Here is a 144,179-nt window from a genome sequence, read left to right on the forward strand (position 1 = left end):
CATAGTCCACTTCACCACTTTGAAAGTAGTCTTGTGTACAAGACTACTCCGTTTTTGCTTCAGGCATAGCCGTCAAGCAATGAGAGACAAAGCCAGACATAAAATATGGAACACATTTAAAATATTACTATTATTACCTTGAGACATTGACAGAAAAAGAGAATGTGGAATATTACTTTTGCAGGCTACATTTCCTGGTGACAGTTATGTTGTGCACCAACTGTTGTCCCGTTAATGAAAAATTACCGAAATTGTTTAACGGAACATTGAAGTCCATTTAGAGAAAAGTTACCAACAAGGGGCAAAAACATGGCCAGAAAATACCACACCTCCTGTTTACCTTTACAGTAGTATGACAATCTTCAAAATAATTAATTTATTTTGTGCTGAGCAGACACTCTTCTGGAATGTAAGATGCTACCAGAGAACCTTGGAAAGAAAAAAGAATTAGAAGTATCACAGAACACATCAGCTTACAGGCTAGACTGAAAGACAAAACCCAATTTAAATTTGTCACAGAACACTATCAACTTCCAAAAATAGAGTGAAAGCTGTAATACCCATCATAAGAGAACACCTGGAAAGAACACAGGATACACATCAATGTGAGTATAACAGAAATGTAAAAACAAGGTAATTCAAAAGGTGGAGAACAGACATCTGTTTCAGGTCATAAGTTGGTGGGTTCATAGGTACTTCCTAGGCAGCTGATCTTTGAGGATCATAGGAAGTTTAACCCTTGCATTCCCATGAAAATTACTAGCTCATATCCCCTGTAGTATGAATATCCAAAGATGGGCCAAACAAGTATGTCTCAGGATAATTATATACTTCAAAAACACCAGAAAATAAATATGAGAGTAAATTTGTGCAGCCCAATCAAAAACACAAAGTAAAATAATCACACCAGGCTCAGGTAGTGTATATCTAATAAATGGTGTGATTGTTTTAATTACGTGTTTCCTTTGGCCATCCACTCATCCAAATTGCATCTAAATACACAGTAAGAAAAGTACCCAGCTTTATATGAAGTTAGAAACACTTCAAATTAAGGCATATTCTCTGTGATACATACCTATCCCTCTAACATGTTCTGTTAATTTTGCAAAAAAGAGACTGCAATCTCTTGAGTTGCTGTTTATGATACCACTGGACTTGTGAATGTGTGATAGATCTGAGAGAAAAGTGTTTTGAAACTTTGAATATGTAAATATAGACCCTTTGGGTAGGTCATCATAGTTTTTATGATTTAGGCTATTGCTTTTACGTGAGAAATCACTGTGGGATAGGTACATACCGAAATGGGCATTATGCTTAATAACTGGTCAGTTGAGTACAGAACACAGTGAAACAGCTACTTCCTGGATGCTATACCCTTACATATAAGCTGTGAAATGAAAAAGGCTTCCTTACAACAGCAGATATGTGATAATCAATGGACATCTCATTGCCAGCACAGGTTCTCAGATCTCTAACCATGAGATTAATTTTCAAAAGGGTGTTGTCAATATCACAGCTACAAGGAAGTCATGCTTGCTTAAGGATGCAATTATATATTTCTTGGTATTTAGCTTTACTCCATGCCTTTGACACCATCTATTTGTTTGGGATAGATGATCTTGTAGGTTCCTTGTGTCCTGTGGGAAGTTTACAGTGGCATCAAGTCTGTGGTAAGCTGCTAACTTAGTCAGCCACAAACAATTAAAATTAGATTTCATCTCCAAGAAGCAAATGCCAAAGAGGACTGTCCTAAAGAATGAACCCTGGGGTCACTCCATTACTCCACTAGTGACATATTCTTTGGAGAATGTAAACCTGCCCACCATTAATTCCTGGGTTCTGTGAGCCAATTTGCAATCCAACAAGTTATGTAAGGGTTAATATTTAGCTGGGAGAGTTTATTTATGATGTCTGAATGTAGGATGGTATCAACAACTTTGTGAGGGTCAGATACTCAGTGTGCACAGATATACCATCACGTAGTCCTGTAGGTTATCTGTATCCCTGTTAGTTCCATAATGATCTTTCCTTTGCTCCCCTTTACAGAAAATTTGCTGCTAAATGTCAGAGTTCATTTGAAATCTGAGAATATTTAAATTATGTAAACTAAATGTTAAATAGACTAGTAACAGAAGACCAGACTCAATACCATATTAAGACCATTCCAAGAGAAAATCTTAGAGACACAGAGAAAGGCTGTACATAAGGAAACAGACAAAAAGTCTTCAGATAATAGCAACAACAGAGTCAAACAACTTAATGGACAGGCCTAAAGTGCTAGTTCTGAAGCCTGATGAAACAATCAGGTACTATAATGATTTTGGGAAGCTGAACAGCATTTCAAAATTTGATGGCCATTAAATGTCTGCAGTTGATGAACTAATAGAACATTTGGGGAAGGCAAGATTCTCAACCAACTTAGATCTAACAATGGGGTACTGTCAGATTCCTCTAGTAGCAGAAGCCAAACTAAAGGCAATTTTTTCAACACCAGAGCAATTAGACCAGTATACTGTTCTTGTTTTTGGGTTACATGGTTCCCCCTCTGTCCTGAAATGAATGGACATAATACTAAAATGCCATGTCAAATATGCTGTCACTCACCTAGATAATGCAAAAATACACTCCTGTCTAGAAACGATAGAGTTTGCTAGACTCTCTGACACAAGCCAAGTTAACTGTCAATGCATGGCAAAGGTAAAATAATTCAGTTTTGTCATTGGTTAGGGGTTGTTTAAGCCCAAGAAAGAGAATCTTAAAGCTATGGGTAACTGTCTTACTTCTTGCACCATAACATGTGTGAGGTCATTGTATTAGTGGAGTACTATCCAAAATCTGTACCTCATTTTGCTTAAATAGCATATTCTTTTACTACAGGAAAGATGCAGTTGAAGGTGAAGCAGACTCTACAGACAGGCAATGCATTGAAACAGTTGAAAAGAATACTATATAAAACACTTGTATTAGCCGCTCCAGATTTCACAAGGCCTTCTATTGTATACCCTGATGCATCAGATAGAGAGATGCCTAGGAATAGTTTTATCACAGACTTTTGGTGGAGATGAATGTCTCATGTATTTTTTATGTCAAAAATTTAGCAAAGTAGAAACTAGGCATTCCATTACTGAAAATCAAGTGGATGTTTTCAATTCACAGAAAACAACTTACACTGGTTACAAACAATGCCTACTGTTATGGATGAAGAGATAGCAAGCTGGAAATGCAAAACTATATGGATGAGATCTTAATTTATATAATTTCAAATAAATGGTGAAATACAGGTAAGGCTTAACCCACTATAATGCAGATATAGTCTACTCACGGTTCAGATTTCCACTATTGGGAGTAAACCAAGGATTTCCTGCTATGGGGAGTGCTGCAGTATGGTGCAGTGCTTTGCTCTAGAATATTTTTTTCAGAATTATTTACAATGATGTGTTTGTTGTATCCAAAAGTTGCAGACAGAATGATTGCTTTAAAATGTTGCATATATTATGTGCAAGGCTGTAAATAGAACTGTTGCTATCTGCAGTAACTAGGCAAGTACCACTGTATAACAGGCAGAGCTTTCTGTTGATTCAGTTAACAGAAGTAATTATATAAATAAATGACACATAAGAAAAGGAGGGCTCCATTAATTCAGTGAAGTACTTCTCTCGTGGTGGTCGAATGCATACCTGGAGCACTAGTTCTGACTGGTGGGCTGCAGTAAGAAGGGGTGCTGTGGGTCATACCTGAGGGCACCTGGAAATCTACATACAAAAGTGGAATGCAGACAAGTTTAAGAAAAAAAAAAACTATTGGACATCTATAGGAAAGTGAGTGCTGCCCTTATTTTGTCTGGCTCTTGAATTCTATCACAGTAAGAAGGTCAATGATCCAATCAGAGGTTATGTTTTGTTTCCTTTTTTCTGTAAGTTCATAAGACTGTTTATTTTGGTGTCATAATTTCTGTTAGATACCACAAAAGGTTACCACAAAGTGTAAATTATGTATACACTTTGTGTATGCTTTCTGAATTCAAGAACAGCCCAGAAAGCTTATGCACTGTTTAGTAATGTGTGCCAAGCATAAACTCAATGCTGCCCCTTCCCCCCACCTCTAACCCTATACCTTACTGTAATAAAAACTTCCTCACAATACTGCCACAATTCACATGAATTTGAGACTAGTGTTAACATCGCGAAAGGATACAGTTTTACTTTCCTGATATTAGATATTTTTCATTTCCAGTATTGTGTATGTTCAAACCTTTTTTGTCAGCATTTGTTCAGTTTGAAATTAAATTAATTCAATCATACGCAATAGAACCATATATATAGATATATATATATATATATATATATATATATATATATATATATATATATATATGCATATATGCACACACACACATCTATATATATGCATGTATGCACACACACACACACACACACATATATATATATATATATATATATATATATATATACAAACACACAAATACACAGCCATCTGATTGTTAGATTATGGACTTCCATTTTAAAGCAGTTATTTCACTGGCAAAATGGTAAAATAAATTGTTTCATTTATGCATAAAAGACAGTTAAGCAGAAAGAAAAATAACCTTGCTGGTCAAGCATGAGAGAGAGTTCATTAGAAAGGAAAGATAAACAAAGTGTGTAAAAATACAGTGTGTTCTTTTCTCAAGAAAAAGATGCAATTTTGTCAGCTACAGAACTGTCCATAATGAAATGCTAAATAGACAAAGCCTGAGACCAAGGTTAGAAAAATTAAATAAGGAAAATTACTGGACTGAAGCAAAATAGTATGTTGTGTTCAGGATAGCAGTTCAGTTAAGGTTAATGAGTTTGTTTGACCTGTTCCTTTAGAGAAGATTACAGACACTCGAGCCTGAGTACAGAAGACAAGTCAAATAAAGATGTTGTTCAGGACAATCAGAATATGACGTGCAGTAACTTTAAATACTAATTGTTTATCAGCACTGTTAATGAAGGCAATATTCGGATACTGTGAACATCTAATAAAGCCTTATTAGCTGAACTAGTGTTTCCAGAATTCATTCTGGAAAGTACATAAGACTTGGACCATAAAGGAGCGACTAGCACCTGCTCAGCATGAGTTTGGGTAATTAACAGATAAAAACTTTCAGCTCAGTCTCATCTCAGTGTTTCCAGCTAATTAGGTCAATTCTTACACTGATCAACACTCCAACCTAATAAATTCTAATTTGGGACACAGTAATGTGGCTCTACTTAATGCCAAGAGTTTTAACAAAAAAATGCTCCCACTTGAGGGTCCCCTACAACTTGAGCACACTTGCATATGTGTAGTGAACTGACACAGAGGCATGGTATAACAGCAATAAAATTACTCCCACATCACTGGTATAATGCCTGTCATTTCTTCAGGTTTACTGGCAATTGTAGGGAAGAGTTTTAGTATTTGTCAAGAATATTATCATCTCAAGACAGATTGCTCAGCACATCAAATTTGATCTAGATGTCCAAATTACTATGAACAAGGCTAACTGCTACCTTATGCTAGGTACAGAACATTGTCTAAGTCCCCTTCTGAGCATCATGGTAATCTCAAATCCCCATTAAACCTAATGCCTTTCTACTGGAGAACTTAAAACATCCACCAATATACCGGTTGACCTGTACTGCTAATATTGGTCATGTTGTGCACTTTTTCATATTATAAATCTTAACTTTCGTTTACAAAAAGTCAACCATCCTATTATGAGTTCTAATATCTTCAGTCTTGTCCTCACAAATATGGCCATTTCCTGCACATCTCCATATGAATCATCCTGTATTGTCAAATCAAACCATAAACTGGGGGAAATAATATAGTTTTACTTAATACAATCTTAATTTCAAAAGGGCAAACAATGTTTTCTACACCTGTATGGAGGCACTTTCCCTGTGTATATCGCTATATGGGGACTTCTCAAAAGCAAACCTTCCTCAGTTACTTGATGGCATTAAAAAAACATATGCAGTGATTCTGCATTAATGGATCTAATTGCTAAAGCTGCTGCCCAAGCTTCCATTTTCTACTCACACTTAAATATTTGTACTAATAAAGCAGCCTCTGTTGACACAGACTATGAAAAATTTGAAACAAACCCCTGTGGTGGAATACTTATAAAAATAAATTTTATAACAAGAGAAAGAATTCACTTAATGCTTATAAGATAACTCATTCTACCTACTTTAAAAGCACATATAGGAAAATTAGTAAAGTGATTTTATAGGTTCTATTTATTCATTTACCCACTTTAACATAGATTTAAAAAAAAGATTTTTAGGATTAATTAATGATGCATTAATGTTTTTCAATGTTTTTTAATGTTTATCAATATTTCTAAATGTTTTTTTTAACATTTTATTGTTCAACAGAAGTGTTTTTATCACTGCATGGCTTACAATTTCTTAAGAGCATGGCTCAGTGGTTCTGTTTGCACTAGGTTACCAATTAATGTATTTGCCTATTAACTTATTTGCCTATCAACTAAGCTGTTAACACATTTGATCATGTGATATTATTACTTGTAGTATATAAATCTGTGTTTTTGTGAGTGCACTCATCTTGAAAAAGCCTGGTACTGATCCAGGCGAAAGCGCTTGATCTCATATGTTTTTTGTCTTTTATTTTGAATAAATTTGGCAGTGAGCTACAGTTGAACTGGTTCGCTTTTCTCCTTTGCTCTGGATTTTGGTATTCAAAAATTAGTAAAGAGCTTAACAGAACCATTAGGAAGCTCAAAGCACTTAAAATAGTTACTCTCTGTTTTATTATCCTTTATTTAAATTTGTTTACCAAGGCAGAAAACTGGTCAAGCAATATCCAGTTAAGGGTACGGCCTGGTTATTCATTTTTGACCAGGTTATTCACACTAGGCTAGTGGCCTTTTTTCAGGGGAGACCTGAGGTGGAAAAAGCAAAAACAAACTACAGTACTTTCTTAAACTATGTCAAAAAGTTAAGAAAAAACACCCAACAATGTGTGGAGCTAGGCCACAATAATCATGCACACTCTGACCCAAAGATCTTAAGTGAGACATTTAATGAAAATTTTACCCCACACACAGTAACAGCTATTCTGCAAATGCTACAACTCTACCCTTCCCCTATAATTCCCATGGAACAAGTTCTCTCAACCTGCTCAAAAGCAAACACAACCTCATCCATGAGCTCAGATAATATACCAGATTGCCTGATCGTAAGTGTCAAATATGGCCTGAAACCCTTCTTAACTTCTTTAATCTAAGCCTCTCCACTGGTTACTTTCCAAAAGCCTGGGAAACAGCCATTGTAATGCCATTACACAAAGTTGGCACAACTATGGACTCTGGTAACTACAGTGCCATTAGTCTCAGTAGGCTCATATGTACAGCTACTGAGTGTATTATCTCAGACTTCAATAATCTGGACAATGAACTTCTCTTAACCCTGCATCCTCATTAACTTGGCTTTGTCAAAGGAATGTCCTACCTCTTTAACCTCATCATTTTTTTAATAAAAGTAACCACTGCAGTAGACAGCAGTTATGCATTACATACAGCATATCTATGCAGGGATTGTTGACAGAATTGTAAATTTGAACATAAATCCTTCGGTTGTGCTGTTGATAGCTAACTGATTGTCTAACAGAACCCATGTGATTAGAGTTGCAGGTGCCATTTTTGAAATCAAAAAATTATCAATGGTGTACCATAAGGCTCAATGTTGAGCCCACTTCTATTTGGCATCTATTTCTCAGACCTTCGGGAAAACACTCTTGGCCTCTGCTTATCTAAGTTTATAGATGTCTAAATTGGTTGTTGTTAACTGGCTCTCGATGGGTCCAACATGGGTTAGACCAGTGTAACAACTGGTGCAATGACAACTGTCTCAAATTAAATGTGGAAAAATGTAACATAGTTCATTTTGGTAAATAAAACATTTTCACAAACTGTGCATGTGACATAAGCCTCAAATCAGACACGGCAGCAAGGGATCTGTGTATTCTTGTTGAGATTTCTTTACTTTTTGACTTTCATATCCCTGCAGTAATTCAGAAAGCCGTCTCTGTGCCTCATTCCATTTACATAAGCATCTCCACTACATCAAAAATGCCTTTATTACCCTTTATTCATATCTCATCAGACATATTAAATATTATGCACCATTTTGCAAATATTGTCTGAACAGGTCATTCAACTTGAGAGACCTCAGAGATTCATAACTAAAAGGATCAGCGGCCTCAAAATCTTAGTTACCAGGACAGACTGGCAGCTTTATCTCTATATGTACAGTATCTTAACAGATTTTTTTTGTGGAAATCTGTCTGTATTCTATTCATGAAAGATCCAACAATTTTTGACCTCAAATACTTGGTTAAAGGAACTAATCCTTCATCAGCCAACAAATAAAACACATTGGCATGACAGATTCATGTTCCAATGTATTCCTCATCTGTAAAACAAACCTCTACTACATGTGAAGCAGAGCTCCACCCTTGCCACCTTCAAGGTATATGTAGATAACAGGACTGGCAGCTGAAATTCTTCCCTAGTCAATCTTGTGTTGCCCTCTTGAGACAGGAAGTAACTTTTGAAAATGAGTTTCTGGCTGAGCTTGTAAAAGTCTGCAAAATGATTGCCTAGTGATTATCTATGAGTGCCCACACCCCTGTAACTGTATACCAAGTCCAAGATTACACAACAGTGAAGAAAGGGCATGTTCCCAATCCCAAATGTATCACAAACTTGCATATTCATCTATTTGGAATTTCAAATGAAATATACATTGAGTTAGTCTGGACACAGCTCAGCCCATTTGATGAGCTGAGGTTGTGATTGAGTGAATCACATGGACACACACTATTAATGCTATAACCCTATGGCCATATGCACATTAAAAAAGGTGCGATGAGAAATGACTGGCTGAACTGCTAAATAGCAGTGCTTCAAACCGGTTTCATACAGAAGTAAAAATGCATTTTCCAAACACTTATAGAATCACAATTTAGTCAAGGTGTAGAAGACCAAATGTTCCATCAAAAACATAGCTTCTACGTTTACTAATGGCAGAAACTCCACTTGAGCCATACATTTATAACTGCACCCTATCATAAAAATGAAAAGCTTTTCTGTATGTATTTATTAAGATATACAATACAATTACTGAAAATGAATAGCACAAAATTATGAAATTGCCATTCAATCCTCTTAGTTCCTGTGTACTGTTTCCTTGCCTTATTTGGGGGAAAGGAAGTTACCTTGCTTACCAGTGGGAGTGGGAAGCATTGAGCTGCCTTTTGTCCAGTTTTGTGAGGTTTCAGCCAGTAACTAGTAGTTTATTGGTCGTTTTGGGCCAGTTTCTAGCTTTTTCCAGCCCCCTGGTATAAAACGCGCTAAACGCGCGTTTTTCAGCTTGTACCTACTCAGCACAGACTCCACATGGGCCAGCAGAGTAATCCAGGCTGCAGAGAGCTGAATAAGCGACTTTTCTTGATACTAAGTATATTTTTTGTTGCTTTCCACATCTGAATACCTAGCGACTGTATTTCGCCTGCCTTTCTGTTACATTGAAGCTGTTTTTACTGCATTTAACTTAATATTGCACTTGGAATCCTTGTTTGTTACTATTTGACTGTATTTGTAGCAAATTCTTCTGTGTAAGCTGTAGTAGCTGATTCATAGCATTTATAAGTGTTTGCTGTACCTGTTTCTGCCTGTTTTGTGAAAAAAAAAAAAAGAAAAAATATCTCTTGTTTTTCCTGCTTTACTAGTTTAGTCCAGTTTCAGAGTTGCTGATTCCTGGGCTTTGGTTGTAGTTCCTGTGTACTGTTTCCTTGCCTTATTTGGGGAAAGGAAGTTACCTTGCTTACCAGTGGGAGTGGGAAGCATTGAGCTGCCTTTTGTCCAGTTTTGTGAGGTTTCAGCCAGTAACTAGTAGTTTATTGGTCGTTTTGGGCCAGTTTCTAGCTTTTTCCAGCCCCCTGGTATAAAACGCTAAACGCGCGTTTTTCAGCTTGTACCTACTCAGCACAGACTCCACGTGGGCCAGCAAAGTAATCCAGGCTGCAGAGAGCTGAATAAGCGACTTTTCTTGATACTAAGTATATTTTTCGTTGCTTTCCACATCTGAATACCTAGCGACTGTATTTCGCCTGCCTTTCTGTTACATTGAAGCTGTTTTACTGCATTTAACTTAATATTGCACTTGGAATCCTTGTTTGTTACTATTTGACTGTATTTGTAGCAAATTCTTCTGTGTAAGCTGTAGTAGCTGATTCATAGCATTTATAAGTGTTTGCTGTACCTGTTTCTGCCTGTTTTGTGAAAAAAGAAAAAGGAAAAAATATCTCTTGTTTTTCCTGCTTTACTAGTTTAGTCCAGTTTCAGAGTTGCTGATTCCTGGGCTTTGGTTGTAGTTCCTGTGTACTGTTTCCTTGCCTTATTTGGGGGAAAGGAAGTTACCTTGCTTACCAGTGGGAGTAGGAAGCATTGAGCTGCCTTTTGTCCAGTTTTGTGAGGTTTCAGCCAGTAACTAGTAGTTTATTGGTCGTTTTGGGCCAGTTTCTAGCTTTTTCCAGCCCCTGGTATAAAACGCTCTAAACTCGCATTTTTCAGCTTGTACCTACTCAGCACAGACTCCACATGGGCCAGCAGAGTAATCCAGGCTGCAGAGAGCTGAATAAGCGACTTTTCTTGATACTAAGTATATTTTTGTTGCTTTCCACATCTGAATACCTAGCGACTGTATTTCGCCTGCCTTTCTGTTACATTGAAGCTGTTTTTACTGCATTTAACTTAATATTGCACTTGGAATCCTTGTTTGTTACTATTTGACTGTATTTGTAGCAAATTCTTCTGTGTAAGCTGTAGTAGCTGATTCATAGCATTTATAAGTGTTTGCTGTACCTGTTTCTGCCTGTTTTGTGAAAAAAGAAAAGAAAAATATCTCTTGTTTTTCCTGCTTTACTAGTTTAGTCCAGTTTCAGAGTTGCTGATTCCTGGGCTTTGGTTGTAGTTCCTGTGTACTGTTTCCTTGCCTTATTTGGGGAAAGGAAGTTACCTTGCTTACCAGTGGGAGTGGGAAGCATTGAGCTGCCTTTTGTCCAGTTTTGTGAGGTTTCAGCCAGTAACTAGTAGTTTATTGGTCGTTTTGGGCCAGTTTCTAGCTTTTTCCAGCCCCTGGTATAAACGCTAAACGCGCTTTTCAGCTTGTACCTACTCAGCACAGACTCCACGTGGGCCAGCAGAGTAATCCAGGCTGCAGAGAGCTGAATAAGCGACTTTTCTTGATACTAAGTATATTTTTGTTGCTTTCCACATCTGAATACCTAGCGACTGTATTTTGCCTGCCTTTCTGTTACATTGAAGCTGTTTTACTGCATTTAACTTAATATTGCACTTGGAATCCTTGTTTGTTACTATTTGACTGTATTTGTAGCAAATTCTTCTGTGTAAGCTGTAGTAGCTGATTCATAGCATTTATAAGTGTTTGCTGTACCTGTTTCTGCCTGTTTTGTGAAAAAAGAAAAAGAAAAAATATCTCTTGTTTTTCCTGCTTTACTAGTTTAGTCCAGTTTCAGAGTTGCTGATTCCTGGGCTTTGGTTGTAGTTCCTGTGTACTGTTTCCTTGCCTTATTTGGGGAAAGGAAGTTACCTTGCTTACCAGTGGGAGTGGGAAGCATTGAGCTGCCTTTTGTGCAGTTTTGTGAGGTTTCAGCCAGTAACTAGTAGTTTATTGGTCGTTTTCGGCCAGTTTCTAGCTTTTCCAGCCCCTGGTAAAACAGCTAAACGCGTTTTTCAGCTTGTACCAACTCAGCACAGACTCCACGTGGGCCAGCAGAGTAATCCAGGCTGCAGAGAGCTGAATAAGCGACTTTTCTTGATACTAAGTATATTTTTTGTTGCTTTCCACATGTGAACACCTAGCGACTGTATTTGCCCTGCCTTTCTGTTACATTGAAGCTGTTTATACTGCATTTAACTTAATATTGCACTTGGAATCCTTGTTTGTTACTATTTGACTGTATTTGTAGCAAATTCTTCTGTGTAAGCTGTAGTAGCTGATTCATAGCATTTATAAGTGTTTGCTGTACCTGTTTCTGCCTGTTTTGTGAAAAAAAGAAAAAAATATCTCTTGTTTTTCCTGCTTTACTAGTTTAGTCCAGTTTCAGAGTTGCTGATTCCTGGGCTTTGGTTATAGTTCCTGTGTACTGTTTCCTTGCCTTATTTGGGGGAAAGGAAGTTACCTTGCTTACCAGTGGGAGTGGGAAGCATTGAGCTGCCTTTTGTCCAGTTTTGTGAGGTTTCAGCCAGTAACTAGTAGTTTATTGGTCGTTTTGGGCCAGTTTCTAGCTTTTTCCAGCCCCCTGGTATAAAACGCGCTAAACGCGCATTTTTCAGCTTGTACCTACTCAGCACAGACTCCACGTGGGCCAGCAGAGTAATCCAGGCTGCAGAGAGCTGAATAAGTGACTTTTCTTGATACTAAGTATATTTTTTGTTGCTTTCCACATCTGAATACCTAGCGACTGTATTTTGCCTGCCTTTCTGTTACATTGAAGCTGTTTTACTGCATTTAACTTAATATTGCACTTGGAATCCTTGTTTGTTACTATTTGACTGTATTTGTAGCAAATTCTTCTGTGTAAGCTGTAGTAGCTGATTCATAGCATTTATAAGTGTTTGCTGTACCTGTTTCTGCCTGTTTTGTGAAAAAAAAAAAATATCTCTTGTTTTTCCTGCTTTACTAGTTTAGTCCAGTTTCAGAGTTGCTGATTCCTGGGCTTTGGTTGTAGTTCCTGTGTACTGTTTCCTTGCCTTATTTGGGGAAAGGAAGTTACCTTGCTTACCAGTGGGAGTGGGAAGCATTGAGCTGCCTTTTGTCCAGTTTTGTGAGGTTTCAGCCAGTAACTAGTAGTTTATTGGTCGTTTTGGGCCAGTTTCTAGCTTTTTCCAGCCCCTGGTATAAAACACGGTAAACGCGCGTTTTTCAGCTTGTACCTACTCAGCACAGACTCCACGTGGGCCAGCAGAGTAATCCAGGCTGCAGAGAGCTGAATAAGCGACTTTTCTTGATACTAAGTATATTTTTGTTGCTTTCCACATCTGAATACCTAGCGACTGTATTTTGCCTGCCTTTCTGTTACATTGAAGCTGTTTTTACTGCATTTAACTTAATATTGCACTTGGAATCCTTGTTTGTTACTATTTGACTGTATTTGTAGCAAATTCTTCTGTGTAAGCTGTAGTAGCTGATTCTTAGCATTTATAAGTGTTTGCTGTACCTGTTTCTGACATCTCTTGTTTTTCCTGCTTTACTAGTTTAGTCCAGTTTCAGAGTTGCTGATTCCTGGGCTTTGGTTGTAGTTCCTGTGTACTGTTTCCTTGCCTTATTTGGGGGAAAGGAAGTTACCTTGCTTACCAGTGGGAGTGGGAAGCATTGAGCTGCCTTTTGTCCAGTTTTGTGAGGTTTCAGCCAGTAACTAGTAGTTTATTGGTCGTTTTGGGCCAGTTTCTAGCTTTTTCCAGCCCCCTGGTATAAAGCGCTAAACGCGCATTTTTCAGCTTGTACCTACTCAGCACAGACTCCACGTGGGCCAGCAGAGTAATCCAGGCTGCAGAGAGCTGAATAAGCGACTTTCTTGATACTAAGTATATTTTTGTTGCTTTCCATATCTGAATACCTAGCGACTGTATTTCGCCTGCCTTTCTGTTACATTGAAGCTGTTTTTACTGCATTTAACTTAATATTGCACTTGGAATCCTTGTTTGTTACTATTTGACTGTATTTGTAGCAAATTCTTCTGTGTAAGCTGTAGTAGCTGATTCATAGCATTTATAAGTGTTTGCTGTACCTGTTTCTGCCTGTTTTGTGAAAAAAAAAAAAGAAAAAATATCTCTTGTTTTTCCTGCTTTACTAGTTTAGTCCAGTTTCAGAGTTGCTGATTCCTGGGCTTTGGTTGTAGTTCCTGTGTACTGTTTCCTTGCCTTATTTGGGGGAAAGGAAGTTACCTTGCTTACCAGTGGGAGTGGGAAGCATTGAGCTGCCTTTTGTCCAGTTTTGTGAGGTTTCAGCCAGTAACTAGTAGTTTATTGCTCGTTTTGGGCCATTTTCTAGCTTTTTCCAGCCCTCTGGTATAAAACGCGCAAAACGCGCATTTTTCAGCTTGTACCTACTCAGCACAGACTCCACGTGGGCCAGCAGAGAATTAGCGCGATTTAGCGCGGAGTTGCCACTGTTGCACACTAGGGCAGCGCCGGTTAAGCAGGTTTAAACTATTCGGGCTACCTAAAGTCCACTCTTCAAATTTTCCCTTAAAACTACCCTCCTCGAACTATACTACTGATCAAATCAGCGTATCCTATAACTAAAAAGATCATCTCTACTTGACTCCAAGTAGACTATTCTCTATCTGTTAAACCTAGCACTTGCTCCTGCAGTACTTATTACCTTGATACGGCACCCTTGTCATAGATAGTACCCCAAAAAGGAAACCCCCATTTCTCCGTCACCCACGTCCCCGAATCTTTTGAAAGTTTTTTGTCTATCCTTCTAGCATGTCGAGGGATCAGTTGCTAGTGTCCTCTCCCGCTCAGCTGGTGAACCTGGGAATATTGAGGCAATGTTACAATTGCCTCATGTACACAGACAACCCTCTCCTCCTCCCACAAAACACAAATACATGCGAGAGATGCAACTATACGGCCAAACTAGAGGCTGAGCTCTCTCAACATAGAACTGGCAAGACCAGTCAGGAGGAGAAGGTTACCACACACACTATAGACCCAGTCTCACATAGTACCATTACAACCTCAAATCATACACATAAACACACAAAGACATACTCGGAGGCTCTGATCAAAATCTACCAAAACAGCAGAGGCCACCAAAGCAGACACCCAAACAACCACCTCAGAACACAACACCCGCAACACATAGACCTCACAGTCAGAGTGTCAAACAGTCACAGCCCTTTAGGCCAAACACAATGCCAGACACACTAATCATTGGTGACTCCATAGTCAGACACACTGACGTCCCGCTCACCAGACTGAGTAAGGAGAAGGTCACAGTAAGCTGCCTGTCGGGCGCTAGAATCTGCCACATAACGCAAGCACTCAGGTCTCTCAACAGCAGGTACAAATACGACTCAGTCATTGTCCACGCTGGTGTAAACGACCTGAGACGTACCTCCTTGGACTACATGAAAAGAGACATTGAGGAGCTCTCTGATTATGTAGCCCAGGCAGGTATGACCCTGACCTTGAGCAGTATCCTACCTTAACCAAGAATGATGCCACAATACAGAGATAAGATGATCAGCTTTAACATTTGGCTTAAACACTGGTGTCATTCAAAGAGGATCCAGTATCTGTCTGCCTGGGATGACATGCTGGACAAGCCACGCTGCTTCGCAAGGGACGGCTTGCACCTGTCACCCCTGGGATTCGGATATTGGCAAAGGCTCTTGCCACCCCATAGTACCTTTTTAGGCAAGGCTCAAATTCTAAACCTACCACCCTAGAACACAAAAAGGAAAAAACTAAAGGTAATGCTGCTCAATGCCAGAAGTCTAAATCTCAAAATGCACGACTCGAGGCCCTTCTCAGTATGGAGAACATCGATGTCTGTGCTGTGACAGAAACCTGGTTCAAGGCTCCTGAGAGCACCCCAGCGCTATCAGGTTTTACCTCATATCATGCGTTCGGACCCAAAATCCGGACAATACCAAGAAAGGAGGGGGTATCCATATTCATCAAGGACACCCACACCTCAAGACTGGTGGCAACGCACGATGCATCGGAGACCATCCAGGTGCAATTAACCATAGGCAAGACTGCTCTGCAAATTGTAGCATGTTACAGGCCACCCTCACAAACTCAGGAACCTCACATGGCCTTCCTGAAAACACTAGAGGGGATAAATGTATCACCAAACACCATCATACTAGGTGACTTCAATTACCCTAATATAGACTGGGAACACTACTCAAGCCCAAACACCCTAGCCCAAAAGTTCCTGGAATTCATAAACTCAAATGCCATGGAACAACTAGTCACCATCCCCACAAGAGGAGATAACATACTTTATCTCATCATCACGAACATGGGAGCACAATGTTCAACACCGAAGTATACCCCTCACTGGTGAGATCAGATCACAAACTAATCTCGCTGGAGGTCCTCATCCCACCCCACCTGAAATAAAAAGACCACAGTAAAGAACTTCTCGAAAGCCGACTTCACACTTCTAAAGACTAGTGTGGTCTCCTTTCAGGCCCCGAGCCGGGAAAACAATACTCAAGCCGCTGAATCACTTACAAATGCCTTCTACCAGCACCTGCAGGACTGCATGGATAAGGCAATCCCAAGCAAAACAAAGACTCTTTGTACCAAAGGCAAGCGTCCAGTCTGGTGGACACCAGCCATAAACAAACTCTACAACAAAAGGAGGAAGCTACTACAAGATAGAGCAAAATCCTTAAAAGGTAAGACACCCTTGATCACTATAAGTAAAAACTAAGAGCTCTCATAAAATCATCCAAAGCAAATTTCGAGAGAAAAATAGCTAAAGACTCAAAAGACAATCATAAGGCCTTCTTTAGCTATGTTAGAAACCTAGGAGGAAGCTCCCAGATATGCTCAGAACTAGTTCAAAATGATGTGAAGATTACTGATCCTACAGACATTGCCAACATACTGGCTGACAGGTTCAGTGCAAACTTCTCCCCTCCCCCAAAAGGAGAGATATCTATACCAAACGAGTGCAGCCCCCCAAACATCTCCAGTGCCCAAGTGAGAACTGCTCTCTCCAAAGCAAAAAACACAGCATCCATGGGACCTGATGGTGTCCCCGGCTGTGTGCTCCACGAACTCAATGAGGAATTAAACCCACAGCTAGGACAACTGTTTAATCAAAGTCTTACCTCTGGATCGTACCCAGGGAGTGGCGCACTGCAACTGTGGTCCCACTTCACAAAGGCGGTGCCTCCACAGACCCTGGAAATTACCGGCCCATCAGCTTGACAAGCCTTATCTGCAAAGCCATGGAGAGGATCATAATGGACCTCATAAATAAAGACATAGGGAATTTGCAGACTTTGGATCCAACCCAGTTTGGCTTTGTCAAAGGCAGATCATGCCTTTTAAACTTGGTTGACTTTTTCGAAACAGTCACCAGAGCCATTGATGAGGGAAAGGCAGTCCATACAGCCTACCTCGATCTGGCTAAGGCCTTCGATACAATACCCCACTCGGGTATCATTGAAAAACTCATCAGCTTAAATGTTAACCCATACATCACAAGATGGGTTGCAAACTGGCTGAGTGACAGAACCCACAGGGTCAGAGTTGCTGGCGCCATGTCGGACTCGAAGCCTGTCACAAGTGGTGTCCCACAGGGCTCAGTCCTGGGCCCACTCTTGTTTGGCATCTACTTTTCCAAAGTACAAGCAAACACAGGAGGGTTATGGCTGACAAAGTTTGCAGATGACTGCAAACTGGGCGCCATAGTAGAAAACACATCTGACACAGATATCCTTCAGAAGGGTCTCACCGAAACGGATAACTGGTGCCAGAGCCACGGCCTAAAGTTAAATGCCAAAAATGCATAGTCATACCCTTCGGGAAAACAAGGTTACCCTAGCTACCAAATAGGTGGCAATCCACTAAGCACAGAAGAAGTTATCAGGGACCTGGGGACCCAGGTTGATAGTAGTCTGTCATTCCACACCCATGTAGCTAAAGTAGTTAGGAAGACCTTCTACATTGCCCACCTTATCATGAAGGGATTCTCATCTAGATCAAGGGAGGTCATTGTCTCCCTTTACTCATCACTCATCAGACCAATGATTGAGTACAATGCCCCATTCGGAATGTATCTGACCCGACACTTGCAGCAGCTGGAGAGGCCACAAAAGTTCCTCACCAAAAGGATAAAAGGTCTCAAAATCTGTCCTATGCTGCCCGACTGAAAGAACTCCAGCTCTATTCAGTCGCTTACCGCTTGCTCAGAGGTGACCTTTGCCTAACATACAAGGCCATGTCAAACCCAGATTTGATGAATATGCTTCACCTCAAAAAATCTAGATCCATCAGAGCCACAAGGGCGGGAGACTTAAACCTCGACACGGCTATTAATAGGATGTGCTGGAGGGATAGATTCATCACCCAAAGACTCCCTATGCTGTGGAACAAAATCCCGGTACATGTGAGGCAGAGCACCTCGCTGGCCTTGTTCAAGAGAAATCTTGACCAATGGATGGGAGATCGCAGATATACCCCAGGGATTACCTCAGTGTCACTGCTCGACAGAGGCACAGCAAAATAATGGGTGTAGTTCCCCATACTAAAGGGGTGGCGTAAGCCACAAAACTATGGGCTAGGCTTGTAAATGCCCTCGGGCAGATAGCCTAGTATGAACCTATGAACCTATGAACCTATAAATCACTATCTTCCTTATATATTTAATAACACTATCAAATAAGGTAACTAAATTAAGCTAACTGATCAATAAAATATCTATTTATATCAATATTACAAGATTAGGAAATACAATAGTATTCAACATGATGAAATTAAATAACAATAACATATCTATATGTCTACCAAAGATCGTTTTGTGACTTATGAACTTAATAAATTAGACAAACTGAAATGTAGTAAGCTTAACTATGTTATAAAAAGCTCAATTTTATTGGTTATTTTTTGCACCCGATAAGGTTATACCTATGTCCTGCCATAAAAGACTTGGGCATATTATAACCTGTGTCACAATTCATGTGTCTGCTATATGATTACTGGACCCCAATATTTAGAATGATTTACTGCCATGCTATCTACAGAAGGTTATGAACAAAAAAAAATAGCCAGGATTCTCCCTTTCTTAAGAATAGAGGTTTCTTGCTTTTCCTCCTAGCTATCCATTCTTCCATTCTTTGAATGCCCCTTAATAGTGTCTCTTACATTAAGTGACTCTCTTCCTTCACAGCAGAGCCTGCTATCACTACAGCTGACAATGTTTGCTGAGAATGTTGTCATTGTTTAATGCAGGCATATTTATCATGAAGAACCTTGCTGTATATTGACTGTCATCAGTTGCATACATGCCAGCTCTGCTGAGTAGCCTTTGCACTCTGGGGACTTCTTGCCAGGTTGGTCACTGCCCCTTTTGGCTTCATCAGTGCACTACACTGTACTTTGTCAGTTGTTTGACCTCAGGAATTGACAGATAATCTGTTTTGCTTGCATCTCTTTGTTTGCTTTGTTCTGGCTATAAACTGATTGCCCTTGGTTATAAACTGACCTGAAGATGCAATTGTCACTGTAGTAGAATGTATTGCTAAATATCTCCTCAGTGGTGTCTCCTCTTACAGTTAGTCACTATCTTCCTTCATAGAGCAGAGCCTGTAGTCACTACATCTAACCTTGATATTGAAGAAGCTCAAACACAAGGCCCTACAACTATAAGTTTGAGAATTTTGTCATTTTTTAATAGCCTGCAGTTATTACATCTGACCTTAATATTCCAAGAGCTCTGCCACAAGGCCCTACATCTACAAGTTTACTGAAAATTGTGTCATTGTTTAACTTGAGCATATTTATCATGAAGAACTTTGCTGCGTATTAACTTTAATCAGCTGCATACATGCCTGCTGTGTGATTAAAAATCTCTGTGAAATAGTCCATGCACTCTAAGGACCTCCATATTAAGTTAATCACTGTCCCCTTTAAATTGACCAGTAGACTATACTGCCATATGCCAGTTTTTTTTAGTCTGAGGAAATGACAGATCACATCTTTTACTTGCATCTCTCTGTAAATTGCTTTGTCCTGGCTATAAACTGATTGCTTTCAGTTAATAAATGACCTGAGGATGGGACGGTCACTGTAGTAGAATGTATTCCTAAATATCCATTCAGTGTTGTCTCCTCTTACACTCAGACACTATCTTCTTTTATACAGCAGGTATGTATTATTACATTACTATTTGTTCTAAAACTGTGTAAAACAAGGAAGAGACTTTGGTATTGTGTTATATTCTAACACTTTCATTCAGACTTGATATGCTTTATGTATGCTGAGCATGCTTCCCTTTAACGCATATGTATGCAATGTGAGTTGCTGGTTTTCTGGTGTGTGTGTGTGTGTGTGTGTGTATGTGTGTATATGTGTATATGTGTGTATATATATATATATATATATATATAGTGAAATATTGATATATATATATATATATATATATATAGTGAAATATTGATATATATATATATATATATATATATATATATATATTACACTGTTCTGACATACTGGTTAATCTCATGAATGTTTACTAAGTGATAGTTTGATATTGCTTTTATCAGTGCAGTGTCATGTTCTGATGATTTGCTCGATACAGCTGTACATTTACACTCCATTACTGTGGTTCTCTATCAGTGTACTTCCTGCTAAAATGACTTTGAGCTTACAGTCATACACATTTTCACCATCACTTTACTCTTTTACTTCCCTTGACTTACTGTGGTCCTTCCTATATTTCTTTTTTGTATGAGTACTAACTTTATTGCTTCAATATAATATTGCAGCTTTTTAGAATTTTTTCTCACAAGGTTGCTAATACTAATTATACAATAATATTTTTGTAGATAATTTTTAGGGTTCTTGTACACAGCCCTGAAGAAGTCTAGAAGGATGAAAGCGATCTGTGTTAACAATATGTTATGGAAATAAATATGATCTGCGCACTGGATTTTTTGCATGCAAAATGTATATGTATATATTTATATATATATTTTAGATTGCCAAATGGTCTAAGGCTTATATATTTCCAGTCATGTAGTATATTGTCTTGGATAAAATCACAGACTGAATATTCTGGTTAATTTTACTTAAAGCACATAAGGGTTACATTACTATGACAGTTAATAAGAAGGGCGGGACCTGCTCGAATGTCACACTGATGGGGAAGGGATGTGAATTTAACATGCATACCAATACACTCATTTTACAGCACAATAAACCAGTCTCTCACCTGATAAAATTATATATATAGTTAGAAAGCTTGTGAGGAAACTATTATTCTGTTATTTTTTGCTTTACTTGGATCGCTTGTCTGTGTACTTAATAAAGGTTTTTTTGACTGGAAACAGACGGTCTACCCTGCTTGGATTACTTTCACAAATTTAAGTTCACTACTTCTACTACCATTATCTGATCTGATTAATATACAGTGCTTAACTAGATATATATGGATTGAACATCTTCCACACAGAGAAGTTTCTTACACTGTATTAAGATCTGGAAATTCTTACCTGTATCCATCAGGTCAATATCCTCGCATCTTTCAAAAAAGTCTGAAAGACTTTCTAGCTAAAATGTGACTTTGTTCTTGCTCAAAACTAGGGTAAACTATACACCTTCATGTGAACAAGTACCTTTATATTCATATACCTCTTTACTCTGCCTTCTTCACTTATTTCCTTACTGCTAATTCTCTTCCCTGACTTTCTCTCTAAATATACCATAAGCCTGTTTTTCCCTCACTTCATATTGTAATTCCTATTTGTATTAGGCTACCTTAACTTCTCTACAACACTCTAAAATTTCTCTAAATGTTAAATGATTGTCATATACCTTTTAATGATTCTTAACCAATATTTTTATATAATATCCAATTTGTCATAGTTATTTAAACTGCAGATGTTTCTGTTTTACTTTTAAAGATGGTTAAACTATTGTTCTTAAAATGTTTTGTAATAATTTGGAGCTTTTCTCACTGGACCTCCCCTGAAAATATGCTTCTACCCAGTCAGATTTTCCCGGTAATTAAATGTCAATAAATATTTTGACATCATTCTGTCACTTGAGCTGCAGGAGTGATATTTTTGTGTCTAGTGATTGATTTTTCTTTTTGCCAAGATCAGTAAATATAAAATAGGGTGTAGCATTTCTAGGTTAAAAGTAGTACCATAGACATTCCACATTGTCCCAAAAAGTGGCTCCAAAAATCTCCATACAACAGACAATGCCAAAAGACATGCTCCCAAGAGGGTTCATAACTAGTATATTTGTGATACCAACAGATGGGAAAGGTCACCTGAAGTTTTCTTGATAATCTATCCAGTGTCAGAAACAGCTGGTGAAGTCACTTCCATGCAAAAGTATTCCAGGTGGGAGAAACTGTGGCCTTCCTAGGGAGTTGCAGTACACAAAGGCCTGATCCTCAATAGTCCTAATGCCTCCTGCCCCTAGAATATCTTGTGAACTCCATCATCAAATTATAAGAAGATTGTATTAATATACTCATTAAGAATGACAATGATACTCCCTTAACCAAGGATTATACATGATTGCTAGCCAGCGATTGCACCCATGGGGACTACAAAAGCCTGCTGTACCTCGGTGTGACTTAATTGCTTCTCTGATCAAAGATTTAACTTTGCACCAATAAAATTAATGTTTCTGCAGAATGTTGCATTCTTCTGTTAATGATTTTAGATCCTGCTTAGTGTATAACTGAACAGACAATCTAAGGCCCTTAGCCCACCAGAACTGTATATGAAGACATGCATTGCTTTGAAGAATCCAAATTGTGCACCAAGTGGAATTTTTATTTAGGCATTGACATGGGTAGAATCTATATTCCTCAAGACTGTGCACACTCCCTTAAACAAAGCATCCACATACTGTAAACTGGGTATAGAATGTGAATTACTGTAGAATAATATCCCAAAGCAATAGCAGAGAGTGAAAACTGTCTGGAGTACTTATCTTGAGCAACTGTCTACACTAAACATACCACAGACATAAACACGAACATACACCTCCATTCACATACACAAACACCTACCCTACATACAAGCAAGGGGTCAAAGCCCCCCTGCACCCCCCATACCCCCCTACTTAAATATAGTTCGCACTACACAAACACACAAAATCACCACCACACAAGCTACATTCCCCTCACGCTCACACACATCACACTAACAAAACACACAGACACACTAAAGCCCCTACCCAAAACCCGTAAAACGCAAACATTTACCTACATCTCCAACTACCCACTCACACACCGCAACACCAGAACCACTAATTCAAAATCTCCGAACTTCGGGATTTTGAATTTCGTGCGTCTGGGGTTTCGGTATTCTGCACTTTCACTCTTTTGGTCTCGGGCTACTGAAATTCGTGATTTCAGTAATTTGGAATTCTGAAGGAAACCCCACACAGATACATCTCTTTGTAGATCAGACAGGAACACTAAGAGATTGTTTGTACATAGAGCAATCCTTGCCTTAAAGTTACTTTCCAGCCAGTTTAGAGACTATTTATTAAGATAATCTTTCAAGACTTGGGTTAGTAGTTACATAGCTAAGATAAATAATAATGGTGCTAAAGTGCATCCCTGCCTGACATAATATGAAATGGCAAGAAGTTTGTAAATAAAATGAAACAACCCATACCACAGCAGAGGATCGCTGATACATAACTATATAGTATTAATAAATTGGGCGGGGGGCAGAGTGATACCATAATATCTAATAAGTATTGCCATGTAATGCTATCAGAGTCCTTCAGGCCTTCTCCACATCCAGAGACAGAAGACATATGGCAGAGTTGCAAATACAGCCCCATTTCTAGCCTTAATGCAGTTCTATCAATGTGACACCAAGAGGCTCTATTCTTGACCAGTCCCACCTGGTCTGGCTGTATTAAAAATGGTAGTATAGGCATCAGTCTAGTTGCCCATACCTCCACATATATCTGATGTCAACAGTGAGCAAAGAAATTTGCCTGAAGTTAGAGACTTAGGATCCTTGTCGGATTTAAGTAGTGGAACATGAAATGAATGCTTCCAAAAGTGGCTGGGGTTGGGAGGGGGGGGCAAATAACAAATTGGGTAGAAGCTTCTGAATGTGCATTTAAAGAAGTTTTTCTGGGTTGGGGTCACCACAGTGGATCATTGGTCCACAGATTGACTGTCAGTGATTTTTCTACTGTCTTGAGTTGCCAGCCCAGTGCCCAACCTTCACAGAAGGCACACATACACACATGCACCTACCTCCATGTCTTTAAAACCCACTTGACCACATGGAGGACATGTGGACTCCACGCAGAAGGCACTCCAGCCAAGAATCAAACTGGATAATCTCCTGCTGTGAGGTGACAATGCTAACCGCTGCACCACTGCAGCCAAGGTATACAAGTAATCAGTAAATATACATTTAAATAGAATACCATTAATTAATATCAGCATCATGCATCCACACAGAAGGCACTCCAGCCAAGAATCAAACTGGATAATCTCTTGCTGTGAGGTGACAATGCTAACCGCTGCACCACTGCAGCCAAGGTATACAAGTAATCAGTAAATATACATTTAAATAGAATACCATTAATTAATATCAGCATCATGCATCACTTAGAAATGAACTTAATAGGAGGAGAGAACGTGTCAGGACAGATGGAATAAAGAAGAAGGAGCAGAAAAGGAGTTTTTTGGTAAGTAACAAAGGGTAGTGCTTAGAAATGAGAAAGTAAGGGGCAGAACATTTATCATTCAAGAGTTGTGCATGTTTAGAGCCAGGTAGATTTTAGATGTTCTCTTGTTTGTGCCTAAAAAGAACTGGAATTTATTGTTTCTTAGAGTTACAGGACGGGAGTTCCAAATTTTTGCAGGGAAAGAGGAGCACAGAGTCATCAGATGAGTTGTTAGCTTTTGCAACAGTTAATGACACTTTGTCAGTGGATCTCAGCTGTCAACTAGGGTTATAAAGTTGGAAAATATTTTTCAATCTAAAGCATTTGTTTGGACAATAGATGAGTTTATGGGAAGTGACTAGTTGGGGAAGTGTAAGGCAATGCCTTAGTTGTAACCACTGCATTTTTAAGGCCAGACAATAATGTACCCTACAATGATTGGCAGCAAATTTTGCCACCTCATTATAGTACTGTTTGAAGAGTGAATTGTAGATTAACCAAGATTGCAGCATCACAAAGCAGTTAAGGGATGTAAAGGGACTGAGCAACACTTTCTCCTGACATTATCTGAGAGACACTGGGACTCTATAGAGAGCTTTGGTGGGTGTTTTTTTTCCTGCCGGTTTTAAACTTTCATCAATAGTGACTCCTAGAAGCTTAGTTTGACTTAGTTATTTGTTGCTGCTGTTAGAGGAAGTTATATTGAAGTTATATTTGTTGTCAGTTAAATGCTTTCGGGAAAAAAGGATCAATTTTGTTTTTTTAGGATTAAGGAACAAGTGCGCATCAGACAGCCAAGCCTCTATGGCGAAGATAGATTCCTGTGTGAGTTGTTTTAATTTATCTATGCCTTTAGCAAACCAGTTGATTGTTCAGTCATCTGTGGACTGTATGATAATGGCGTGTTTAAAAGAGGTGGAGATCATTAATGAATATGATGAACAACAGGGGACCTAAAATGGATCCATGAGGCAATGCCCACTGTAATTTAATGGAAAGGGGAAGTCAGTTTGTCATTTTACTGCCTATTTCCTGTTTGAGAGGTAGCTGAAGTACCAAGATAGTGACATGTCATGTACTGCCATGCAGGCTAGTTTCTGAAACTATTTTTGGCGGGACATTATGTCAAAAAGCTTTGCATAAATCTAAGAAAAGTTCTGTGACTGTTTCCAGGTTTCAGTACTGTTAAATATTTCAAAACTAAGGAAATCTATACAAGCACTATTTTTCTATTTACATGTGTACTTATATTCTTCTGTAAGGAAAAGGAGGCAGCTGACGCTGAGAATGATGAAGAGCTGAGACTGGATACATTCCAACACAATTTTTGAGAGTGGAAACAGTATGGCTACAGGCCTAAAGTCTGAGAGCTCATTTGTGTTTCAACCTTTATAGACAGGAAGAATGTAGCTCATTTTCTATAGGGCTGGGGCACCTTTTTCAGTGATGGAGCAATTGATAAGGACTGAAATGTGAAAAGCTAAGGCATCAGCAGCAAGTTTAAATATACAGATTAAAACTTATGCAAGGGTGGCAGGTTTTATGGTTAGTAACAGTGTTTTGATTATAGAAATTAAGACTGGGTTGAGTGCAGGTGTTTTGGGTGGTAACAAGGTTGGAGAGGAATCTGTCTCTGCCTGTGCTGAGGGTTAATAAGAAGTAGGTATTGAATTTGCAGGCTATGCTGTCAGTATGATTAGACATAGGAGGTGTGGGATGTGCTGTTGTACTGGGTTCTGACAGATGGCTGATTGTAGTCCAAAAGTTTGGGATTGTAATAATTTGCTCCCTACATATCAGTATAGATGTTTTTTTTTATCAGTTCTGATTTGATTTTAGTGGAGTTTATGACATTTTTCTTGCACTTACAGGCAGCTATGGTTTTAATTTGATTCCATTTTTTCCTAACTATGACTCTCTTTCATGAGCACTTTAGTACTTTTAGAAAGCCAGCATGCTGGATTCCATTTAATTATTTTGGTTCTTACTAGGGTTAGTTCATTAAATATGTTAAAGAAAATTGAGTTGAACAGAGCTACAGCTTCATCAAATAAAAGGGCTTAAGAGCCCACCAGTTGACCACCTTTAGTGCTGCAGTTAATTGGTCTTTACTAAGAAGAAGAGGTCATCAACAAGGTTGTACCAGTCCTGCTGTTTTTGGTTAGGTTTGTGATGTCTTATTGCAAAAATGGGTAGGTGATCACTTAGTGTATCAAGAAAGGCATCTGTTGAGAAGATTTTGTTTGGGTCATTACAGAGAATGCAATGTAATGTAGAGGCTCTACCACAGTTTTTGTTGTATCTTTTGGGAGTTGAAATAAGCCGAGTGAAATCATATAGATTTAATGACATTACAAGGACTGTTACTGTCAATAACTTGACAGTCTATATTCAGGTCTCCTAAAATGATTGTCTCATGTGAGATCTGATGCCCAAAAGAGAAGTTCTTCAGCAGTAACAATGTTATTTCCTGGGGGAATACAAAGGTTTTTTTTAATATTAATTTGCAATGAGAATACAATTATTTCAGCATTGAAGAGTGGGGATGAACATATATGAGATCCAGAGAGGTTTAAAGTATTCTTTTTTAACACCTTTACTGAATCATCACTTAAGACGTGCGCAAACATGCATTTATAGGTTTAAAGTATTCTTGTGGATAATGGTGACCTCATCACTTCTTAGTTGATCTGTGAAGCTTTAAGGCCTGCATTACGATTTCTTCATTTTTTTATTTATTTAAGCCAAGTTTCTGTGGGTACTATTATGTATCTGCATATTTATATCTGTGTGTGTGTGTGTGTGTGTGTGTGTGTGTGTGTGTGTGTGTGTGTATGTGTGTGTGCATTTATTTATATATTTATTTTGAGAGTGGTAGGCTACCCAGTCGTGCACATCGTTAAGATCAGTAAGTTTGTTTCTTATACTCCTAAGGTTAAGCTGTGTGTAGGTGAGGACAAAGCAAGGGAGGCAGCATTTGTGAGGGGGATAACACAATTTTGCAGAATTCTAGTCATGTAGTTGAGGAGTAGTTAAGAATGAAATTTAAGGAAATGAGAAAGGAAAAGGAGTGAATATGTAGAGTAAAAAAGATCTATGTTAAACCTATACTAGCAGATGTCCAAAAAGTGGGTTGTGTGTATGTCAGTGCCCCGTTGTTTTGAACTTTCTCATCAAAGTTTAACAGTACTCCAGCTATTGCCCCTCCACCCCCAACATGCAAAAGTAGCCATCTGTTCCACTTGGTAATATTTCCCTAGAGTAAAACAGCAACCCTTTCCTCTTGGTTGTAGAATGTGCTGAGGAGGTTAGCACATACCATCCCCTTGGGACTGACTTAACAAGCTCAGCATTTTAAAAATGAGTATCCTGAAGTAGAAAATGATCCAGTGGTACTTTTTGACCCAAGTTCTTAAGCAAGCTTGCTTGACTGGAGAATAGATACCATTTACAGTACATGTGAACAAAGTCACTTTATCCAGTCCCTCAATGTGCATACCAGAGACTGCCACTGAGCTCACTATCCCATTGTGTTCAGTCAGAAGCAAGATGATTAGTGATTCATAAATGTATAAATACCATGCAGTGGCAGAGGGAAGGTTTGGGGTCGCAGTGGCATTACTAAATGTGTATTTGGAAAAGGCTCTTACTGAAGCTGCCATCCTTGACAGTAAACAATTCATCTGCATAAACACTGGGTCATCTGATCATAATACTTCATATCTACATGATGCCGACATTATAGACTAGTACTGTGCAGATAGGGGCACCATCAAAGAAATTGTGGACATGAGCTGGCCTTGTCTAAACACCTTGAAAGTCATTGACTACCTATGCCAAAGAATGATTTAAAAAAAAAAAAAGCTTATGTACATAAAAGAACATTATGTTTCAGTCCTCTAAGTTACATTTTCTGTCATCTGGCTCTCCTGCTGAATATGTTGTTCTGCATATACAATCTCACCAAATATAGAATTTTATTTGGTTAATCTGGATGCCTAGAGTGATTACACTGCATGATTAGGCAAGTATCAAATGCAACTGTACTGCTCTTTTGTAACTAGTTTCACAACATGTATACCCTACTCTTTTACTTTGACTCCATTATTACAACACAGATGTTACTCCACATTTTTTAACAGCCAGTCTACTTAAGTCTTTCCTTCTCACCAGCATTTCAAGCAACATAAGTTTCTATCATTTCCATGCTACAGACTTTACAAACAGGTCAGAAGCACATTTTATATAATTTATGACTCCAGTATTTCAATAACCACTGTAGTTTTTTCAGCTGCAAAAAAGACAGTTATCTTAAAGGAAATGGAACTGCCATCTCTTGTTAAATTGGTACAAGATCAGACACTTCAGAGTGAAGTAGCTGAGACCAAAATAACTGGGGGAAAATTAGGTCAGCTTCAATTTTTTTCTTGATGTTCTTTAATCAAGGAGCACAATTTGGAGGGGGGTCACAGAAATACAGTTTCATCTCTGCCGCCTTTTTGGATTTCTTTGTAATTTCTTGCTTTATTTTCGGAGTATGCACCCCTTTGAATATAAATGTGCATGTTCAAAAGTCATTAAGTGGAACCACAACTAACTGATAGGTTTAGGTTTTGGGGTAACATGAAGATTGAGTATCCATGAAATATTGCTGGATCCAGTGGTGGGAACATGAAATGAACCAACTCAGAGTGGTGCACAGACATGTATCTGACCTACAGTGTAGCTAGTTAAAAAATAATAATAAGAGAATATTAGAAATCATTAAAGGGAAACAATGAAGTGTTCAAACTGGTGGGCGAATCACCCAATTTGTTGACTGTGGATACAACATAAAGACTAGTTTAGAAAACAAACAAAACAACTGTCAGAGTTCCAGAGCATAATAAAGGGACTATCGATTGTTACAGCTGTAACACGTGCAGTTTTATAAATCATAGTCCTTGGACAGTTTGTGCAAATGTACGTAGCACTGGTATCACCGGTATTTTTCCTGCACATCACAATATGTTGTATACTTGACAGTTTGTTGTTCAGGTGAAAATGCTTATGTAATTAAGGCCATCAGAAGATGGAGATATAGATCAGTAGGACAACTTAGAGCAACTAAGAATAAAGATGGTCCTACAACACTGTTTAAACATACTGTCATTTGTTCTGGTTTTAAAAAAGTTTTATTCAGTGTCGTTAACTTTCCAAATAAATATGTTAGTGCATTTAGTAGGGAAAATAATTTGGAATAGTTAGGAATACAGATGGCAAACAGTCTTGAATCCAAACAGGAATTTTGCTCTTGATTTCTCAGTAAGCTTTAAATTTTATTGAAGAAAAACTGAGGGTATTTAAATGTTAAAGCAGTATACCATAAATTATATGATTTGTTTCTGTCATTTGATGCTATTATATGACCTTTGCACCTGTGTGCTTAAGCCATGTGATGTTATCAGATTATTTTAAAATTAATGTATGACCTTCTGTTAACAATCTGATGAAATCTCAATCCCTTTGTGATAATCTTGGAGATAAAAGTGCTTACTCTGCTACTTTATTTTCCTTTTTAATTTTTTTTTTAACATGATGAATGTGACAGTAGGTGTCCAACCCATTCCTCTGCTATTTAATCTGGTCTTGTTTTTGGACTTTTGGTTAATCAAAAAGTGGGAAAGTTTCTCTTGCTTCAATTTAGTGATTTCACTGTATTTGCCTTTATTAAATGTATTAATTCCCCTGATTGCAATCAGACATCTGAGATGTGCACAGTCAGTAAAGTAGCAGTGATTATGAGTACATATGCATATACATATATGTGGGGGAGTTTTAATAATATATGCATCTGTCAGAAAAGTTAGCAGTCAGTAAAGTACCTCCCCCCCTTGCAGATATTTTAGTAATAAAATAAGCATATCATATTTATATAAATATCTTAAGCAATGTCAAGTTGGAAGCTTAGCAAACCTAGTCAGAACATTGTTTAGTGATGGCTCCTGATCCAATTTGGATGGCCAGAAACTGAAATAATGGGACTGGTTTTCAAAACATGTATAAATGTATGCTATATTCATCTTTATTCTTATAATTTGCTTCAACAAAGTGTTAGTTTAAGGGTGTGCACACTTATGCAACCAGCTTACTGTACATTTTGTTTATTTTTTTATGTTTTCCCCTAACAAATGTGTTTGTTTTTCAATTGAATTGTATAGGTTATAGATCACATTAAAGGTGTGAATAGTTTTGAAATGATTTATTGTGGTCTCATTTTTTTATATTAAAAAAAAAAACTGGCATTTTAACAGGGGTGTGTAAACTTTTTATATCCACTATAAGCATTACCTCTGGTCCTGTTCTTCATCAAAATGGTGATCACCCCACCTACCTTATTAAATGGCAAAAAAAAAAAATACTTTTAATGAAAGTAATTTATCTTTGGTATGTTATTACCTTAACACTTGAAAGAGTGTTCAACTTTGATGAAAGTGTCATTTTTAACATGCATACGCTAAACGTTTGGTCCAGAATTTATCAACTTCTACAAATAAGAATATACATTTCATTTAGAATTTTTTCCTTAAAGTTTTGTTAATTTTCAGTATTTGGACATACATTTTTGAAGAGACTATGAGCATACCATTTTGCATAAATTATTGTCAGAACTGGAAAGCTTGGGACTTGAAACCATATATCAGCATGCTTATGTTGACAATAGATCTACAACCACCTGTAACATAATGTTCTATAACAATATACTAACAGCTATGAGTGAAAATCTGTGCTGTGATGTAATTTATATAGACTAACTTCACCATCTGATAGGATCATTTACAAAACCCTGATCAAAAAATTAGAACTAGGGAGTGGCGTACTCTTGATGAAATGGATATCGACATGGCTTACAAATAGGACATGGCAACTACCATACAGCAATTGGACAGGTGAAAGTCAAGGTTACATTCAGGGTGTCCCACAGGGTTTCATCCTAGTCCCATTCTTGTTTAGGTTGCATCTTTCAGCTCTTTTTCATCTGTGGTGTTCAGCAGTCTGTATGCAAATGACTTAAATATAGGAAAAACGTATTATATGCGTTACAGATAGGACATGCCTACAAAAGAAAATGACCATTCGGGGCACAGAAGAAAAACATGTGGATCACTACATCAAAAACTAATCAGATAAGACTTGGCAGACAGACTGGAAGTGAATATTTAAAGCAGCACATAGCGATTGAAAATGTAGATTCATTTAAGGACATGGGTATATGGGTAGATTCATTTAAGGACATGGGTATATGGGTACATCCAGTCTTGAGTTTTTCTAATCAAATTAACCAAGTTATAGAACTATAGGTTGTATATAAAGATTTATAAAGTCCAGGAAATCAGAAAGTATGAAATCATTGTTTATTAGTTACATTACAGTCTGTCTTAAACATGTAACAACAATATGGAAATCTTATAAGAAAACAAGCATAAGTAAATTGGAAAGAGTGCACCATAAATAAACCAAAGGCATTCATGGATGTGAACATTTAAGCTATTATGAAAGACTAAAACATTTAAACTTGTATATAGTGTTTCATAACAGACATTTACGTGGAGACTTTATTCAAGTATACAGGACATTTAGAGACTACTACTTCTGGAAACATTTGGGGTTACCAAAAAGTAGCAGAAAATTATCAGACGACTTATGCAGAAGATTGTATAGGAATGACGTGTACTAACTGGTTCTCTGACAGAGCAGCTGATGCATGGAAAATACTGTGTGTGTGTGTGTGTGTGTGTGTGTGATAGATATGAGATGTATTTTATTTCAAATGCCATTTTTCCAAACATAATTCATCAAATCACTTTGGCTCAAATGTGCTTTGAAACCAGCAATCAGTAGAGAATGTAGACTCTCCTTTTCTGCACTGTTATGCAGTCATGGAGTTGGTATATATAAGTTGCAAGAGGTATGGGGGTGGAGAGGGTTTGCTCCCATGTAAAAAAAAAAAAAAAAAATACATGTATATATTTTTTTTTATTTTGAACCAATATTGGTTCTATGCTTTGTTTTTGATGTTTTGCTGTTTGATGGATTTTAGTTTTAACTAAGTACATTCTGTCTACAGAATATATGTCTGTGTGTCTATGGGTTACCATTGAATGATCGAAATGGCGACAATCATATGGCCGAGAACATATCATCGACATTCAGAATTTCGAACATTCAAAATAAAATAAATATACGTTACAAAATAAAAACACATTGCTAGCGGGGGCAAGCCCCCCTGCACCCCCCCTGTAACTAAAATATACCAACTCTGAGATTGCACTACACTGCAGAAATGGAAATCATTCCATTCTGCACTACGGCGAGATGCCGGTTCTGCAATGCCAAAATTGCAAATGTCAATAATATGGCCTCGGCCATATGAATGTCGACATTTTGCAGTTTTGACAATGTGAAGCGGATCCGTGCGCTATATACAATATATATTTATATATATATATATATATATATATATATATATATATATATATATACACACACACACACACACACAGACACACACACACACACACACACACGTAATATAAATTTAGAGAGATAGACAGACACTGAATTCCCAAAACAAGATCATTTTGGGGGAAGACACTGTGCTAAGATTGCCAGACTTAAGATTTTTAAACTTCTAAAAAGCTTGTGTCATGCATAGATTAAAATAAGTAACCTTCCTGGTTATGCATCCCTGTAGATCTCATCAGTTAGAAGATAGAATAACAGCATGAATAAAACTGAACGAACATTTTAAATTGAAAAGCCCTGTATGGAATACTGTACATTCCATGTGTAGATTCCTGTTATTTTCATACTGTTTGCCCAGGCTGTGACACTGTTCTCTTAGTACATTCTAAGTGTAGATTCCTGTTATTTTCATACTGTTTGCCCAGGCTGTGACACTGTTCTCTTAGTACATTCTAAGTGTAGATTTCTGTTATTTTCATACTGTTTGCCAAGGCTGTGACACTGTTCTCTTAGTACATTCTAAGTGTAGATTCCTGTTATTTTCATACTGTTTGCCCAGGCTGTGACACTGTTCTCTTAGTACATTCTAAGTGTAGATTCCTGCTATTTTCATACTGTTTGCCCAGGCTGTGACACTGTTCTCTTAGTACATTCTAAGTGTAGATTCCTGTTATTTTCATACTGTTTGCCCAGGCTGTGACACTGTTCTCTTAGTACATTCTAAGTGTAGATTCCTGTTATTTTCATACTGTTTGCCCATGCTGTGACACTGTTCTCTTAGTACATTCTAAGTGTAGATTCCTGTTATTTTCATACTGTTTGCCCAGGCTGTGACACTGTTCTCTTAGTACATTCTAAGTGTAGATTCCTGTTATTTTCATACTGTTTGCCCAGGCTGTGACACTGTTCTCTTAGTACATTCTAAGTGTAGATTCCTGTTATTTTCATACTGTTTGCCCATGCTGGGACACTGTTCTCTTAGTACATTCTAAGTGTAGATCCCTGTTATTTTCATACTGCTTGCTCAGGCTGTGACACTGTTCTCTTAGTACATTCCAAGTGTAGATTCCTGTTATTTTCATACTGTTTGCCCAGGCTGTGACACTTCTCTTAGTACATTCTAAGTGTAGACTCCTGTTATTTTCATACTGTTTGCCCATGCTGGGACACTGTTCTCTTAGTACATTCTAAGTGTAGATTCCTGTTATTTTCATACTGTTTGCCCAGGCTGTGACACTGTTCTCTTAGTACATTCTAAGTGTAGATTCCTGTTATTTTCATACTGTTTGCCCAGGCTGGGACACTGTTCTCTTAGTACATTCTAAGTGTAGATTCCTGTTATTTTCATACTGTTTGCCCAGGCTGTGACACTGTTCTCTTAGTACATTCTAAGTGTAGATCCCTGTTATTTTCATACTGTTTGCCCAGGCTGTGACACTGTTCTCTTAGTACATTCTAAGTGTAGATTCCTGTTATTTTCATACTGTTTGCCCAGGCTGGGACACTGTTCTTGTAGTACATTCTAAGTGTAGATCCCTGTTATTTTCATACTGTTTGCCCAGGCTGTGACACTGTTCTCTTAGTACATTCTAAGTGTAGATTCCTGTTATTTTCATACTGTTTGCCCAGGCTGTGACACTGTTCTCTTAGTACATTCTAAGTGTAGATTCCTGTTATTTTCATACTGTTTGCCCAGGCTGTGACACTGTTCTCTTAGTACATTCTAAGTGTAGATTCCTGTTATTTTCATACTGTTTGCCCAGGCTGTGACACTGTTCTCTTAGTACATTCTAAGTGTAGATTCCTGTTATTTTCATACTGTTTGCCCAGGCTGTGACACTGTTCTCTTAGTACATTCTAAGTGTAGATTCCTGTTATTTTCATACTGTTTGCCCAGGCTGTGACACTGTTCTCTTAGTACATTCTAAGTGTAGATTCCTGTTATTTTCATACTGTTTGCCCAGGCTGTGACACTGTTCTCTTAGTACATTCTAAGTGTAGATCCCTGTTATTTTCATACTGCTTGCTCAGGCTGTGACACTGTTCTCTTAGTACATTCCAAGTGTAGATTCCTGTTATTTTCATACTGTTTGCCCAGGCTGTGACACTTCTCTTAGTACATTCTAAGTGTAGATTCCTGTTATTTTCATACTGTTTGCCCAGGCTGTGACACTGTTCTCTTAGTACATTCTAAGTGTAGATTCCTGTTATTTTCATACTGTTTGCCCAGGCTGTGACACTGTTCTCTTAGTACATTCTAAGTGTAGATTCCTGTTATTTTCATACTGTTTGCCCAGGCTGTGACACTGTTCTCTTAGTACATTCTAAGTGTAGATTCCTGTTATTTTCATACTGTTTGCCCAGGCTGTGACACTGTTCTCTTAGTACATTCTAAGTGTAGATCCCTGTTATTTTCATACGGTTTGCCCAGGCTGTGACACTGTTCTCTTAGTACATTCTAAGTGTAGATTCCTGTTATTTTTATACTGTTTGCCCAGGCTGTGACACTGTTCTTGTAGTACATTCTAAGTGTAGATCCCTGTTATTTTCATACTGTTTGCCCAGGCTGTGACACTGTTCTCTTAGTACATTCTAAGTGTAGATCCCTGTTATTTTCATACTGTTTGCCAAGGCTGTGACACTGTTCTCTTAGTACATTCTAAGTGTAGATTCCTGTTATTTTCATACCGTTTGCCCATGCTGGGACACTGTTCTCTTAGTACATTCTAAGTGTAGATTCCTGTTATTTTCATACTGTTTGCCCACGCTGTGACACTGTTCCCTTAGTACATTCTAAGTGTAGATTCCTGTTATTTTCATACTGTTTGCCCAGGCTGTGACACTGTTCTCTTAGATATACAATGTGGAATGGTGGTCCAGAAACCTCTTCAGCAGCTAATAAAAAAAAAAAACATATTGACAATCAAGCATCCGGGAGAATGTGAAGATAATTCCTTCATCATCAGTTAGTAAGTCAATATCAGTTAACACTATAAGTGTACAATACTACATTTAGGAACACACAATCCTAACATTAGGTCACATTTATACGGATAGAAGCAAATTATTCCATGAAAGCTGGATCCCTGAAATAATTTAATGGATGAAAAAATTACAAATAAATTGTCATGGAATTAGTTCCCTCTTATTAGCTATGTCACTACAAATGTAATACCTCTACACATTGAGGTACAAGTGTAGACCCTCCTAAACAGAAAAACAGCTTTTAAAATATCATTTTCAGACTTTTGTTTTTGTCTTTCACAAATACAGTTCTCTAAATTGTGATGAGGAGAAATTAAACATATTGCAGAATCATCAGTTAATTTAATTTTTGCACAGCAACTGCAATATCAGTTACAAAAACTGTTAACTTTGAATGTTTTGGTAGTGCTATGATTGTACTTTAAGTTGTGATACCAATGCTTTGCCTTCTGAAATGGAGCCAGAGAGTAGATCATTATTGCTGTACCAACATCTGTATATCCACAGGCACTTTTGAGAACATTAAGAATAAGATACCCTTCTGTCAGAAGTCTTGTTTCATTATTAGTTGAGAGATGGCCTGAAATGGTACAGTGTGGATACCTGTTCAATGCCAGGATTGTTCTTTTAGCTGAGAGCCATTGGCATGTATATGTTTCTACTTGTCAGAGGTCAGGTGTTGCCACTGGCATCATGCCATATTATTTCACTAGTTTTAGCTGAAAATCCTGACACTGCTTACAGAGAGTTCTGAATGCTCATTTTCCCTCCACCCTCATAATGACTCAAGACTGCTAGAATTGAAGTAGGTGCACTATGGTCATTGTCCAATGCCAAGGTGATGAAATTGGTGTCTACCTTGTGCGATACTGATCAGAGTGAGATGACACTAGCAGTTGTACACCGTCAGACCAGTGGTCTTGTAGTCCAAAATATTCACTTAACAGATAAAAAGTGATGCACAAGTAACTGGCAAATGCACTGAATTTTAAAAATGCCACTTCGGTTATGAACTGTAGTTTAACTTAAAGGTAAATCAAGGGAAAACACTTGCATTACAGCTTTATACGTCACCAGTATTAGAGAATTATACCTTACAGAATTCTCAGTCCCTGCATTTGTGATAACAAAATGGCTATAGCTGTACAATTAAAGACTGTGCAAGGTAAGTACATGGGCAGATTATTTAATTAAGACCGAATGAGACATTCAGAGCTCTTTTCTATGAACTGAACCGTAGGTATCCAAGAGGTGATATGGTCATTAGATTTTTAACTGTTGTCTGCAATTGCATCTGTATGACAACTATATCAAATTACTACTTCATTAACTGAATGAAGAAATATCATCACTCTAAAAAATAAACAAGTAAATAAATTAATGAATAACAAAACTGAAAATGTGCCTAGGGAACTGCACATCAGTCAATGAGCTGTAACAGAGGGAACATAAATTATAAAACAGCAGTCACTACTTCCGCTGAATCATTCAAAGTATAATTGGATAATTTTATAGGCATTTTTTAAGGTTTGTATTTGGCAGTGAGAAAGGATTTTATGGCAGGCAGTATAACTGAATATTTTTGCTGTACTGCCTGTGGCTACTGATCTATTTCACTAACAGGCACATATATTTCTGATTAATGACCATTATACTAAAGCAATCAGAAGCAGGCTTGTGATGCTGTCTTAATAATCATACATTAACATGTCTTCTTAATAACTGTGGTGCCTGGTTTTAGTCCCTCATAAAATCACTACTTATTTAATGTAAAAAATATATATAAAATTGGCCAGAAACAAAGTACGTCACTTAAAGTTAAAAGACTGTTACATTTTTCAAATTTAAAAATAAAATCTCACTAGTGACTTAATGATGATAACACTTGAATATGTGTGTGTGTGGATTTATATTGTACAATTAATCTTCTATAAACTTGCTGTAGCCAGCAGGTCTGAATTACATGAATATAACCTTCAGTCCAAATATATTCAGCATACTGGACTTGTCATGATTTATCTTTTAAAATTTTATGAATCCCTGTCAATCATTCCTTAAGAATTGGGCAAACCATATAACAATAATTTTGTCTGTATAAAAATACTGTTCCATGCAGTTTATGAATGCTAGTGAGCTAAGGCAAGCCATAGTTTACAAGGGATAATTTTCAGTGAATTAACTATGTGGAATGTAGTCTGGGAAATACTTGATCTAAATTATGACTGTTTATGCCAAGTGTGATTTCAAGTGTTCATTAATATCTACAAAAAATATTTTTGAGTATTATATTGTCACATATATGAAGAAGCATTTGATGCATATTGTTTGCAAAACAATTATTTGGAAAAATGCTTAGCAAATTAGGAACATAGAATCATAGGAAATACAAGATATTTGTGTCTTATGACTATTTATACCTTGCTAGTATCCACCTTCAGACTCAGACTCCTCTTTGAGGAGAGCCAGTCCAGTCAAGCCAGGAGTGAATTTATAAATACCCATCCACTTGTCCAGCTCCTGTTTCAAGGAAGACAATCTATTATACTTTTTTACATTTGGAGTGGGATTCTATTCCACAGGTGGGGAAAGCACTGTGTAATGAACCCCATCTCTTCCCCTTGTTTTTTTTTTTTTTTTATCTATTCATGAAGAGAGATCCACAACTCTGATAGTTGTGGGATGATTTTATTTGTGGAGGCAAAAATGATTCAGGACCACTGGTCCCCAAGTACATTGAATCATAGGAGGTTACTAAACTAATGGCCCCTACAAGCCTTGCCAAATTCAATCCATGTTCCCAATGGTGTTTGGTTCAAGCAGACAGTAAAATCAGCACCTAGTACCCTGTCCAAGAGGTACACAGGAAGAAATGGAAGGCAAGGCATAGATCTGCCCTCAGGAGTCTATAAGAAAAAAGAGTGACAATATTTCCAGCCTTTTTTGATTGCTTGGGAGTTTAAACTAGTGCTCTTCTAGTTTAGGACCATCTGTTTATTTTTCTATTTGTTTGATGCGTCTAGTGAGGTACATCCCAGTGGGGGCATTATTAATAACTGGACTAATCAATATAGAATACAGGGAAACAATGATATATTTAGATCTGGATGATATTCCCTTGGCAATCAATAGGCCATGTAGAAGGATTTTCTGACTATTGAACTTGCATGATTGTCAGTGGAGATTTAACAACCCCTGCGTTTGGAGTAAGGTGTTGATTATATTGTATGCTGTGAGAAGAGGCAGTCTACCAAACATGATAATATTGTACTTTTCAGTACTTAATTTAAGACCAGTTTTAGTTCAACAGACATTTATATGCATCAGTTCTTTCTGCAGAGCTTGAGTATCAGAGTGGTGACTTGGCAATGACTTCAAGTTTACAGTCATCCACAAACTTGGTTAGCCACAAGTCTTGGTTTATGGTCTGGAGATCAGAAAATTAAATGCTAAACAAAAGGGTCCCCAACAAGGAGGACACCACCGGTCATCTTCATACTTTCTTGATGAATCACTATCTACTCACACATTGTATGTTCTGTCCTGTATCCAATATGCTACTGATATTACCATGTTGGTGTCTATTTGTAGTGCATCAGGCTTACTAAATATAGATGGCGTCAAAGGCCTTGGCCAGGTGAAAGCATGTCATGTGGACAACATGACTGCTATCAACAACTTGCTTTACTCTTTCAAAGAAATTGAGCAGATTCATTTGACAGGATCTACTCAGAGAAAGCCAACACTGCTGTGGATCTAACCTGATAAGACTTTAAATGGTATAGTTTATCATGTCATTACATTTTGTTCCATGGCTGTTCAAATAAACTGCTTCAGGCTGATGGACCTATACTACCAGTGTGCAGTGGTGGGGCCATTTTTGTGAAGGGGCATCACGTTGGCTGTGCTCCAAACCTCCAAAACAAAGTCAGTGGCTAAACTCAGATTATATAGTTTAAGGAGCAGCTCTGCCATGGTTTGTTTAGTGCTGACAGGTATATTATCAGGTCCCAGTGAGGAAGTATGTTTATTCTTAGATAGCACATTTATTATATGCTTAATGATGAGAAAGGGGGTGAGAAAAATTCAGGGATAAGTGGGATTAGGACAGTCATGCCTGTGCTGAAGTGTGCACTGAATTTGTTTTCTAGTATGTTGTCAATGTCTACTGAGTTACGGTAGGTGATGTCATTATGATTAAGTTCTGAGCGATGCTGGGTTTTTATGTCTTAGCTTCTGAACATAACAAAGGTCTAGCAGCTAACACAGACAATTAAAGCAAGGAGTTACTACCAAGTCGCTTTCTTTAGTCCAGAGTGTGATTCCTTTAGTCTCCCCATTTGCCTACGGTATGACCTTGAGCAAGTACCTTAACCTCACAGTGCTTTGTCACAACCAGGAAACTGAGCTAGTTCCATCAATGTTATGGGACACTTGCCTAGTAACTACCTATGAATCTATAAAAGGTTTGCAGTTACCCTTAGCTTCAGATGCTGCCCTTACCTCATGGTCTGCCATGCTAGCTATAAAAGTGTTTTTCAAGTTTTAGGCAATTTTCTTATATTATCCTTGACATGAGGGGTCTTTGCATCAACTGAATACTCTGAGATTATTTTTTCTTTTATTGTAGAGTTTATGTTGGGCCACAAGGGTACTTAGCTTTTAAATATCCCACTCTATTTAGATTTGTCTGGCTATCAGTTCTATACAGTTATCAAATCAGGTATAGAACTCATTTGTGAAGCTACCTGCTATGGCAACATCTGGCATTATGCTACTATAAATGAATTTTGAAACTTCAGAGAATTTGATGAGATCTGTATGTCTAAACTGTTGAATTCTGATATCTTAGTATCTTCAGATTTAGAGATTTTAAAGGTGAAGATCATTAGTTTGTAATCTGACTTAAACTGGGAACGAGATACTAGTGAACCAGAAAATGAAGAAACTATTTATATAAGGATCAGTTCAAAAACATTATGTCCATTGGTGGGTTCATTAACAATCTGATCCAGGGAGTTTTGGTATATGAATTCCAAGAGTCTATCAAAATAATATACTTCTTGTCTCTAGGGAGTTCGTCAAGTATATTTATGAACCTTAAATGATTGTTAGGGGACACAGATGTTGATCTGTGATGGGCTATAAACTGCGAATTGATCCTGTTTATTGTGACTTGGAACTCAATGAGTTCCATTTGTGGGCCTCTGGGAAATTATTAACATGTGTCTACTGAATATGGAGATGGTATCACAGCTGCCATTGGGTCTGAAAGCATGGTAGGTGCTAAACACAGGAAAGGAAGGACTACTTTCTGAATATTTAATCCAGTTTTCTATAATTACACAGACATGGATGCATTTGAGATGCAGGAAAGCCTCAAGACTGGGCACTTTGTTGTTAAGACTTCTAGCCATGCGCAGAGTCACCTTAGTGTGATTATGTTTGGATTTTTTTATGTTAGAACATCCATTAGCTGAACTTTGTCTGAAAAAGCACTATGGAGCCTTTTGCCTGCCATTTTGGGATGTTGCATCAAATGTTGCCATCTCTCTTGATTCAGTGCCACTCTTCTACCTTCTTAGATAGTCACGCCTGACTATCGCAGGCTGTCACAGAATGAATTTGTAGAAGGAAAATAAAAAAAAAAAAACCTGGACAGAGACAGGTGTGAATGTGACTAATACAGCATATTCAAGTACACCTGGCTCAAAATCATTGGGCTCTAAGTTGAAAAATAATAACATTACTAGTAAAAATCAACCTGGTAATAATGATGAAACTGACAGCCATAATTCATTTGACTGCTCAAACACCAACGATAACTCGTCTGATTCTCTGGAATACCCCCCTTTGCGGCATTCGGAGCAGATATGGGAGACCGTTAAATCATGAGGACCAATGGGGGCCACTCAATCCAGCTCCACCTCCCCAAAATGACAGACCGAGATGGCAGAATTGGGGGTCAAAGAATGCCAAATGAAGCTGAACCAGTGTATTTTAAATGAGGGCATTAATGAAAACTTGGATGAATAATATTGTACAATCGTGACAAGCACTGGAAGGGACTTAATTTTTCATCATACCCCACTGATGAACATTATGGTTACTTATTTGCTAGAGCTTTATCCTTTGTTCCTACAAAGAACGCTGATATTGTCGACATATTGATGGATCTCAAACAGGTCATTATCTGTATCCTGTAGTTGCTACACTACCCAAGGATACCAAGAGCTATTTGGCTGGCAACAGAAGGAAGGCAAGCAGGCTAACCTTCAGTTTTACTTACAGGATTAGGAAAATTTCTCAGAATTAAACAGAGCTATACTGTGGCATAGAACAGATAGTTGTATTAAGCATTTTGAGCAGCTAGCAGCTGCTGAGGACAGCGTGAAGCAACTATGAGCTATTTGTAGTACAACAGAGCAGGGTTGGGATGTTATATGAGGACACACTGAGCACACTTCTTCTCATTTCACAACTATGGGTAACTATCTGTACTACAGATATTACTAGGTTCACTAATCAGCAGGGAGTAGGTAAATTAGGGGGCATAGAAACAGATTTGGTTTAAGCTAATTGCATCTATAGAGGGCACTGTGCAATAACTCTGCAATGAGCAGCACCATGCAAATACAGATAATTTATAACAATGCTGAAAAAAATCAAATGGAACTGGCCAATAGCAAATGGCATTCTTCAAGCTTCTACAGCAATTACAGGCCAAGAAATGAACCCCCCCCCCCCCCCTTACTATAGTACAAATCAGGACTTAAAATCAGCAAGAAAGTACAAATCTATTACAGTAACCTCAGTAAGAACAGAGAAATATTTAGACCAGAGCTTCAAGGACTTTGTCAAAGCTGGTAGAAAATGGTCATAATCAGCAACATAACAGCTCAGCATATAGTAGCTAATAGTAAATAAGCTGTACGCTGCACAAACAATTTATAACACTGATAAAGTTGAAAGGATTCAAACAAGCACACTGGCCAATAGCAAACAACACTAAACAGATTACTACAGTCCCACTGAAAATGAGGGTATGCCAAAAAATAAATAAATAGATAGCAGAGTCTCTGAAATAGTTGTATTCTGTGATAATGTTCACAATAAACCTAATGATTCTTCTGCTAAAATAAATCTATGGATAATTATTTTTAGATTAACCCTAATGACTCTTCTGCTAAACTAATGCTGTGCTAGTCCTTGAAAGGGGAATATCTGCAATGAAACTAAAATTTGTACATCCAGTGACTCAGCCACCCAGTAATGATCTAACTAACGTTGGGGCATGTGCAAGATATCAAGTGCCTCCTTGCTAATACAGGGTGCAAACAGGATAAGTGCCAAACACCCTCCCTTATGAACTACTGCACTTCTATACAAGCCTTGCATGGGTAGGCAGTAGTGCACAGTGAGATAGAAGTGAAGACTATCAAAATGAAAACATGCAGCACCTGCAGGGAGCTAGCTGCACTGTATGGTACTTAAATGAGACATTCAGCATGTAGTCAAATATATCTAGCCATTCAGTGGAATTGTGTAAGTGCAAATAGCTGTGCAGAGAAACATACAGACAGAAGTACAAAGACAATTCAGTGACTAATCAAATGTCAATAAATAAAGGAATAAATAAGACACAAAAGTGAACCAATATAGTTCATTTTCAAGCAGTGCCTCTAGTAGCCAGGATGCATGTTTTTCTACATCCCCTGATAGGATGTCACCAAGTGCCACATGCAGCAAAGCAGCTACATGTTACAGGAAGGTATATGGCTATACTGTCCATACAGTGAAACCTGTTGGAGCCATAAAAGTGAAGGAAAAGGGTTAATGGGAAGTGAAAAGGGGCAGATCAAGCAGAGTGCGAGACATAAGGCAATGTATAGGACTGTGCTAGGTAGGAGATTGTTTCAGGAATAGGACCCTGATCTATCTATCTTTGCAAAGCTGTGAAGACAGAAGAAGGTGTATGGGAAAGCAGGACTATTAAGGGGACTAGTACAGATATACACTGATCAGTGCAAATAGGGTTGAAGTGCACACAACAGGACTGGAGACACTGGAGGGACAGTGTAAAATGGAGGGTAGACAAATGATAATGCAGAAATATGAAAAATGCACATGATATGAACCAGGGCAAAATAGGAGCATAAGTGGCTGGGGAAAGGGTGGGTTATGAGCAGCTAATGACTCATCACCTCTCCTGGCCCAGAGGGGCATTAAAAAGATCCATCTCTATGAGACATTAGGATGGATGGTGGTAGAGACCATAACTTCCTCTGAAAGGTCAGAGGCAGGGGCTATCTAGTTGAGTAAATATAGTATTCCTTCCAATATACTCTCCTCCTGGGCCATTATATGCGCCTATTTCTTTCCACCACTGTCTTCACTACTTATTTCAGCTGCCATACTAGGCAATGCAGATGGACTACCTTGATGAAGCAGAGCAAGAATCCCTGCTCCATGGAGACATTCCCAACTTCATCACCTACAAGTACTTCAACCACAACTTTATCAGGCATGGCATGTGGTGGAGATGCTTGCAGAGCAAGTCGTCTGAACCAGAAATTAGGAAACAAAATGCAAAGTTATACATAAAAGAATCTATCTGGACATTGAAGTAAATGGTTTAACAGGCATATTAGCCATTGCACAGGGAACTAACTAAGGTGACTTCAAACATCTCTGACCTCCTGTGTAATGAGATATGATCTTCTTCTCATGTGGAATGAAAAAAATCACATCAGAGAAGCATGATAACAGTAAGACGAGATGCTAGAACGAGAACTTATGTCTTGTAAGACGAGATGCTAGAACAATAACTGTCTTACATCTTTCCCATGAGCTATATGGCAGGCAGCAAACAGTATACCCTGCACATACATTAAGATACATAAATACAAAGGCAATAGTCAGCACAATAATCCCCAAGATGAAGCCACAATCCAAATACTTGTTTTTAAACAGCTTTAATTGCGACAAAAACAAACACACAATACAGGTTAAGCGCTTTCATGTATGTCCATACACTTCATCAGAACAAGAATGAAGGTTGAAAACAGAATTTAAATACTTAAAAAAACGCCAAAAATCCTATCTAATAAAATAATTGCACTATTGCACTTAAAGCCATAGTATACAATTATTTTAAATGGACTTGATCCACACATTTTTTCTAAAACCTAAATTCACATATTTTTGTCACATCCTGCCCTTAAACAGTATATAGTAAATAAATTAAACATAAAACATATAAATATATAATGACAAGATGACCTCCCCATTGAATAATACAAATCCATTTTCCTATCTTGTTTCAAATACATACTGCCATTAATGAATATGTATATATATATATATATATATATATATATATATATATATATATATATGTATGTGAAATATTATTTAAAAATTTGTTATATAAATTACTGAGTATATATGTATATATAGTTATTAAAGATAAAAAAGTTTATATAAAAAATATACTGATGGAAAATATTAAATATTAAAAATATGAATAACTACCTAAAAACACAGTCAACTTTTGATAAGGGGTTTTGTGGGAATTACTTCATTAAGACCTGGGAAACATGCTGCATTGAGCTTTATTTGCCATTTAATTTCCCTTTCTCCCACAGTACTTTTGATGTCACCACCCCTAGGATTAAATTTCACAGTCTCCAAAATTGCAAACTTATTGCTTCCAACACATATTATTACTAGCTAAGTGACGATAAAGAGCACTGTTCTCATTTTCTTTCTTAATGCAATACATATGATCATAAATTCTATTTCTAAGCTGCCTGTCAGTCTTCCCGACATAGAAACAAGGACAGGAACTACACACAGCTAAATAGATCAAATGTCAAAATTGACAGTTGCCGTTGGCAAACCATATTTTGTTCTTATTAACATTTTTTAATGTATAGCTTTTTCCTCAAATATGTGTATGCATTGCGAGCAATGTCCACATTTCTTGGTTCCTGTCTTGGTGTTAGTCCTTTTTAAACATTGCCTACTAGATTTCTGTTCAATAATCCTTTTAATGTTGAACCCTGTTTTGTACACAAACATGGGTCTGTCACTAATATATTTATTTATACCTTCATCACTGGTAATGATATTCCAGTTAGTGTTGATTAAGTCTTTAACCTTACCAACATGTTGTCCCTACTTCAAAATACAGGATTTGGAGTATTGTCCTTCACTGCTGTTGTTTTTACCAATTAATTTACTCACCTCATCTCTAATATTGTTTGAATTGGATGGGGTAAATCCCTTCCCTAATAATAGTGGGTATTTTTTACCCCATTCTTGAATAACATACTGGGTTACATCTTTGATCATAAAATCAGGAAACCCCTGTCTTTAAACAATTTACCAATATACTCCATTTCCTGTTTCATTGTCTCTTCCAAGGATGTCATCCTGGCAGCTCTGATGCACTGTCCTTTAATTATACTACGTTTCTGAGAATATGGATGTGAACTGCCAAAATCTAAATAACCATTGCTAAAGGTGTCCTTTCTATATATCAGAGATTGAAAGGATGTACCGTCATTGTAAATGAACACATCTAAATAGTTAATCCCCGTACAATTAGATTGGTATACGAATTGTAAATATGTAGTAGTGTTATTTATATAGTCAATGAAATTTTTGAGTTGGATTTCATCCCCCTTCCATAGTAAAAATAGATCGTCCAGGTATCGAACATAACAAGCAATATGTTCCATCCAATCTGTATTTAATATAAACTCCTCTTCCCAATCTAAGAGCACAAGGTTTGCATATATGGGGGCACAAGCTGCCCCCATAGCTACACCTGCAATTTGCCTATAATACTCTCCTTCATAATAAATGAAGTTGTTCTCAAGTACAATCTCCATAAATTCCGAAAGAAGTTGTATTTTGTCCCAACAGAACCCACTGTATTTACATAAACTACTGACAAATCTTTGTAACCCTTCAACCTTGGGAATACAAGAAAAAATATTTTTTATGTCCACTGAAACAAAAATCATATTTGTACTCCAAAGGTCCTGAGTGAAAATTCCCAAGAATTCCCATGAATCCTTCATGATGTGTTTGGTCCTTCCTACAATGTGTTTGAGCCAACAGTCGACAACCCTGCCAAAAGGAAAGGTCTTGCTGTGGCTCCCAGATATAATAGGTCTAAAAGGTGGATCCAGCACATCTTTGTGGACCTTCGGAATCCCAAAAATGGTGGCTAATTCTGGGAAGTCGACTTTCAAAAACTTATACAGATCCTCATCTATTCTCTGGTCTAACAGAAATTCTTCTAAATAAAGGTCTATTCTGTGATATGCTATGTTTATTTGATTGAGAGAAAACACCTCATATTCAGCGGAATTATTCAATATGTCAAATATTTTAGCTATATATGCATTCTGATCATATAGCACTATGCCACCCCCTTTGTCTGCTGACATAATCCTGATGTTACACTCACACAGGGTATCCAAGATATCTTCCATTTCTCTATTCTTGGCACTGTGTGCTTTATTGCATCTCATTTGATTGTATAAAGCATATAATTCTTTACTGACAACATTCTCAAAAGATGCCAAGGTTTTATGCATGGGTGGTGTAAAAGTGCTTCTTTTTTAAGGGCATTAGTAACAGGAGGAACAATCTTGAAAAAATACACCAAGGTTGAGTTTCCTAAGGAATAACTTGAATTCAACCATAGTGTCAACCAAGTCAAAAGGTTTACTTGGAATGTATTTCATACCTTTTGCAAAAATCAAAAAATGTTCTTTGTTAACTGGAAAGGAGGTATAATTATACACTTTTAAATCTCCTTTAACATTGACTACACTACCAGTTCCACCTTCTGTGTTGTTATTAGGGAAACAAAAAGAAATATCACTATTCAATGGTCCCTGTATTTGTACCAATGTTTCTTCGTTCTATGCCTCAATCCTGTTTCTTGCCATTGATTGAACCTCCTCCCCTCTTGTACTAAAAAACCTTCACTGTCGACAAAGTTACTACAACCTTCAGTATCCACACCCCTGTGGATTTCATTGCGATTCCCCCCACTGTTCCTGTTGTTCCATTTGTATGCAGTCTCATTTTGATATTGTTTTAGATCTCTAGAGAATTTTCTACACTTTCTCTCAAAGATCTTTTTTCCATTGTTTTCAGCATATTGAAACTGTTTAACAAAAAGCTTTTCCCATTGAGGAAACAATAGATCACTGGTAATAGATTCACTGATGTTTTCCACTTCTTTTAACAACACACTCAATTTGTGATCATTACAAGTTATAATAAACTCGATAAACTGCTTCCCAAAGTTGTCAAACATATTGTTACAAATCTTAATATTTTCAACACTTAAATCAACCCCAATGGGTTGTTTAAAGAATCGAAGCCCCATAGGTACTATATTACACTCTAAGCTCTTACGAAGGTACATATTGTCCACTTGTAAATTTTTAATTTTATTAAGCTTGTTTCCAAAATCAAAAATCATTTCCTTTAAGGTAGGGTTAAACCCTTCATTTTTGTTAAAATTATCATTGACTTTACCCCCAGAACCAAAATCGTAAGGTGTTCGCATAAATTTGTCAAAATTAGTTTAGAAATTAGAGTTATAACCTTCCCTACGATTAGGTGAAGGTTTTTTAACAGTACCTTGAGCATTCTTAAGTGTTCCGTTTTGCGATCCTTCAATAACAGAATATGTTCTTGTAGGTGGTGCACGTTTGGGTTTCGCTCCCGAAATCAAGTAAACGTCATCCAAATGGTTAGTAGAACCACCAGAAAAGTTGAAAAAACCTCCATTGCTTCCATGTTTCACTGTAGATCCCGCCGAAAATGAATTCGAGGACGCCATGGGTCTCTGACCGTAGGGTATGTCGTCCAGACTGCCATTACCGGAAATAGAGCGTGGTGAGGAAACCACATCCTGCCCAACCTGATTGGGCATACCTTTAGATTGACTGGTGGGCGGTGTCATCAATTCGAGTAAACGGGTGATTTCACCCTTAAGAATTACCAACTCGGAATGAATCTTGTCCACTTCATCCCACCGAACAGGGGAGAAGTTACCAGATATATCATTAATGGAATCCATGGCAAAAAAACACAACTGACGCCAACGATATCCAGGGGTCCAACAACAAAGGCAATAGTCAGCACAATAATTCCCAAGATGAAGCCACGATCCAAATACTTGTTTTTAAACGGCTTTAATTGCGACAAAAACAAACACACAATACAGGTTAAGCGCTTTCATGCATGTCCATACACTTCATCAGAACAAGAATGAAGGTTGAAAACAGAATTTAAATACTTAAAAAAATGCCAAAAATCCTATCTAATAAAATAATTGCACTATTGCACTTAAAGCCATAGTACACAATTATTTTAAATGGACTTGATCCACACATTTTTTCTAAAACCTAAATTCACATATTTTTGTCACATCCTGCACTTAAACAGTATATAGTAAATAAATTAAACATAAAACATATAAATATATAATGACAAGATGATCTCCCCACTGAATAATACAAATGCATTTTCCTATCTTGTTTCAAATACATACTGCCATTAATGAATATGTATATATATATATATATATATATATATATATGTGTGTGTGTGTGTGTGTGTGTGTGTGAAATATTGTATTTAAAAATTTGTTATATAAATTACTGAGTATATATGTATATATAGTTATTAAAGATAAAAAAGTTTATATAAAAAATATACTGATGTAAAATATTAAATATTAAAAATATGAATAACTACCTAAAAACAGAGTCAACTTTTGATAAGGGGTTTTGTGGGAATTACTTCATTAAGACCTGGGAAACATGCTGCATTGAGCTTGATTTGCCATTTAATTTCCCTTTCTCCCACAGTACTTTTGATGTCACCACCCCTAGGATTAAATTTCACAGTCTCCAAAATTGCAAACTTATAGCTGCCACAAATATTATTACTAGCTAAGTGACGATAAAGAGCATTGTTCTCATCTTTTTTCTTAATGCAATACATATGATCATAAATTCTATTTCTAAGCTGCCTGTCAGTCTTCCCGACATAGAAACAAGGACAGGAACTACACACAGCTAAATAGATCAAATGTCAAGATTGACAGTTGCCGTTGGCAAACCATATTTTGTTCTTATTAACATTTTTTAATGTATAGCTTTTTTCCTCAAATATGTGTATGCATTGCGAGCAATGTCCACATTTTTTGGTTCCTGTCTTGGTGTTGGTCCTTTTTAAACACTGCCTACTAGATTTCTGTTCAATAATCCTTTTAATGTTGAACCCTGTTTTGTACACAAACATGGGTCTGTCACTAATATATTTATTTATACCTTCATCACTGGTAATGATATTCCAGTTAGTGTTGATTAAGTCTTTAACCTTACCAACATGTTGTCCCTACTTCAAAATACAGGATTTGGAGTATTGTCCTTCACTGCTGTTGTTTTTACCAATTAATTTACTCACCTCATCTCTAATATTGTTTGAATTGGATGGGGTAAATCCCTTCCCTAATAATGGTGGGTATTTTTTACCCCATTCTTGAATAACATACTGGGTTACATCTTTGATCATAAAATCAGGATAACCCCTGTCTTTAAACAATTTACCAATATACTCTGACGGTACATCCTTTCAATCTCAGATATATAGAAAGGACACCTTTAGCAATGGTTATTTAGATTTTGGCAGTTCACATCCATATTCTCAGAAACGTAGCATAATTAAAGGACAGTGCATCAGCGCTGCCAGGATGACATCCTTGGAAGAGACAATGAAACAGGAAATGGAGTATATGAGTATATATGGAGCATGGTACAGGGGGGCTTGCCCCCTATATATATGTAAGGTCCGCGCGTGTGTTTTGTTGTGTTTGTGTGTTGTGTTGGTTTGTATTGCAGGGAGGAAGGTGTATGCGTGCTTGCTTGTGTGTGGAGTGTGTATGTGGGTCGCAATTTTGAATTTCATGCTTTTGGGGTTTCGGGTTTTTAAGTTTTCGGCTTTACAGTCTCAAGATACTGAATTTCGATATTTCAGTATTTTGGGATTGTAAAATGAAACCATATACACACAGATAATTTACCATAAAGGAATAACTGAACAAGACCACTTTTTTCTAAGCAATTGGCTTGACCATCACTACCTAAGCTTAAAGACTAAAAAAATCTAAGGCTATGTACTCCACAAAAATCTAGCCAAAGATCTTATTGGGACATATGCCATGTCCATATTACCATACCTAAAACAATTCCCTACTACAGGTACTTCAGTATCTGGTTAGGTCATGTATTTAACTTCTAGCACTATATACAGATCATTAAATCTAAAGTTAACAAACTTCACTTCTGGGTCATAAAAGTATCTCACTTCCTCAGTTCCACTGCTACAATAGCAATTATTAAGAGAGTCCTACTGTCCCCAATTGAAGTATGACCTCCCTCTAACACCTCTCAAAAAATAAAAACACTACACCCTACAATTCATCTCAAATAACATTTTTAGATTCATTACACTCTTTACAAAACGGCCTCACCTTATGGATTCATATGCCAAAGAACTACTCTGTTACTAGGGACCATTTTATTCACATTCTTTTTTGAACAAAGGATCCCATTTTACTGGCAAAAGATTCTAGAGAGGTTCCCAACATCATGAAATGAGAGGCCTCTGTCCAACTCCCACCCCATCACTTACAAACACCAGTTACCAACCTAAAATGCATGAAGCACACATTCTTCCTACCCACTCCCAAATATGGCAATTTATTCCTGATCAGCAAACAACAAAAAAGCCATCAAGTGTTGGTAGTAACCATATCAAAAAAGCATTTATTAACCTGGAATGCTGCTATTAGATACCAATAGCAGTTGACAGCAATAATTTCAATAATTTCAAATCTGAGCCTTCTTCAGTGAAATACAAAAATGAAAAAACAGAGTATCACAATACATACACATATATATGGATTGGTCCAACACACGGTCCAATCCAAACACAGAATTCACAATTGGTCATTGAGACCAGGTGCAAACAAAGCTCCAAGTTTGATAATCCATTTTTTCTCCTTGGAGCTAAGTAATTCCTGCCAGAACTGTTTATCATTACATTTCCCCCTAATACAATCAATAACAACAAATTTATATGAAGCAGATACATGTTGCAAACAGTGTTTGTATAAAGCATTGCTAATACGTTATGTGTTGGACCAATCCATATATATGTGTATGTATTGTGATACTCTGTTTTTTCATTTTTGTATTTCACTGAAGAAGGCTCAGAGGAGCCGAAACCGGTTTGGAAATTATTGGAAATTATTGCTTTTTTGTCAAAAGCTTTTTCTGCTATTGGTATCTACAATAGCAGCATTCCAGGAGGGGGGGTTCTCTTCCCTCTTGTTAATAAATGCTTTTTTGATATGGTTACTACCAACACTTGCTGGCTTTTTTGTTGTTTGCTGTTCATTTTGCTCTTGCCGTGCAAGGGTTCCACGGGCACCTGCCGCTTTGTTGGATGTTTTTTCCTACAGTTGCTGGGAACCGTTGTTGGTGTATAATTCCTAGTTGATTTTTGTTTTGACTTTTGTGGGTATCACAATACCTAGCCATCTACAACTCCTTATGACTGCTGCAGCAGCTTATTCTGGCTATGCTTGGCGGTGGTATAGCTGTTTGCGTATTTTGATGTGTTCCGGATGTTTGCGTCATTTCATTTCCTGCTTGGGTCCATCATACGATGATTTCTACTATCGGAAGATGTTCAAGCTTTTATGGTGATCTGGACTTATTGTAATTATCTGTTTAGGGCACTGCTGGACTTTATATGGACTCGGATTTGTATCATACGATAGTATGTTATGTTTACTATTTCTGACTACAGTGTCATATTTAAATACTTTTGTATTGTTTCTTTTCAATTGTGGCTCACATGCTTTTGTATTTTTACAGTCAGCTCAATACATTTGATATCATTGTATGGTTGCATATTTAGTTAATCTAACAGTTCAGTGCTGGCATATGTACTTATTGGATAGTATGTTAGGCGGCAGGCTCTTACTGAAACTTTTTGTTTGTGTGGTAGGGTGTATGGTCCGCGTTTCACGCGAATACCATACATTTTTTGTGCACAACTTATAACAGGCGATTAACCTTATGTGCGACTGTATGTATGGTTCACAGTTTAGTCATCGCCAACTTCTTACCACTGCTGTAACTGCCTGTTTTGGTTATATTTGGCGTTGTTACAGCAGTTTGTGTGTTTTGGGAAGTTCCGGATGTTTGGGTCAATTTATTTCTTGTTCGGGTCCATTATGCGGTGATTTTCACCATGGGAAGATGTTCAATTCTCAATGGTGATTTGTATTTATCTTAATTTTTTGTTTATCGCAGTGTTGGACTCTATAAGAATCAGGATCTATACCACATGATAGTATGGCATGTTAATCATTTTTGAATATAGTGTTTTATTGTAAAACTTTTACACTGTTTTTGTTTAATTTTTGGTTACATGTTTTGGTTTTGTATCTTCACATTCAGCTAAATATATGCAACATAATAGGATGGTTGTATATTTAGTCGATTTAACAGCATAGTGCTGGCATATGAATCTGCTTGTTAGTGCGGTATATGACAGGTTTTCACTGTTACTTTTGTTTGTTCAGCAGGTTCATTGTTCGCGTTTTACGCGAAGACCAGACATTTTTGTCTATTAGTCAGAAGGGTGATCAGATGAAGGTGTGATTCCATGCATGGTTAACATCTTGTTGAACGCTTTTTTATGTGCATGTGGCCATTCTGTGGTATCTGTTTGATACTGGGGATTTTTTCTGAAATTGTTGGTTCAAATTCTCGTGGGTTTCTGGTGAACCAATTTAACTGTATTTTCTTTATGTGGTTTAGTGATATTTTTATTAGTTTATTTTTCGGTTAGATCATTTTGATGATTCAGACTATTGTCTGTTTGGTCAGTGCTTATGGTGTAGAGTCTGTGTGAACATTGTATTGTTTGGCTGCCTGATATACAACCAACATTTTTGCATGACCATTTGGGTAGCGCTATGATATGTCTATTTTTTTGTAGACGACTGCAATTCATTTGGTTTTTGTGATTGTATGTTTTTTGGATTGGATATAATAATATTCTGGATGGTTTTTTTGTTTAATAACTATGCAGATGTGATACACATATATTTATATGGGGTTCTACATAGCTCACTTCGGAATCAGGATGATGTCCAGTTTTTATACATATATTGTATAAGTTGGTTTTTGGATAGTTTACACTGATTCCGGGTAGGACCATTATTTTTCAACAGTTGGATTTTTGTGTTTATAATATAGACAACTGTTGTTATATAATAGTTCTGTGTTTGGTTGCACATTCTGCATTTTTACATCCTTTGATTATGTTGTCATCAATACATGTGTTAGTTGGGTTAGTGCTGGTTGGGTGTTGAATTGAACCATGTTTTGTTCACCAGATACAATGCGGCCTATTTTGGACATATATTAGTCTGTTATAATAGTTTATTATGTTCAGTGCTAGTTGTACCTGTCTAATCGTGCTTCAATGAGCACATTTTAGTTCAGATGGGGCCTTTACCAATGACAACTAATTTTTTTGATTGATCAATTGTTGGACAGGTTGGTCCATGATCAATATTATGTGATTTAATTTAGTATATTACACATTGCATTTGACATATTTTGACCGGTGGATATGTAATTATAGCCTATATAGGCTTTTTTTGGCAACATTGAGACCTATACACAGTTATATGACCTTGGGTTTTTCTGGAGGTCGTTTGGGCTGTTCATAGTATTGGTCTACTTGATTGGTCATTGATCCATCAGACTTATACATACATACCAGGCTATCTATATATGATTTGCTTTCTGGTGTTGAAAGTATAACGGTCTGGTTTTGGATCAGATGTTATTGTGTAATTTTTGGTCTATATACACATATTGGATCATTGGTGAGTTAATATTGACACTAGTTTTTCATTGAGTTCACATTAATATTTTGTTTTAGGTGTTCTTTTTTTGAAGCACAATTTGACTGGTTTGGTTGGAGCAAAAAATTCTCAAATTACGAACATGGCATTGTCACCGATTATACAGGGTTTATCATCTGACATGCATGATTTATCTGTGTTTGGTTTGGACAAGAATGGTTCATCAATTGTGACAGATGTGGTTGGGTCTAATTTGGATGCACAATGTGATATATTTTTTAATAAATTGGGTAAACAAATGAAGATGGTTAGGACTAATGTGTGGCATTTACGCTTATTTAAGGCATATCAGCAGAAACACATTACCCCACGGGGTTTAAGGGTTAAAATACAACCTTTGGTCTCTGATATTGATGACCAGCTCATCCAGGATTGGGGTCATATTCAACAGTTGGCCTCATCCCAATTTGTGGATGCTTTGGCCGATTTCTATGGGCGTAAGGTACAACAGGGTATCAAGGATCTGGACACTTTAAGTTTACAGACGAATAAGTTTGAAGTTTGTGATTCTTTCACAACACAGGTTAAGAAACTTACCACAGATTTGTCTAAATTGGAAACCACTCTCAAAGACAGGAAAATTAAAAAATTTCTTCGTGATGTGGGTGATTATGACAGGGGGAAACCTTTTGACAATTCCAAGAATGTATCATTTAGATTGCCCCGGGATGATCAAAAATATGACAAAAGAGCATCTACTCCAAAAAGAAAAAGGCCTAGGTCTATTCTTAAGACCAAAACTGGTTTGTCAAGTGGGACATCTGGGGAAGATAATTCCTCTAATACAGAAGGAGAATTTGATTCACACTCATGTGAGGGACTACCCACGTCTAAAAGAGACAATTTATCACACCCTCTCAATTTAGATACCAGCACAGGAAACACAAAATCCAAACACAGTTTGGAAACACTTATGAAGATCATGACACAGCAATAAGTTTGGATTCCAATGTTCACAATATCTCATCTGTTGATTTAACTAATGCACAAATTAAATTATTAAATAAAGGACTCAATTTTGTCCCAGGGTTTTTTGTCTCCGAACAGTCTCTGGCCCAGGATGTCATCAATTTTTGTCGTATATTAAATTTGAAGGTGTTTTTTGACAGTAATGTCTCCAATGTACCTTGTGATACAGTTGGTGACTTTAGATTCAAAAAATCTACTTTTACACCACCTATGAATCATTTAGTAGGGGTATTCCAAAAAAATGTCCTTCGGGACATACATTGTCATCTCAAAGACTTTCCAGTCACTTACAACAATCTGACCACTGAGGAATTATGTTGTTTGGAGGAGTTGATTAGTAATAAAAACTTGGTTATTATTCCAGCTGATAAAGGTGGAGCGGTGGTGATATTAGATAAAATTGCTTATGATGGTGAGGCTATGAGACAATTGGGTGATAAACAATATTATCGGCAGATGCTTGTGGATCCTTCTTCCCATTTCAAGTGCCAGATTGATGGTTTTTTAACTAAGGCAGTGGATGAAGGCATTATTACTCAAGATGTTAAAGAACAGCTATTGGTTGGGTCACCAAAAAAACAGTATTTATATCTGTTACCCAAGATCCACAAACATGCCACTCATCCACCTGGGCGACCAATTGTCTCGGGACATGGGTCCCTCACTGAACCACTATCAGAATATTTGACTCTACATTTAAAACCATTATTGAGTCAAATTAGAGCAAGGATTCAAGACACCACCCAATTCTTGGATATCATCAATAACTCCCAACTTCAATCTCATTGGCTATTATGTACCCTGGACATTACCTCTCTTTATACCAACATTCCTCACTGGGCGGGTTTACAAGCGTTAGATTATTGGTTGGCTAGATCAGGTTTATATCCATCTGGATTCAACACTTTTCTTGTACGCCTTACAGAATATGTGCTGTCAAGCAATGTTTTTTATTTTCAGAATCTTTGCTATTGGCAGAAGCAGGGTACTGCTATGGGTGCATCTTTTGCACCCATATATGCAGATCTGTTTATGGCATATATTGAAGAGATTGTGATTTATGATGTCAGACATAACATATATATGTGTGAGATGGATATTTGGCGCCGGTATTTGGATGACTGTTGGTTGGTGTGGAAAGCTGATGAACAATACCTTATGGAATTTCTTGAATACTTGAATAACAACATATGGGGGATTGAATTTAAATTGACTTATCATCAATCAAGGATAGTATTTCTCGATGTAGAAATCATTAGGAATCAGGATAACACTCTATCCTCCAGGATGTTCAGAAAATTCCCTGAATTTAACTCAATATTACATGCTACCAGCTTCCACCCACAACATGTCATCCAAAATATACCAAAATCCCAGTTTCTTAGAGCCAGGAGAATCTGTTCTAGCCAACAATCCTTCCTTGATGCCCAAGATGATTTGACTTGCAGATTTATTAAGAGGGGATATCGTCCAGGTTCGGTACATCTTGCCAAAAGATCAGTGTCTAGCTTAAATAGGGAAGATTTATTAATATATAAAGATAAGAGCAATTGCCAGCAGTTGCAACCTTTACGTTTGGTAACTACATACGGACGTAATACACAGGGCTTTAAAAACATCATACAGAGACATTGGAACATTCTCAAAGCTGATTCAAAACTTTACTCTATGTTGCCAGATCATTGTTCTTTTTCATTCAGAAGGGGACAAACCATTGGTTCAAAATTGAGTCATTATAAGAGAGTTGGTGCAGATTTTTCTGAACCAATTCAGCGGTCTATTTCAGGGAAACCCATTGTTGGATGTATTCCCTGTGGGCATTGTTCATTTTGCATTCGAGTTTCACTAATGAATTCACCAGTAAAAATACCTCACAAGTTTTTGACATAAAGTTTTGGGCTAACTGCAATACTGAGTGGGTCATCTATTTGGTGACCTGCACCTGTTCTGCTTTCTATGTTGGAAAGACTTCTCGAGCTTTCCATTTCAGAATTTGTGAGCATTTGAGTGACATCAAAAAGAAACGTATTAGCAATGCTTTATACAAACACTGTTTGCAACATGTATCTGCTTCATATAAATTTGTTGTTATTGATTGTATTAGGGGGAAATGTAATGATAAACAGTTCTGGCAGGAATTACTTAGCTCCAAGGAGAAAAAATGGATTATCAAACTTGGAGCTTTGTTTGCACCTGGTCTCAATGACCAATTGTGAATTCTGTGTTTGGATTGGACCGTGTGTTGGACCAATCCATATATATGTGTATGTATTGTGATACTCTGTTTTTTCATTTTTGTATTTCACTGAAGAAGGCTCAGAGGAGCCGGTTTGGAAATTATTGGAAATTATTGCTTTTTTGTCAAAAGCTTTTTCTGCTATTGGTATCTACAATAGCAGCATTCCAGGAGGGGGGGTTCTCTTCCCTCTTGTTAATAAATGCTTTTTTGATATGGTTACTACCAACACTTGCTGGCTTTTTTGTTGTTTGCTGTTCATTTTGCTCTTGCCGTGCAAGGGTTCCACGGGCACCTGCCGCTTTGTTGAATTTATTCCTGATGTCATAAAATCAGCTCATTCATCAGAGACTTCTCAAAAGAATTAAATAATTTTCCCCTCAAAAAGGCACACTCCAAATGTTTCAAGAATGACTCCATAACCTAAATTATCACTACCCAAACTTCTCCTCTACTTGATTCAACCTATGGCTACTTCTACTCCCTCACAACCTTCTCTTTTATAGATTCTCACTGCTTCTCTCGGAATTTCTAAGCTGCCTGCTCTCTGACATTTATTGCAATGTCCATCCTCTCTTTATACCCCCTACATATCTTAAATACTCGCATACAACTGAGAATAAATGCCTTGAAGCAATATTGTATTCATAAAATGCATTTATAAAAGACAGTTTCTAATATAAATATTTTATAATTATGGCCAACTAAAATGACTACTTTTGCCAGCTGTATAACTCTGCTGTAAATGAGTGTTTTGCATTTTCTCTTTGTTGTACACTCCAAATGCTCCTCTGAAGAAAAGATGGCTTATTATATAGATTTATTACACTTAATATGTATTATGAGACTATAATACTGGATTTATATTTTCATGCTGGTCAGACTGACTTTCCTGTAGGAAATCATCTCCAAGTTACTCAACCCATAAGGAATTTATTTAATTTCATGAGTCATACTTATCATACAGATTTGTTATTCTCATTGATGATGAGCTATCCTCATTTAATTGCTCAGAGTATTCTTCCAGATTACATATTACAATTTATTATGCATCAACTGGCAAAAACTCATCTAGAGGTAAACATATTTCGAATCTTGTAACAGATTACATTTTAAGTGTTATTAATATAACAATGGGTCAACCAGTGGGTAGTTTTTACCTTAGTTCCATAAGACTGGAAATCTCTTTAGCCTTTATATCATGACCAGGAGACATCAAGAGATATAATTTTCAGGATTTAGCTTTTGATGAAGTTATTGACAGAACTGATACAATAAATTGGTCCATAGAGTTACATGTACAGGAGGATACCAGTTGCTCATCATTAGAATTTATATTATGTGAATCTATGAAATCAGTTTCACATTCAAAGGCATCTAAAATTAGTAAGCTACTCTAATGGTGGGATGTTGCATTATGAAAATTAAATAAAACTAAAAGGAGACTCTTCCACAAATTCAGAATAACACAAAGTAATACTATTATGAGAGCTCAAGAGAATTACAAGGAATTTTAAAGTATTGGTTAGCTAATACAACATGTTTGAAATGAATGTCAAGGTCTTCTATTAATAATAAAGATGTTTTTAAATATATAAACTTATTTTGTAACAGTAATGACTGTGTGTCATTCATTTCAGTTGTTGGTAATATTATCTCTGATCCTTTACAAATTGCAGACATGTTTAATACATTTTTTTTTTCAATAGTACACTAATAAAGACTTGTCACACTATACCAGTACTGACGTCTACATCATACATTACTTGTCCAGTTATAAGTTTAGAGTTACTATCAATGGCTTTATACAAAGTAAGAACCAAGATTTTTATAGGTCCAGATTTAATATTGGCTATATGAAATAGGAGATATACTTTTATCAGTACTTCATCCAGTACATAATGTTATGTTACAAAACTACCTCTCCTTTCTGTTTAGATAAAGTCTGTAATAACACCGATTTACATAAAAAACTGGAGCTGGCAAATTATAGTCATATTAACAATGTCAATTCTTTGTAAATGTTTTGTAAGATCATTATTAAGTTTAACAGATTCAAATAATCATACAAGTTGTTTTGCTATATATAAACACAGGTTTACTTATTGAAGGTCAACCCTCACCAATCTAGTCAAAATTTATTTTTATTAATTTAGCCAAGACATTTGACTCTCTCATAACCCCATTAAAAAAAAAATACTTTAAAGATCTAGGAGTTTAGCCCATTATTATTTCTTTGCTATTTATTTTACATTTCTTTACCGGGAAAGTCCGACTAGACACAAGTCCTTTTTCAGTGGAGGCCTGGGGAGGAAAGGTCCACATCAAACAATAGATACAACAGTAACACATTACAAATACAAATTATATATATATATATATATATATATATATATATATGTATATATATGTGTGTGTGTGTGTATATATATATATATATATATATATATATATATATATATATATATATGGGATCCGTGCAGATGTTTGAAGTTTCACTTCTTCGAACCCACTTCACAGAGTCCACTTTTTTGAAGTAGTGAAACTTCGAACATTGACTTTGGCAGTCACACTACAGTGTGGAATGGGAATATTCCCTTTTCCCCACAGTAGTGCTTTCTCTGAGTTGGTATATTTAAGTAGGGGGGTGTGGGGGGCACAGCCCCCCTGCAAAAACATGTTTTAGTGTTTTTTTTGGGGGGGTTGTTGCCCGGGGAACTAGACTTCAGTGAAAGTGCACTTTCATTTAAGTGAACTTTTGCTGAAGTGTGGGTCTTCTGCTCTATTTCGAAGAAGTGTCCTTTCGATGTAGAGCAGTAGACCCATATATATATATATATATATATATATATATATATATATATATATATATATATATATATATATATATATATGTATATATATATATATATGTATATATATATATATATATGTATATATATATATATATATATATATATATATATATATATATATATATATATATATATATATATATATATATATTGTTGTACAAGATTAATATAGGAATATATAATGTTTTTTTGAGCACACAGAATAGCAAGACATATTTTCCTAATTTTCCTAGTGGGTGATATACATATAAGCATAAGTAAACTGAAATGTTATTACCAGATGAACGTTTCAATTAACAAGAGTATAACAGTTTGATCTACAAATAAACATCCTTAGTAAGCATAAGATATAATATGCACTTATGTAATGGTGAAAGTGAGATGGCAATGCTGTTGCAAGGTAAAAGATAGAGAATTACAGTTTATAGGATGATTGAGTAGAGTTATGGGGTTCTTAAGGTTAGGAGATAGGTGCTAGGGCGGTAGAGTAATGATCAATTGGATAACCTCTTGACTCACTGGATGAACTCACTATGTTTCAATAAAAAGACAATACTCTGGTTATCTTCCTACTTGCACTGGCATACCACAATGCTTTGTATTAGGTCTTTATTTAGTTTATCTTGTTCTGTTGACTAGTCCTGTTAATCAGTTATGGCAATCAAAATATACAGACAATTGCAAATTTGAATTTATCTTGGGATGTGATAGGATATAATATGACTTAAGTAATTTCTTAATTCAGTTTAGCTCAAGGATTAATGAAGTAAACTTTAACTTTAGCATTAATATCTGTGAAGTTATGCACTTGGGTAAACCTAGACTCCTACTTAAAATATAATTAAATGGTATTACACTAGACAGAGTTACTGATTAGAAAGACCAGGACATTCTAACAGAATCAAAGTTTTCCTTTCATTCACATGTTTTGAGCATGAGGAAGTGAGATCTTTCCCTATTGGGTTGTATGTTCAAGTGCTTATCTTTAAGAGATGAACTCCGCCTAGTACATTCATTTATGTATATTCATTCTGTATTGGAATATTATAATACATCATGTATATACAATAGCAATAAGCTTTATTTGATTTAATACATACAAAAGAAATTTATTAAAATAATCCCTTCTGTTTAACAACTTACCTATAAGGAAAGATGTTAATTATTACATTTATTTTCTCTCCATTTTAGATATATCAGGGGTAAGACTATAATTGCATACAAGATCTTCAATGATAGAATGTTACATTCAGTTTATATTTCTTTCTCTAATAATACCTGTAAGCACATATATGATTTGTGTAATGTTTCTTACACATAAGTATAGGAGTTCTCCGAGACACAAATGTATTTTTCAAGTAATTCCCAGATTATGGAATCAGATCACTTGTAAAATTAGGTGATGATCTGATTTAAAAAGTTTTAAAACTTAATTTTGATAATTGGATTGGAAATGTTTTTGATCTCGAGTTTAATAAGGCAGTGTTCCTAGATGGCTGCTTGGTCTGATCACTGAATAAACCTATGAGAAATCCATGAGATGTCCAACAATAAAACCAGGGTCTAAATTTAGTTGTCCATTTATTTTCTTAAACTTGATTCTGGTTTCTTAACCACCAGACAGTCTATTTTAGTGACGGTGGGAAACTGGAATAAGCACATTAATAGTTTCTTAGACTACATGCCTAATAACATCCTATAAATCTAATAACTCATATCCCTCAGACCAAGGAAATCACAGGTGTAGAATAAGCCAAGGAATTTTAAACACGTCAGCTCAGCAGCTCTCACATTTTCCTTTTCAACTGCTGTTCAACCAAATACGATTAGCACTACTAAAACAAAGAACCAACCAGGCATAGTATTTTGACTTCTATTACAATGTTGCCATAATACTAACCTTTCAGTATTTCCATAACCAAAGCAGTTTCTAAATAATTTGTATTAGACTGACCCCAACGATCAGTAATCTGTAAGCTACTCAATGTGCTGCAATGGATCTGAGCACTTTAACCCCCATAACCACCTTATCTTGAAACCATTGTCCCCTTCACAGCTGTATGTCTTCCTGGACACATTCATCTTAAATGAGCTAGTCAGGTGTGTTTATTTTCAGAGAAATGTAAATCCCTTCCAGTTCAGTGGCTAGAACCACTTCTCTGAGGAAAGAACATAGCTTAAGCACACCACAGTAAAGGGACAGAAGTGACTAATTCTGCTACAAACGTCATTACTTGAAGAAATAAGCAGAGATGATATAATGCTTCTTTTCCCACCTGATGCTTGTCTGTAGTCTTCAAGAAGCAAGAAAAATGTTCTGTGGAATTCTGAACCTGGGAATGATAGGACTGTTTCCATACTTCAGAGGGATGGCTGTATGTTGGATAGACCATTCCAGATTGATGGGATGAACAGCCAAAAGTGATTGCTACAATGTAGTATTCTTAGCTCAAATAAAAAGAAATACACATGCTAACTGCATGCATAGGAACAAAACGTCAATACAAAGCATGACCATAACAGCAGTCCAGACAACAAGCTACATGTGTTGCTATGCAGCAAAGCAGGTGTATGTTGTTTGAGATTACACAGAAAAATGATGAAGTGGTATTAAAATACTCTATCCATTGGCTATATCTGTGATCAACTTATTAATAACAGAAAAGCTGTACGTACAACCACTTAAGATACATACATTCATCAGTTATGTATGCATTTCACACGAAGGCTCTCACACACTGTTTACAAAAGTCCTACTGAAAGTCTATTGGACTGGCTATGTCAGGGCTAATTATGTAGTTACCAGCAGATCAAAAAAGAGCTAAAGCTTTTTAATACTGGCACATGGTTTACTCACTTTAAAGATCTAAACCTGGTATGTGACATCAATAGAACCTGCTGGAGGGACAGATTTGACTCCCAGAGGTTACCACACCTTTGGAATAGACTCCCACTTCAAATCAAACAGAGCACCTTATTGGCCCTCTTCAAACACAATCTGGACGATTGGATAGGCAACCATAAATTCACCCTGGGGGTTACACCTGTGTCCCTCTTGGACAGAGGCAATAGGAGCTGATCATGGTAACAATGGTAAAATTTGGCTACACTTGTAAGGACCCTCGGGCCATTAGCCTAGTAACTTCCTATGATCCTGTGATACAGTGAAAAAGTGCGTGGAATATCCCTTTAATGTTAATTCTGAAGTATAATTAAAAAAAAAAAGTTTCTGTAATGATTTTAGGAAAATAAAGAGCATTTCAGAATTTAACAAGTACACAATACTTAGGGCAGACGAATTAATAAGTTTTTTGAAAGCACAATTCTCAATCAATTTAGATCAGATAAAGGGGTACTGGCAAATCTCTCTAACAGCTGACATCAAAGAAAATACAGCTGATTCAATCCCAGAGAGCTTATAGGTTCATAGGACAATCCTAGGCTGTTGTCCTTGAGGCCCTTATAAGCCTAGCCAACAATTTTGCCTATGTTCCCACAAAGACAGCAAATGTTTCTCCTGTCCAGCAGGGACAAAGGTGGGATCCCAGGGGTGCATTTTTAGTTTCCCACCCCATTGCCCAGGTTCCTCTTAAAGAGGGTTAGTGAGGTACTTTGCTTGACATGGACAGAGAGTCTATTCCACAGATGGAGGAACCTTTGGGACACAAATCTATCCCGTCAACAACTTCAATTAATGTCACATACCAGGTTGAGGCCTTGCATGCAGGTTGCACAAGTTGAGTTTGACTTACAAATATGCAACAACTCCATCAAGGCTGGGTCTGAGACAACCTTGTATACCAGACACAAATCAGCTCTGAGCAGTATGTATGAGACTGAGTAGAGGGACAGGGCTTTTAGCCCATCTGTATAGGATAGGTGTTTGAGACATGGATTTTCCTGGTCAGGAACCTCTGTGGTCTCCCTAGCTGCTGCATGTTCTTGGCAAGGTACATGTTGAAGGGGGCACTGTACTCGATAATGGGTCTGATAAGGGAGGAGTACAGGGATGTTATGACCTCCTTGTTCCTGGATGAAATACCCATATTTATGAGGTGGGCCATGTACAAAGTGTTCCATACAGCGGAGGTAACGCGGTGGTCAAAAGTTAGGTTGCTATCAACCTGGGTGCCCAAGTCCCTCACCACTTTGAGTGCTTAGCACATTGTTATTAATGTGATAATTATTGGGGGCACCATTTTCACCAAAGGCAATCATGATGCATTTCTTGGCATTCATTTTGAGGGCATGCTTCTGTTACCAGTCACTAGTTTTGGTGAGGCCCTCTTGCAGGATATTCGCATCACTAGGGGAATTTAAGACAGCACCCAGCTTGAAGTCATCTGCAAACTTGGCCAGCTACAGACCACTGGTTTTGGACTGCACCTTAGAAGAGCATATCCCAAACAGTAGAGGCCTGAAGACTAATTCCTGGGTATGCCACTCATTATGGCTCTACTACTAGAAGTGGCTTCCCAAATTTTGACTGAGTAGGTTCTATCAGTGAGCCAGTTAGCTACCCATCTGGTGACATTCAGGTTGATGCCTAACTGAGAGAGTTCATCTATTATGCCCTAGTGGGGAACAGTGTCGAAGGCTTTGGCTAGGTCAAGGTAGGCAGTGTGCACTGTCTTCCCCTAACCCAAGCCTTTGGTGACTGTTTCAAAGAAGTAGACCCAATTTAACAGGCATGATCTCCCTTTGACAAAACTAAACTGTGTGTGGTCAAGCATTTGTATGTTGCCAGTGTCCTTGTTTATAAGGTCCATGTTAACGCATTCCATGGCCTTGCAAGATCAGGCTAGTTAGGTTGATGGAGCTAGAATTGCTTGGGTCAGTGGATGCTCCACCTTTATATAGAGGGATGACATTGGCTGTCCTCCTTTCAACTGGGATGAAGTCGCTGCTCAGGCTTTGGTTGAACAGGCTGCCTAAAGGTGCTGACAAGCTCATGTCTGAGTTCATGTAGGATGTAGACAGGGATGTTGTCAGGTCCTGTGGAGGCTGTATTTTTTGCCTTTGACAGGGCATTAAAGATCTGTTTCCTGGTGATGAGGGGAGGGATCAGGTGCTGGGAATGTCCTGGTTTACTGATGGGTGGACAGGGGATGAAGGTTCCACTGAACCTGTCTGCCAGCAGTTTGGCTATATCTATGGCCTTTGTGTATGGGGTGCTCTTGACCACCAGTTCATAGCAGATTTGGGTGTTACCTTTGAGACTGCAGATATATGTTAAGAAGGCCTTGTGATTGTCCTTAATGGATATGGCCAATATGGACTCTAAGTTAGACTTGGAGGATTTCACCAATAACCTTATTTGCTTCTTAAGACAAACGAGTGTGTTTCCAACTTGGCACTTGCTCCTTCTTGGTCCCGGACAGTAATTTTTTCCTTTATTGTATTGTCTTGTTTATTGCTGCTCTCCACCAGACAGGTTTACTCTTCCTTGAGGAAGATGATTTGGTTCTGTCAGGTATTGCTGAGACCATACAGCTATGTAGGTGCTCATATAAATTTTTGTTGTAGACTTGGACATTTGTGCTAGTTCCAACTAAAGGGACAGTGGCTGTAAAGCTGCTTAGACCTGCTCTCAGGAGTTTGTAGTTAACGTTGGAAAAGTTTTTTTTGCTTGACCCTGGCAAGGGGGGTTAGAGGAGATGGTGACTTCAAAAGTGATTGCATTGTGGTTGTATCTTACCAAGGAAGATGACACTGTAGAGGAGCTACAGTGGTTACTCATGTTGGTTAGTACCAGGTCAAGGATATTTTCACCTCTTGTGGGGATGTTGACCAGCTGATCCAATGCAATGGCATTGATGAAGTCAAAGAATCTCTGAGCATTTGTGTTTGGGCTAGAATAGGTCTTCCACTCTATGGTTGGGTAGTCAAAGTCTTCCAGGATCAGGGTAGAGGGTTGAATCTTGATGGATTCAAGTAAGTCCAGATAGGTGGAGTAGGTGTGCTGAGTCATGGTTGGGGGCCTGTAGCTAGCTATGATTTGAAAAGGTGTCTTGTCAACAGTTAACTGCACCTGGAGTGTCCCCTGTGCACATCCAACAATTGGAACGTCCACAGAGGTTCCTCACTAAAAGATTACTGGGCTGAGGTAAAATGTGCTATGCAGACAGCCTCAAGGCTCTATCCCTGTATTGTCTCCTACAGACTTTTGAGAGGTCTATGCCTGTCATACAGGGCATTGTTAGACCCCCACTCTGATTTACTTCCTGCATATCCGCAAAAGAATCATCACTAGAATTACACATTCTAAAGACTTAAACCTTGCATGTGATATAAATAGGAACTGCTAAAGAGACAGGTATGTATCCCTGGGATTACCCAGTCTCTGGAATGGACTCCCCCATCCATGTGAGGCAGAGTTCTTCCCTAATCCAATTCAAGTGCAATTTGGACAATTGGATGGGGAACAGGAAATTCATCCATGGTTTGGCAACTATGTCTCTAATGGACACAGGTATCCTGTAAATGGTTCATTTCCCAAGCCCTATCTTGTAAATATTTCAGCTCTCAAGCCCCTGCTTACACTTATCAAGGGTATCAGAACTTGTCACAGATTTGGGATGCATGGCTAGGCTTAAAAAGACCCTTGCAGTCATTAACTTAGTAAACACCTATGAACTTATGGAGACAAAGTTGCATATTACAAAAGGAAGGGATATCAGGGCAAACTTTATATACATTTCCCCTCAACATTACAAAATGGCAGGTGAACCGGATACAAAATGCAAATTGTGAGAGTTGCATATCTAACTTCTGCATCTGAAATTCCCAGTTTAAGTATACTCTCTAAAACTTGCCCAAGTGTGTTCTTTACAGATTTAATTATAAAATATTTAGCAGTTTCTGAGGTCCTCATCCTATAATAAAGTGACTGCTGTGCTAGGGAAAGACCTATTATAGTTCTGAGCATACTATTGAGGAAGAAAATGCAGACAGACTGGAAATGCAAGTGTGAAGCAGGCAGGTAACCCAGAGAGAGAGAGGCAAATCTTTGAGTAACTAATAGTGAACATCTGACTTTAATTGTATATCGTGGCCACTACCTCCAGGCACATTCAGATTCCTGACATTTGGATTGAGAGAGAGTTCTGAAGAAAGTTTACCTGTGATCTATATGGGTAGGATGAAGACATTCTGAAAGGCATCCTCACCTATAAACACATGTAAGAACCAGCAGCTGCCCAAAGCTTGGGGACTGAAATAAGTGTGTGTGTGTGTGTGTGTGTGTGTGTGTGTTATGAAGTGGAAGAGAAGTTCCCACTTTGTGTGACTACTGTCAATACTCTCAAAAGCTGCTGGTTACCACTTAGGATTTATTGCAGTTAAGAGGCATGGTCAGAAGGTTAAGAATACATGCGACTTTATGATGAAACTATAACTGCTGTGTTCTACTCAACATGGAATAAAACAATTGATGTGTGTGAACTCTGTTACAGCTCTTTATTAAAGAGCTGCAGCCACTGTCCAATACATGTTCAGTATCCTAGAAAGAAGTTCAATCTCTGACCAACATCTGCTCAGCCCCCAGCAACAGAGATCAGTACAACCACATCAACCTTTTGCCTTCCTGGTATTTTTGAAAATAACAGTTCAGTTCTTAAACTCAGAATGGACAATGACATTGAAGCTTTGAATGACATTGACATTATCAAATTAATCAACAGAGATAAGTCATATTATTCCCAGCTTCAATGCTAACATAAAATCAACCCCAATAAATTTTGGCACTCTGCATCTTCTCTACTTAACCCTGGAACAAATAGAGACCACACCCTATCACCTGATACCTCTCCATCCCAAATAACACCCCTACTCAACAAAATGACATACAAACCCCATTCTCACTTCAGCCCATACTTACTGACACCATTAAGAAACTGCTACATAAACTTAAACCCTGCTCCATCTCAGCTGATAATCTTCCATCACACTACCTCAGACTGGCTGCTAAACTCAATCAGTATCCTTATAAATAGGTCTTTATCTGACTCAGAAGTACCTACCATATGGAAACAATCTCACATCACCCCCATCCACAAAGGGGGGAAAGTTGTTTGATCTATCCAAGTTCCGTCCTATATCCACCTTGTCACCCATATCCAAAATTCTTGAGAGGGGTATCCATCAGCAGGTAATGCAATATCTATTGCAAAACAATCTTTTATCAAAAGCCCAACATGGCTTCGGAACTAGCCACACCATGAACAGGGCCAGAGATGCAGGATGGTAAATAGCCTCAGTATTCCTTGATCTCTCCAAGGTCTTTGACACAGTGTGTTACCCCTTACTATTAAACACACTGTCTCACCCTTACTTGTAAACACACTGTCTAACTTTGGCTTCTCACATAACACAGTAAAATGGTTTCAGAGCTACCTCAAGGCTCCATCCTAGGACCCCCTACTCTTCAACATTTTAACAAACAACCTTCACACTGCCTTTCACCCTAGAACCCTCACTCAGTACTCTGATTCCACCATAATCTGTACTGCTCAATCACTACCAGATCTACTTTCAAAAACTCAACAGTCATTTACTGCAATCGAATCCTGGCTAAGAGATGCCCAACTCTTTTTTAATCCAAAGAAAACAAAACTAGTACTCTCTCATCCCAAGAACACCTCCCCTGTCACTGATCATTTTAACATCCATGCCTCTGACAACACGGTCATAAAAATAGTGCAGGAAACCAAACTTCTAGGAGTTATCATTGACAAACTTTCATTCGACCCCCATGTACAGCAAAATATACTGAAAACTCATCAAAAACTGGGACTCGTATAGAAACAAACATTTATTTACTGCAACCAAAACTAATCTTGCAAAAACATTTTTACTTCCCTCCCTTCTTTATGGTGCCCCTATCCTAACTTATTAACTTCTACCACAAACAAGATGGAACAGTGCTACAACAAAGTTTGCCACAAACTCTAAATATCACACACACCACTGTAAACCACTCCTAGAATTAAACTGGCTTGAACTCCCCAACCAACTTACCTTTAGCCACCTTGCACAACCTTATTTTCAAGCCTACTGCCTGCCCTGCACTAACCATTCTAGTCACACCTTACACACCAAATCGATCCCTACAATCAGAAGACAAAAATCTCTTTGCAATCTCAAAGCTCACAAAAAAAAACAGGTCACTCTCTGTATTCATACTCTGTCTCTATACTTTGGAATTCACTACCTCTAGCTACCAGGTCTATGCCTGGCCTAACCCATTTCAAAGCCTCTTTAAAAAAATCATCACAAAAAGACAAATACACAGCTCTGCTCCTGCATAAAGCTTACCTGATGCACAGCACTTCCTCTTCTTCCATACTAGCCTCATCCTCCTCTTCTGCCACATTTCAATCCTTCACAGTCTGCAAGATCCTAAGGCTCTTCTAACTCCTTTTCTGTTTCTATACCATGTCCTTAAGCAAATGCTCAGGCTGTATTGCTTCTATTCTTTTAGCTCTCTCACTATCTTTTTGCATCACTAACTTTCTGGTGATCATTTTCCTAATGGAAACTAACATTCTATTTATTTATTCATTTATTTGTTCATGTATTATAGTAGTCAATGTCACACATTGCTCTACCTATGTACTATTTTTGGACACTACATCATGTATAGTGAGAGTGACTGTTATTGTCTATAATATTTTTAACTCTATAGAATCGTCTAGCATTGTAGTATATATTGTAACATCTTGTAACATAGTTTGTTCTTTCATCTTATTTTGTATAGTATTTCTAATGTGATTTGCACTGTACTGGATTTTACTGTATTTTTATTGTACTGTATGTGGAGCTTTTGTCCACAGGACTCTGCTGAAAATGGGTTCAGGAAGCTGTGGTGTACGCCACCAACATGGTTTCCTTACAGGCGTTGACTACATCTATTGGGAACTTGTCAGCACTGACTGAAGTGCTGACTAAACAACTATATGGACTGTGGAGGAATTTATCTTCATTTCCAACTACTTTCGGAACTGTTGGCACCTTATCTCAAGGTACGAATGACTCTCAAGTTCCTTCTATCCCCCCAGGGCAGAGAAGCCCTATTTTCATATTGTCACATCAAACTAACTCAACTATTAGTCACAAATTAGGAGGAGGCTGCAGCAACAATATGGCTTACAACGGATCGGACGTACAAACTGTGTTTTCCCTATCGAAATGGATTAGAGATGGGTCCCAATGTCAGCTTAGGGACTCTAATGCTAGAGTACACTTCGATACTTTGGATGAACAGTTGAAATACTTTTGAGGGCGAGGTATTAAGATTATGCAAACTGCAAATGGAAAACTGTTATCTTAGAGAATGTTTGCATAGGGAACAAGAGCCTAAGGGACTGCGAACATGGAGGTTTCCTACAGGTACTGTTTTTGGTTCTGATTTACACAAGGAACTTTTAGCCAAGTTCAACAGACATGGCTGTGAACTACTTGAAGCCTTAATTAGAGATAACAATAAGAGAATGAATATACTAAAAGTGAAGGCTGATGCCATTAATGAATGTTTGCACGACAACTTGCTTTTTCAGTCTAAAATTAACGAATATAATGCAGTTTTTGTGAATGTAGATAAAGTCATGGCAGGGAAAAAAATAAAAAGGGCAGGAAGTTAGAAAGAGATAAAACTGATTATGAGGGAGGGAAAGCATACCCCTTACCCAACAGTAATGTGCAAAGGTTACATTACAGGGAAGGTGATAACTACACCATTACTGATGCTGAGGTAAATTTAGACAATGCTAGTGACTCTGGTGAACAAGCGGCCCCTTTAGGATTCCCCTAAATCAGTGACAACTTGATTACAATCGGGGGAGAATGAACGATGGTAACTATTCAGACCCATACCCCAATAGGGGCAGGCCCTACGGGGGCGGGGGGGGGGCGATGAACCGATGGTAATTGAAAGTACTAGCAATGTCTGTAACATCGTTACAAATGAACATGGTAACTTTAAGATCTATAAATTTAGTCAAGTAGATATTAACGAATGGGCCAATTTATTTCAAAAAGGTCTAAATTTTATACCAGCAAAAAAACCTAGAGTCGAAAGTTCACTCTTTGAACTCAAACTGTATGTTAGGAAATTAAATTTTAGACTTTATTTTGATAATGAATGCCAGGATAGGAGGATGCTTGGTTGTAGAAAAACTAGCACATTCAACCCACCTTTGCACCCCACATTACACGTATTTGAGAATTTATGTATGGGACAGATAAGGAAGATACACAGTATCATAAAAGATGGCTTTACACCTAACCTGTCCTTAGATGAGGTCAAACTATTGAATAAAATTGTTAAAAAAATTCCATCAGGGTGGTGAAACCTGATAAGGGTGGGGGGATAGTTATCATGAACCAACACACCTATAAAGATAAGATGCTGATACATCTTTTTTTAGTGACTCCTATGTAGAAGCATCAGTTAATGAGGAAAATATTTCATATAGGAACATTGATATTACTTTGAATGACTTATTATTGAACAACCAAATTACCACCCGTGAACTTGATTTTCTCACACAAAAATATCCTCTCACCCCTATTATTTTTGGTATCCCAAAAATACATAAAAGTTTAGTTGACCACCCACTGAGGCTGATAGTGGATGCAAAGGCATCAAAAACATACAATTTAGCGAAGTTCATGGATTTTCACCTTAAGCATGTATTGGATCAACATCCACATGTGTTGAAAGACTCTTAGGACTGTCTTAAAAAATAAAAAGTAACCTGTATTTTGACAACCTTATATTTACAACTATGGACATCAAGAATTTGTTCACAGTTATCCTCCACTAGGAGAGTTTCATGATGCTGTACAACTTCTATGTACGAACACCTCACATAGTCATTCAAAGGTACTTGAGTACAGAACATTAATGGAGTTTATTCTTCACAACAACTTTATTACATTTGAGAACCAGTTGTTTAAACAGAGTGCGCTTGTTGCTATGGGGGCAGCTTGCGCCCTCCATTTGCTAACATTGTCTTGACACAATGGGAAACCACTATGGTATTCAATTGTGATTTATTTCAGCATTGTAGATTCTATGGTAGGTACCTGGACGATCTACTGATATTCTGGGATGGTAAACGTAAACAGCTGGATGATTTCCTTGCCTATTTGAATTCTAGTACTGTTTTTTAAACTTACCATGGAGGTCAATTCAGAAGTTATTCACTTCCTTGACATCTCCATACACAAAGATATTATCAACCACACCTCTGTTTCAACTTTGTTTAGGAACTCCACCTACTCGAATACCCTACTACATTTTAATAGTTGCCACCCTGTACACCAGAAGAAATCCTTGGTAAAAGGACAGGGGGTCAGATTGGCAAGAATGGTGAGTGAGCATACATTCATTGACGAGATGGGTAAGTTGAGGATGATGCTTATTAGGCAGGGATACCCCTGTGTTTTTGTGGCTCCATTTTGGATGAGGTCAAGGCAAAAAGATTAAGTGGATATTTCGGCCCATTACTACGGGCACTACAAAACTTGATCACAACAGGTGATGACACAACAATGACACACAGGAAAGAGGGATAAAATCTCTCTCAGATGCTATGGTGGTAACTTTTAGTCCCCTTTTTTACAACATTAGGGATGTTCTCTGCAACAATTGACCTTACTAATAAGTGACATCTATTGTAAAAAGAAGGTAGGGGAAAAACTATGCATTGTATACAAAAGATATTTGTGTATAAAGAATCTGCTGGAAAGGAATAGGCCACATGAAACAAAAGGACACATGAAAAAATGTGGATGCTGTCCACAGTGTCCGTTTATTGAGTGTGACAACATTTACATAAGGGGGTATGGCAACATACATTTGAAACAGAGATTTAATTGCCTAAGTAAATCTTTAGTATATATATATATATATAGCTATTTGTCAGGCATGTGGCCAATTTTATATTGGGAAAACCATTAACAGTTTAAATAAATGTATACACCAGCACCTTTATATTTGGAAGGGCAATTTGAACAATGCCCCGACCAAACACATTACCGAGTTTCCACACCACCATTTTAAGTTCTCTGCCTTAGAACAGGTGCACAAGGAAGGTAGCAGGGGAGGCCCAATTGATATTTTCCTTGAGTACAAGGAGCTGCTATGGCAGCTTAGATGTGATGCCATACATACACCTGGCCTTAATGATAAGGTATCCATCTCTATTTTTTTAAATTAAAAGCTAAATGTCACATCTAGAGGTTGCTACTAGTGTTGTCTATGTTTTTTTTTTGACTAGTCACACTTTTACAATGTAACTCAAAAGTGGTGACATTTTACAAATAGGGAATTCAATGTATTATATGGTTGTTGCATGCCTTAGAAGTATCGTAACTTTATTTTAGTCTTCAATTCTAGTGTTAGGAACATGACTGACAAGGGTATTAGCCTAAGAAGTTTTTAGCTTGTAACATGTGATATGTTATGTCATTTATTTAATAGAGTGTTTTACAATTCAACTGTTATTCTGATGAAGTCGTGAGGTGAACTGCTGTCAAAAGTGCTTAATAAACTTGTGGAAGTGGTTGCTGCTTGAGTGTTTCCTTGCTTCAGTACTTGCATATGTATTTGGTGACACTCTACAGGCCACTCCTAAATAGCTTGGACACACAACATTTGGATAATATTAACATTAGACAGTGGAACTGGTCACCCTTTGGGAAGGGCCTTATAGTAGCGGATAAGTAAGGGGGGTTGGTGGCAGTGATTACTACCTTATAGTCTGGGCAAAAGGAGGCATAGCTAGTAAACCTATGCCAGCCTTCCCCAAGAGTGTAGTAAATCAAATCTCAAATTGTGTGTGTTTGTCAGTTACTTGGGCAGGGACATGAAGCACTGATTGGACAGAGAGGGTGCTAGAGGTTTTGCTTGACAACTCGGCTGAGATCTTAATCCTATAGCTGTGCCAGTGGGGAGTCTTATTAGGGATCTGGAGAGAGAGGGAGGGAGAAACCAGCCCCAGACTGACTAATCTCTGCGTGCTCTTAAGAGAAATTGCACTTTACTGTGTGTGTACTTGTCAACCTCCCAATGTACACGTCCCTCACTGTTAGTGGTGAGATTTGAGGCTCCTTGATTACTGGCCCAGTGCAGGGGCGTCACACTCTACAATGGTAAACCTTCTACCAAGTAATCTAACTTTTGCTGCTAAATGTAAGAAGAGTAAGAAATAAAATTCCTGAACTACATTCCTGGATTACACTTCATAAGGTGATATTCTCACTGTAACTGAAGCTTGGCTTAAATCCAGCAACCTCCCAGCTATACAATCATCCATAATGACTGTATAAAGAGAAAAGGTGGTAATATTGCTTTAATGTTTCCCAACAACTACCACATTGCTCTTACAACAAACAATACCAAAATTCAATTTGTCAAAGTTTGCTATAACCATCCTGAAATTAAACAATTGTAAACAAATATGTATTACTGTTATTTACATCCCTCCTGGTAACAAAATTAACTATACTGGAAGATACCCAACATTGGGCATCAATAATCCCATAAAAAAATACTACTACTGGGTGAAGTGAATGTCAGTTGAGTGGACATAAACTCTAACTCCCCTACATCTAACGTGAACGTATTTGGTTTATCACAAGTAATTAATAGCCCCACACATTATAGCAAGACATCAGATTTCCACTTAGACTGATTCCTATACTGTAATAACTTTCAGAATAATACTAAACACAACACTACAAAAATTCTGGACAGCCATTAAATAAATCATGCATCTCTGTTATAAATTCAACCCTAACCATTCCCCAATAACTCATCACTCAAAACTGCAATACAGTTCAACCATTAATTTACAGATAGTATAGAATCTCTAATAAGGATTTCCCCAACAACTAATCCTAACTCTGCACAGAAGCCAAGTATCACCACATCCACTTTCACCTTTAAACCTGTGCCCATATCCTATATAAAACTACTCAAATCATTCTCTACTTCAGCTGATTACATTCCAAATGAATACCTTAATATAGCAGCCAATAGCATTTCCTACCCTTTCTCAATCATTACAAATAGGTCAATCCAGGAATCCCACATTCTCTCTTTCTGGAAAAAGTCACACATTATCACTCTGCACAAAGGAGTAAATTCAACAGACATTACTAACTCTAGACCAATCTCCTCTGCCCCACTCTCCAAAATACTTGAAAATGTATTCAAAAACAACTGCAAAACTATCTCCTGCAGGAAGAATGCCTATACCATACTCAACATGGCTTCCATCCTTTCCATAGTATGAACACTGCATTTCTAACATATATGGATATCTGTCAATATAGCTAACATATAACAGCAAACTAGTCTCTTCCTTTTTTCTAGACTTCTCTAAATCCGTTGACACAGTTCATCGCAGCAAACATTTACTTCAAATGTCCACATTAGATGTCTCTCAGCCCATCCTTCTATGGTTCAAAAGCTACCAATCCAAATGCTATTAGAGTCAGTGAAATGGCACCCCATCCTCTCTTCATGCCTCTCCAGTCACCACTGGTGTGCCACAAGGCTCTATCCTTGGTACCCTTCTCACCAATATCCTCCACCCATCCACAATAAAAGGCCTCCCTAATAAAGTATGCTGATGACTCCACACTCATTTGTATATCTGACAATGGGGCACACCTCCAATAATTACTCAGGAAGCTTTAACAGCAACTGAAACAAGGCTTCGTAACTCAGAACTCATGCTAAACCCTAAAAACAAGAAAATACTACTATTATTTTTCCCCAAATCCCTCTCCCATGAAAAAATAATAAAGTCCTCTCTGTCTCTCTCTCACTCTAGATAATACAGTAATTGAAGTCAACATCTCATAGCAAATTATTAGGGATGATAGTGGATGATAATCTTAAATTTGACTTGCAAGTACAAAATTGCAAAGAAAAACTCATCAAAAAGTAGGGATGCTTACAGCCAAAAACTTTTCACTGATGCAACTAAAGCTATAACTGTCACTACTTATCTCCTCCCCACACTTCTTTATGGTGCTCTAATGGTTGCCAACCTTCAGGCTTCACAAAAATCAAAACTTGAACAATGTTATAACAAAGTTGCTACATTTTTTATAAACAACCTTTTCATAACCCACCACTGTATAGCACTAAAAACTCAAATTGGTTAGAACTACCCCATCACTTAACATATGCTACTTATACAATTATCCATAATCCATCTGCTTTTCTAGCACTAAATAACATTCTACATAACTATGTTCCTAGTCAAATCGACAAAACTGGCAAACAAACTAATAAAATAAAAAACAGGAATGGTGGCAAATATGCAGTCAAGCAGGAACAGAATATATGAACACCAATATAAAGAAATGTAAACTTGAGAATGCATTAGCAAAACATATTTCTTCTTATAAGGACCATGCTTTCAAATTTATTGTCATTGACCAAACTAAAATTGATAGTAGAGGAGGTCCGAGACCCCTCAAACTTGAGGAACTTGAATTAGCCTGGCAGGTGAGGTTAAATGCTTATAGCCTCCCGGGACTGAATGATTCCTGCTCGATTAGCAGTGTGTTAAAATTAAACAGCCTTAAGAGGTGAATTGATATAATCAAGCTGTGTTACAACAGCATATACCTCTTTATGCATTTAAAACACGCTGGGTTTAACAACTATTTTTACTTAGGTTTATACACTATATTTATATTTTTCTAATGTCTTAAACATTTAGGTGTCTCATTTCAACTACATATGTTGTTTGTGTTTGCTGCTTTGTACTCAACATAGTTATATACTTAGTCATTTAGCTTTTTTATCATTTTGTATGATATAAATAGTTGCTGCTTCTTTAACTTGATGAATGCAATTAGCATTTGGTTTTTCGAACTCATGCATATATAATGAAGTTTTTACTCATTGGAATTGTTTCTGAGGAAGTCAGTTTTTGGGCTGACGAAAAGAGCTTAAATAAACTGTTCCTGCTTGACTGCATATTTGACACCGTTCCTGTTTTTTGTGTTATTTTCCTAGTCAATCATTATTATCCAATGAACAATAACTCCTGTCTGTCCAGAAACCTATCAATCCTTGTGCGCATTGTTTGCACTTGTACCATTTTTCTAAGGCTTGGAAGTCCTTATCTGTATCCATCAGGTCAATACCCTCTCTCCCATCCTTCAAAACCATTTTGAAAGACTTCCAAGCCAAAAGCTGGCTCTGTTCTTGCTCAACACCAGGATAAACTATATCCCTAAATGTGGACAAATACCTATTTATACCTTTCTATCCCTTCTTCACTTACTTCCTTACTTGTATCAATATCTGTCCTTGGCTTTCTCTCTAAATATACCATAAGCCTGCCTTTCCCACACTTTGTATTGCAATTCCTGTTTGTAGGATACTAACTTACCTTTACTTGCTCTATAAACTGGCTAAAATTTCTCCAAGTATTAAATCATCATTTAACTTGCATCTACTCTTAGCCAATGTTTTTATATTATGTCTAATTTAGTATAATTATTTAAACTGCCATTGTTTTTTTGCATTATTTCTAAGCATGTAAACTTATTAAAATGTCTTGTAATACTATGGAGCTTTTCTGCCAGGGCCTCCATTGAAAATGGCTCCTACCCAGTCAGACTTTCCTGATGATCAAATGTCAATAAATAAATAAATAAAATAAGTAATTTTCAGATCTGTTATTAAAACCTCATATAAATAATATAAGCAAAAGTCTGGCAATCATACCTGTAGATATATTTAAAAAGGTAGTCCCTAGAAAATTAATAGGAATTCAAGAGTGACCATAAGTCTTCTGAAAACCTAGTTATTTTAGAAGAATGCATGTTGTACGCTTACACTGCACCCCCCCTGTCAAATTTGCATGCTCCAAAACTAGTAATAAGCATTCAGTTAACTACATTTCTTTGCCTGCAAATAAGATCATTTATTTTCTTGCAACTCAGAAAAGATGTTGCAACCTGTCCAGGGTTGCTATAATTGTGGCAGAAAAGAACACACAGCAAAGTTCTGTACAGTTAGTAACAATAATTGTATGCTAATAAAAAAATTTAATTTTAGCCAAGCTGTACCTGAAAGCATGTCTATGGAATGTGATAATGCTGCATTTTAAACTTCTATAACTGTATATTCTGCATGTTGTACTTGCTAAATATACCATTTTGGTAGAGTGCCAACTTCAGGAGCATGATTATATGCTTGTAAGCATAAAATAATTAGAAAATGGAAAGCTGAAGTAATATTTATAGATACAAAGGAAGTTCCCTATAACACATGTAGAAGACAAAACTTCCCCTGTTCCAACCTTCCAAAGCCACCCAAAACACCCCCCACTTCAACATTCTTGCCAAATACAATACCATTGTCTCTCCATCAGAACATACAAAATTACTCTGTGTGGAAATAGACAACAAACTTAATTTGACACCCACATATCTCTCACAATAAAAAAAGATCACAAGAAACTTGGTGCATTATATTGAACCAGCCAATTTCTAACCAAGGTGGCTAGAATCTCAGTAGCCAGTTCCCAGCTAATCTCCACCCTACTCTATGCAACCCCATACTTACCAACCTTAGACAGACCTACCCAAGCTGGATGCTTGTTACAACAAAACTGCTAAATTTGCCACTGGAACCTCCTACCACAGCAATCACTGTATCTCCCTTAAAGAACTAAACTGGCTAGAACTCCCACAACTCCTTCACTTTAATCAACTCACCCTCGCTCATAAACTTTTTAACCACCCCATTAACATCCCTTCCCTTCAAACCCTTCTCCAACCCTATCACCCCACTAGGCCCCTAAGATCAAGCAACAAAAATCAACTCACTGCTATCAAACCCAAAAACTCAGCAGGAGAAGCCATATTTTCATGTACCATATCTAAACTTTGGAACAATCTTCCACCCTCTATAACTACTCTATCTTCCAGCAGCCTTTTCAAGACTGCTCTCAAATTCCACTTAAATTTGATTGGCTTTGTCCTTGTTCTAATCCAGACTAACACCCCCACCCTTACCCCCCCCACCAAGACTCTTAACCCAACTATACTACCGCCACTACTAACCACAGTCAGAAAAAGCTAGTTGTCTTTACAATAACATCTTGTCTGACAACTTTGTTACTAATATTATAAACAAGAAGCTATCTTAACTTGCAACATTTACTGTATATACTGTTGATAATCAATATCTTGTTATTATATTAAAGGCAACAACCTGTAATGTTGTTTACTATTTCTGCAGCTTTGTATCTCTATCATGTACATGATGTGGAGCTTTTCTCCCCGGGCATCCGCTGAAAAAGGACCAGAGTCTAGTCGGAATTTCCTGGTAAACAAATGTAAGTAAATAAATAAATACAAACCCTTTTTAGGCAAAGTATTATATAACAGTAGTTCTACTACCAGACCTAACACATTGTGTGGTAATTGTCCAACAATAGCCCCAATTCAAAGAGCTATGGTGGATTTGAGGTTTGAGGAATTTAAGTGAAGAAATGTCAAGAAATATATAGCCCAAGTAATGGAAAACATGTAGCAGAAGATGTACAACAGAAAACATGTACACAAAAATACTAGGATTTGGGTCTGGGTGGAAGGGTTAAGTCATAACCTAATAATGATTCTTGCTAAAAGATCCAGTTGCTAAAGTATTAAAAAAATCTGTGTGAACACTGTTACAGAAAAATGTAGATTTATGGAAACAATAAGGAAAGTAGGCCTTGAAATGAAAGAGACAAAATTAATCTTATGTTGAAAGAAAAAAGAAAGAACTTGAAGGGAGTCCTAACCTTCCTTCCTTCTCTCTGCTACATCAAAGCAGAGAGATAATCACAAGCAGAAACAATAATCTGTAAAGAAAGACAACTACAAAAGGAGGTAAAAGGAAACTACCAGTACCCCAATGGAAGAGAAATCTGAAAATGACCTAGATGAAGGGGAAAAGACTGCACTTCTGTTTAAAGGAGATGATGTCACAGCCTCTATTCCACGTTAAAATACTGAAGAGAATAATGCTGAATTATCTGATCTCTAGAAAAACTATGTCAATTTCAAGTCCCAATGAGAAGACAAGTACACCTAATAAGAATTCAGCAGTAGTAGAGTGGAAAACTAAGGAAAGGAGCAGCCACACTTCATACCTTTACTTTGAAATAAGAAACTATCTGCTATACAGAGTAACAAATGACTATGAACAGCTTCAGGGACAGTTATTAGTTCTAAAGTATGAAGATGCCATGTACACACATTTTTTGTGGTCACTCCAAATGGCCATGGGATCTTATTTAGCCTACTACCAAGAACACAGAGAAGCTCAGTACCACCACCCAATACTTGTAAAAGAATAATTTCCCAACTAAGTAGCTTTGCTCCACATATTACTGCTAAAACCGTAGGACACCTAGCCAGTTATTCATTCTGTTTTTAGATGTTGCTGAGGAAGTTCTCTTCTGGATAACAGTCTGTTCCAGAAATGGGGGATATGTTGAGTTAGTTACCCATGTCATTATATAGTGTCAGAGATGTGTTAATACAGGGATATTTGCTTTGTCACCTGATCTATTTCAGTGAAGATGTACAAACAGTTCTGAGTCATTCACAGCATGGGAAAGCTAAGCAGAGGTCACACCCTAACAGTCTGTGCAGCAGAATAGAACAGAACTTAGTCTATTAGAGTTCCTAAGGGTAGAGAGATCAATAAACCCACAAAAACTGGAGCATGAAGTAATATTCCAGACTGTCAATGTGTCCACAAAACAAGCACCGATGGATGTTAAAAACAACAATTATTCAAAAAAGTGCATTTAAGCACATTCATCCTAAAATACAATGGACTTCAGCAGAACAAATGTTATGTCCAAAAACCCAGCATTTAAATAGTCACTGAAACAGCTAACATGGGTGAATGACCACACTTTGTTTACAAGACTGCATGCAACATAAAAGGTATGTTAGAAAGAAATGTTATTAGTAAAACCAATAGTGATCAAGATAAATCTAGACCGGGAAAATAGAAATGTGGCTCTTGGAAATAATGTGCTTTTATTTACACTGATGAGAGTTTTACAATAAAGGCTTCTGCGGTGGTCCAGCGGTAGCCTTGTTGCCTCACAGTAAGAGGTTCTCCCATTCGATTCTCGGCTGGAGTGCAGGGACTGCCTTCTGTGTGGAGTCTGCACGTCCTCCCTGCGGTTGGGTGGGCATTCGAAAGACATGCGTAAATGGGTGTCCCTTCATTGAAGGTTGAACATTGAACTGGCACCTCGGCATTTGTGAAAATCTACTGCCAATCATTAGCGGACCAGAGTTCCACTGTGGCAACCCCTAACCGGGAAAAGCCGAAAGACAACCACAATCAGTCAGATGACAATCAACTAGCAATGTGGGAATAGTTTAAGTTTAAAGGCTTAGTATATTTGGCCATATGTTCCACATGTAAATGTTACTATGTAGGTAAAATGAAAAGAAGTTATGTAGGATGATATATAAACACAATTATGATATTATCCACCAAGAATGGTAAAAGTGCCCTTTATAACCATTCTAAGGAGTGTAATGGATTTACCTGTTTTCACTTTTTGATTTTGGAAATTATTAACCAAGACTTGAGTGGGGATTGGAAGAACAAAACTGAGTACAGTGAATTGTAGTAGCAACTGAGGTTTAATGTTGTGTCACCACCTGGTTTGAATGAATGTTTCCATTCTACCTGTATTGAAAATGTCAGCTAACAAATTATAATATTTTAATACTTTGATATCCAACAGCCTTTTTCTAATTTACATGTGTTTTAAAGACTTTGTCATTAGTATTCAACTATACAATTTGTATAGTTTTTCAAGTTATCTACATTTTTATTTTTTTTTATATATCATTGATACTATGGAAAAAATCCTTGATTATTTCAATGACTTGTTCCTTTAAGGATGTTATGTTGGTCGTTTCAGTGACTAAACTGTGGGTTTTGGATATAACATTTGTTCTGAAGTACATTGTATTTTAGGATGAAAGCACTTAACTATACTTTTTTTGGAATAAATTTTACTTTCATCATCTGTTTTATGGAAAATTGTTGCCCGTCTGGATTATTCCTTTATAATGCAACTTTTTTGTGGGTTTATTGCTTTTTTCTGACTGCACAGACTGCCTTTTAGTGAGCTTGTTGGTTTCAGCTTGAGTTTTGGATCTGCTCCTGATGGATGTCACGGATGGCTGTTCAATTCTGAATAAACCTAGTATATTTGAACATCATGATAAACTTTCTAAGGATGCCTGCAGTATGAAAGGAGATTTATCTCAGCTGATAGAGCTACTCACTCTTGAGCAGGACTTCCCTGAAAATGGCTTGAGGGGTAAATCTACTACCCAAGTCCATTGTGTAATGAAGAATGACATTTCTGAACTGGCAGCAAGTATTTTGAAATGCCCTAAGGCAGGTAAATGCACTGATCTGATAAGAGGAGGCACCATTAAGTTGTCATGTGGGGAATATAGAAGTACTGCACTCATGAATGGCTGTAAAGGTTGTTTTATTAATACAGATCACAGTGAATTCCCCCTCTCTTGTGAGGATAGCCACATAGCGTTTATCTTTAACAACTGGTCAGAGAGCACTACTAGTGTTTCTTTTGGAAGTGCTGGTACTGATGAACATAATACTTCAGACTTGAACCTTCCTTCACTAGATGACTCTCTAAATTTGTTTGAGAAACAGTTACTGAAATTAGAGTGTGCACAACCTTAAAACTCCTGTCTAAAGGAATGTATTAAATATGGCATTTCTCCTCAAGTGCTCAAATGCTACAAGTTTCCTGTAAGAGTGGAGTTCGATAATCCTTTTTATAAGGAATTAGTAGAACTTTTTAATAGACATGGGATCAAACATGATTAAAGCGGTTATTAATTTTAGTACAAAATACACATTATCAAGAGTGCAAATGATGGATGTTAAGATTACTAATGATGCATTGTTTAACATGTAGTGATACAAATATTGTCAGGTTTTCACCAAGATTGATAACCATTGTGAAGTTATAATAAATAGGAAGAAAAATAAGATGATGAGAGATAGCATTCAATATAAAAAAGCAACCTATCCTTTATTGTTGGACAAAAAACAAGACCACAAGAGTGCTGGGGCATTACTCAATTACAATCATGGAAGGAGATCATCAGATAGTGAAACCATTATGACTGATGATCCCCCAGAAATACAACCACAAAATATTGAGAGGGAAATGAAAGAATAGCATCTCAACCCTTTAGATTTCCCCCCATTATGGAGATCAGAACAAAACAACCACCACAGGGGGAGGAAGGGAAATATGATACATCATATATACAAATACCCCAAACAGGAAGGCACTTCAACTTGAACTGGCCCCTACAACAGAGGGATGATACAGGGCAGAGAGGAAACATATATTAGAAAAAAAAGAATGAGGAGTCTTCTGACACTATTAGTACTTAATAGAACTGAATGGTGTGGTAGCAAGGAGCAAATGTTTTAATATACTGAGCTATAGTTGTTCAGAAATCACCCCAGAATTTATTTTATTTATTAAAGGTTTCACTTTTATTCCATGAAACAGTTTGACATAGCTGAGGCTATAACTGAATTAAATATTTTTACCAGAAAAATCAATTTAGCACAAAAAAAATTTATAAAGAGAAAATTCATGATGGGAATACAGCAAATAACTTTTTAAACAAAAAAGTACATTCACTCCAACTATGCACCCCATTATACAACCTTTTGAATCTGTATGCATTTCAGATTTTTGTAAATTAACAGGAAAGGATACCTATAAATATAGAAATCTGATTCAGGATGAAATAGTTATGAAAGCAGCTTACTGGTAATAGATCATACAGGATTATGAAACAAACAAAGGTGGTAAAATAATCGTCTTTGTTATTGATTATTTCAGTGTGATGCTTGACATTTTAGAAGATGAGAATACTTAGAAGTATAATTTCTACAAATGAAATCAATATCAGTTATATGAAGTTTGTTGACAGAAAATTGGATTTTTAAGGTATGATAGACCATCATAGTTGCACGGTTTTGCAAATACCATACCCTATTATAGCTACTATCTTTGGGATACCTAAAATGCATAAAAATTTAAAGAAACTCTGCCTTTTATATGAATCATTGCTGCTCAACATTCAAAGACATACCCTATGGCTGTGATGTGGATACACTTTTAAAAACTGTCTTTGATAAAACAATACACATGGTATAAGATTGATGGGATTTTTTCAGTAGACAAAATGACAATTTATGTCAAATAACTACAGAGCTTTTAAAGAATTGATGTAATGGACTTTGTTGCATGCATTCCACAAATTGAGAGTGTGGTATCATATCATAAAGCCCTTTTAAAACTTGATTTTTGAGTAATACAAATATTAAGATTATTATGGGATGCATGGATATTGTCCTGAATGATAATTTCATTTTTATTGAAAGAATCCCATACAAGCAAACCAAAGGTACTGCTGTGGGTGCAGCTTGCGCTTCTGTCTTTGCTAACTTGGTTATGGCTTCATGTGGGTAAACATGTGTTTTGTTCTATTTACAATCATGTTCCCTTTATTTATGGTACATGGATGACATCTTTATTTTATGGAAGGGGCACCAAGATACAATTCAGGAATGTATAGATTACTTACAGGAAGCACCTAGATTTTTATGGTTTAAATTTTGATGTGGAAAATATGGCTTAACTGGATGTTAAGGTTTCTAAAGTCAATGACAAATTTTCCTCAAATATTTTTAGGAAACACACTTTTAGTAATAGTTATCAACACTTTGACAGCTTCTATCATTTTTTTTAAATGAAAACAGGTTTGGTTAAAGGCCAGTTCACTTGTTTGTCATGAATGATATTCAATGAAAATCATTTTTATCTCTGAAGATAAACTTATAAATGTGTTTTTAAAGAGAAGATATCCTTTAAAACATCTTTGAAAATCTCTACCAGAAGTGACTGACTGGAGGCAAAATCATTATCCCACCTTATTAGGGGTTGGTTTATATAAATCAAGGCAGGAACACATTTCCAGGATATCAAACCACTATCCATGGTATACAATATGAGGAATCCTTGATATTAAAATATAATGGGAGATATAAACTGTTAAAGAAATTATAAATAAAAATTAAGCCAATTTATGCCCAAATGCTAAAAAATAAAAATTTGTGGGTAAATGACCACATTTTTGTTTACAAGACTACATGTAACATAAAATGTATGCTAGAAAAATATAATACAAGTAAAATCAATGGTGATAACGATAAATCTAGTCTGGGAACATGCAAATGAGGTTCTTAAAACCAATGTGATTTTATTTACACATTGACAAGAGTTTTACAACAAATAATACTGGTAAGATGAGAATCACCTCCAAATATGGGAATTGTTTAAGTACAAGCTTAATATATCTGGCCATATGTTCCAAGTATAAATGTTACTATGTAGGTAAAATGAAAAGAACTTCACATAGGGGAATATACAAACACAATTACAATATACCCACCAAGAATGTAAAAATGCACTTTATTGGTATTCTAATCAGCATAATGGATTTACTTGTTTTCAATTATGATTTTGTAAATAATTAAACAAGACTTGAGGGACTGGGATTGAGAGAACAAAACCAAGTACAGGGAATCGTGGTAGTAACTGAGGTTAAATGCTGTATCGGCACCTGGTAGGAATGAATATGTTCCATTCTACATGTACTGAAAATGCGAGCTAACAGATTATATTTTAGTATCCAACAGCCCTTGATTTTGATTCACATACATTTTAAAGACTTTGTCATTAGTATTCATCTAAGCAAATTGTATAGCTTTACAAGTTAGTCATGTTTTTAACATTTTTTATATATCACTGGTACTATAAAGGAAAAAAAATCTTATTTTAATGGCATGTTCCTTTAAGGATCTCATGTTGGATGTTTCAGTCACTATTTAAATGCTAAGTTTCAGATGTAAAGGTGCTTTAATGAAACTCATTGTATTTTAGGATGAAAACACTTAATTACACTCTTTTGGAATAAATTTTATTTTCCTCATCAGTTGACATTTGTTTTGTGGACACTCTGATTCTCTGGATTATTATTCCTTTATGGTAAAGCTTTTGTGGATTTAATGACTTCTCTTCACTGCATGGACCACACTTTAGAAAAATATAGATACTGAGGTCTATTAAGCTGATTTAGTTGCTGAGCAAGTTACATGTTAAAAGGGGCTTTATATTTAATGATGTATCTAATAAGGGATTAATGCAGTTGGAGTATAATTTCTTTAAAACTTGTGGACATACCATGAAGGCTAAGTTGCTCAAGGTAGAAGGATTTTTCTCCTCACCAGAGAGATGTGTTGGTTATAGGAGAGTCTCTTATCATCATAGGCATCCAAATCCCTAATCAATGTGTCAGATTTATGTGGATTATTATCTAAAAGGTAAGCAGTAGTGATGTAAGATTTACCATATTAAACTATGCTTCATTTCTATGTCCATGGGTACATTTGTTTGCCCCAGCTCTTCCTTGAGAATTTGAGTATAAAAATGTAATTAAATAACTATCATCAACTTACAATCTTCAATAAATGTGTTTAGCCATAGTCCCTTGATATCAGCCTTCATGTAAGAGTATGCATCAAAGAGGAAGGGATCTAGGGTAAGGTCTTTTGGGAAAACTCTGGTAATATTTTTCTTTAGAGCAAATTCCTCCAAGTATTAATGATATAAGTTTTGCCATATAACCAAATGCATACCTAGTGAACTATGTAGCAATTAATATTTAGTTGGGAAAGTTGGCCAATAATCCCAGCAAGGGGGATAGTGTCAAAGGCTTTGGTAAAGTCAACTTAAACATAGCGGTCTGTATGCCTCTTCTCCATGACTTCCCAAAGAAATCAGCCAGGTTTAACAGGTGTTATCTGCTTTCTACAAATCTGAAACAGTTTATATTCAGGAATATATGGTGACCTATACTGCTCTTCATAAGTTTAGCTATAGTATGCTCCATATTCCTGCAAATAATATTAATAAGACTAACAGACCTATACCTCTTTGTTCCAGTAGAGTCACCTCTATGCAAGGACACCACAACAGCTGTTCTCCTCACCTAAGGTATGCAACTAGTGGAGAGACTCAGGCTGATAAGCTGTTGGGATTCTGCTATGTGAGACTTGGCACATCTTAGCAGACATTCAGGAATAATGCCAGGACTGATAGAACACCTGGCTTGGTCCAATGTAATTTCAGGAGGGGCAGTGAAAGACAGAATGGTGAAGACAGAGGGGAGACTACTAGGGGTGAAGTTGGAAAAGACATTGTCTGCAAAAATATCATCAATGTCCTTGGGGTCACAGAATGAAGGAGGTTACGTCAGAAATACATTCAGTACAGAATGTTTGGTTAGTTTTAAGTTTCTTAATGTAGATGAAGGTCTCAAATTTGTGTTTTAAATTAGCTGCAGCCCTAAGTTCATAGCTAGCCTTGGATTTCTAATGAACAGTTTGATGGACTTACCTATTTGAAATCCCTTTTATAATGATGAAGTGGACATATTTTAATGATGAGTAGAACCTTTTTCTTTACAGATTTTGTTGATGTGGTAGTTCTACCACAAGGGTTTAGTTTTTAACTTGATATAATGCAAGACTAATCACGTTGGTACACATTTATTTTATTTCTTTAACATTTGTTAATCAGGAAAGTCCAACTTGGAACAAAGGCAATTTTCAGCAGAGACCCTGGTGAAAATGCTCGGGATGCACGTCTTTGTAACGTAGGAGGAAACTGAGGCACCTGGAGGAAACTCACATGAATGCAGGGAGGACATGCAGACTCCGCACAGAAGGTACTCCAGCCAAGAATCAAACCAAAGAACCTCTTGCTGTAAGGCGACAATGCTACTGCTACACCACTGCGTCGTCCATGCCTGAGCTGCTAATCAAGCTTGGATAGATTGGGCCGCAGTTAGGACTTTATCCCTCTGGGAGATTGGGCTGCAGTTAGGGCTTTATCTCTCTATGCTATGGTGCTGACTTTGTCTATTACTGTTCATGACTTTGCTACAAAAGGCATATCAATAGCCAAACAACTCTGGTTTGAGTTTGAAACTGTCTTATGCTATTGGGCTAAGGAATTAGGCTAAGCTCTGATTTACTTTCATTTAATTTCAGTTCTCTTTAAATCTGCATTTATATTTTGGATGAAAATGCATTTTTTTAGTTAATTTTGTTAAAAGGGAAAATAATCCCTGTGATGGTACAACCCAAAGTTCTGACTTCTAGTTTCTTGAAAGCTTTGAAGAGTAAATTGTTAAATTCATTGTCCTTGAGGTGTCAACACCCTATATAAATATATAGCAAATGTGGGAAATTATGGCCACAGATTACTACAAAGTGCCAATATATTCTTTTTGTATACATGGAAGCTGTATTCCTTTCATTCAATATGCATCTAGAGCATAAAATAATATGTTCTTTTAATGGAATTATGACATCCACAAAAATAATTGCAAATGCAAAAATGACTGTGCTATTTCAATACAAGATAGTTGGAATCATAACCTGACTATTTTGTACTTGTACACACTTCCACAATTTCACTGAATATTTTATTATGAAATGACACTGTTCAAAATTTGGGCAAAACTTCATAATGATTTAGGACTAGCTCATCATTCTACCCTGAATAACTACACCACCATTAATTTATTAAAAAATCTCCATGGATTCTTCAAGCTATGTGAACTAATGAGATATTATGGAGGTATAGTCCTGATCCCAAACCAAAGTTTTACTACTCAATGCACTGGAACACTTTGAAAATATACAATGGCTGACCGTGACAATGATATACTCCAAAGAAGTAAATGGGCATTTCCAGCTTCCAGCACAGAGAGGGGGCACTGCAATAAGTTAGTAGTGCAGATGCAGGAATTACAAGGGGAAGCTAATATGCCTTTAGTAATAGTGCTAACATATAGGGATTCAGTAGTACACAGGACCACTGTAGTGAACGTTCACCCCAGACTAAAGTACAAATGGTCAGGTCATCTGTATTAATAGAGATTTCTTTTTATACCCAAGTGTACAATTCCAGAACTTATGTACTATAGTAACAGCATTTACTATTTAGCCCAAGCAAGTCTGTTTAACTCAAAAGTTTAGATGGGCACTCTTGGTGTGGAGCCAATAGCCTGGCTATTGAAAAATAAGTCTATTCTCATATAACAGCAGCAATCCTGTTAACTGGTATACCAGTGATTTTACTGGTTCCATTGTTTTTTCAGTACTGTGTTTCACAAGTATGTACATCTCTGGAGAATATAAGCATGGATGCTCTTTAATCCTAGGGGTCCTGGAGGCACATGATGTTTCCTTACTTTGGACAATATTGTTAGCATCCCTGAAGTCTGTACTGTTGCTATATGTACTTCCCGGTACATACAAAGGCAGTAGTGAATACTACACATCCTGTTAGTTTCTCTATAGGTGTGCAAGGTAAATTTCATCATGTTGTGTTTGATACACATGCATGCGCATACACACACACACACACACACACACACACACACACACACACACACACACACACACACATCTAGGCCTGGAGCCTTTACAACCCTACCCATCAGAAATGCCCTGGCATGATGCAGTCCATTAGTTCCCAGTGCCTCTATCAAGTAGACCCAATGGAGTGACCCAAAGGGTGAACTTTCTATTTCCCATTCACTCATCAAAATTTCTCTTGAAGACGGCCAGCGAGGTGCTCTACTTGACATGTATGGGAAGTCTATTCCAGGGCATGGGCAGTCTCTGGTTTATGAACCTGTCCCTCCAACATGTTCTGTTGATTATGGTAATGAGGTTCAGGTCTCTGGAGCCTGTGGTGTGGAGGGATTGAGATTTCTTTAGATGTAGCATTTGTAACAGAACTGGGTCAGACATGGCTTTGTAAGTCGAGCAGAGATCGCCTCTTAGTAGATGATACGAGATAGAGAATAGCTGGAGTCTGTTTGAGTCTGTCTGTATACGGCATGTGTTTAAGGCCTAGGATCCAATTCATGAGGTACTTTTGTGGCCTTTCCAGCTGGTGCATGTATGTCTAGTGAGGTACATGCTAAATGGGGCATTATACTCGATGACTGGCCTAATGAGGGAAGAGTAGACAGTGGTGATGATGACCTCTTTCTTCCTGGATGAAAAACCCTTGGTAATGAGATGTGCCACACAGAAGGACTTTCTGACCACAGGGGCCATGTGGTGGTCGAAGGAGAGATTGTTGTCAACCTGTGTCCCCAGATCTCTAATAACACCTTCAGTGTTCAGTTAGCTCCCATCAATGTGGTAATTAGTGGGAACTGAAGTTTTTTTCAAAGGGGATGACGATGCATTTTTTTGGCATTAAGCTTAAGGCCATGGTTTCAACACCAGTCATTGGTCTCAGTGAGGCCTTTTTGTAGGATGTCTACATCACTAGGGGAGTTAATGGCTCCCAGCTTGCAGTCATCTGTGAACTTGGTCAGCCAGAGTCCTCCCATGTTGGCCTGGACTTCTGAGAAGCAGATGCCAAGCAGGAGAGGAACCAGGACTGATCCCTGTGGGACTCCACTCGTGACTGGTCGGCAGTCTGACTTGGAGTCTGCTACTTTCACACACTGGGTTCTATCTGTGAGCCAATTTGCAACTCACCTAGTGATATAGGAGTTGATGCCTAGTTTGGTGAGTTTATCAATAATTCCTGAGTGGGGAATGGTGTCAAAGGCCTTGGCCAGATTGAGGTAGGCTGTATGAACTGCCTTGCCCTCATTCACAGCTCTGGTGACTGACTCAAAGAAGTCAACCAGGTTGAGCAGGAATGATCTACTTTTCAAAAAAAAACAAATTGTGTGGCATCCAGAGTTTGTAGATTCCCTATATCCTTGTTAATTAGGTCCATGATGATGTGCTCCAGGCTAATGGGGCAATAATTCCCAGGGTCTGTAGTTTCTCCCCCTTTATGGAGAGGGATGACTGTAGCAGTGCGCCATTCAGTAGGGACAAAGCCTGAGGTGAGATTGTGATTGAACAAGGCACACTAATGTGGTGCCAGTTCACTTTGTAGTTCATGTAGAACACATCCAGGGATATTATCAGGTCCCATGGAAGCTGTATTCTTGGCCTTGGACAATACACCTTTAACCTGTGCTGCAGTAATGCTGGGTGCCTGGCATTCTTCTGGTATTGTGATTGGTCCTTTGGGGGACAGATATGGGTAAAGTTGGCACTGAGTCTGTCGGCCAGTATGTTGGCAATATCTGTTGGCTCAGTATAGGAGGTACCATTGTGCCGTAACTCAGATCAAACCTGGATGATTTCTATGGAGATTCTTGATACAATTATAGAAGACTTTGTGGTTGTTTTTAGTGTCTGTCCGCAATTCTGCCTTCATAGCTGGTTTTAGAGGTTCTGATGAGGGATCTCAACTTTTTTTTGAGGTAATAATGGAGTTTTTCCAGTCTTGGGACTTCACCATTTTCTGCAACAATTTCTTCTTTCTGTTGTAGAGTTTATCAATGGCAGGGGACCACCAGATTGGCGTCTTTTTTTTTTTTTGGAGGAGAGCATCTTGTTTCTGTTGGGTATGGTTAGTTCCATGCATTTTATGGACGTGTTCATACAGAGCATTGGTGTATGTTTTGGCAGTCATGCAGGTACTTTACATTGACATGGGTGCTGTGAAGTTAGCCCAAAGTCAGCTTTGTTGAAGTTTTTCATGGTGGTTCCATTTGCAGGGGGTGTGGGTGAGATGTAGATTTCCATGGTGATTAGTTTATGGTCAGATCTAACCAGGGAGGAATTGACTACTGGTGTAGAGTAATGGTTGCCCATGTTAGTAATAACCAGGTCAAAGATGTTGCTTACTCTAGTGGGGGTAAGAATGAGCTGGTCCAGGGAATTGGAATTGATGAATTCTAGGAAGCGGTGGGACAGTGTATTGGTGCATGATTAGTTTTTCCAGTTGATGGAGGGGTAGTTGAAGTCACCTAGTATGAGAGTGTTGGGGTGGACCTTAATAGTTTTCAGGGTCCTTAGGAATGTGGAGTGAGAGTCTTGGGACATGGTTGGGGACCTATAGCAGGCTACGACCAGAATCACCTTCTTATCCAATGTTTGTTGTACCTGAAGTATCTCAGATGCATTATCCTGGGCTACTGGTCTGGAGGTGTGCATATTCTTTATGAATATGGAGACACCACTGCCTTTGGAGCTTCGGTCCATGTTCTGGGGCTGAAAGGGATAGAATGATTTATAGCCTGGTAGCATAGGGGTGCTTTCTGCTGCTTCAAGCCAGGTCTCCGTTACAGCACAAATGTCGATGTTCTCCATTTTGAGGAGTGCTTTGAGCAAGTATATCTTGTGATTTAGACTTCTGGCATTGAGCAGCATGACCCTCAGATTGCATTTATTTATAGCCCTTACAGTGGTAATTTGGTCTTTGGAAAATCACCTAAAAAAAGGCATTATAGGGGTGGTAAGAGCTTTAGCCAGTATCCGGAAACCCAGGGTTTGACAGATGCAGGCCATCTCTGGCAAAGCATCGAGATCTGCACTCATGTCATCCCAGACAGATAATGAATCCCCTTAGAATGACACCAGAAACTTAGCGAAATGTTGAAGTCAGTCATTTTCTGCTTGTACTGCAGTACCATTCTGGGTGATGATAGGATGCTGCTCAGGGCTAGGATCATACCTGCCTGGGCCATATAATCTGAGAGCTCCTCCATGTCTCTTTTCATGTAGTCCAGGGAGGTGCATCTTAGGTTATTCACACCCACATGGACAGTGACAGAGTCATACTTGTACTTGTTGTGTTGTGACCCGAGTGCATGTCTTGTGTGTCAGATTCTGACACCTCAGGCAGCTGACTGTTACCTTCTCCTTATTCAACCTAGTGAGTGGGGCATCAGTGTGCCTCACTATTGAGTCACCTATGATTAGTGTATTGGGCAAGTCATTTTTGCCTTGGGGCTTAGGTTGAGGGGCACACTGTGTAGGTGAGCTTTGTGTCTTGTTTGTGCTGTGTTGTGGTGGTCCAGTCCATTTCTGACTTGGAGGTCTCTAGTATTTGGGTAGATCTCTATTGAGAGCCTCCGCGAACATGGGTATCTAGGTTGTGTTTTTATGTGAGAGCTGTGATGGTGGGTGTTCTGGAGGGCTGTGTGTTCCATGTGGTGTGGTGCAGGTGTTGACCTTCTCCTCCTGACCAGCTAGCTATTCTGGCCTTGGCTTGAGAGTGCATGGCTTCCAATTTGGATGTACAAGTGCATCTCTCACAAGTCTGAGTGTTTGGAGTTAAGAGGAGAGGGTTGTCTGTGTACATGAGGCAGTTGCTACACTGCTGCAGAATACCCAAGTTCACCACGTTAATAGGAGAAAGCACAGGGAACTGACTTTTAGACATGGCAGGAGGGATGGTCATTATTACTAAGTACTGGAGCTGTTTCCTTATATATTCCTTTTACAGGAAAAATGTCACTCAAAGTGTCTGAGTCTTTACAGAGCTCTGCCAAACACTTGAGGGGAAACTAATACATAGACCCTGAAAATTTTAAGATGAAGTATTTAGGCAGTTATTCTGAAGTTAGAAAGAAATCAAGCAGTACTTACTGAAAAATAAAGAATTAGCTTGTCAAGAATGATGAAAAGAGGGGAGTCGCATGAATGACTATTGCCTGGCTACAACTAATGCTGGTCTCAGCACAGCTTCACTCTGTTGGGATTCAATACTCTTTTGCTTCTTCTCTCACCAGAAGCAAAATGTTAGCACCAATCTCAATAAGCAAAGCAGGCCACGGCCTGTTTGGTGATCCACAATCTTGTGTAGCCTTTTCTGGAACATGCCTCGAATAGCAAGCAGACCAATCAGGTACATTAAGCACAGAAACTCACTCTCCAACCAGAAAGAGTCAGGAATCAATGCACTCTGCCCCTACTCTCACTAGGATCAGAATATAAGCACAGATTCCACGTGATCATCTATAAATCAGTTATTAAGCTTTCTGGTGATCAGCAGTCTCCAGGAAATAATATAACTGCACTCCTCACCAGGAGAAAACAGAAGCACTAATTCCAAGGTGACTACTGAGAGGCAGAATGTGGGCTCTCCAAGAACTGTGGACTTGCAATAGCTGCTTAAAGGCAGGATGAAAAACAAGGTTTATCTTAAACACTGCAGTGTCCACTAGAGGAGTTAGATGTGAAAGTAGGTAACTTAAGTTTTACCTGTCTAAAAAGTTTTAGTGGAGAGTCACTATTTTTAAAACAGCAAGATAGACAAAGTCTGTGGTCACTTTTGTATTCTGGTACTATGGAATACAGTAGGATGACCAATAAATTTAAATAGCTGAAGGGGAGTGATTCCACAAAAAGATAATGTTGTGCTTACTCACTCCAAAAGTGTTGCAACCTCTGTGAGTACGGCAGCTGCAAGGTCCCAAGAGAAACAGTAATCCAAACAAAAAAACAAGGACCAGCATACAAGGCACCTTATTGTAACACAGAATACGTTAATAAAAGTATTTTGGTTCTTTTGATAGACTGGTTTCGGCTAATTCAATACAGAGCCTTCATCAGTGTAAAAGATTCACAAAAAAAGAACCATTTTATAAATAAATGAATAGACCATGTGATTAATTACAAATGCTCATTAAAACCTGGCTTAAAGAGACCACCAAGTTTAATAATCCATTTTCTCTCCATGGAATTCAGTAATTCATGCCAACCTAATTTATTGTTTCTGGATCTATTTTATCTATAATGGTGAAACTAAAACATGCATAACTGTGTATTAATGAATGCTTATAAAGAGCATTGGTTTCTCTCTTGTTTTTAATGTCACTGAGGTGTTCAGATATTCTGAATTTCAAGGGTCTTGAAGTTTGACCAATGTAAAATGCAGGACAGTTGCACTTGGCCAAATATATTACCCAGTCTGAGGAACAGTTGGCAAAAAAATTTTATATTATAAACCTCGGGGGTGTTTTGACTACTAAATTTTTTTGTTTAAGTAACTTGGCACAATGTGTGCAGTATCCGCAAGGAAAGCATCCAAGTAAAGGTTTACCTAATAGTGTGGTTTGGATAGTGTTGGTAATTTTGGCTTCGGAATGTTTGAAATGATTGAAAAAAGCAGATACATTTCTGCCTTTACGGAAAGAAAACAGGCATCTGTCACCAAGTATTTCATTGAGTTTTGGATCACATGTTAATATATTCTAGTTTTGCTGGACAGTATTGATTAATATGTTAGTATTACGTCCATATGTGGTGATGAGTCTGGGTGGTTTGGAATTTGATTGATTCCTATTTTTGTAAAGAAGGAGATCATCCCTATTCATATTGTCCACAGGGTGTTTTGTGTGTAATAACTGACCCATTTTGTAACCCCGGTCATGAAATCTGAGAACTAAATCATCCCTAAATCGTGTATAGGTGTGTCTATCAGAACAAATGCATTTAATACGCATGAACTGGGATTTGGGAATGTTTTTTCAAATGTGGGGGGGTGAAAGCTGGAGGCATGGAGGAGTGAATTATTATCAGGGAATTTACGATGAATTTCTGTAGTCAACGTATGATCAGATGCGCGGCAAACCAGAACATCCAAATAAATTATCTTATTTTTATCATAGTTGACAGATAATTCGATTCCCCATTTATTTTCATTGAAGTATGTGGTGAATTCCAAAAGATATTCAGTATCCACCCTCCGTACCAACCAGCAGTAGTCCAGATATCTACGCCAGATGTCCATTTCTTCTAGATAAATATTGTGGGAAGTGTCATAAATGACCTGTTCTTCGAAATAAGCCATGAACAAATCTGTGTATATAGAAGCGAAAGAAGCCCCCATTGCTGTCCCCTTAGTTTGCAAATAACAGTTTCCCTTGTAAAAGAATACATTCGTCGTCAATACATGTTCTGTTAAACACAACAGAAGGGTATTAAAGCCAGGTTTGTATAATTCAGTCTTGTTGAGCCAATATTCTAAGGCCTGCAAACCAGCCCAGAGGGGAATGTTGGTGTATAGTGATGTTACATCCAATGTACAAAGTAACCAGTCTGGTTCCAACTGTGTTTCGGAAATGATTTGAAGAAATTTTGTGGTGTCCCTAATCCTTGCTCTGACACATTTTAAAAGTGGCTGTAAGTATTTGGTTAAGAAGAGAGATAAAGGTTTGGTTAATGAATTCCTGCCAGAAACAATAGGTCTACCAGGAGGATTCTAGAGGTTTTTATGTATTTTGGGTAGAAATATATGTACTGTGGGCAAGGGTTGGATATAGTGAGTTGGGACCGTGTGTTTTTGGTGATGATACCTTCTTCAACAGCTAATGCAAGGAAAGAATCAATCTGTTGTTTGAAGACAGGTGTTGGGTCAATGGTTAATTGGGTATAGTATTGAACATTGGATAATTGTCTAAAAGCTTCATTGTCATATTGAGACAGATCCTGTACTACTATCGAACCCCCTTTGTCAGCACCAATGATAACCAGCTCCTGATTGTTGGCTAGTTTGGTAATGTTGTCCATGCATGTTCTAGATATATTATTGGATAAAGGGGGAAATGACCTGTATTGAAAGTGAAGGTCTTTAATAATCGTATGTTGAAACATGGAAACATGTTGATTCATGGGAGGCATAAAAGAGGATGTGATATTTAAATTCATCAGAGATCTTTGATGACTGTTGTTCCTGAAAAAATAATTTGAGGTTGAGAATCCTGCAATATGAAATTATGTCATTAACAAAACTTTCTTCTGAAACAAAGAAACCAGGAATAAATGATAACCCTTTATTGAGAATTTCAATTTCAGAGGAGGTAAGGACATGAGATGAAATGTTTGTTATATTCACATTTGTTCTTTGGTCACAAACATCTGTAGTAGACTTTCCATGTTGTCTACAGCTTTTATGTTTTCTGCCACCCCCTCCTGTGTGTAAACCCTGAACTGTTTGGGAATTCCTTCTTTTCAATGCTGGTGAGCCTGTAGCACCCACAGAGTCAGTGTCTAAACCTGAAGAAGAATCTTCAGCTGATGTGTCTGTGTTGTAAAGTGCACCCTTTTTCAGAATAGATTTAGTGTGTTTCCTTTTGGAAGTAGTCCGATTTTGTGAACTAAATCGGACATGTTTTACTTTATTTTCAAAATTGAAGGGATCACCTTTGGTGTAATCATCTAAGTCTCTTTGAAACTTCTTTCTTTTCCTTTCGTTTAACTGGCTTTCTAATTTTAATTCTTTACTTAAATTTTTTATGCTATTGGTATATATAGTCTATCCCTCAAACCGCTTGGCTTTATCACTGAGTAAGGTAATGGATGGTATTTCTTGTTCAATAATCCTGTTGTGATAATTAGCCAACATTTCAACAAATTTAAGAGATGTTTCTTGTTGTACCTCCCCCCATTGTTTGAGTAAGAGATCATCAGGGTTATTCACCAGTGGTTGTAAGCATATCCTTAAACCACGTGGAGTAATTCTTTTGGTCAAATAGGCATGGAAAACCTTATAATGCCAAACATTATTTCACAAAGATCTCATATGTTTATTTAAGTTTGAGAAAATATTCTCACAACTGTCATTATTGGATGCAGCACCAGGACCCTCCAAACATTCACCAAGTGGCCCTAATCCAAAAGCTGATAGATCATCTCTAATCAGCAGATAAGCCTATAAGTAAATGATCCAATTCCATGTTGAGCATGGAGATGATGTTGACTTGAAAAATACAAAATTTATATATAGAAAAATAATCAACTAATGGACAAAATGCAAGAACACAAACTTGTCATATATATTTGAAATCCTGTATATTCCAAAATACCATATGAATTGACCTTGGCCGGTTCAAAACATGGATCAATAAGCAATAAGCCTGTAGTAATATATACATGTGAAAGATTAGCCACAAAAAGAACTATGTGGACTAAACCAGGTCATTCACCAGTCCTTATTTGAACCAATAAGCCACTGGTCAGTTTAATAAAGAATAAAAATATATGTTTTTTTCTAAGTCAAAATCAGAGTCCCACTTAGCTCACAAGGTAGGAATAGGTGGAATGGAGATAGTGCTGCAAACAAAACCACAGGTATAAATATCCTAAAAAATAAAAATAATTTTGGCATACATAAGCTTCACAATAAGCCCGGTCCAATGAATATGAAACCATTCAAAAGCATATGTTCAGTGGTTATAAGGGCAGAAATGCCTTGATATAAAAAATGTATATATCAAATCATTATAACAATTCAATATACCCTGTGCTACTCAAAACGGGGCCCAATCTAGTGTAGTAAAGATAATCCAAAAAATATAAACAAGGTCATATAACCACAATCCAACAATCAGAAAAGCTGCTAGACTATAATAATGTCAACATACGTCTTAGTGCACAAAAAACATATAGTATGGTATATCAATACCAATGATAATAATATGTGGGCTTGGATGGTAAAAACTGCGGACCAAATACATATAATATTCAATTCTTATAGATGTAAATTAAAAATTGAAGTTGCAGTTATAAGTCCAAAAACAAATGTACATAGTCATAAACCCCCATATGTGATCCTTATATGAATCCTGTATCTGGAAAATTCCAAACCAATAGTATGTACAATAAACATAGGGAATGTTCTGCATGAAAAGCAAAATTCAAAAGGTAATACAATCCATGTAAATATGAGTAAAATAGTATATACATGAAGAGATCATGTACATCTATTCCTGAATGTTATGTAACTACTGGAAATAAAACCTTCACAGTGTGTGACCGATATAAATATGGTTATGCATAAACAATAATGTAAATATCGCATTTTAAAAAATCAGCAGCCCCTACTCAAACACTGGCAAACAGAAAATGTCATATGAATAAAAAATAAAAATAGAACTTGAATCATCCCATGTACATCAGATATCACAGATAATGTCACGGGTATTTGAACATGGCCAAAAAGGTTAAAATAGTTAGTCCACATACTTCCGACTGTTGTAGATATAAACCCAGGAAAAATAAACTCAATAGTCCAGCAGTGATCACCAAAGTTGAAAATACCACATACGGAGGTGAAAGACAGTTCCGACTGTAATGTTCTAATGGCGTAGCCCGTAAAACATGTCCCCTTTGATTGCGACAACAATCAGTGATTCCTTCATAAAAATAAAGAATAGTCCAAAAAAGAAGCCATGGAACTCTTAAATGTGCTAAATAAGTCAAAATCATGCACATAAATGGTCTGTATGACTTGCACAGACGCCTTGCTTTAAATGAAAGCCAGAAGTTAAACAGCACGCCAAGCCAATAAAAAATCCAATATGTACACTGAAGGTTTCAAGTTAGCTCCACCAATGTAGTAAAATTAAAAAACATGAAAATGGTGAACAAAATATCACCAAATGTTCCAAAAAGGAATTAAACAGTCATAGGTAAAAAACGGAACCTCCGAGGTTCAAAGGTTGAAGCATGAAAACCAAAAGTACCTGCATTTGTAGTGAAGGAAAATTTATATCCAAACTTGTTAAATCACAAAATTGGGAGTCTCATCCAAAGGATAGGTCCAAAAACAGCAATGATAAATCCGAATTAAGATTCAGCTACTGCTGTATAAGCAAAAAGGTGCCACAGGCCAACCGCAGAGAAAAGACAGGAAACCAAAAGTGTTGCAACCTCTGTGAGTATGGCAGCTGCAAGGTCCCAAGAGAAACAGTAATCCAAACAAAAAACAAGGACCAGCATACAAGGCACCTTACTGTAACATAGAATACTTTAATAAAAGTATTTTGGTTCTTTTGACAGACCGGTTTCGGCTAATTCAATACAGTGCCTTCATCAGTGTAAAAGATTCACAAAAAAAGAACCATTTTATAAATAAATGAATAGATCATGTGATTAATTACAAATGCTCATTAAGACCTGGCTTAAAGAGACCACCAAGTTTAATAATCCATTTTCTCTCCATGGAATTCAGTAATTTATGCCAACCTAATTTATTGTTTCTGGATCTGTTTATTTTATCTATAATGGTGAAACTAAAACATGCATTACTGTGTATTAATGAATGCTCATAAAGAGCATTGGTTTCTCTCTTGTTTTTAATGTCACTGAGGTGTTTACATATTCTGAATTTCAAGGGTCTTGAAGTTTGACCAATGTAAAATGCAGGACAGTTGCACTTGGCCTAATATATTAGCCAGTCCGAGGAACAGTTGGCAAAAAATTTTATATTATAAACCTCGGGGGTGTTTTGACTACTAACATTTTTTGTTTCAAGTAACTTGGCACAATGTGTGCAGTGTTTAAATATCACAAATCCTCTTTTATGCCTCCCATGAATCAACATGTTTCAACATGCGATTATTAAAGACCTTCACTTTCAATACAGGTCATTTCCCCCTTTACCCAATAATATATCCAGAACATGCATGGACAACATTACCAAACTAGCCAACAATCAGGAGCTGGTTATCACTGGTGCAGACAAAGGGGGTTCGATAGTAGTACAGGATCTGTCTCAATATGACAATGAAGCTTTTAGACAATTATCCAATGTACGATACTATTCCCAATTAACCATTGACCCAACACCTGTCTTCAAACAACAGATTGATTCTTTCCTTACATTAACTGTTGAAGAAGGTATCATCACCAAAAACACACGGTCCAAACTCACTATATCCAACCCTAGCCCACAGTACATATATTTTCTACCCAAAATACATAAAAACCTCCAGAATCCTCCTGGTAGACCTATTGTTTCTGGCAGGTATTCATTAACCGAACCTTTATCTCTCTTCTTAACCAAATACTTACAGCCACTTTTAAAATGTGTCAAAACAAGGATTAGGGACACCACAGAATTTCTTCAAATCATTTCCGAAACACAGCTGGAACCAGACTGGTTACTTTGTACAATGGATGTAACATCACTATACACCAACATTCCCCACTGGGCTGGTTTGTAGGCCTTAGAATATTGGCTCAACAAGACTGAATTATACAAACCCAGCTTTAATACCCTTCTGTTGTGTTTGACAGAACATGTATTAACGAAGAATGTATTCTTTTACAAGGGAAACTGTTATTTGCAAACTAAGGGGACAGCAATGGGGGCTTCTTTTGCTCCTATATACGCAGATTTGTTCATGGCTTATTTCGAAGAACAGGTCATTTATAACACTTCGCACAATATTTATATAGAAGAAATGGACATCTGGCGTAGATATCTGGACGACTGCTGGTTGGTATGGAGGGTGGATACTGAATATCTTTTGGAATTCACCACATACTTGAATGAAAATAAATGGGGAATCGAATTCTCTGTCAACTATGATAAAAATAAGATGATTTTTTGGATGTTCTGGTTTGCCTCGCATCTGATCATGCGTTGACTACAGAAATTCATCATAAATTCCCTGATAATAATTCATGCCTCCAGCTTTCATCCCCCCCACATTTGCAAAAACATTCCCAAATCCCAGTTCATGCGTATTAAACGCATTTGTTCTGATCGATACACCTATACACGTTTAGGGACAATTTAGTTCTCAGATTTCATGACCGCGGTTACAAAATGGGTCAATTATTACACACAAAACACACTGTGGACAATATGAATTGGGATGATCTCCTTCTTTACAAAAATAGGGATCAATCAAATTCCAAACCACCCAGACTCATCACTACATATGGACGTAATACTAACATATTAATCAATACTGTCCAGCAAAACTGGAATATATTAACATGTGATCCAAAACTCAATGAAATACTTGGTGACAGATGCCTGTTTTCTTTCCATTATGGTAGAAATTGATCTGCTTTTTTCAATCATTTCAAACATTCCAAAGCCAAAATTACCAACACTATCCAAACCACATCAGGTGAACCTTTTACTTGGATGCTTTCCTTGTGGACACTGCACACATTGTGCCAAGTTACTTAAAACAAAAAAATTTAGTAGTCAAAACACCCCTGAGGTTTATAATATAAAATCTTTTGCCAACTGTTCCTCGGACTTGCTAATATATTTGGCCAAGTGCAACTGTCCTGCATTTTACGTTGGTCAAACTTCAATACCCTTGAAATTCAGAATATCTGAACACCTCAGTGACATTAAAAACAAGAGAGAAACCAATGCTCTTTATAAGCATTCATTAATACACAGTAATGCATATTTTAGTTTCACCATTATAGATAAAATAAACAGATCCAGAAACAATAAATTAGGTTGGCATGAATTACTGAATTCCATGGAGAGAAAATGGATTATTAAACTTGGTGGTCTCTTTAAGCCAGGTCTTAATGAGCATTTGTAATTAATCACATGGTCTATTCATTTATTTATAAAATTATTCTTTTTTGTGAATCTTTTACACTGATGAAGGCTCTGTATTGAATTAGCCAAAACCGGTATGTCAAAAGAAGCAAAATACTTTTATTAAAGTATTCTATGTTACAATAAGGTGCATTGTATGCTGGTCCTTGTTTTTTGTTTGGCTTACTCACTCCAGGCAGTAAAAGCAGACAGGAAATGAGATATATGGTCAAATTAACATAAGGGGCAGGCAACTAGAAAGACAGTGGTGTTTAAAAACACAACAGTAAATAGGTGAGAGGGTGGGAAAATTTCTGTCCGACTCTCAAGAGACAGATGTATCGTCTCTTTTCAAGTTTTAATATGCAGTTAAAAGCAGAATACAAGTAAAACAAGGTGTACAGAAAACAAATCACAGTATACAAATAGATAAAAGGCAATAAAATACAAAATACAACAAAAAAAAGCAAACTAACTTTTCTCTCACAGCAAACTGTAGTAGACTCCGGGTGAGCCTTTCCAGTAAAGCTCTGAAATGTTTTATTTTACCCCTTAAATAGAACATTTAGTTCCTAGCTCCACTCCTTCAGTTCACAGATGATTAACCTTAACTGACCTGTTCGAATTTATGTGTGACTCCATAACTGACCTATTCTACTTTCTGACTGACTCACAAGAGAGAGAGAGAGAGCTGTGGTCTAGAGTTTTCAGCCTCAAACTAACATGAAATTTAATGTTTAACTATTTTAACCCACCCAAATTATACCTCACTATACACTAGCAGCATGAAAAATACCCTACAGTGACTAAATGCCTCGTTAAATAAATTTCTGAAACATACTATTACATAACCTTGTTTTTTTCCCTTGTATTTTACACAACATAAACATGTTTTTCCTTCAATTCATACGGCAGTTCCTGTTTGCGTTAGACTAACTTACATTTAATTTCTCTACAAAGTGTCTAAAATTTCTCTAAACATTAAATGATTGTCATATATCTTGCATCGATTCTTAACCGATGCTTTTATATTATGTCAGATTCGTCATAATTATTTAAACTGCAGATGTTTTGTTTTATTTTTGAAAATTGCATTTATTTCTCTAAAAATGTTTTACATTAATTTGGAGCTCTTCTCCCCAGGCCTCCACTGAAAATGGGGTTCTACCGAGTCAGACTTTACCTGTAATCAATTGTCAATCAATTAATCAATAAATAAATAAATTCAATAAATAAATATTACAGAGTCATTGATCATCAGTGAAACCCCAGACTTGCACTACTATATTCCCAGCTACATATATATATATATATATATATATATATATATATATTAATTAACATTTTGGGAAAAAAGTAGGTGTGAAATTATTACTAATCAAATCTAACCTCCAAGTAAAAATCAAAGTAAAAGCAAACTTGAGCCGAAGCATGATCCTAACTGGTTTATTGTTGATGATTTATTATTTCCCTTACTAAACTGCTTCACTTTCTACAGTGCAGTAACCAAGCTCCTCATGTGTAAAGAAGTCTGAGAACTTAAGTAGCACGTGCTGCATCTGTCTACTAAAATGTAATGATGTATGTGACTTTAGCATTAATGTCTTGGGTCAATTCAAGGCTAACAATAATGTATTCCTATCTGGTATGTCAAGTGCAACTGCTGAGTGAGTTAACTAGACTTGATTTAAAATCAGGGAAATGCTCTCTGCTGGACCTGTTCATTTCCAAGCATCCTCAATGGTTTACATCGATTTCCATTCATAAACCTCCTCTCAGTGACTGCATCAGATGCTTTCATCTTAAACCATTCTCTTTAAAACAATGCCTCAGCTGATTACCTTCAGTCCAAAAACGTACAGTAATATTTTTTTTTCCTGAAAACAGAGTTAGGGCCCACTGCCTGACCACAGGTACAACACTATGAAGATTCAGAGAAAGCAGCTGCTACTCTTGCTAACGTGCTTCTAAACACACAGGAGGCATACATTTATAATACAAAAAGGCTATTAAAATCTAAAGTATAAAAGGATTACATAAGAGCTAAAAGTCCTCATTAAACTCAGATGAAACCTGGACCCAGTGATGGCAATTTAACTGAGGCACAAGAAGTTGACTCCAACTTTTTTCAAATGTATGTAAAAATGCCATAAATCAGACAATCATTTTACCTATACTCACAGCACTCCACCCTTCATAAATATCCTAAACAACTTTGCATGTTGGCAGACTGTGCAAGACTCATTCTTCTATTAATTTGCCTTTACCCAGTGATTGTACCAAAATAAAATCCAACTCCATCCAGACTCTTAAGAGAATCAAGCAGTAATAAGAGAATTATTTGATGGAGAATATATATGTATATAAAGAAATTACATTTAGATATCACTCATACATCATATTCTGCGGCATAAGGATGTTTCTTTGAATAGTCAGTAAATAACACAATAGACACCAGATTAAGTATTAACCTCCATGATGTGTACATTCAGAGTGAACTACCTTAAAATGCATGGCACTTAGCTTCAGCATATACACACATATACAGACGCACACACATATACATATACATATATATATATATATATATATATATATATATATATATATAAATAACTATATTAATGTACATGCAGCAGGGCTAGTCACCCAGTGGTATAAGCCTTGGCTTTAGAGGATTGTCACCAGTGAATGTGGATGTGTCTCTCTCTCTCTCTCTAGATATATATATATATATATATATATATATATATATATATATATATATATATATATATACATACACACACACAAACGCACACACACACTTGAATATACATTCTATGACATAGCATACATTCATAACAATGATCATTTTAAGTTAAAGGGATTAGATAATTAGTCATGCTTGTGCTGCTTAGCTTTTTTCACCACCATATATGGTGCATAAAACTTTAATTAGAATCATCATTGTAATTGCAAGTATTTTTAATCTAGCTCAAAAGAAAAAAGAAAAAAATCACAAAAATAATTTTCCCTGGATTGGTGCCAAAGGGGAATAATAGCAGTCTTTAAACTGAATTACATCAACTCATGACAGATGTGTGATATGTTCACAGACTAAGTCAATGTCCCTAGCATGATGTCAGCTGGGGAAACACTACATCTATTTGGGCCATGGTTTCAATAAAAAGTTTATGAAGCTCTTTAGTGAAAGAAAAATAACTTAAATAAATATGGGTAGATTACACTAAAATGCATGATGGCACTTAACTCACTAAATGCCATGTTGCTGTATTTCTAGAGACAAAACACTTGAACCTTAACTGTATGCTAAGCATGTCATGTTCTCTTTATGTCACAATAAGATAACTGTAAATAATCAGCATTTTAAGGCATCTGTGTGCCTTTAGTATCAGTCATGTTAACTATCCATATCTGCTTATTTTGTTCATAAATGTAGGCATCTTATTTTTCTTTTAAGGCAGTTCTTGCTGCACTACAGTTTTTCTTGAAGAAAAAGAGGATCCTCTCTATGCACGTTTTGAATATCATAGTTCTCAGATGTCTATTTTATTGCTACAGCACTGGTTGTGGCAGTTCATTATGCGCACCATCCCTGGACTTTTGATGCATTTCATTTATAAAAATAATGTTTTCATTTCCTCTTACACATCTTCTTTCTATGCAAAATACTTAAGACATTGGTTCAGCTACTTGACCATCCAACTTCAGTTTCAGGCTGCAAACATTACCACAGCTTTTGTACTCTTATTCTGTCTCCAGATTTTAAATCTGGTGGCTTCCTCCAACCTCTTCTGCAGTGTAGACTGGACTTCAGAAGTCTGATCCATAGGTTCATAGGTGTGTACTAGGCTAAAGGCCCTGGAGCCTTTACAAACCTATCCCATAGGATTAACCCTGACATCGTGCCACCTGACCTTAGTTCACAGTGTCTCTGTCAAGTAGAGCCACTGTAGTGATCCCATTCCACACTCATACACAAATCTTCTGAAGACCCGACTTTCACATTGCAGAAGACTGTCAGATAAGTGAACATGAGGTATTCCTGCCTCAGAAATATATATTTTAATGCAATGATTACATATACATTTGCTGCATCTGACTATCATTTTATCTGTAGATATTTCTAAGGGTAGTCACAATATTTAGGACATATGGCTTCTTTGAATTGGATGAAATCTGTACCCACTTTACTATATGGATGACCTGGCACTTTATATATTATCATCTCATCAATCAAAGTGTTGTAATGTTATGCACTGCATAACAGAGTCTATATTGCTTGCTCACTTCACTATAATTTTCATTCATATTAAATATACTATCCCGCTCTAAATTTCCATTTTATAATTCCCAGATGTGATTTTATGTATGTTTTCAGTCATTTGTCTTTTCTGTTAACTATTTTCTCAGATTTTTACAATAAGCTCTTGACACAGCATATTTCTTCTCTGAATATTTTATTTTTCTTTACTGATTTTCTTTGCTGTATCTCTTCATTGTAACAGCTTTTAGTAATTGATTTTCTTTGGGAGTGTCGGTATATCACTGAAATCCGATTACTTTTCCTTCCATTAGCTACAATTGTGGAGTTATCCAAAGGAACTCTAATACATCTTCAATGATTTTTCATAATGTACTCGTATATATTATCTACTCAAATTATATGCTGCACATAATTCTGTGCCTACCTAGCTTGTATTTCAGTTTCACATATTTAATGAATTAAGTAACATCCTATGCACTTTCAGAAGTATTTTGCCCAAAGACTTCCTGAATATGTTTTCCACAAGTTTGTGATCAATTTCCAGCTGAAAGACTTTACAGCAAACATATTCATGCATTTTGTCATGCCCATAAATTAGTGTTAACAGTTAATTTTCTATTTGAACATATTTCAGAGGAAAAGCTGCAAATGCTGTTCATGTGCAGGTGACTGTTCAAGTCTCTCTTAGGATCACTGCTCCATCATCATTCTGAATGACATATACTTGCAGCATAACTGGCTTATTCATGTCCCAGCAGTTAAACACTGGAGCACCTGCAAGGATTTTCTTGAGAAATACAAAACCTGTTTCCATTCAAGGGTTTCTTCTTGCTTTAACAGATTATGTAGAGGTGGCACATTTCTAAGATGCATACATAGCATAGTTATTTCAGACATGTTAGGTAAAGACTTTGCGAGAAACTTTTGTAATCATTAGCTTATCTTCTCACTTTTGGCATTTTCAAAATTGCTCTTACATTTCTCCATAAATCTTCTACCCTTCTGTATATTAGACATGCCATTATCATTTACATTTTTACTTATTTAATTTGAAATTATGCTGTCTTAATTTAACAGCTGTACTTAACCCCTGCCTTGTTTTTCTCACATCTGAATTCACACTAATAAACCATCAATAATGTTAACAGCAAGAATCAATCCTATATTAGCAGTGCAACAGCTCTTTGGAAAACTTCTGCTGTTGATCACTCATCACACTGAAGTGTATGGAGCCTGTGCCTTTGTAATGATACATTTAATGACACAATCTGGAACTATTTTTTCTCTATCTTTGTATCTGTAGCATTTTAAATTACTGAGACCACTTTTTGAATTGTAAGCAAAGGGATAATTATTTACTTTAGTTACTTTTTTTCATACCTTTTTGATCAATACAAATGTGAATATTGCCTTTTTCACAGCAGTATATACATTCATCAAACAAAGGCATTAGCTGAGGTGTTAGAGAGTCTGTGATTTTAGAATAAATTACTTGAAACTTTATTTTATTTATTTTGGTGCATTTTTTTTTCATTTTATTTGCATAAATTGCTTTTAAATGACACCCAAGCATTTCATTCACTTCAGTCCCAGAACAACTCTACTATTGAGATGATCTACTACATTCTTAGGAGCATGTATCACTGGTATATGATCGGGATCTATTTTCTGTGATAGTCTCATGACAAACTCCATAAGGCTTTAACTAAATCAGTGTTATGGTTCTGTTTACTATACAACATAATCTGTTCTATGGCTCTGTACGGTATCAAAGATATCACTGTGACTGTGTCTCTGACTCTAAAGTTTCTTTTTTTTTTCTTGTTGTGAATTTATTTTACTGATTTTGAACACAGATGGTAGATACAGACCTTGGCCAAAGAAATCTTGAAGCCACTTTTACCAAGTGTGGTAATTTATTTTACTGTACCTAGTTTCTCATAGGCTAAATGACACAAAATATCAGAATTAGCACTGAAATTAGTAAATGTACCCTGCACTTCTGATGTTTATATTCATATCAATAGCCTTTGGTTCATGGGCTTTATGGAGTCCCTGCTTATTTTAGCAATATGAGCACAGCTGTTTGATCTGTGCCTTTGAGCCTCAGTGATTTCCCAGTGTTGAAGAGATATTATCATTCCTAAAATGCACCTCTGAACCTATAGTACTGCATTACACACTTTGGATATCCATATTCCACCCCCACCCCAGGACAAGAAAGCCACCGTGAAAAACTTTTCAAAAGCTAACTTCACGATACTTAAGACCGAGGTGGAAAGTTTCAAAGCCCCCATGTTGAAGGATAACACTGTCCAAGCTGCAAAATTCTTTACTAATGCATTCTACGGGCAGCTACAAGAATGCATGGATCACGCAATCCCAAGCAAAACCAAGACTAACTCCTCCATGAAAAGTAAACCAGTCTGGTGGACTCCTGCCATAAACAAGCTATACAATAGGAGGAGGAAACTAGTACAGAAGAGAGTAAAATCCCAAGACAGGAAACATCCCTGATCAGTATCAGCAAGAAACTATGATCCCTCATAAAATCATCCAAGGCGAGCTTTGAAAGAAAAATTGCCAAGGACTCCAAAGATAACCACAAGGTATTCTTTAGCTATGTCAAGAATCTAAGTGGCAATGCTCAGATCTGCTCAGAGTTAGTGCAGAATGGCACAAAATACACTGAACCGACCAATAATGCCAACATCCTGGCAGACAGGTTCAGTGCAAACTTCACCCCCCTCTCACCCCCAAAAGGGCCCATAACCATACCAGAAAAATGTAGAGTCCCTGAAATCACAGCACTTAGGTTAAAACAGCCTCTCCAAAGTCAAAAACACAGCATCAATGGGACTGGACCATGTCCCAAGCTGTGTCCTACACGAGCTCAAAGATGAACTAACCCCTGACCTAAACACACTGTTCAAACTCAGCCTCGCCACATGCTACATACACATAGAGTGGTGCATAGCAATGGTTATTCCATTCCACAAAGGTGGAGCCACAACAGACCCTGGTAACTATTGCTCTATAAGCCTGACTAGCTTGGCCTGCAAGGCTATGGAGCGCATCATCATGGAACTCATTAACAGAGACATTAGGAACCTCCAAACACTGGACCCTACCCAGTTTGGTTTTGTTAAGGGCAGATCATGCCTCCTAAACCTGGTGGACTTCTTTGAGACAGTTACCAAGGCTATAGACAAGGGAAAGGTGGTACACACAGCCTACCTAGACCTCACTAAGGCCTTAGACACCATTCCCCATTCTAGTATTATAGACAAGCTCACCAGCCTAAACATAAACCCCTGTGTCACAAGATGGGTTGCCAACTGGCTCATGGACAGAACCCACATGGTGAGAGTTGCGGGAGCTAGGTCCAACTCTAAACCGGTTACAAGTGGCATTCCCCAGGGCTCAGTCCTAGGACCCCTCCTGTTCAACGTATACTTCTCAGAGGTACAGGCAAGCACAGGAGGACTATGGCTGACCAAGTTCACAGACAACTGCAAACTAGGGGCTATAACTGACTTTCCAGCTGACACAGACATCCTCCAAAAGGGTCTCACTGAGAAGGATAACTGGTGTCAAAATCATGGCCTCAAGCTAAATGCCAAAAAAGTGCATAGTCATCCTCTTTGGAAAGAACAAAGTACCCATAAACTACCACATAGGTGGTAGTCCTCTAAATACGGAAGACGTAATAAGGGATCTGGGGATCCAAGTAGATAGTAATCTCACCTTTGATAATCACATTGCCAAAGTGGTTAGAAAATCCTTCTACGTGGCCCACCTAATCACAAAAGGGTTCACATCCAGATCAAGAGAGGTCATTGTGCCCCTCTACTCATCACTCATCAGACCCATCTTAGAGTACAATGCCCCATTTGGGAAGTACCTTACAAGACACCTGCAACAGCTGGAAAGACCACAGAAGTACTTCACCAAGAGGATCAATGGCTTCAAACAGATGCCCTATGCAGCTCGATTGAATAAACTACAGTTGTACTCGGTTGCATACTGCCTACTCAAAGGTGATCTCTGCCTGACATACAAGGCCATGTCCAACCCAGAATTGATGGACATGTTCCACCTAAAGAAAACCTTATCCCCTCAAGCCACATGCTCTAGGGATCTAAACCTCACCACAACAATAAATAGGACATGCTGGAGGGATAGATTCCTGTCCCAAAGACTTCACATGCTTTGGAACAAGATCCCATTCTACATTAGGCAGAGCTCCTCACTAACACTCTTCAAAATAAACCTTGATGACTGGATGGGAAATAGAAAGTTTACCTCAGGGATCACTTCTGTGGCTCTGCTGGGCAGAGGCACAGGGAACTAATCTAAGGGGGCAGCAAAAGCCAACACATTCTGGCTAGGCTTATAAATGTCTTTGGGCAGATAGCCTAGTACCCACCTATGAACCTATATACCTGTGTCTCATTTAAATCTAACATTGTGCTTTTGAATTTCCAGTATTTGCATCAATAGAATGACAGACTCTTGTCTTAATTCCACTGATATATTTTCGGAATTCACTAAATTAACTCTTCTCACTTTATTAGTGCCAACAAGCAACTGACTTTTATGTTTCTCTTCAGCAACATGTAAATTCTTTGAACAAACCAGAACAATTCTTCCTCTCATGCATACAGGCATATTTATCAAAAAAGGCTTTAATTTCAAAACCATCTCTATTACTGCATTCTTATATAGCTCTCTTATTCATATCCATGCCTGTTGCAATACATTTTCTGTTTATTTTTATTTTTGCCTTATTATTTGATTCCAATTTTATCTTACACAGACTCGTTCCTCAATTAATTCTTTACTGTCACCATACAGCATTGTAGAATTGTAAGCAACAAACTGTGAATGACTATACATTTTGTTGATATATCACAATAAATTAATTAATTTCACTCTAACTGCTGCTATTTTGTCATTTTCTTCTTGAAAAAGTAGAAATACATGTACGACCTTGTCCCCAGCAACATGCAGAAATGTGGCAAACTCTGTATTTCCAGTCTTCTTATTTATTCTTCTCTCAGTGAGGAAAAAAACTGAACATCTGGATCCAAAGCTTCTAGCCTTCTACTAAGTTCCCCAGAAGCAAGACAGTCCTACTGTTATTTACACTTTTGTACCTTCAAACACATAAATCTTTTTGCTTATATGCCTCCGCTGCCTGTCAATCATTTATTCCCATGTGATCTAGCAGGTTTGTTCATTCAGTTTGGTAACAACTAGGCTTGAGAAGTCATCATCATTATCCATGTCCGCATCAGGATTTTCTGTTTAGTCCTAACCTTTGACCCCCCTTCAATATCTTGGTCCTGTCCCATAATACCTTTGCACACATGCATATGTATCGTTTTATATGTGGAGATTTCAGCTAGACATTAGCTTATGTTGTATTATGTAGTATTGCTTGGTAGGATGTGCATGTCCATAGCCATTTTTCTGCTTTCCGTCTCTCTGTCACCAATGAAAGTCAACATGGCAGCAGCCTGAACTGTCTTTTTATTCTGAAATGTGACAGCTTCAATTAGCCCCTCATCCCCATCTTCCCTAATTGATTTTTCCAGTGCCATAATCACAAATAAATCCCAAGTTAAATGGGTGAGAACGCCTTACCTTTCTGTAGCACAGAACTGTAGCACTCTGATCCCATAATCCTCTTGATGGCAAACGTATTTCTTTATTTCTGCAGATACATTGATTCACTCTGACATCATGTGGCATTAGGAAGATTGGATGGTTAATAAAAACATTATAATGTGTCTGCAGTTCTACCCTATATGAAGTGTGCATTCAAATAGAACCAGAATATGTTCCACATTATAGCCCCTTCTTCATGCTTGGATTTTAACGCTTGAATCTAAATGCCAAGTATGTTACATATTTATTTTAAAACAATCCACCTACTTTGTGGTTAGAGTCCAATATACATACTAACAGATTCCAGATTCATTTTTAGACCTAGATCTCTCCATTTGTGAATGATTGGGACCTTGGTATATCATGCAGATCCGATATGTTCCTACATACTGTACCACATGACATCAAGGACAGAGATATTCATTTTGACCTTGCTACCCTATAACAAATAGGGATAACCTTCACGAATAAATAAGTGAGTAGGTTAGGAAAACATCACATTTGAAGAGCAAGAACAAAGGCCAGCTTCTCTTACCCAAAGTTACATTTTGCAGACATAGTCTGTATCTGTACAGCACTCTGTACCATACACAGAAAAAATAAATACACCATACTTAAATATTGTGACTGCCAATTTCTTAGTAAAGATTAGATGCTAAACCATTGCAAACTAATTGTATTATAGGATTCATTTTCCTTCCTAAATAACAGGAAATTCCCAATATTTTCCTTACATACTAGAAGGTCTTTACTAGAAGGTCTTAACCAATGTCAATTTACTCCTACTATTGGAGAACTTCAGTGCTTAAACCTTGCCCTTACATTCTCTCGTCCAACACAAAGCCCGTATATAATATTCCTGATTCTCTCCAGGAAGCTTCTTTCATCTGTAGTATCTGAAACTATAACTCTATTCCCGAAGTACACTGCACCAGCAATCCTGCCAGTGGTGTATCCTAAATTTTCTCTGCTTCTAACCTACCTTTTTTATGGAAGTTAGACCCAATGAATTTCTTCTCTTACTTCTGAAGCACAAGATTAGATGGATGGATGGCAATGTTAAATTGTATACAATCATTTAAGGAACAAAAATGACTAGATCACTAGGATCCTTTGTTCCAGTGGCATTATTACCAGTTTCCAGTCCCAGCAGCTCAAGAGATGGCACACTTTTTTTGGTGCTGGAAGATCTGAGATTGAGGGCTCTATTCTCTCACTAGGTAGCTCAATTAATGTTTCAACACTGACACTGCAGTGCAGCATAAGGGGGTTCTGCATTCCTGAGTGTGCTGTACTTCAGATGAGATGTTAAACTGACAACCATCTGCCTGAGCTGGTGCTGGCTCAGATGCATATAAAGGATGTCATGGCACTTATTAAAAATAGTAGAATTAGTTCTTCAGAGTGTTCTGCAGATTTCCCCCAGTCAGTATGAAGACGTCCAATAGACACCATTCAGAAGTGTTTCCAGCAACAAGCTGCTCACCAGTCTAAAGGACATCAAAGGCAGATGGAAAGAGGACCTCCAGTAGCTTCTGAATGAAGAAAACCCCAAAGGAAGATGTACTACCCCAAACATGACCTTCAATGAAAGAGGTAGAAGAGTCCATCCTTGAAGAAGTAAGAACATCCCTAAGGAAAATGAAGTGAGGGAAAGCAGCAGGCTCAGATGATGTCACATTAGATATGATCAAGATGCTGTTGAGGTAGGGGAGAAACAGCTTCTTAGGGTTATCACAGCAGTGTGGAGAGAAAGGTGTATCCCAGATGACTGGAAAATGAGCACACTAGGGCCAGTGTACAAGAGCAAAGGGGATATTCACAAATGGGGACAGTATAGAGGTATCAGTCTCCTGTTACACTGCATAAAAGGGATAGAGAGGGCCACTGATGCATGAATATCCAAATTAGTCAAAGGAAACTGGGAGATGAGCAATTTGCATTCAGATCAGGAACCAACACAACCAACTCAATTTTTGCAGTGAAGCAGATAGTTGGCAAGAAGGTAGAGATAAGGAAAAAGTTCAACTGGGCATTTCTAGACTTGCAGAAAGCATATGGCAAGGTCCCAAGAAAACTGATTTGGGAGTCAAATGAAGGTTCAAAGTCCTAGAGACACTGGCAGCATTAGTGCAGACTATGTAAAAGGACTCGATGACAAAAATACAAATAATGTTTGGAATCAAAGAGGGGGTTTGCAGTTTGAGTGGGGTGCATCTGGGTTCAGCAATGAGTACACTGCTGTTCATACTGATGATGGGACATGGTAGATCATGACTTCATGACAGATTCCTTCAGATACCACATTTGGACTCCTACAAGTACAAACCTCTATTTTGGGGGATGGGGTTTGTATAATGGTTAAGGGGTGTTAACTTCACAGACAAAAGGTGCAAAGTTTGATTCAAACCTTCATAGAATGTTTTTTTTTTCCTGGGTGGGTTTGGTATAATGGTTAAGGTGTTTACCTCTCATACAAGAGGTACAGGGTTTGATTCTGATCAAGAAAATTTGTCTAGGCTTAAAATGGTCCACAAGGGCATCTATTTTAGTACTTGGCTATGAACCTATGAACCATAAAGAATACTAATTAATACTTCTAAGCTAGCTGTAGAACACTGTCTATGCAACTTTCTGAGCATGACAGCTATCTAAATGCATTTGCTGAAATTCCCATTAAACCCAAAACCTTTTTACTGTGGGACTTCAGCTTCCCATCAATAAACTGGCTGATCTTCAATGCCAATGGTCAGCATGCACAGCCTTTCCTTGACATTATAAATACTAACTCTCTCTCACAAATAATTATCCATCCTACCATGTGCCCCAATATCCTTGAGCTAGTCCTCACAAATATGGCCACTTCTTGCACATCTCTATAAGTAGCATCATGCTTTAAAATCAGACCATAATTTAGGTATCTTTTCATTTAAAACTGATGGTACATCCTCTGTAAATAGCTCTGTTTAGGAACACCTGAAAAGCAAACCATCTTTAGTTAACTGATGACCTAAATACATTCTGTTGTAATCCTCCTCCAAAGGATAACATTTCTAAAGCAGTCACCCATGCCTCTGACTTCTACTCCTACTTAAATAATGGAAATGAAAGGTAGTTTCTGTAAGCACCAGATATGAGAAATTTAAAAGCAAACCCCTTTGAAGGAATATCTATATAAATAAATTCAACAAGAGAAAGAAACTACTTAATGCTTATCAGTGGTCTCATTCCACCTACCTTGACAACACACACAAACAATCCAACAAAGAGGTTAAGGGAACCATTAGGAAGCTCAAAGCTGAGTATGAAATTAAAATAACTAAAACCAAAAATAACTGCCAATCTTTCTTTAACTACATTAGAAAGTTAATAACTATCACCCAATAATGTTCAGAGCAAGACCAAATTATATTTGACCTCAATCTAAAATTTGAAAATCTCTTAATCCTGTTATTACTGATAGATATTTAAGTATAATATCTTATTTGTGCTGTAAATAGGGAACTGGTTGTCTGACAGAGCCCAACTGGTAGAAGCTCTTCTGAAAGCAAAAATGTTACCAGTGGTATGTATGTATGTGTGTATGTGTGTGTATATATATATATATATATATATATATATATATATATATATATATATATATATATATATATATATATATATATCTCAGACCTTCAGGCTAGCAATCCTGGCCTATGGTTACCTAAGTTAGTAGATGACTGTAAATTGGGAGTTATTTGATTTTTACCCACTCATAATTGCTCCAACATGGGTTAGACCATGTTAACAATTGGTGCAAAGACAATGGTCTCAAATTAAATGTATTAAAAAATGTATCATAGCTCATTTTGGTAAACAAAACAGTTTTACTTACCATAAGGCTATGCACCCTTCCAATCAGACACTGTCAAAGGATCTAAGCACTCTTGATAATTCTTTATCATTTAAATCATTGTGTTGCCACAATAGTTCAGAAAGCCTTTTATTTGGTTCATTTAATTTCCAAATATACCTCCAATAGCTACAAAATTGTCTTCATTCCACTTTACTCACATCTTATCAGACCCATTATTGAATTTAATGCATCCTTTTACATGTATTTGTCTAAACAGATCACACAACTTGAGAGACCTCAGAGGTTCATAACTAAACAAATCAATGACCTCAAAAATCTTAGCTATCACTAGATACTGGCAGCCTTTCTCTGTAATCAGTTGTCTTATAGACTTCTCCATGAAGATCTGTGCTAGCTTTTTGATTCATGTAAGATCCAACCCAATCTGATCATCTATTCCTTCAAAAAACTAATAGCACTTCAAACACTTGGTCAAATTTAATAAACCTCCATCAGCACATAAATAAAACACATTGGCATGATAAATTCATACCCCATCATATCCGTCAACTGTGTAACAAACTTCCACTACAGCTCAAGCAGTGTTGCACCCTTGTTACCTTCAAGGTAACCCTAGATAATTGATGGGCAGCCTCAAATTCTCCCCTAGACTGTCTTGTACTGTCCTCTTTGATGGCAGAGGGAACTTCTGAATAGGGATTTTTGGCCTGACTTAAAATAGTCTGCAGAATGATTGCCTAGTTCTTACCTACGAACCTATGGACTTCAATACCAAACAGGCTGGAGGGGGCAAATTAACAAAACTGACATATCCAGATGATATGGCATTGTAAGCAGACTCTGAACAGGAAATTCAGCAAATGATAGGGGGAACGGAATAAAATGGAATGCAAAACTAAAGGAACATAGGATGAAACAGACCACAGACAAGACAGTTGTCATTGCAGGCTGTTGTCAATTAAGGAGATACTGCCAGCTAAGCTAGCTGGAATTTTGTAAATAATTATATATCATTTGTGAATATCAACATGATTAATGTAAGATGCTTGTGTTACAACTGGATTAGAACTGTATGTCATATGTGTATATTAAACTGGTTTGTACAGAAGTGTGCTGAAAAGATTTTTGTAAAGTGTTTGTGGTCAAAATGCATCCACAGTGTGCCATACTGGAAGAAAACAAGCATTCACTATTGCAACTGTCTAAATGTATATACTATAACAGTGAAAACAGAAATACTGGAGGTTAACTTCAGTCCAGCAAATGTTAGGAAAATTGCTGAAATTAAATTACTTTATAGGCTATGCAATAAAAGATAGTATCTTTCAGTGTTCAATGCAACTAGAGACACAGATTCTGTGCTGAGAAGCTTTTTGTAGTCCTTTTAGGGTAAATTAATTATTAGTCTTGTAAGCATGAAGGAATGCAATTGTTTTATGACTTCCAGCATCTGCCAGAGATCTCAGCTCTATGTATTTTCATAGGTAGATGCTAAAATACTGCCAACTTCCAGCTGGGGGGTGTCACCTTGGAACTAGAGTCAGATGACCAGAGATTATGTCATTCTGCAAGCTAGACCAGCAGTAATATTTGAGATATTAATTGAGGAACTCTCTTAGTGAGACAGAGCATTCTGTATTCTGTCATGGAGCTGACAGCAACTAGATCCACTCATCACATCTGTATTGTACTTAGGTTATAGTATAATTATTTTAGATACAGTCAGGGATGTAGTGAAGCTAAGTTTCAATATTTTTCTTTATTTTTTGAGACTTTTCTGCAATGTTGTTTTAAATATTTCCTGTGGTGTTGAGCTCTGTCGTGAATATATATTTAACATTGTCTTGTTCTTTTATTATTTATTATGTAATGTATTGAAACCTTTCATTGTGGCTAATTTGTGTAGACATATTTAAGTTTTGAGAGTATTTGCGTGTTTATTTGGTGACACTGTATGGGCCACTCCTAACAGCCTTGCTCTTAGTCAAACTTCCATTTGTGTTAATATTAATATTACACAGTAAGATTGGACACCCTTTGTTAAGGGGCTTAAAGTAGAAGTTAAGGAGTGACTGGTAGCAGTAATAACTACCTTATAGTCTGGGAAGGAGGGGACATAGCTAGGAAACCAAAGCCAGCCTTTCCCAGGTGTATGTGTGTGTGTGTATAAATCAGACCTCAAAGTGTGTGTCTGCTACTTGGGCAGGGACTTGAAGCACTGCTTGGACAGAGAGGGTGCTGGGGGGCCTTGGCTTGGTCATTCAGCTGAGATCTCAACTCTGTAGCTGTGCCAGTGGGGAGTCTTATTGGGGATCTGGAGTAAGAATGAGAAACTAGACCAGGGCTGACTGTGGTCTCTATGTGCTCTTAAGGGAAATTTTACTTGATGCAGAGATCTGTATCTGGAAATACTGTGTGTGTGCCTGTCGTCCTCCCATTGAACATTCTCCCACTGTTGCCAGTGGTGAGGATTGAAGTGCCTTGATTATAATACAGGGTCATCACAGCCGCAAATGAGCAAATAGAATGAAGCTGAAAATTCAAACATCATGTCACATAGACAAGCTATCTTGCAAAAAACACTGGAAAGACCCAGCAAAGCTAAAGTCTTCATTGTGTAATATCTTAAACTTCATGTAGTGGAGGTCCATGGGATATATGCAAATGACTCCTCAAGGACATAGCAGTGTTTTAGCTACATGGCTTCTAAATGACAGTGATGTTTTACTTTAAGTCTTTATTGGTGCATTTATAAAAATGATATTACCCAGAAAATGTAATACTGGGAATATATATGGAACAGTAAAGGCTGAAGTTCTGGATCCACAAGGATCAAACACTGCAGTCTGCATATCACAATCACATCAAATAACCATTTTCAGTCTGTCCAACATAGGTTCCACGGCAAGGATCATAGCTTGACTTTATTGGTCTGAATGCATGAGGTAGGCAAGGGTAGGTTTGAGAGTGTGGGGCAGAAGTTTAATGGGCAATGGTGTGTGGGAGTGAGCTGCTGTAACTCCATACTCTGCTTGACTAACCAGCAAATCCTGCAACACTGGTGGAAAAGGGGACATTAGATACCAGGAAGAAGTCAGTACAATGTACCTTAAAGTAGTCCTTGGGTTGCCATTGTTAGTTACCACAGGAGAGTACTGATTTACATTCATCATAGCTAAGGGCAATTCCAAAATATGCAAAGTAAAATAAAGGCAACTTTTCTCTCTGCAGCTAATACTTCTCTGTCAAATTCTCACACAGTGTGAACAACCCCTTTTTGCTGCCTTTCTGCCACCACAGCACTCCACTCACAGTGCAGCACAATACAGTATTCCACTCTGCAGCACAGCACTCCACTCTACATTACAGAGCAACAGAGCACTCCACTCTACAGCACAGAGCAACACAGTACTCTACTCTGCAGCCCAGCATACACTATCACTCCACTCTGCAACACAGTACAGCATTTCAATGCTAAGTACCTCTCCCCTTCTGTTCTTAAGGAGGCTTTAATGAACCTGATTTTAAAAACATTGACACTACATCCTAATGTACTACTATTCTTTTACCGCCTATTTTCCATTTACTGTAGGATGCTCAAGATGGTAGTATACATCAACTTTATACTTTTTTATAAGAAACACAATTTCTCTGCTCCTTTTCAATCTTGATTTGGGACCTATCACAGCAATAAGACCAGGCTTGTAGGGTGCTCAGTAATCCACTCACACATCCATCCATAACCCCCTTTTTCCCATTTTTACATACAGAGTCAGTTTGCTGCATCAACAGTAACCATTATATTTTGGCATTTCTTAATCCCTTGGCAGCATCTATGCAGAAGATAGTGGGATCCTTTAGAATGGCTATAAAATTACTGTGATATCTAGGAATATTCTTAGACAGCTTTGTCTTCCTTGCCTGCTGACCATCCTATAAGCCACAATCCATTCATTCCTTACTAGCAACCATTATTCATCGAGTCTACTGACAGCCACCCCAGAGGAACCATTATCCACGCAGCCATGAAGACCTTTTTTGCCTATGGTCATCTGTAGGCGATGAGCCTTCCACAGACAATTCCTGTCATGAACCATATTGACAAGTAGCACAAAGACACCACAAGAGTGTACTGGTATTACCACAATCCTATTTTTAATTTAGCTGGTGGTATTGCCATGTCTCCTAGTCCATTACACATCAGTTCACAAGCTCTCATATACTCATATGGTCTCAATAGTCCTAACCATGCTCCCTAGAGGCTAGTGTGAGCACAACCCTTCTATATCTGTCTGTTTCTACACATAAGCCTATTAATTCTGGTTTCAGATCTGGCATAATTTAGTTGTAGTGTGTTCCACTTGATACAAGTGTTTTAAAAATATTTTGCACTGTTCTTCTATATGTAAAGTGGTTCTGAAAAATTATCTAGCAAAATCCATTAATAGTTTGCTGGTCCTGTTTAAATCAATAAGAACAGTATGGACAAAAAGAGAAACAGAGAGAATTGGAGGTTGTGAGTTGGGTTCAATAGAGTGCAGTGATGAATTAAAGTTGCTAACACTCCATATATGCTGAACATGAACTTTTCAGTGTCACAGAAATATGTTCCTTTTCAATACATGTTGTGTAAATGAATTGAATGATTAACTTTTCTCTATTTGTCTCTGCATGATATTACATTTCATATTTGATTTGTTGACCCTAAATGTTTATGAAACAGTTTGTTTTCATGTAATCAGCAAAAAAAAGGAAGGTTTCCTGCACACCCACTCATCAGAGCTCCTGCATTTTATTCAGCAAACTATTATTTTTGGCTTAAAAAATAAATGAGCGCTTTTCATTCATTGTAGGACAACAGTAATGGCCGTGCTGGTGGGCAGATGCACATGGGAGGTTTATACATATGACAGAACAACAGCCACAAAGATCCTGTTCAGGAATGTTTGGCAACAAAGTCTGTTTTGATTTGAACAGATGTGCAACTGCAAATAAAAAGAAAACTGACTAAAGTATCACAATATTGTAAATCAGAAACAAGAAACCAAAATAATTGCACCTCTTAGCTCCAGGGGCACTAAACAATATTAGTATGCAAAAATCAACAAGATCTCTCCCTTTTTCAATTTCTGCAAAAGTACCCTCTTGTGGAGCTTTTCAACCCTTTAATCTATGAAATACTCAGATTTCAGACTACTGTTTCATTCAAGTTTCCCTACATGAACTGTGATTAAAAGAAAGGCACCATCCCAGTTTTCATGCAAAACTTCAATTTATAAAGATCTTTATATCTCTGCTTTCTGAACTATACTACCTTGGACTGCACAGTAAGCTCTTTTTATTCATTTTTATAGCTCAGCAGTGTTATTAGGATTACCTAGCAGATGACATTTCAGAAGATATTCCAGTGCTGAGTTCATGAGAAGCAGTATGGTTGTACAGAAATGGTACAATTTTTACTTCATAATTTATTGTATTTACATATTACTTATGTACCGTTTCCATATTGTTCTTTTTACTATTCATCATTTTCTCTCTGGAGACAACACAGTTCAAAAATAAATCTGGTTTAAAATGTTTTCTTGCAGCTTTAATTTTCCGTAATTAAGCTAGAGCCACGGCCTAAAACTCAATGCAAAAAATGCATAATTAATCCCTTCAGGAAAATGACCACTCCTGCAATTTATAACACTGATAAAAGGCCTCTAAGAGTTGACCCATTGGTAAGGGACTTTGAAACTCCAGTTGGCAGTAACCTGAACTTTGATCACCATGTGTCTATGGTGGTGAGAAAATTCTTCTACATGGCACAACTAATAGGTAAGGGCATGGCATCCTAATCTAAGGAGATCACATTACCGCTACATTAGACCAATAATCATGTACAGCACACCTTTCAGCATGTACCTGATAAGGAATTTGCAACAGATGAAGAGGCTATAGAGAATACAGTGTGTAAATAACATGACCAGTTTGGACTGCCTCAAAGCCTTGTCCTGTACTCAGTCTCCTACAGACTATTGAGGGGTGGTCTATGCCTAACCTACAAGGCATTCTCCAATCCAGCCCTGAAGGATCTGCTACACACTTGCATGAAAACACTAAAATTACCCAATCTAAGGATCTAAACCTCATCTGTGACAAACAAACATGTCGGAGGGACAGGTATGTGTGTCAGCAAATACCCTTTCAGTGAAACAGCCTCGCCATTCATGTGAAGCAGAGCTCTTCTCTAAATTGATTCAATTGCAATTTGGATCAATGGATGGGAAATTGCAAATTCACCCTGGCTTCTTGCCTGTGTCCTTTATGGATAGGGCCAGCTTGTAGATGCCCTAAGGCACAAGTATATATCACAGCTGCTCTAGTCCTTCAGCACTGATAATTGGGAAAATTAGGACATGAATAACTAGGTATATAAAGGCTCTGGGGTAGTTAGGCTAGTAACCCCCTATGATGCTTTAAAAATAATTATATTTTAAAAATGGTAAGGTTCATTTGCAAATATTCCGAGTTATAACATAATAGAAAAGTAACTCATATTCTAAAAAGAATGATCCATGTAGCAGGAACAATTTAGCATAATCAACAAATTCACTGATACAGTACTATGCATGGCTAAGTGGATCCATTATATCTGCCCGATGTGCTCAAACTTAGATGAGAGTAGCTCATTCTTGGCAGCTTGTCAATGATAGCTCAACAACGTGCATTTCTGAAATGAAGATAATTAAGCTAGTGATTTCATGAGATAATGTGAAGCTAACAAAAAAAGCAGTTCATGAACTACCCATTGTGGGGAGTTTTGCCTCTAACCCCCCTTGCTATATGATTCTCATTCCAAATATCCCTAACCTTTGAGGAAAGAAACAGCCGCTGACAGGCCACATAATATATGTCTTGCTTTTTCACTGAGATCCAATAAACTTTCACCACCCAATCATCAATTTACGGCAAGTATTTTTGTTTGTTTGCTTGTTTGTTTTTAGCTGGGACAGAGCACTGATCACATGGACTTTTTGCAGTTTTAGTCTGATAGCATTTTCTGTTTGAATGACTTACTCATTCACACGGTAAGCAAATTGAGGCTGAGGAAATCAACGCTAACAGCTCATAGCTGTACTTTACAGAGAAACAAGCAGGAAAGCACAAATACATAATGACTCAAGTTACAATGTTTAAGCAACTGTGACAATATCAAATGATCAAAACAACTGACTTAAAAACAGGATTATATTCATGTAGCCTTCAATAACTACTGACTATGAAATACACAGAAAGATGACACAGCAGATGAAATGAAATTCCTGTCTACCATAATTCTGGATACAGTGATGAGACCAATTATTTGCCGAGTTGGTACAGTGAATATGTCTGGGGCAGCACCTAGGGGACACATTAAGTGCTGCACTTAAGTATTTAAGCAAGGGCTTGAAAAGTAATGTTTTAGAATCATGCTAATTTCAGATTGGTACTGGTTAGGAATAAAAACAGAAGAGTATAGTATAAAAGAGCTTTGTAACTGAATACTACAGTAGAAGCTTCAGAGGCAAGTCCATGGAAGACTTAAGTTACTACTGGGCTTGCAGTGGTTCAAACATCCCCATGAGTGCATGGAATCTAACAGTCAGAAAGACTTTTGTTTTACCAAACAAGGGATACAACTAACGTATTCATGTCATAATAAGGATCTTGCATAAAACATATAACATAAAAGTATTAGTATTATGGATTCTTGCTACTTGAATTTATCTTAAATTACCCATGGTGAGTTTATTATCCCCGAAGATACATTTAGGTTGACAATAATTCATTCACTCAATGGGCACAGGAAAAAAAAAAGATGAAAAACCTCAACAGCCAGATTTTGATTTTAAACGCAGTCAATATTATGAGACGTTTTCTTCTTGGCAAGATATTTGAAGGTCAAATGATGGGACAAAGCTTAGGGCAGCACATAAGGATGCAAAAGCATAAAGATGTAGTACTGTTCCAATTTTTACAAATTAAGTTTTCCCCTTCAAGGAGAGCTACGAGTATGATCTTTATGGTGTTATGATAAACATTGTGGCCCCCAAAATATCATGGTCTGTGAAGCTATTGTGGTGTGGTATACATAGAAACATGGATTTTATGACATCGCTGATGACAAACAGCATTTCCTATTATGATTTCCAAGGACAGTACAGTAACTAAAAAAACATAGTAACAGCTAACTGGAAAACCGTTATGAGTAACTATGATTTAGTTAAAGTTATAGGAGATAAGTCACAGTTTGTCATCAAGAAATCCACCAATTTGAAGATACTATTAAAATTCCACCCTACCAATAACATCAAATTTAGTTTACCAGAGACAGCACTTTTGCTTGTGTTTTTTGCAACTAGTTCAGATTTATGGGTAACACCAATGTAGTGTATTCTAACCACTTAAAGTCATTGTAATTGATGGTCATTACTGTCTTAGTAAAAATATAGTCTAGTTTCCTCTGTAGAACTTTAGTGGTTTTACCTCGGTAAGAGCACAAGACCTCAAAGTCAGAGTTGAAGAACATTTAAAGGCAATTAAAGACAGAAGTATGCTAAATGCATTGAGCAAAAACAGTCTAGTTTGTGAGGGCTTTAGAAAGCTTCATCTTTTTGTACTTGAACATATTAATGACTTTTTGTTTACTGGTGGGTGTAATAAGTTATTAGAGACCCGTGAGTTAAGGTGGCAGATTTTACTGAGAACGGAACATACATTGGGTCTCAATGAACACACCAACATTAATAGTTTGCTTAAGTTCAGGATTTTATAAATTCTTGTTTGTAAATCCTTTTGAATCACTCATATGTGCATTTTAGATTTTATATTCTATATATTGTATATTTTATATGTTTTATAAAGTAGTTCTACTGTGCTTTCTACATATTTTATATTATATTTACATATTTATTAAAATTATTGGCATATTAAGATATTTTCATCACATTAAATGAAACAATGTCAATAGAACACATTGATAAGATGTTAGCTAGCATTACTTTTTTACTTAATGACGGAGTTTATTGATTAATTACATCATGCTATTGGACAGTACAGATTAGAGGAATGAGTATAAATAAATAGTGATTGACAAACATACTATTTTCTGATGAAGTTCCATGATACGAAATAAAAAGGAAATAAAGTGCTAAAATTTCAGTGTCATGGTTGTTTTGGTTAGCTGGTTTTGGTGTCGAGCAGTGCCTCCAAGTTTTTTGGTGTGTTTACATGCATTTTATATACACTACACACACACACACACACACACACACACGCATACATATATTTATATTTATTTATATATATATATATATATATATATATATATATATATATATATACACACACACACACAGACACACACACACACACGCATACATATATATATATATATATATATATATATATATATATGGCTTCTGATTAGCTTATAATCTTCAATCTTCAAGTGCAGTTTTTCACCAAGAAAAATACTTAACAGGTAGAAAGTTATCTTCCAGACATAGTCTGTTATAAAGGGGTATTGGAACACTTTGGGCCCGATTTCAAAAGACTTACTCTCAGTGTAATTGACCATTTGCACTGACAGCAGGTGTTTGCAAATCTGTCCTATTCTGCAAACCTGTTTACAGACAGGCCTTACAATGAAGTAAGTCACTTACATTAAGAGCAAGTCTTTCGATATCAGGGCAGACTTGTACCGAGAACAACTTTTTTAGAATTTGGACCTATGTTTTAAAAATCAGCTCTATTCAGTCCTAAATAATATGCTGTGATGCAAAGTACACCATTAAATATGTACATTGTGAAGCAGATCAGTCTATAAAAAGTGCACCAGTAGAAAAGGGTCGAAGTAATAAATTCTGCAATATAACCTTTAATTCATTCCTTTTAAGAGCTGAAGTAAAGTAGCTTTAAATTATTGCCACATCAGTTATTTCTATATCACACACATTTAAAATTGGTCAGGGATAAAAAAAATAATACTTTACCATTTTGGAGGAAAACATGCATGCTATCTTTGAAGATTTTTTGTATACTTTGTTTGGAATCATGTTTGTATTCAAATCAGCAAATATTGAACATTTATTCTATACTGTATTATATTACTTTCCAGGTCCATCATCTGAGCATTCACATCAAGGCATATATGGACACAGTCGCTCTATTTTCAAAGTAATTTCTGGCATTATCATCTGTGAAATAACTCCTTAGGGAATGGTATTAGCTTATTATTTACATGTAAACAATGCAAGACATACCTCTGCTTGTTCTGCCCTTATATACGCACTTGCATATGGTTGTGCTCTTAAATATCAGATGTTAGCATAGTGCATGAAGTTATTAGTGAGGCATAACAGTTTTCTTACATTGCTTTACCTGTACAATGGGCTTCTACATTATACCCTACCTATATGAATCTTTCCACTAATGTTTGGTGGACTTGTTCAACTTCACGTGTCCCTTCAGAGACATTTCTAATGTAAATTTTCATATATAATGTATTTAAATGTAAAATAAGTACACTGTTTCTAGAATACTTTAGCACAAAAACATGGAGCTACTATGAATGACTGGTCACTAAACAATGAAATGCTGCCTTCTAGCCCTTCAGACTTATAATACTCTGTCAGTGGGATTCCACCTGAAATTTGTTTCTGAATGTCTGCAGAGTGCCAGTATATCATGAATCTCATTATCTGAAGACAGCCTTAATATCATTTCTTAATATTATTGACTATGAGAGAGAGTTCATTTATTTTAAGAAATTGTAGCAATAATCCTTCATATTCTTTTATCATTTTTACAACCAAATTAGGGAGCACAAAAAATGTTTTCCTCATCTCTTTCAAATTCACTTTAGAAAAGTGTAAAACTGAATTACTTAAACTTTGATACACAACAGTGGCCTTATAGTGACTGAAGTAATACACTGTATCTGGTCATTATCTAGTTTATGCTGAGCTCTGCATTAACTATGTAAAAGTTGGCTTTGAACCATTCGTTTGAATGAACCTAATCTGTTTGAGAAAAAAAAGAAAAATCACATTTAAAACACAAAGACTGTATAAATGGAAAAGAAAATGCAAAGACTACAATACGTTTATCTTGAAATATAGTGTACAATAAGAAAGACAAAGTGAAGATTCTTTTTAAATATTAAGGGCTTTACATTAAAGCATGTCACACTATCATTGCACAAATGAAAAGTATAAAATGTCATAATATACCATTGCAATTTATTCTGATCAACTGTATACTAGACTGAAAAAGAAAGTCTTTTACAATTGCCTAAAGTACGGAGATTTCCATTTACCTGCACGATGTTCTGTGCTTTCAATGTTGTGGTGTCGACAATATCAGCTTTGATATTGTCGGCTTTCAGCATCATGAAGTAGACCCCTAAATAACTGCAATAAGTGTGTGTGTGTGTGTGTGTGTGTGTGTGTGTAGCTATGTGCATGAGAGAGCATGCATGTGTGTGTGTATCAGTGTACTGCCACATTGCATGTATGTGCAAGATTAGCTGTATGAGTGTGATAAGTGTGTGATGTGTGTGTGTGTGTGTGTGTGTGTGTGTGTGTGTGTGTGTGTGTGTGTGTGTGTTATGTGCATTATGTGCATGAGTGTGTGTTTATCTACTTGTGTACTGCTGTTTGTGTGTGTGTGTGTGTGTGTGCTGTGTAGGATACTGTGTATGGTGTAGTGTGTGCAGCATTAGCTGTGTGTGTGTGTGTGTGTGTGTGTGTTCTGCTGCATTGCACTTATGTGCATGAGTGTGTGTTTCTCTACTGCTGCATTGCACCTGTTTCTGTGTGTGTGTGTGTGTGTGTGTGTGTGTATACTGCTCCACTGCACCTGTGTGTATGAGTAGCACTATAAGTGTGGTGTGTGTGTTTATGTGAGTGTACTGCTGCATTGAACCTATGTGTATGAGCAGCACTGTGTGTCAGTATAAGTGTGGAGCGTGTGTGTCTGTATATGGAGATAGAACTTCTAGTTCAGCGCACTTTCTTTACAGAAAGCTTAGTTCTGCAGTGCAAATACTTTCTTGAAGGAAAAACAGTTTTAAAAGTTTGATTTCATACTTACCAACGATGGGAAGTTCAGGTAATTCTCCTTGTGGATGTATTATTTTCTTCCTACTACTACTGTTGTGACTCATTCAGCAATTTCTCTTTCTGGTAACTTCCTAGAGATACCATTATTGGCTGAAATACTCACTTCTCAACTCTCTCTGCCAGAACTATCACCAAAAGTCTCCACTCTTCGTCCAAAATATTTCCTCTCCACCAAGAGGCAAAACGCTAAAGCTTAGAATGGGACGAAAGCACTTAACATCTAATTAAACCTGGATTTATGCATTATTTTATTGGTGGTCAAAGCTGTTTTTAACCTACTCCTTGGAGTCCTGAACTTACCATTCCTTCTTTGGTTATTACTCCAAAAATGAAACTTAAGTTTTACATTGATTAATGACAGTGATCAGAAATTCCATGTTAAAAAGTGATGAGTACCAAACATTTAATTTTAGTCTTATATGATGTCCATGCTAGAAAAAGCCTGGCAGGTTTTCTAAAAATTATTTATATCCATCAGCGTACTCTTTTTTTTTCCAGCCAAACCACAACCAATTCTTTTCTAATAGTCTTAGTACGCAAATAATTTACAAAATGTTCAAAGCCAGTTCAGATATTGCTGATGTTTTAAACTAAGATAGCAAATGGTCTGTGTCAATTGTGTGGGCATGTAAATCAAGGGGTACAAGGGATAGCAGTTTTCTCTGATTTTTCCATGCACTAAGGTGATTTTGTTTCCTCAACCACAACCCCCCACTCTGACACTTCCATGCAAGTAAGGGGATCCTATCCCCACCAACCACAAACTCCCACTCAGATAATCCCCCAGTATCTTGTCCACTCAGCTTGACTGTTTTCATCATTTAAATGTCCTATTTCATAAACATGATGTGAAGAAATCTATTTTATGATGGAAGTGTTAATCATACTGGGCCAGAACACTGAAAATGCACATGGAAAAGGGTAAGACCCTATTACAGCTGGGATTGAGGTTTTGCTCTTTCTCAGCTGGAGTGCAATGCCAGAGTTGGTATACATAATTAGCAGGAGACACAGGGGTGCAAATGAGGTGTGTCCCTGCAAAAAAATGTGCTTTCATCGTTGCATGCTTTTGTTGTTCTGGTCTGTTGGGATTTTGAGGCTTCAGTTACCCAGCCTCAATTAGTTCAATATCGACATAATGAAACACACACACAGTTAAGGTTAACCCCTTTATCTACTTTAGGAAATTGAATACCCAACAATGCTCACAAATTCTCCAAAAGGGAACCGCCACTCTGACCTAACTGATATTACCAATATACTGTTAAATACACTTAGTGAAAACTCTGCCTACAAATCATCTATCCAAACTCCACATATCCTGAATCCTTTACAATCCCTATTATAACCATGGAATATGCTCTGAAGGTGCAATCAAAGTCCAAAAATAAAAATGCATATAAAATAGGCATTTTTCTGTTTGGTTTACAGTTTCTGATGGCTTCTAGATCCCTTCTTATATATCCCCAGCCCAAACTACCAAGAGTGTGTAGATTCTGGTGGCGCTTGCTAAGACCAAAAAACACTTCTCCATTTGGGGCCAGGCAATTTCTGCGGATGCCTTCTAAATAGCCTGAAAAATAATCAAGCAGGACCACTACAGGCAAGTTTCAATTACAGCCTCAATACAGGTTACGTACCAGGTGAATGGAAGGCACAATGGTCATCCCTCTTCATATGGGTGGACCATCAACCAACCCCAGGAACTATAGGCCCATCAGTCTAACAAGTCTAAAAAGCAAACTAATGGAACAAATTATCATAGAAATGATCAAGGATATTGGCAACCAACAGACACTGCACTCATCCCAGTTTGCCTTTGTTAGTAGAAGGATTTGCATACTTAAAATCAGGTAGACTTCTTTGAGGGGGTTTCCAAGGCTATGGATAAGAGGAAAATGATGTATACCACCTTACCTTAACCTGGCCAGGGTGTTTGATACAATACACCACTCAGGTATTCTGGACAAAATTTCAGAACTAAGCATAAATCCTGACATAACTCGCCGGATTACTGGCTCACAGATAAGACCAAGAAGGCAGGATTCTTAAGACCATCTCTACCAGATCATCAGCCACCAGCGGAGTACCTCAGGACTCCATATTGGGCCCATTCCTGCTTGGCATAATCTTCTAGGAAATCAAGGCTAATGTCAAAAGCTTCTGGCTAACCAATTTCACAGATGACCGTGAATTGGAAGCTATTATAGACTCCTCCCACAACACCATCATCTACAAGACTGTCTACCACACACAGCTGGCTGGTGCCACAACCAAGGATTAAAACTCAACACAAATTTAATTATTTATTTATTTGATATTTGTTAACTGGGTTTATCCAACAGAACCAGCAGCCCATTTTCAGTGGAGACCTCAGGAGAAAAGCTCCAGAACTGTACAGACCAAAAGTAGTAATATATACACACAAAATATTTATGAGTACAGAAAAAAAATATGAAAAGCTTGTTGTAATTAATACAGTTGGGAAAAGATACTTTTTTAACATAAAAGAATGGTGTTATTAGATAAGAGAAGACCCATTATAGAGTACAATGCCCCTTTTGGTATGTACCTCACAAGACACTTACGACAACTGGAAAGGCCACAGAAATACCTCACAAAGGGGAACAGATGCCCTACGCAGACCATCTCAAAAAAACTCCAGCTTTACTCCATCGCATATCACCTACTCAGAGGTGATATCTGCCTAACATACAAAGCTATGTCAAACCCAGAGCTGTTGGACATGCTCCACTTATAGAAATCCCAATCCCTCCGAGCTACATGCTCTAGGGACCTAAACCTTGTCACCACAATAAACAGAACATGCTGGAGGGATAGATTCCTGTCCCAGAGACTTCCTATACTCTGGAACAGACTACCTATCTATGCAAACAGAGCTCCTCATTAGCACTCTAAGAAAAATCTTGATGATTGGATGGGAAATAGGAAATTCACCCCAGGGATCACTTCTGTGTTTCTGCTCGACAGGGGCACAGGAAAATAATTTTCTTGGGTGGCAAAAGCCAGGGTACCTTTTTGGCTAGGCTTATATAGGCCCTAGGGCCAATAGTATTCGTATATGACATGTCTTAAGAGAAGATATTAAAGTAGAGCCAAATTATAAAAAATGAGAAGATAGTTAAAGTAGAGCATAATATATATGTATTTACATGTGATCTATTGTAGTGCCCTTAGGGAAATCATCCACCTAAGATAATTACTCCATCGATAAAATATCCCAAAGAGTTGACCTGGTAGTTAGGGATCTGGGAACATATATAGACAGTAATCTGGTGTTTGACCAATACATAGCCAAGATAGTAAAAAAAAATCATTCCTTATCACCCATCTCTTAAGCACATGGCTTTCAGGTTCAGGAAAGTTATAGAACCGCTCTATTCAGCCATTATCAGACCCATCATTAAGTACAATGCATTCTATAGCATGTACCTAACCATGTACTTGTAACACCTTGATCACCCCTCAAAAGTTTCTTACCAGGTCACTCCAGGGTATGAATACCATCCTACACAGATCACCTTAAGGCCCTCTCTCTGTACTCATTCTCCTACAGGTTACTGAGATGTGATCTATGGCTGGCATATAAGACATTCCCGGACCCAGCTCTGATTGATCTGTTACACATCAGCAAAACAAACAGCACCAGGAAAACTAGATCCAAGGTCCTGAACTTTGCCTGTGACATAAACAGAAACTGTTGGTGAGACCTATATGTGTCTCAAAGGATCCCTGCACTATGGAATAAGCTCCCTGTATTCTTGCCTGACCCTATTCAAACAAAATTTGATCACTGGATGGGAAATTCCAAATTAAGCACTGGTCTGGCCTACATCTCTCTGATGGACAGATGTAGACAGTAAGTAAACTAATTCCAAACTAACATTCCCCTCCCCACATAACCCTTAACTCCATCCTTACTAACATAACACCATTTAGGTGTCCAAGATCCTCGAGGACAAAATTGGTTAGGGCTGTGCAGCTTGGTTTCTAACGACCCTGGTGGTCATTACCCTAGTATACCCCTTTTAACCGAAGAGAATCCCTGCTATTAAATCTAGTTAATGTCTTTGAAAAGGTCAGAAAGGGTGTCGATATCAGTTACGCTATTCACAGAGCATATCTTCAACTAGTTAAAGCATTTGACACCATATTCCATATTAGCATTATAAGTAAGTTAAATGCTTTAAATACAGTTCCTTATGCAGTATGTTGAATATCAAACTTGCTAAAAGACAAACCCCATACTTGTGGCAAGTTCCTCATCTGAAAGTATGAAGGTAATCATCAGAGTCCCCAGGGCTCTGGATTTGGACTCTTCCTCTTCAGCATTTGCTTCTCTCATCTGCAAAGTGAAAACAGGACCACTGTTTAACTAATTTGCATACAACTGCAAACTGGATGTTACTGTCTAAGACCCATTTGGCATGTGCACACTTAGAATTAACCTAGTTAATACCTTGCGCACTGAAAATGGGTTCAAACTAAATGCAAAAAAAAATAGTAATTACATTTCTTTGGGCAAGCAACTCCTACCCTGAACATACAACACAGACAAATACTCCACTACTAAATGAAAATATCATTAGTTATCTGGTCACTTGGGTTGCTGGTTCCTCTTATTCCTTTAGAGTTGTAGCAACTGTACTCAGAAAATCCTTCTACTTAGGACAATTAACAGCCAAGGATATATCATCCAAAGATGCCATCACTTCCTTATATTCAGCACTGATGAAAGAAATTAAAGAGTTCATTGCCTCCTACTTGATGTAGTTTCACTTAATATATCAAACTATTATTGAGGCACTAGAGATTCCCAACAAAGAATATTTCAGGCTTAAAGACCCTGAGTTATCAAGACTAGAATCTCTATCCTTTTATTCATTATCTTATAGACTCTTTAGGGACAATTTGTGTCTTGTGCCATTAGAGACCCAAGTGCAAAGGGATTTTTTCTAACCATTTCTTTTGTTATAATTATCCCCACACTATGTAAAGTGGGCTTTCATATTCTACAGTGTGTAGTTTTTTTTTTTTTTTGTTAGTTGCGTCAGTTGACCTGTATTTAAGTTTGATAAAGTGGTATACTGTATGCTGAACAACTGTTCAATTACTTCCTGATTCAGTGTCATCAAGCCCTTCCTTCTGATGTATTATAGAGGGAAGAAATAGTTCTGTAGCTGGTTGGCATATCTTCTGTAGCCAGTTGCTCCGCGTACAGTAAACAGAAACATCAGTTTGTTACATACAAGCTCAGTGAACTAAATTAAAAGCTACTAATTTAAGAATAAGAAAGCCCATTTTACAAGATGAGGGTATAATAACAAAAATAAATGGTAAAAAACAGTTTGCAATTGATCTTTAATCTCCATCATAGCAAGTGTAATAGTTTAGAAACTAGCAGAACCAAGAATCTAAATCTTCTTCAGCAAATATTCCACCAGTGGAATACTGCAATACATTATCACACTTCAAACAGAAATTGTATGATTGGATGCAAACCCTGAAAGTTATCCAAGGATTAGGTGTCCTAGCCTTCCCTGAAAAGGGGGTACATATAAGGGTGAGTACTGGCAAGATACTGAAGTTCACAAGACTAAACTGTCTTGAAATTACTATGAATTCTAGGAGTTCAGAGTTATCTTTTACTAGGCCAGCAAAAGTATGCAATGTGGTAAAATGTGGTTAAAAAAAGTCTTGTTATTCATTTATATGGAAACCTTAAAAATACAAACCTTAATAAACCCTCATCTGTTATTGATTTTATATACAATAAATACAACAATGCAAAATATCTCATGAATACTTTACTGCAAGTGACATTTGCATGCTTCACAGGTGCCTATGGTTAGTATTGCAAGGCAGTAATTTTGTGGAAGTATGGGTAGCATATTGGAAAGAGATCAGAAGTCAGAAGTTTATTTCTCATTAGTGTTTGTCTGTGTAGAATTTACATGCTGTTCTCATATCTGACTTTGTATTCCTGGTTCATGACTACACTAAACAATATATCTATCATCAGTGGCAGATTTAGGCATGGGCGCACGCCGGCCCCTTTTTCAACCTTTTTTTTTTTTGGAAAATCAGGTGCATTTTTCCATAAGAATCCTGTCACCAACTCGCCAAATACATCGGAGATGTGGAGATGTGATTGGAGATTGCAGTTAGATTTATTATTTTAATAACATTTATAACGGTCTTCCTACAACTCCATCTTCCCTTGTAATTTTGGCTCGTTGGTGAGAGCTCTTAGATTCTTAGATTCATAGATTCATATTAAGTTAACTGCCCTTGCGAGCCATTTTAAGCTTAGCCAATTATCCCTTGTGAGACTCAAACCCTGCACCTTCTGTTTGTAAGGCAAACACCTTAACCATTAGGCCTCCCTCTGACAGTAAATCACTGTAAACTGTTGTTGGAAGACATTGTTCAATTTTAAAATATTAATATTACTAGCTGGACAAAGTTTATTAACTACAGGAGTGATCTCGCTTTGAGGTAATGTAGTTCTTTTGACACCACATAATGGTATGTAGGCATAACATGTGTATAATACATACAAACACATATGTATGGACAGATACAAGTATCTGTTAATCTGAACCATCTTCTGGTAACTGCGGGAATGGCATTATTTTTTGCTCATCGTCCTTGGCTACTGACATTAGGCAAAGAACTAAAATCTTCTGTTTTAAGGTAAATAAACATTTCAGTTTGCTTATGTGTCACTTGTACTTAATTACATCAGGAAGAAGCAACCCCTTGTTAAACTGTATATTTACTACATCAGTAATAGATGGTGACTTTTTTAATCAAAATGCCAGGTTCAAAACAAGCATTTTAGCTATTTCATAAAACAGGTTAAGTCAAATTTTAGTTGTCAGGACGTTAAACTGTTGCTGGACACTGTCCTTGAAACAGACATCATATGAACTGTAAAGCTTATAACAGTGAAACGTTTCTAAAACCGTATCATGTCGGGGTCCTGATAAATACAGAGGTGCTGTTCAATAAAATCCACCCTTTAAACTAGTACAGAGACCATCAAGCAGGTATGGGAAATGTTTTGGGGGTGGAATTAACCTGTTAATGACAGATGAAAAGTTACTTCCCTCTGTTGTTTCCTTAGTATAATTGCATTTCACGTGCTGCTGACAACTAAAGAAGCAGGCAACATTACATCCAGTTTTCAGTGAAGATTAAGGCTGTCTAATGTGAGGCCCAAGGGGGTCTTTGACTGTTGGGTTGTTCTACAGTCTGTGGTAGATGTTTGAGAAAAGTTAAAATCTAAGCAGTGCCACTCTCCGTTTACAAACGTTCGCTCTAACAAATCAAGCTGTCAGAACTGTTATGTGACATTAAAAGTCACCATGCCTGAAATTGTGTCATTGTTATGGTGAGGGATTATTAGGTTGCCACCTGTGTTTTGTGCTAATCTACTGATTTTCGCTTGGAAAAAAACATGTTGACTGCTTTCTGTTGTATGGAGACATTTTGTAGGGGTAAGCATAAAACGTCTAAAATGCGTTTCTCATAAGTATTTAATTGTGGCATCTTGTGGAGAAAGCCATACCTTATAAGCAGGGGTGCAGCTGTTGTACTTTATTTTCTACTTCTATGTGCTTACTGCTGTCTCGCCACCTACCTGGCATTTAAACTGTAATTTCACTCAAGCTACTGCCCCCCCCCAAAAAAGCACAATGCTGTCACTGCTCAGTCAACTCCAGGTATTGCTATTGCATTTGTAATCTTCTTGTAAGCAAGATATGTACATGTTGGAGACATTAATCCTAGATGGTTCTAGACATGATAGGGACTGATAAAGCCCCAGTGCTTCTAACATGTTTATTAGATAGTTTGTATGCAGAGTATACATGGTTACACTAGTGTCTTTAAATATAAGCTTATGCCTTGCCTTGTCGGGGGTGTTGCTATTAGCTGATTTAAGAATTGTGTCTGTGTTGCCATGCAGTCTCATTTAGGTAACTCCATAAATTTAGTGTTGTTGCAAAATTGTAACTGACAATCCCCTTGCTGCTTTGTCTCCCCCCATCATGGATGCACAGAGTTGTGTAGTGCGTATTTCTTTAATACGAATTCCTCATGTTGTCTACTTTACTGGTTGCTACATGCACAAAAGCTTAAATGAAGTTTGATGAGTAGAGCGGTTGCTAGTTGAATGTCTTAAAAAAATAGAGTGCAAGTACCTCAGCATACCTCTCAGCGGGACAGATTTTTGCAGGATGTCCAATCTTTGGCCTCATATTTTTTGGTCTATTCTTCATAAAATTATGTTTTTTAAGCAAATTAGTGGTAAATCATTAAAGACTGAAGTTAGAAAAAAAAAGACATTGAGTCTCGGACTTCATGTCCTTATGCTAATGCAAAATTAATTTTATCAAATTTCTAAGTTTGTAAGAGCAAATGTCCCTATTTTGGGACTTGAATTGTCCTACTTTTATTTATGACTTTGTCAAGATTTCTTGTTCTAAACTGCTGATGTATGTAGCTCAGCCATCTCTCTAAACATGCTAGACCTGTGTCCTAGTTTCGCCTGTAAAGATTCTGTCGTTTTTTTGGCAGATCTTTAGGGGTCGCAGTCTCAATGTAGTTTCTGAATTCATATTCAAGAAAAGTATGCTGAGTACTTTATAGCCTTTTCTAATATTAAGTCTCACCCTGATTTTGGGGAGTGCAAGCGTGTAACTTTAGCATAGCAATGTCTGTAGAATGTATGCACATGACAGGGATGCGGCAGTGTAGTTAAGCACCATACTGTTCTATGATTGGATTGGATATGTAAAAGCAATGGTGAAGGGGAAAAGCTGAAGAAGCCTGGGTGATTTGAGCTTTAGTGGCTTGGGCAGGTTAGACTTGCCCTAACCTGTGAAGAGGTAGGGTGATTACTGTCAGTTTCTACTCTTGTGGGAACCAGAGAACCCTGCAGTGCTGCCTGTATATAGGCAAGGCAGATGGTTTACTGCTGACCCATGCATTGTGGTGGTGCTGGGTGTGCATAGGAAATATTCCCTGGAGCAGTGAATCTGCCCATTATTCATCTTTTTACCAGTCCCAAACACTGGTCTGAGTTTGGGAGTAACTAAGCAAGTCTGGCATCCTACGCGGTTGTACTGAAAGCCTTTTAGGAAGCGAGAGAAACGGCTGGGCTGGTTCAACAGCCTTAGATGGGACTCCTCTTATCCCCTCCCCCCACCTGCCCTATTAGTCAGCATGGCCCAGTTATTATTATTACTGTGGTTTCACCAAGACAAAAATATATAACAATGGTGAGGATGCCTACGAAGAGCTGAAATGTTAGTTGTAACGCAGATGCTGTCTGGGTGAGTGTTACTGCCTCCTCTGATTTTTACGCTGATGCTACGTTCTGTTTCTGAATTTAAACCTGTAATCCATTGCTACTAACGCTCCTTCCCTGTTCAGATATAACCTGACTAGCATAATGAAAATATAATGGCATTGACAAAGTCTGAGTAGTAAAATATTCAATAAATTGTTACAAGTTAATAAAGATGGATTTTAGTATGGGTATGTGTTTATCCATCTCTCTGTTGATCTTTCTTCTTCCCAGTCTCTGTTCCGTTTTCTCTGCACATCTTCATTTGCTTATCTTTTTAAAGGGCAGTGTATTTTGCTATTATAATAGCCATCATGAAGGCTTAATCCTAATTTCATGGGTATTAAAATGTGAGATAGGACAGCAGTCAAATTCTAAGAAAATGTAAGATATAGCCCTTTAAACACAGAGGTATACTTTTGGTATAGAAATAATCCGTTTTAGCCTTTTGAAGGAGGATTAATTCTGATGCTAAGTGGCTCGTCAAAAAATATTTTTGTGAAAAAAGCAAGGCAGCTTGATTTATTGCCCTGACTATACGTCTGTCACTGAATTAAATTGAGATTACAGTCAGAGAGATCCCCAAGTAGATGTTGTCCCTGTTGAACTGTAAGGAATGCCATGCATTCAGGCTAACACCTTTGTCAGGCTTGAGCTTTTGTATTTCTGGAACACAGAACTGTTTATATCTAGCAGCAGAAGGGGGAGCTCCTGAGGAATAGAAGTAAATATTGTCACCCGGTGAGGTACCTGCAGGGACCCCAGGTTGGAATTTAGCATTAGCTAATAAAAGGTTAAGCAGCTGTCCCAAGGAAGTGGAGTTTCAGAAACAGTACAACATGCAGCTACTGTAAAGGTTGCCAGGTGGGGAGGGGACTTGTTATCAAGAGCGACAGTAATAGTTTAGCTAGTATTTGTTCTGTTCTGGTAGTGTGTTAGGTGAGTCTTGCTCTGCTTGACCTCATAAATATTGAGAATGGCGAAGGGGGGGTCTTTTCAAACATTTTTCTCCTCTTTTTACCTGTCATATAATTTGCATTGTTCACATTATTGTTATAAAACTGTTCCTGCAGGTAGCCTACTTAGCTGTACATATGAATAATTATTGTGAAACTTCTGATACTGCCTCAAATAGACAAATTGCATGTATAAATCATTTTTATAGCCATTCTGATATTTACTCAAACAAATGTATGCATTGTAAACATATACAAATATTTACCCGGATTTTTCTTACTTTACCTCTGAACCTGAAGTTAGTTAGTCCTGGTGGATCAGGAGAATGTAAATAAAAACAAATAAAACTTTTGGCATTTGTTTTAGGGGCTACATAGGAATTTTCATTTGCCCTAGAGAGTTTTTTTGCCTTTTTTCTTCCACTGAGATTTTACCTTTTCTGGCAAGTAGTTTCCACTGAGTTTTCGGCTTTTCTAGAAAGTAGTTCCTATTTAATTGGTTACGCTGTTTCATTCATGTTTTGCAGCAGTCTGGCAGGTTTAGTTATGAAATATTGATGAAGATGTTGAGGACATGTAGTTAAGGTGACATTTTTCTGAGATGACAGGATGACACTGCAGAAAGAATAGAAACTTTGGGATACTTAGTCACAAACTGCACACTGGAATACCTCTGGAAAAATGACAGTCAAGCATAGTACACCAGCAGATTGGAAAGTAAACTGGAAACTGGCATAAGTATGGACTGACTGGAAGATGTTATGCAGAAAGGTTAGGCTCTGATCCTGCTGTAGTGTCCCACATGCAGTTGCTTGATCTAATTCTAATTGGCTGTTGACTGGCAGTGACTGCATGAGTATGGCTGTTTCCTCTATTACACTTGAGAATTGTGTGTGTGTGTGTTATAATTCACATTCTCCTATTTTGTCAAGGTCTCACATTTACAGTATGTTTTAAAGGGGTCTAATTTGCCTTGTGGAACATGTGCTGACCAAGAATGCTTTCTTTTATCAGGACAAATGCTATTGGCAAGTCCAGGGTACAGCAATGGGGGCATCTTTATTTATGCTGACATATTTATGGCATATGTGTAGGAGTTCTTGATATATGATAATACACATAACATCTAACTAGAAGAGATTGACATTTGGAGAAGGTTTCTTGATGATTGCTGGATGGTATGGAGATCTGATGAGAAACATCTAATGGAATTTGCAGGATACCTTAATGACAACAAATGGGGCATCCAATTTACAGTTAATCATAGCTCTCAACAAATCACCTATTTAGATGCCCTGATCACTAGGAATCTTGACCATACCTTAGAAACAGAGGTCTATCGAAATTACCCACACTATATTTCTCTTCTCCATGTCTCCAGCTTTCACCTACCACATATATCTGCAAGAATATTCCAAAATCCCAGTTCCCAAGGATGAAACATAGATGTTCACATCTAGATACCTATGAATACTTTAAGGATGATTTAACCACTAGATGTAGGGATAGCGGTTACAAAATTGGCAATATCCTCAGTGCTAGCAATTGAGTATCTACACTCAACAGATGCCAACCTTTCAACCTTTTTACAAGATAGTGGTTTCTTTTCATTTCGGAAGGGCAGGAATCTAGGCTCTCAGCTTAATCACTATAAACACAGTGGTAAGACCAAATTGGATTCCATTCAAAAACCCTTGACTGGTGACTTATTTGTGGGGTACATCCCTTGTGGCCATTGCACCCATTGCAGGAGTATAACCAAATCCAAAGAATTCAGCAGCAATAATACTGGGAATGTATATACTATTGGGTTTTTTGCAAATTGTGGCACAGACTGTGTCATCTACCTCGCAACATGTACCGGTTCTGCTTTTTATTTAGGCCAAACGTCTAGACCTTTAAGGCTACACATATCAGAACAACAGCAATGCTCTCTATAAACATACTATGATACACAAGAATGCTTCTTTCAGATTCATTGTGATTGATAAAATTATGGGCAACAGGATGAATAAAGCCGGATGGCATACTATATTGAATTCTAAGGAAAAGAAATGGATCAGCAAATTGGGTAGGTTATTTCCACTGGGACTTAATGAGCATTTGTGAATGACCAATGATTTTTCAGATTAACACATCTACTATAAAATGGAGTTATTGAAGTCATGTTTTGCAGAACACTGATGGAGGCTATGTTAATTTTATAGCCAAAACCAGTCTGTTTTTGTCTCTATTTTTCATGTTTGACATGAAATCTTAGGTAATAAACAGTTTGCCATAGTCTGCTGTCTCATAACTCTAATACAAAGAGATGACTGCTCATCTGGTTGTACTACCAACAAAGGAAACCTAAGATCTCTAGTTGATTTCCAAATTGACACTGGTGACTGAGATTTACAAACCACTTGCAGACATGCCAAAAGAATGCAACATATATTTCAAAAACAGTGCGGAATGAATTGCTACAGTGTATTAAAGAATACATTCAACAACGGATAATAGAGAGTATTAAACAACAGCCTCTTGGAACCTTTTAACTGGAAACAACTTGGAGTTGTACTGCGATATGTGAAGAATGGCCATCCTGTGGAGAGATTCAGAGTTTATTGCCTGTGAATCTGTGACCGGAGAGGAGATCTGCACTAAGTTGGTTGCATGCCTAACAAAGTTAACACTGCAGAGCTCAAGGGTACAATGGTGCTAGAAACATGGCTGGAGCACAGAAAGGCTGTGCAGCTTTGTTTCAAGAAAAAGTACCATATGCTATTTTTTTTCCATTGTGTTAGTCACTAGCTGAACCTCGTACTTTCAAAGGCTTGCCAAGTTCCAGAAGTGCAAATAATGTTAAATGCAGTGAAGGAAGTTGGGTTGTTTTTCATGTACTCCCCAAAAAGGCAAAGATGTCGAGAGGATTCAGTTCACTCCATGAATTTACAGTGAAAGTCAAGTGGCCAAAAACCAACAGAAAAACAAATGCATACGTTGCTTTGTGAGACCAGATGGGTGGAGAGGCATACAGCCTTTGATGAGTTCTATCATATCTATGAAGCACTGCTTCACTGTTTAGACAATATTATGAATAACAGAGGACCACAATGGGATGGAAAAACTTTGACAGATGCCCGTTGACTTTACAGTTCAATTATTAAGTCTTGCTTTATTGTTCCTTTCCAGTCAGCAAGGTTCTTGTTTGGCTTTACTAAGCCCCTTAGCAAACTTCTGCAAGGATCATCACAAGACATACTATATGCATATGAGCGAGTCAGCTGTGTACTTGATGAGCTGTGGGCTATTCGTGCAAACATTGAGCATGAGTTTACAAATGTCTTCAAAGATGTGTCAGAAATGGGGAACTTCTGCAGTAAGGCTAAATTACCCACTTCCACATTTCTGTAACAATATATGAGGAACAATGTTGATGGAGAGACTTCAGAAGTGTATTGAAGAAGAGCAATTTTTATTCCTTTTCTGGTCACTTCATTCATGAACCTTTCAGCCGAGTCACTACAATGGCATCAACAGCTATTCAAGGATTCACACTTATTCCATCAAACTTGAACAGCTTAACATTAGAAAAAGAGAGTTCACTTAAAACTTTTTTTTGAGTTACCTTCACCGACAACATTCCACCAAGAGCTCAGACTGTGGAAAAGAACATGGGAAGCTTTATCAGCCACTTCTCTACTTGCAAATAAGTTTAAGCAGACATATTCACAAACAAATGTCAACATGTTCCCAAACATTTCATTCATATTAAATACCCTCTTGCTCACTCCAGTCACAACTGCTGGAGCAGAGCAGGCTAATTCAGCCTTAAAACCGATAATGTCTGAACTCCGGAGTACCATGGGACAAGACCGCCTTAATAGTTTAGTTTTGCTATTTCTGCATAGAGACATCCTGATAGATTATTCTTCAGTTGTTGTGTCTTTTGGCTTTTCCCGGTTAGGGGTCGCCACAGCAGAACTCCGGTCCGCTAATGATTGGCAGTTGATTTTTACGTACCGGCTTGCCAGGCCTGGCGCACAACCTTCAAAAAAGGTACGCTCATTCATGCACGTCTCCACGCAGAAGACGCTCTAGCTGAGAATCTAACTGGACAGCGTCTTACTGTGAGGCGACAATGCTACTGCAGCACCACCACTGCAGGTCAGTAATTGATTTATTTGCAGAAAGACACCCAAGAAGGATGTTACATACTAATCCACTTAATTAAGAACTGAACATTAGCATGACTGAAAGTTTCTGACATAGTACAGTACAGCATGGGAAAATAGAGGACATTATGAAATGCTTACTGTTATACTAAAAAAAACAAAGATTTGGTAAAGAGACCAACTTGCTGTCCACTCATGCATAGTTTCCCATGTA

Source organism: Protopterus annectens, chromosome 15.part0 (genome assembly GCF_019279795.1).
Source record: "Protopterus annectens isolate FY-2018-M chromosome 15.part0, PAN1.0, whole genome shotgun sequence".
NCBI lineage: Eukaryota > Metazoa > Chordata > Ceratodontiformes > Protopteridae > Protopterus > Protopterus annectens.